This window comes from Nymphaea colorata, chromosome 2, assembly GCF_008831285.2.
Source record: "Nymphaea colorata isolate Beijing-Zhang1983 chromosome 2, ASM883128v2, whole genome shotgun sequence".
NCBI lineage: Eukaryota > Viridiplantae > Streptophyta > Magnoliopsida > Nymphaeales > Nymphaeaceae > Nymphaea > Nymphaea colorata.
The window spans coordinates 5,233,581-5,377,759 of NC_045139.1; the positions used below are offsets into that span (position 1 = coordinate 5,233,581).

Below are 144,179 nucleotides of genomic sequence, written 5' to 3' on the forward strand. Positions count from 1 at the left end.
TTGGTAGACCCTGTCAATTTGTTTTTAACCACCATCAGAATGAAGGAGAGAACACTTAATCAATCAGATAAAAAATTCAATTTATGAAAACTGGACGCTAGATAAATTCGTGTATAAATTTTCTGGTTTTCTATTGAATATAACTAGTTGAACATTATTGTAATTTTTTTTTGAACAAAAAAAAATTCAGTTTCTGAAAGTTTTCTTAATTTCTTAACTGTGATCTTCAAGCATACCTCTTCACAGTACAGTAAGGCCAAGGAAAAGTGTGGAACACAATTTCCTCCAATGGCTGAGGCAACCCAATGTTGACACCAGGAGCAAGCTGTGGAGCCAGCCACTTTAAGCAGAGGCTTGCACCTTCTTCACCTACACTGGCCGGACCGGGCTCGAGCGGGTCTCTTCGGAACAAAGTACGTGATAGAAAATTGAAGATGCAGCTGCCGAACGCGCCGTTCGCCTTTGCTTCCGGCAACTGACTTTGGAGTTTATCCCAGGTTTCCTCCACAGCACGCCGGATCTCCGGCAGCCATCTGTGAGCATTGAGCATGAAAAGGCGCTGGACATAGGACTTGAGCCTAGTGTGCTGGTCCTCAGCTGTGTCCAAGTAGGAAAGGACCCTGAACCCGCCTGTGAACTCAGTGCTCATCATGTAATGACCACCAAGAACATTGCTGGTATCAACAAGCGAGTTGTCAAAGAGAGTCCTGAAGCTCTTTGAGTCCAGGAGGATGACAACCCTTGGGTCGCCGGCGAAGCCCGGCGGCGTGGGCGGCATGTTGGTCCGGAAGACCGTGCTGTTGTACTTGCTCATCCGGTCGGCGAAGTACTTGTCCGGCCCATCGAACCAGAAGTAATGGAGCCTATCTATGAATGCTCCAAAGTATGAAATTCCAGTAACCCCAGGTACCTCTCTCAAAGGGAGTTGGTCTCCTTTCTTCTCCACAACCTCAGCCATTGATCTTGCAATATCCCTCAATTGCTTCAATGGAGAAAAATATGTGATGAGATGACTCTTGGTATTGGCTCTTATAAGAATCCTCTGGATGTCTTGGTCGACTTGACTACAAATGTTTGTCATTTTCCATTGCTAACTTTTGGATTTTCCCGATATCTTCGTTTGGACTCAAACTGTTCAAAAAAGGAGTGCTGCTCCACTTGTTGTAGCATCCCCAAGGAAATAATTGTCCACATTATTTGGTCTCCAATCCATATCTTCTAGGATATATATATATATATATATATATATATATATTATCCACTGACATGTGAGGCAAGCAAGATGAAGTATTCCATCTTGGTGGAATTCTGGGAGGTAGAACTTTAATTTGCCTTAGATTGGATCCTCAACTAGAAATGGGCCACACATTGAGTCGAGCCAACTAGAGCTTGACTTGTTTATAAATGAGTCAAGTTTGAGTTCAAAGGTATGCCCAAAATATTAACGAGTCAAGCCTACTCAAGTTTGATCCAACTTCGAGCTCGAGTTCCTTTAGTTGAGTTGAACTTGAGGGAGTTGAGCAAGCCAAGCTCGTGCTCGATGTTGTGTTGTCGAGTCAAGCTCAAACCTGTTCCATGGAGCTTGACTCAGTCGACCTCGAGCTGGCCCTCAGCTTGTGTGCAGCCCTAACTAGAAACACGAGTAATCTCCTAAGCTGTAATATTACAAGCGACGTATAGGAACGGGATGAACTGCTGATATTTAGCCTTTGAAGGTGTGTTTCATTCACACACTTTCTTATCAAAATATCTTCCTCTTAGAAGAAAAAGGACAAGTTTGGTGGCCAGAATTTTTGTGGGTCATGTCATTTTCATGGAATGGTTCAATCCCACCTCCCCACGCAAGATTGTTCTTTGACATCAAAATTAACCGGGCAAGATGTTCTTTCCAGTTAACTGGAATCAATACAAATTCAATGGAGCCTTATCAATTCTGTTGTGGGGCTTATCATCTTATGCTTGAATTTGATATGAGTTTATTGATTATGGAATAAGAAACAAGTGATATTTAAGGGGCCGTTTGTTAACAAGGACAGACATTGTGGAAGTGTCTTAAAATCTGCTTAAAAAATTAGAGCATGTTCATGGGACACTAAATATGTTTCAATTTTTGGAGCAAACCAATTTTTGGAGCAGATTCATGAAACACTCTCATAATGTCGGTGATGTCAAACACCTTCTAAAGATTTCAAAGTCATTAGAAAGAAGAAAAGAAAAAATAAAAATTGAACATGAAAGCCTGGTTCACTGGAACAATAAGCCAACTCATCCATTGCCTGCCATTTAAGCGTTCTTCTTCATAAACTTAGCCCTGAACATGAACCAGTTCAAAATTGAACACAAAATGCAGGATTTGACCTAAAGTCTTCAAATTCTGCTCATAATTATGCCTCCCTCTTATCATTTACTCAACTTTGGATTCAGGGTCGTCCACTTGACAACATTTACTATATTCTCTAACTACTTGTTCAACTATGTCACATGAGTATGGGGTGCAAGTAAAGATGGGGATGCCGATGCTGCGCATGCCAAAAAAATTTGGATGCAGGGTTAAAGCTATATATATTTATCATATATAAATATATGTATTTATATTATACTTATAATTCTATGGTTGTTTCTTAACTTAATTTGTCCTTTTTTTTTTTTTAACTTGTATGCTGCCCCTTTTTTAAAGAATCAATGGAACATAGTTGTTCAAGTATGATAAAAAAAGTTACTCCATCAATTGCATGAGCTAGAGTGTATTGTGCTCGAGAATACAGTGTTAGTTCTATACTTGATACGTAGTTCGACGACGGCCGAATTTGGCCCGGAGATTACTGTCAACGGTTCTTCTCAAAGATGTACAATTTTGACTAGAATTGAAGATTAAGTGTATTTTCAACTTTGATTAGATGGTTCGGTTAAATACTTCCATCACCAAAGACACCTTCAATCTACGCAAACATGGTCATCAAATTGAAGAACAGATAGAACAAAACAGATAGTTCATAATAACTTGAGATCTTTTAGAGCAAAAGCGAACAGTAACTGTTGTGAAAGGAAAAGTTAATGATAGGAAATAAAATTTTCTCCAAGAAAGAAAACAATAATTTTGGAAGCTGCTTTTTCTTATACTATAGTATCACATTATATGAAATGAGTACCATATTATGAACTACGGTCTCTCTCTCTCTATAACATGTAGATTCATGTGTACCAATGTCGACTTTGCTAAATGGTTTGGCGTGAGAGAGGAATATACCGGTCAGCGGCGCGGTGGCTGCCGCTGAGGCTGCGCGGTCGCCGCCACCTCCAAGAGGAGCTTGTGGTCTAACCTAGAGAAGTCATTTTCTTTTGAAACTGACAATGCATGGCTTGCGGAAGCATGTTGCTCTCTCCCTCTTATGCATGTCCCATGTTGACCAGCGGAAAGCAGGGGCGATAAGTCAAAGGAAACTTGATAGGCGTGTACGTTTTGATTTAGAATTTGAAAAAAGGTTAGTTTTGCAGTTTAAGTATGGCAGCGGCGGAGCTACCGCTGACTGCCCAGCCCGACTAGGCCCGAGCCCTGGCCCAAAAAAAATGAGACCTGGCTCAACTTGTTATCGGGCTAGCCTGAATGGACCCGATAAACTCGAATCGGGCCTGATAATTAGTTTTTAAATTTTTTATTAATTTATATATTTATAATATTTTATTACAATTAATTATTTATATTAAAAATAAACTTTTAGTGTAATCAAGCTGGGCCTATGGAGGGTTCAAGATTGGGTTTTCTAGTCGGTTCAGACCGGGCCAAAGTTTTAAATGTCGGATCAGCCCCATGCCAGACTTAGTTCTATTAACAAAAGCCACACACTTCATAAAGACTATCTAATAAGGACTTGAATTAAGTAAACTCTTGTTAAAAACAAGAAAATTCCAGCAAAAAATTGGAAATATAACTTACGGTTAGATCGAATATTACTGAAGTTCTTTTGTTTCGCTTGTTAACGGAAGTTTCACTTCAAGCCGATGCTTGATATTTTTAATGATATGTATGATCCTTTTTATCAACAAAAATGTAGGCCTGGAAATGACAATTTTGTAAAACTTAACAAGATTAATTAATTGTTATAGTTATGTTTAGGAATTGTAAACTAAAGAGAGCACCGACTGCAAAAATCGGGAACGAAACAGGCGACGTTGTTAAAGGCTGATCACGGAGGTTGATATGTATCGGCCAATATGACGTATCGTTTAGGATTCCGATACGAGATGAACTCAACTTTCACAGTATTAATTGCTTTACAAGGAGGTCAGTCATTTTCCCTTTCCTAGCTCGCGACCATGATCGAGTTTGCGTTCAAGAGTGGGTTTCGAAGCTTGAACCTGCAGAAATGGTAGAACTTGACAATGAAATCAGACTTGCACCAAAATGGAGATCATAGACCAGTTAATAGAGAGAGAGAGAGAGAGAGGTGTTTTAAGAACAATCCATGTTGGTTGAAGAACACAGTTCACTCTCTTAACTTGGTTTCCATCAATTGCTTGACAATTATAACAAAATAAAAGCTAGGTATCGAGCCGGGTACCCGACGGGCTTTTGGTTCCTGGTCAGACACGAGGCAGCCCGATAAATTTTGGGTTGGGCCCAACTCGGCCTAATAATATTTATGGTATATAATTTTATTATATTTTTACACATATTCTCATTATAAATGTTTATATAATATATATATATATATGTATTAAATTTATATATTTTGTGTATTTTTATTAAAATCGGGTTAGGTCAGCCAGGTTCATGTCTGAGTAATAATGTCAATGGATCATATTCAAATAGCATATACCTTGACTATATCATGAAAATATGACAGGAAATTAACTCCTACATGACTTAAATCATTGAGCTTTAACTTGTCACTCAAAAGGCCAAAAGCTGGAAAAGTGCATGCCAATTCCGTGGGCATTCAAACTGGTAGGAATCTGTCTAATCTCATTCCTGCTTATGAAGATAGATAATCAGGGCAAGCTTAGTTAGTTTAAATTGGTATTTTTTGAAGGGGTTCCAAATATTTGCAGGATAGTGAGATTGTGGTATGCCAGAAATATGAAATTGAATATTCAAATCAAGCAAGAAAAAGATTTATGATGAGCGAGTATCCTCATGTTTCTCTTACTGCATCTTCTTGGAAAGCAGTGTCTTACATAATTTTTATCCTGTAATTAAAACTTTAGACAAAAGTTCCAGCTCAAACTTGAATTGGAACGAAAATTCCAATGTTAGTTTCCTTTTGTGTTTGATAGTCTAAAATTTTCATTCCAGAATTGAAATTGACATGTTTGATAAAACATAAATAATTTTGGAATTGATGAATTAAAACCATGGTGACATGTATTTAAAGAGAGATAAAAGAATTCCAAAATCAAAATTTCGACCCCTAGAATCACAATTCTAGAATTCTGATTCAAGAGTGAACCTATAATTCCAGAATTAAAATTTTTTATTTGATAATACAATTTCTATTTCATCAAAAATAAAAATTTTGGTTCTCAAAATCCACAATCCTGGTCTCATCAAACATCCTTAAGTATTCATTCTTTGTGACCACACGTTCATCGCAGGGATTGTTCTTTAACTTGATTCAAGAAATGATCTAATGACTGCGACCAAGACGACAGAGTGGAGGAGGACGACGCAACCACGTTCTTGCAGGCGATGCGCTCACCGAGATCCTGCTCTGGTAGGGGACAAAAAAATGGGGGCAAAGGAGAAGAGAAGAAAGGCAGGGGAGATGGAGGCGGAGGTGGAGGAGAAGGAGATGGGGGCGGGAGATAATTCTTGTCCTGTCTGTTTCGAGGGTTAGCTCGGAACAGAACTGGACAAAAAAATTATTTATACTTTGTCTCAGTCGTCCGTTTTGTCCAACCTGTTTTATGTCCAATGTTTGATGAAAAAATTCACTAAACAAAACACGCGTGTTTTGTGGTAATCAAACGACCTCTAATAATATTTAGACTTGAAGCCCACAAAAGGGTTAGGATGTACGTTCAAACTGCAAAAGCTAATTTTTAATGACTTAATGTTTCAATCAATATGCTTTTCAGGTGATGTTTCACTCTACCCAATCGTCCGGCTGAATTAAAAAATTTTGACTAAGAAGTATTCATTCTAAAATTTTTTAATTTTAATGGGCACCAATATGAAATGAGAAAAATGGGCACCAAAAATTCTTTTCCTGATTTATTACTTTGGATCTATTATATGCGAGAGAGAGAGAGAGAGAGATGGGAGCTGTGGGGGTGGGGAGTATGGAAATGACATCAAAAAAAAAAAAAAAAAAATCAAGTTGACAAGATGTTGAAATGTTATTAGGTAGTTAAATATTAATAATCAATGATCAAAAAATAAAAAAAAAATCAAGTTGACAAGATGTTGAAAATGTTGTTAGGTAGTTAAATATTAATAATCAATGATTAATAAAACGACCGAGAAACTTTTTGTACCTACTATTTATGTGTAGGGGCTTTTACCAAGATTTCCAACCTTTAAATCCGAATGGGGTCAAATTGAACCCGAATCTAAATAATACATTCCGCAACTAAAAATTTTTAATTTTTTTAATATAATTTTTTTTTTCAATTCATTAGGATAGAACCATGGCCCAGGCTGACTCTCCTTCCCTCCGCCCCTGGAGGGCGGAGGGAGGGGGGGGGGCCGCCTAGGCCATGGCCCCACCCCAACCAAATTAAAAAAAAAAAATCTAGTGTAAAAATTGAAAAAAAATTTTGGTGTCAATGTATTTTTTGAATATAAGTTCAGTTTGGCCCTACCCAAATCCAATCCACAAAACCTAATCCCCATTTGGCCCGCCCTTGCGAAAAATCCTAGCTCTGCCTCTGCTTATGTCGCAAGGCTTTAGTGACAACTTTGGCTTATACATATAATCGTCACATGAGCATTACTGACGGTTAAGCCATTTATAGTGCCATCAGCAACAAAATTCTAATCTGCAGCTATTCAACCATTTAGTAGAAAGGTGTTAAATCTGATAATGTAACTTCGGCTGTCAAGTGACTGATTGGCCACTTCAGCCTCCAACTTTAATAGACAGTTGGAGCATTGAATTCTGAATCCTCATAAAACCAGATCCGCAAATCGTCTATTCTTTTAACCATGTAGTTGTTTGGATATGTAATTCAAATAAATAAATACAGTAATCTCCAAAACGCAGCTATATATGTATATATACAGACGCTATTTGCAGAAGACGAACAAAAACGTTGTTATAATAATTTGTACCATCATAAAGTGATAAAAGTATTATATGTTTATGCACATGGATGCCAACCGATTGAATTCGAAATCAAAAATACCTTTAATTATATCTGTTTTTTTTTATATTCACATATTTGAATTTAAATACGAAAAAAAAGTCATATTTAAATCCAAATCAAAAATCCGATTGCACAATCCAAATCTGATTTTTACATTCAAATTTGGCCTATTTTCAACCTATTTTCAGAATTTAAGGGAATTGGATATATGAGAATTGTTTGAAAGTAAATTAGATCTGAATCAAATTGAATATATATATATATATATATATATTTTTTTGAAAGCACAGGTGGACGGGACGATGGACAGCCTCATGTGAGCTGGGGTGAGTGGGGCGCGCATGGCATGAAGGCTCTCGAATCTCTGTCTCGGGGATTTGGTTTCGTGCTTTCTACGTCCATGAGGCGGGACAGGACTTGGTTCGCCCGTACAGCAGGGACACTTGAATGACTTTTGCTTTTCCTCGTTTGTTTTTTTGTTCCGCCCCGCTCTGTCCTTTCCCTCCCGAGTGGACAAACGAAGGACGCTGCTTTCTTTCTCTTCTGGCCGCCTCGCCGTCGACCCACAACTTCCTTTCGGTTGTATGCTCGCGTTAATTGGCCGCGTCCGAAACGTGACAGGTTCATGGAATTTAGGCCCGAACCCACCGAACCAGGCCGCCTTACATCGGCTGATCTCAATGAAGGGCGCCAAAGGTTGAAACCATGGCTCTCTTATTGTAGTCCTGATTTCATGATAATCTCACTTTGATCGCGTACCCGGTTCTAGATCTTCTGCATGCGAAATAAATTAAACATTTAACATGTGAACTTTGCTGCTGGATTGCATTCAACGTTACTGCTTACTATTTTCATGTATTATATTTCAGCCATCTGTCCATTATTTAGGATTATAATTACAGAAAACATGTTTTTTTAAAAATGTGATATATTAAATAGTTGTTTAAAATTTAAAAAACAACATTTTTTGAAAAAACGTTAAAAACTAAGAACATGCGTTTTAAACTCGTTTTTTTTTTAGTTTTTTCAGTTTTTTAAATCCTAAACAATTTTTTTTCATTTTTTATTTTGATTTGTTGTAAATCTACTTATCTTTTGATGTTGGTGTTATTAGTTTCTTACTTATTTTATTTTTTCCTTTATTTTTAGCTTTTTAAAAATTTTAAAAATTTATTGTATTTTTTTTTCAAGTTCACCGTATTATACTCTTGAAAAATCTCCCCATTTAAAACTCCATAGCATGTGTTCTCATTATGTGATGTCTAAATCATTCTACACCATATCACAGGTTTGGACCTCATACTTGTTCCATCAACTTCCCCGTTTAAAACTCCAAGACGTTATTGATGCATTGGGTATGTGTGCGTGCGCAGTGGATTAGTTTGAGCGATACTGTTTTGGATTTAGATTATTGGCAACAGAGGAACAGAATGTTTTGAATGAATGCCAACATTAGATTGTCGGTCACAGTCGTAGCCCATGTCCAGTAGAGAACAAGTTCTAATTCATTTTGCAAATCAGCACATGGAGAGATCTAATGTTAATAAACTGATCACCACAGCGATCATCGGAGGTGGCCGGCGGCCGGCGGCCGACGTGCGTTGCGGGTTTCAGTTAACATGTCGATGAATGGAGAGAGTGTTAAATTTGAACCACCAAAGCACGTGGAGTCGTGGAGGCGGTAAGTTGTGCGAATGGCACGACTATAGAGCCGTTGGAAGTCAAATGGAGCCATTCACCAATTTGATCATATGTACCTACGGTATCTCTCTCTCTTCCCCCCCAGTGTGTGCAGAAGGGATGTCATTTGGGAATGACAAGAGTATGTGCAGAGGCTAATGGTGGCCGCCGCCGCTGGCAGTTTCATCCGGTAGCGAGGATCGGAAGGAGCGGGACGATAATCTCGCGGACATAGGGGCGTCGGGTGTCTCCAGTGTCTCATGGCTCATACGCAGATACCAGCAGGGCTTCAACCCCATCGTTGCTTCTATTACTTTGTTCACCATTTTGGTGGGCTTCAATCTTAGCGAGCTTCAATCTTAGCGATTTGCAGGAGACAAGGTGGGTCATCTCTTGCTCTCTTATCCATATGGCAGTGTTGTGTTCTTTGTAGATATTTTGTTGTGTTATTCATTATCTCATGGGAGAATTGAGGGATCCTGAGTCAGATTTCTTTCTTGGTGTTTCTAGATGTATTTCATGGGAGATATACCAGCAGAGCGTTGTCTTCGATTCTCTTATACTTGGTTCAGCTTGCTCGTGGGTCGACTACAATGAAAGATAGCTTCTGCCACGATCATTCCCATGGAAAGGTCTGTGGTTGATAAAATGGTAAAAGTCGTAACTCTTCTAATATTTGTATAAGATAATAAGAGAGGGCAAATATTTTCAAGGGGGAGAGAGAGAGAGGGATCCGCATCTGTGATGCCGTGAATGTGCATCGCCTTTCCGTGCTTCCCTCATTCTGCAGCCTTTCAACATGACGAGGTTCTTGTCAATGAGCAGAAGTACAAGAGAGCCAGGACTCCTTTCCTCCACTTGATTCCCTCATCTGTCGATGCGGAGAGCAAATAGAGGCGCCTCCTCTGCCCACTCGAACGCGATCTCATCCTAGATCACGAGATCGGAAGCAATGTCGTTTTCTCGCTTGTAGAGTTCTTCTCAGCCAGCCTCAAGGCATCTAGCCATTACAGACAGCCATCAAGAATGCCAGTGGATTTGTTCATGGGGCAAACATTAAGGAAAGGTTAAAGAGAGAGACTTCCTCCACTTGACGACTTATGCTGGATAGACAGAAGCAGAAAAAGGGTCAGTGTTGCCGATGGGGGAGCACGGAGGTATGAGGATCAATCCTCTCTCTCTCTTGTTCAGAAAACCCTAGCTTCCTTCATTGCTGTGGCTTTGGGCTTTAAGCCGAGGAATGCGACAGATCTCTTTTGTGTTTTGTGCATTGTTTCTCATTGCGTCGCTTAAACCTTGTTGTTCGTTGCTTCATGAGGTTATTGATACCTACTGAATTTGTTAGATATGTCGTGCATGAGTATGAAGTATGTGGCTGCCTTGGTGCAATTTTTAACTCACCAAAGCAAGAAGCTTCCTACTGAAGTAATGGACTATGATTAAGTACATGAATGGAGCCCGAAGTAACTTGGGAAGATCACCAGAACATCAATAGATTCAATGGGCTCAATAATTGGTTTGATGAGCTTGTGCATGAGATGAAAGCCGCCACTGTGTCATTTTTTTTCCTTTCCTTTTCGACTTTGTAGTTTGTACTTTCTCTTTACTGTTAGATTTTTGTCCTCGTGTTTTTTTAGAAATTAGAAAATATGATAGTTGTTCTTTGTATCTACTTCTGGATTCCAGTTCTTGGCAGGTAAATCGAAAATATCCATGTTGTCCTGCATATGTTCTTTATTGAAGCTCCTGATGTTGTTGGTGGTAGTGGACATGAATCATGTTAAGCATGAAAGTGTATGCATTTAGGATAGAGATCATTGTATTTGAGCTTTTTCAAAGGACGTTCGCACAGTGATCAGATAGCACAAAATGTTCTTACCCTGCACATAAAGAATGATTGCATCAAATGTCAATTTGCAAATACAAATGCGATAGATGTATACAAAGGTCATACAGTCAAGTGTCTACAATTTGTTTTTAACAGCTGAAAAGCCAGAAATGCAGTTGTCACACTATCATATCAACCATAAATTCTGTCTATCAAGAAAAGATGAAGAACTAAAAAGTTCAACAACTGAAAAGAAGAGTTATTTTCTGTGGAAGGAAAAAAAATTGATAAGCAAAAAAGTTCACAGGCATATAGTTGTTAGCATTCCCTGTGGCCCATCTGCGTTGGCTGTCAAGGAATCAGCATCGGGACTTGCTTGTTATGCTGCAATTTTTCAAGTACCTCCAAGTCTTGGCATTTTAATGCTTGCAGCTTATTAGTTCAGAGTTTTTCAACATTAGACAAGCTAGAAATGAAGGGATAATTTTGTCACCAAAAGATGGGTGACCATTTCATATCTGCTTGTTATAGGCCATGAAAAATGAAGTACGGTGGTAGACACATCTCTGATTTGTAGAATGGCTAATGGTCTAAAGTACTGAACTCTTTTATTGGATCCATTTGCCATTTATGCTGTGGGGAAGCAAGGTGAAGTTTTTTAACCTGTTTGCACTTTGCAGCCTCTCACGGTGCTTTGCTCTATGAGTTTCATTATCTTTTGTAGAGAGTTGCTGCTAAACATTTGCTAGTGTTAAAAATCATATGATTTTGACAAGTTACATAAACTAAAATATAGATCATATAATTTATTTAAGAATGATGAGGCTCCTCTGTTTTCTTCTTGCTTTATCTGTTGCGTTTGTGCTGATATGATTAATGTTAGAGTGCATTCAACTCGCAAATCAGGAGCATGGTTGATTTTATGCCTTTAGTTATATAAAAAAGGAATGGATATTAAAGACTTTGCTTTGTGCATCAGTTGACTGTATCTAATTTCTTTTGTCTTCAACATCAAATATGAAAAGTAAATGTTCCTTCGGTTCTATCTGAATAGTCCTTGAAATAAGGCTCAATCAGAAGCTTAATGAGGACCAAGAAAGGCTCATCACAGCATTTTTGTGATGCTCATGTATCTAGCTTAGGTGCCATACATGATGGCCCAAAAAAAACATATACCATTGTTGCCACTAGCGATGGCTGTACATCCCTAAACCTTAACAACAAATATTCCTTGGAGACTTTCCAGTAAGCAAATTGTCATTCTTTTGTGGAGGTTTGTGTGATGGTTCCTTCTCTATCCATCTTTAGCAGCCTTAAGGCCTTAACTTGAACATCTGGTCCTTGTCTCATAATGAATTACAATAGCTTGCCACATGCTAAATTTTTTTTATCATCTCAGGGGCAAGCCTATAAGGTGAAAATTTATTTTCTCCAGAAGTTTACGTCTAATCATCTGCAAGAGGCAGTTTCAGCTATCTTACCATTCATGAAAAGGTCTTCTAACTCATTGTGTACAAGTTTGTACATGCCACTGTAAGCATGAAAGAATATAGAAATTTGATGTTACATACTGTTATCCACCACTAACCTTGATGAGCCCTTACAAGAGGAAAACCCAAGCTCCATGCACACAATCATCCCTAATCTCCAGTTTAGGGTTTCTCCTCCCAGAGGAACACCCAATAATTTCTGCGATACCCTAATTACAGCTACCCAACCCTTATTTATACTTGTTCCGGGGTCAGTCTAATGGCCCTGACCTGCGATCCAGGACCTGGTCCCTAACACAGACATAGTGTAGCTTGTTCGTTTGGTTCAAGAAAGACATGTTTAAATTCTTAATACATCGATGCAGTTCATAGTCTTTTAACTCTACTAATGTATTTGGCCATATAGGAGTATTATGAAATTTCAGGAGCATAAAGATAAAAGGTAAATCAAAGTTTTTGCAAGCAAGGTTTAACTTCTTTCAAATAGAAGGATATGCTCTGTTATATTGTGCTTTAAAACTATTGATTTAGAGCCTAAGCTGCACTCTACTTTTACACACTTAAAGAAATTGTTATGCAATTGGTCTAGAATCCGGAGTTGTTACAATTCTTACTCCAAATCTAATAATTTCAGGTAAATATATCATATTACACTGACATCATGTTCACCTAATCTTTTATCCAGCATGACCAATCAACTTCTATTTGAAAATCTACTATCTATCAAGGTTATGTTAGTGCCGAAATATATTTTGTATGTGACTATGCATCAAATATGTTGCTGTTTAGCAACGGGTTGTGGTCTATTCTTGAATTGAAGCTTGTAATGGGTCCAATAAACCAGGCATTTTAGCATACTAAAAGAAATGTTGCTGATATTGGTTTCAACCAGGCATTCTTAAAGACATTTTTCTGTGCATTATGTTCTTTTCTCTTGTCCTTAGAGTTTTGCAATCAGTTTCACAAGGCCTGTTTTATTTCCTGACAATTGTGCAAGAGATATTTCTGTTTTGGCTGATGCATTTCATAAGCTTGGTCTCAACTGCATGTTTTGGTTCTACATGGGACTAATTTTCTGGATGAACCAATTGTCTGCCTTCTTGTTTCAGTTTCTAATAAATTGAAGTATTTTAGAGTAATTTTGTCCTATTCTTATTTTCTTCTAAAACCATTTCATGGAGCCTTTATTTTTGGCTGTAAGTACTCATTTTTTCCATTCAATCCTCCATTTTTAGTTTTGTTTGCAGGTGATCAAGATCTTAGCTTTCTTCATGATCCATGAGTTGGATTGGGAATTTAGGAACTGATTCTGAGGTGAAGATTGCTTTATCTTTCATTTTTACTTTCTAATGACAGAAAAAATAGGAGCTTTCTGGGCAGGTTTAGATTTGCTTGCCCAAAAGATTGATCATTTATAGTACTGTATGTCTCTACTAGTTATTTGTCAGTCTAACGTGCAACATATTTCAGATTTATTTTTGAAATTCCCTTACTCTCCTAGAGATGATATGTTCTTTCACATGCCCCTTTCCATTCTTCTTAAACTTTTTGACTGTTTGGATACAAGTATAGCTACACTACATGAATATGAGAGAATTAGAATTGTTTCTGGGAGAAATCAGATGCTAAGCTGCTAATATGAGAAAATTAAAATTGTTTCACCAGACTAATCTTTGGGATTAATGACAATTATTGCACCAGAGATATGTAAGAACTTGTTATTTATTTTCTCTATTTAGACCGGAAATGGCTTGTGGAGCTTTTTGATAAGAAAGAATCAGGCGTGCTCAAATTATACTTATTTTTGAATATTTTTATGTAACTTTTTTATAACTTTGAATTGTATAAACAATATCTTTTATAGTATAATTACTTATTTTTATGTCTCCCTCTATCTCTCTCTCTCTCTCTCTCTCTCTCTCCCTATATATAAATACATATATAACAAAATGTAGCCGTGACTTTTTCCATGGCTAATGTACAAGTGATTGTGGCTGTTGCAAATAATGGCCACAGCCGAAAGTAAAACCAAGGCTAGTGGTCTAGGTAAATCAAAGTTAAGTCCATAGGCACAAAAAATGCATTTAAAAAAAAAACTAAAAAGAAACTCGATAAATATTATTGCCGTTTAAAACTAAAAATGTTAAAATAAGTAACTTGAAAAAATGTTGCCTTTTTTTTTATTTGATGTTTTTTTAATGCCAAAGAGATTTTTTCATTTTCTAATTTTTATTGTCTCAAATCTACTTATTTTTTGATGTTTTTGTTAATAGTTTCTCACTTATTTTATTTTCCCTTAATTTTAGTTTTTTTTTTCTAATTTTTAAAAAATTCCAGTATTTTTCCTGTTTTTTCTCCTTTTTTTCAAGCTCGCCATATTATACGGGAGAAAAACCTCGCTGTTTAAAACTCGAGAAAATTTTTTGTGACTAGACTCAAAACCATGAGAAAAAGTTAATAGCCACAAGGGCTTTTGCCACAGTCACCTTAGTTAACAGCCACAAGAAAGGCCATGGCTGGAAATACTTTCAGTCACAGTTTTTGGGACTATTAGCCATGCTTTTAACTATGGTTAATGGCCCTTTTTGTTGTAGTGGTCTCAATCCATGAGAGTTGTAGGGGACGATGAAGGTTATCTCCCTCAATCTCTTGTCAATCTTTTAGGAAAATTGATGTATCGGGAGTAATGTTTTATCGGGTTTCAGGGTTTATTTCGTGGGAGATATACCAGCAAGGGTCAAATGCTATCCTTGTTTTTCTTATTTCCTTCTGATGGCTTTCAATCCTTGAAGTTTTCAGGAGACGAGGTCGGTTATCTCTCTCTTTCTCGTCCTTGGTAGCGTCGCATGCAGCCTTGTAGGTATTGTGTTAATTTATTAATAACCTCATGGGGTAATTGATAGATCGTATTCATAAGCCAGACTACTTTTTTGGGGTTATGGGGTTTATTTCATGGAAGATATACCAGCAAGGCTTTATCGGCTCAACGTAACCTTGTTTCTCTTTCTCGTCTATTTACTGGAGACAAGGTTGGTTATTTTTCTCTCTTGTTTGTTTCCAGTGTTGTGTTCATTGTGGGTATTATGTTAATTTCTTAATAATCTCATGGGAGAAATGATGAGTTGTGAATCAGATTCCCTTTTCCGAGTTTCGGGTTTTATTTCATGGAAGAAGCTGTCTTACCGCTTCAACAATGACTTTTTTGTTTCGTATCGGTATAGCCTCCTTTTTCTGTAGTTCTTGCTTTCCGGATCGCAATAATCAGGAACTGAAATGGGTATTTCTACTTCAGCTGCAAGAGATGAAATTCTGCATCATCATCTCAAAGAGGAGAACAAAATGAATCTTCGATGTGTCTTACTATTGTCACAAAGACTGCAATGTTTTCAAGTTATTGTGACAATATCACCAAAAAACTGGTGAAACGAAAAAATGGGAATTCATCCCACATTTGAAATGGATACTGTGATAATTTTTGCTAGATTTTTTGTTCCTTTTTTAAATCAAAACATTCTTTGATACATCTTAAGCTTTATTTTCATTTTTGTCCATTTTAGAGTTTGAAGAACTATTCCTTAATATCATTTTTGTATGAAAATTAGCAGAAAGTCTATCTTGGACTCCTGAGATTTTCTAGAAAAAAGATCCTTTTAGTTGATTCCAGAGAAATCTGTTGGTGATGAAAACACAGAAATGGTATTTGTGACAATGATGTTAGCAAGTAATACCAGCTGACTTTGATTTTGGAATTTTCCAGGCTTGTATAATTCTTTTGCCTTTTCAAATATCTTTTTTATATGATTTACTTACTCCACTCATCAGCAAGCATCCAGTTTCCTTTGTCGACTGTTTCCATGGTTCCTGGCATTCCTGTTAATCCAACACGTGCCCAAACAAGCTTTGAAAGGTCAGATCTCATAGTGCTGGATTAAGTTAATTATATTGTGAATATAAGTTTGTTCCACCATTTTTCTTTGATTTGGCTTTCTTTCCTAGTACTCCCCTGTACAAATTTTTAAGCCCTTTACTCTGCTACTTCCCCCCTTCTATTATGTAAATTCTTCAGCTTGTGCCATTTACATTATCAATCCTGATTTTATTAAATATTGTTCATTGTGGTTCATTCATAAAGAAACACTACCCTTGTAGTTATGATGGACAACGTGCTCAACTTTCACAAATTAATGGATGGTTCCATAAAACTCTTCTCTCGGAGTGGGGAAGAAACAAATTCAAGATTTCCATATTTGGTAAAGAAAATCAAGGAGTCATCCAAAACAAGCAGCAGAGACTTATATTTTGGATGGGGAGGTGATAAGTTCCTTCTTGATGGCCAAAAGTTTTTACAGTTTGTCCTCTTCCCATCTGGCTGATAGAACAGATTTTGCTCCATGAATGTCTTTGTACTTTTGTTGTTCCAATTTTTCTTGCAATTGTAGCGTTAAGGGGCTGTTGGGCACCAGTAACGAATTGTTACTGTCCAGTAAAACAGACTTAAAAAGTGAGACAGATGCATGGAACCCTGTAATGTAGCGTTCTATGAATCTACACCAAATTTTGGGGCAGAATCACTGGACAATAACAATCTGTAATTGGTGCCAAAAGGTGCCTAAAGGACTATGATTGACACATTGGTGGCTTACACCTTTTCAAAGATGAGTCTGTCACTGAGAGCCATGGGGCAATCTAGTAACTTCGTTTTCCTTTCACTTGATAAAAATATTCTGGAAGGTAGAACTTTTGCTGATGAAGCATGTGTTCCCTTATCACTTGATAAAAGTCTTCTGGAAGGTCGAATGCTGCTGCTGTAAGTTTGTATCACAAGAACTTTGGTAGTAAAAGAATCAAATATTTTCATAAAGCCAACTGGAACAAAGAATGCTTGTAATAGATAAGTAGTGATACGCGCATTAACATGTTGAGGTTATGTTATAGGTTGGATTACCTGTGCATTTTGCATCATAACACTAGTGGCTCTTATAACAATCAAAAATTAAGATTTTCCATAAAATCAACCGGCATTGAAGAAGTTATGTATTAATTTAGTCATAAACACATTAGAATGTCGACAGCATATTTAAACTGTCTTTGTTACAGTATGTTTAAACTGTCTTTGTTCATGCACTTAGAGTGGTCTGGTTTTCGTTCCTGAGGTAAGTGGTCTGTGATATGCATATAGTAAAACCAATACCGAAATGAGTGTATATATATATATATATATATATATATATATATATATATAGAGAGAGAGAGAGAGAGAGAGAGAGACGTATGTTTGAATTTTTCATTCCTTACATGATAACTGAAAGGGATATTCCTTCTTGTGGTGGGGGAGGTGTTGGATTGAGGTTGAGAGGGAGAGAGAAGCCTTCAACTTTTTCTGTTGTTTTCTTGAGCTGTAGCAATATGCAGTTGAAAATGACCGTGAGAGTTGCCTTTTCATTAAATGATTTTTATACAAAGCTATAGCACTTGCCATCTGACAATATGGTGCAGATACTGAGGCCACATATTCATGTAGAATTCTTACTCATTTGAATAAAGATGTTAGTGCTATCTGCCAATTATTATGTTGACAAAAATTTTAAATTTAAGCCATTGATATATTACAGTCTTTGTTTCCATAATGAGATTCTCATGTTGGCTGGGAATTTTTTATTTTCCTTATTTTCTCTTTATAGCCTGAAGGTGATGAAGAATTTTTGTAAATATTTAAAAAAATTCTTCTTATGTGTTAAAATTTTGTGTATAAAACTTCATTCAGGCTTATGCTTAGGTTTGGAAATGTTTCTCTAACAATTTGTGCTGTAATAGTTTGAGTTCTTTTGTTTAAAAAGTTGGATTTTTTTTGCTTATCACGTGGTTGTAGTTGGCCGAAAAAATGGGAATAAGATCAGGCCCTTTCTTGCTGGCGCTTCAGCAACAGCTGATGTCTGTAGCCAACCATGTCCTTGTCATCGAAAGTGGTATCATTGGGCTTTTCAAAATTGAGTTTCCTCGCCTTGGTCTTTGGAAGTGATGAAATAAAATTTACTTTTCAGTTTTTTTTTTTTTCCCTTCTAAAGTATGTGATTCATTTAACCGGATAACTTTTTTTTTTGCTGCAAGGTTTGATGAATGTTCAAAACCATCTCATCAATCGTAGTTCACTGGTAAGAATTTCATGCATTATATGCTTCAATTTTATTTAGCTCGGCTTTCCTTTGGTCCTAATATGTGACTGATGTTATGATCTGAAAGCATCTATAGTGCAGCTACATGTGCCTTTTTTTTTTATGTGGTTCTCAAGGCAATTTTCTTTGGCAACTTAAAAAATGAATGGATTAACTCCTTTTGGGTCATAATTATGCTATTGGAAGAACCCATGAAGTACTTGAATCACCACAATATATTCCAGAGATATGATAGAGAAAATATGGATTCACGCCCTCATGGGTAGCGAACTGCACTATATATGTTTTATAATAGGGTAAATTACAAACTTGCTCGTAGAACAAATACAATAATAATACCCTTCAGAAAGCATATTTTACAAATATTGTGATATTTTTGAAAATATCGTGATATTAACAAAAAATGAAAAAAAAGGAGAAAAAGTCAGGATATTTTGAAAAAACTTGAAAATTGATTTATCACAATTTTAATGTGATTTTTCGTTTATTTTCATTTGTTTTATTTTTTTCAACTTTTTTGTTCCATTGTTTTATTGGCTTGTTCTGGGTAACGTGGCTTCTTAGATGCAATACAATGTTTATTGAATGGGCATGCCTTCACCGATAAAAAGAATTTATAAAAGTGTCATAGATAGTTCCAGTCATTGTTTTTAGTCATTATATTTTATACCTTGCATGTATTTGCTACTTAGACACCATATCTAGTATCCATTTATTCATCAAATTGCAAATTAAATCACAAATATCATTTGGTTGTTAAAACTGTGTTATGATATGATTTTAGTATCATAGTTAACTCATGTTGATGATTATGCTTGTTTCTAATCTTGCTAAGGAGCTTGGTTGTCTCTATAAAGTCATTAGGTTTGAACGAATTTGAACCTTCAACAGTTCTTTGATGATACTTTTGCTGGTGCATGACTTTACCAGAAATCTTACGCACTTGCCTTTTTTCATATCTTTTTCCGTTTTTTTTTTCATTCTTTCATTTCGATAGTTTATTTATGATTTTTGGAATGTAAATCTGATGTGCTATTTTGCCTATGGATGTTGGAAAAGCATTGCAAGCTTAAGTTTCACACGCTCCAATTTCCAAATGGTGCCACACCCATGTCAACATGGTGCGGGTGCAGGTGCAGATTCACCCCCAAAACAGAACTGAAATCCGTTTGATTGAGTCTGGAGCGGTCAGCCACACAAAGATTTGGATATGGAGTTGTGATTTTGGTTGGGTTTGGATCTAGGGCTTCGTTTTGGTCATGGAGTTGGGATTTGGATTTAGGGAGCTTTTAGGCTTCTATATCAGCTTTATAAAACATATACCCAAAAATTCTTGAAACTCACCCTAGATCCAAATCAAGGTTCATGCCCAAAACTAGGCCTGGGCGTTGGGCCACCCTTCCCGGACCGGGCTGGGCCCGGGCCCGGGGAGGAAGGGCGGCCCGCCCGGCCCGACTCCCGCCCTCGGGCGGCTTCCGCCCTCCGCTGGCTCCCCTAACCCCTCCCTCTCTCCCTCTGCTCCCTTCTGTCTCCCTCTTCTCCCTGCTGTCTCCCTCTCTCCCTCTGCTCCCTTCTGTCTCCCTCTCTCCCATTGCTCCGTCTCCCTCTGCTCCCTTCCGTCTCCCTCTCCCTCTGCTCCGTCCCCCTCTCCCTTCCGTCTCCCTCTCCCTCTCCCTCTGCTCCCTCCCGTCTCCCTCTCCCTCTGCTCCCTCTCCTTCCCGTCTCCCTCTGCTCCCTCTCTCTCCCTCTGCTCCGTCTCCCTCTCCCTCTCTGCTCCCTCCCGTCTCCCTTTCCCTCTGCTCCCTCTCCCTCCCGTCTCCCTCTCCCTCTGCTCCCTCTCCTTCCCGTCTCCCTCTGCTCCCTCTCTCTCCCTCTGCTCCGTCTCCCTCTCCCTCTCTGCTCCCTCCCGTCTCCCTCTCCCTCTGCTCTCTTCCCGTCTCCCTCTGCTCCCTTCCGTATCCCTCTCTCCCTTTGCTCCCTTCCGTCTCCCTCTGCTTCTGCTCCCTTCCGTCTCCCTCTCCCTCTCCCTTTGCTCCCTTCCGTCTCCCTCTGCTCCCTCTCCCTCTCCCTTCCGTCTCCCTCTCCCTCTGCTCTCTTCCCGTCTCCCTCTGCTCCCTTCCGTCTCCCTCTCTCCCTTTGCTCCCTTCTGTCTCCCTCTGCTCCCTCTCCCTCTCCCTCTCCCTCTCCGTTCCGTCTCCCTCTCCCTCTCGTTTCCGTCTCCCTCTGCTCCCTTCCGTCTCCCTCTCCCTCTCCCTCTCTGCTCCCTCTCCCTCTCCCTCTCCCTCTCCCTCTCTGCTCCCTCTCCCTCTCCCTCTGCTCCCTCTCCCTTTTCCCTCTCCCTCTCCGCCTGGTCCGCTCGCTCCCCTCCGTCTCCCTCTTCCTCTGCTCCCTCTCCCTTTTCCCTCACCCTCTCCGCCTGGTCCGCTCGCTCCCCTCCCTCTCCGCTCGGCTCACCCTTCCCGTGTCTCCCTCTTTGCGGCGGGCGAGGCCGGGCCTGACTTTTGGTGGCCAGGCCCGGCCGGGCTTCAAGCCCGATGGGCCGACTCGGGCCGGGTCTTAACGGGCCGGCCCGGCCCGATGCCCACCCCTACCCAAAACAGTCATAGATCCAAATTCAGACACAAATCTCAGTTTCATATCTAAAATAGAGCTCCAAATTCATATACAGATCCAAATACCATGCCCTAGACCCAAAAACGTAAACCCAAACCAAATCTCAGCTCTAAATCGAAAATGGATCCAAATTTTAAAACTTGATCCACAATACCAGAACATGGTCCAAATCTTAATTCTGGACGCATTTGATTCCTTTCTTCAATCCAATTCAAACCTGGTCCAGGCCCAATACCCGAATTCTAGATACGTAAGGGTTCGGTTTAGATCTGGATAAGAACCTCAAAATCCTATTTGAATTCAGGTTTTTAAGGAATTGGATCTAAATTAATTTTAGACTGAACAAAGAGTCCAGAATTGAAATTTCGATAAAGGTATGGATCTAAAGTATGGTTGTGGATCTGGTTTTAGACCCAAATCTAGATCCATAACAGATCTGTAAATCCAAACCAGATCCAAATGACAGCTTTAAATTACATCCAAATTCTAAAACCAGATTTACAACAGAACTTTAGATCTTGATCTAAATTTGAAATTTGGACTCATTGAGTCTCAAATTGTGACTTCACTCCAATACAAATTCTAAAATTAACGTTTCGATATCACCCTAAAATCTGGATCTGGATATGGGTATATTAATTTCTTTTGGATATGAAATGAGATTTGGATCTGGATTTGGGTGTAGGAGCTGTTTTAGGCATGGAGCTGGAATTTGGATCTAGGGAGCATTAGATCCAAACCCAATCCAGATCCAAATGATACAGCACTGTAGATCTAAATTTCAATAGGAACTCGATCGAAACTATCCAAAACCTAAAATGGATATTCGCCACAGATTAGGATGTTGAATTTAGAAATGAAATTCAAAGTTGGATCTATATTTTGCATCCACTAAATTTTGGATCTTGGGTCTGGCTCAGGTTTGAATTGGATGGAAGGCACAAACTGGGCTCAAGGGATCTGGATTTGAATTTGTTGTGAATCCGGTTTTAGGATTTGTATTTGGATATGGATCATTATTTTAGATAGGAAAATGACATTTGGATATGGATTTGGTTGCTCCGCTTCGGGCAAGGAGCTGGGGGTTTGGATCTACATTTAGATCTAAAGCTCTATTTTTGGTAGCAAAACAGAGATTTGGATATATCGATTTGGACCTAGAACTCATACTTTAGATCCAAAATTTTCATATAGGGATTTGGATATGGATCATTGCTTTAGATAGGAAAATTAGATTTAGATCCGGATTTGGATGCAGGGGCTTTGTTTTGTGCGTGAGTTGGGATCTGGACCTTGGGGGTTTGGACCTGACAATTTTAATGGTGCTCTGGTCTAAATTCAGACCCCAAACGGATCCCTGAATCCAAACTACATCCCATATACAAATCCAAATTCTAAAAACAGATTCACAACTGAACTTTAGACCTTGATCCATCCAATACGATCTTGAATTTAGATATAAAAATCAGATTCGGGTATGAAGCTCAAATTTGGATTGGGCTCAAGGGATCTACGGATCTGGATTTTAATATGTTGTGAATTCGGATTTTGATTTTGGATTTCGTTAGGGATTTTAAAGTGTAATTTGGATCTGGTTTGTATTTAGGGGTCTGCCTTGGATCTGGTGTTTTAGATATGAAAATGAGATTTGGATCTGGATTTGGATCCACATTTGGATCTAAAGCTCTATTTTTGGAAGTAAAACAGATATGAAAATTTGGATTTGGATTTATAGAACTTTCTTTTAGATATATGAAAATGTGATTTGGATCTGGATTTGGATGTAGGACGCTGTTTTAGGCATGGAGCTGGAATTTAGATCTAGGGAGCATTAGATCCAAATCCAAACTACATCCAAAATACGTTAGATTCATATCCAAATCAAAATTCTAAAACCGGATTCACAACTGAACTTTAGACCTTGATCCATCCAATACGATCTTGAATTTAGATATAAAAATCAGATTCGGATATGAAGCTCAAATCTGGATTGGGCTCAAGGGATTTTGATTTTGGATTTCGTTAGGGATTTTAAAGTGTAATTTGGATCTGGTTTGTATTTAGGGGTCTGACTTGGATCCGGTGTTTTAGATATGAAAATGAGATTTGGATCTGGATTTGGATATCGGCTCTGGGGGTTTGGATCCACATTTGGATCTAAAGCTCTATTTTTGGAAGTAAAACAGATATGAAAATTTGGATCTGGATTTGGGTATAGAACTTTCTTTTAGATATATGAAAATGTGATTTGGATCTGGATTTGGATGTAGGGCCGCTGTTTTAGGCATGGAGCTGGAATTTAGATCTAGGAGCATTAGATCCAAATCCAATAGCACAACATCACTTTTGATCTAAATTTCAAATCTGGACATTTCATCTCATCAATCCAACACAAACTCAATCTGGATCTAGGGTGCTTTGGATCTAGATTTGAATATTTTGTGAATCCAATTTTTTAATTTAGATTTGGATCGAGGGATCTGGATCAATCATCCAATGCAAACTCGACAAATATATCCAAAACTGAAAATGGATATTTGCCACGGATTAGGATGTTGAATAGATATGAAATTCAGATTTTTGAAAATAGAGATTTGGATCTACGGATCTGGATCAATCCAATGCAAACTCGCCAAAATATATCCAAAACTGAAAATGGATATTTGCCACGGATTAGGATGTTGAATTTAGATATGAAATTCAGATTTGGATATGAACCTCAAATTTGGGATCTTGGGTCTGGATCAGGTTTGAATTGGATGGATGGCACAAACTGGGCTCAAGGGATGGATTTGAATTTGTTGTGAATCCGGTTTTAGGATTTGGATCTTTTGGAAGTAAAACAGAGACTTGGACCTAGAACTCATAATTAGATCCAAAATTTTGATATAGGGAGCTTTAGGTCAATCCAGATGAAAACAGATCCCTAAATCCAAACCATCCAAGTGACAACTCTAAATTATATCCGTATTCAAATCCAGATCATTTAATTTGTGATATCCAAATCTAAACTGAACAAAGATATCGATCTAGATTTTGGATCTTGAGATCAGGTTCGAATTGGACCAAGTTCTGTTATTGTGCTTCCAGTTTTAGAACTTGGATCCATTTTTGATACAGATTTGGTTTGGGTTTAGGATCTGTTTTTGATATGAGGTGATATTTGGATGGATTTGAATCTAGAGCACTATTTTAGATATGAATGAGATTTGGGTTTGGATTTGAATTTCTGTTTTGGGCATGGACCAGGGATTTGTTTCATCAGGCTTTATAATTTCAAGAATTTTTGGCTGTTATAGGTCCAAAACAGCACTCCGTGAAATGGTTTTAGAAGAAAATAAGAATAGACCACAACCCCCTGCTAAACAACAAAATATATCTCGGCACTAAACATAACCTTGATAGAACATATCCTTCTATTCAAAAGTATTTAAACCTTGCTTGCAAAACTTCATTTACCTTTTATCTTTATGCTCCTGAAATTTTATAATAGTCCTACATGCTCAAATACATTAGTAGAGTTAAAAGACTATGAACTGCATCTATGTATTAAGAATTTAAACGTCTTTCTTGAACCAAACGAACAAGCTACACTACGTCCGTAACATCAAATTTCTATATTCTTTCATACTTACACTTTGGCATGTACAAACTTGTTCACAATGAGTTCGACCTTTTCATGAATGGTAAGATACCTGAAACTCCTGGAGAAAATAAATTTTCACCTTATAGGCTCGCCCCTGAGATGATAAAAAAATTTTAGCATGTGGCAAGCCATTGTATTCAAGTTAAGGCCTTAAGGCTGCAAAAGATGGATAGAGAAGGAATCATCACACAAACCTCCACAAAAGAATAAAAATTTGCTTACTTGAAAGTAGATCAAACATAGACAAAAAGGAAACTGATCACCATAACAAAGGCAAATCATCCTCTGGTTCAAATGGAGCTGAGATTGATTCACATAAAAATTTGGTGAAAACAGTAATCTCAGAGTAATTATGGAGCTGAATTGAGCCCGATTCAGGGACTAAGAACCAACCTAAAAAGAAAAGAAAAAGCATCAATACCATCCAGAGAAAATCAACTAAAAGATTAAACTAGTATCAAGATCCACATGCCTATAGCTTTAACGACCAAAGGATTGTTGCACGAGCTTGGAAATGATTCATCGATATAGAATTCCATACTGCCTTCATTACCAAAGCTGCTGCCCTTTTAGATATTGAATCCAATTGCATTACTTTAATGTCCTTTTCTCCTTAACATATAATTAATCACCTCTTTGAATGATAGCTGTGTTTTCTGAAAAGTGAACCATACCTGATGCTTGGCAAATTTCTAATGTCATATCTCTTGAAACTTGAAAGTGTCAATGTTCCTTGCAAAGTACGAAGCACCACTCCTCTGTGTAGATCACACCAATAAACAAGATATGTCATACAGTTAGCATACATTATATATATAAATGCCTGATTTTTATTACATCCCAGTAGGATAACATACTCAAATTTTGGTTTAGTTATGAATGTATATCATCATGACTGCCTGCATTGATAATACTATTTAAACACTGGATCCTCACTTCAGCATTTTCCATTGTCAAATGGGCTTGCAACGACCAGCTGAGGGAGGGTCTGATATTTGGATTTTGAAATATAAGTGATCTAAGATCAAATTTTGTGGACTCTAAAACAATGGAGTATAGAAAGCATCTTTTATCATGTAAACACAAAAAAAAATCTGCTTGACTTGCATCTTGTTTTCTAATATAGCAGCATATTTTTGGAATTCTGAAAAATCTCCAAGGAATATTCGTTCTTAAGATTCAGGGATGTACAACCATGGCTAGTGGCAAAAATGGTATATTTCTTTTTTGGGCCATGATATATGGCACCTAAACTAGACACTTGAGCAACACAAAAATGCAGCGATGAGCCTTTCTTGGTCCTCATGGAGCTTCTGGTTGAGCCTTATTTCAAGGACTAACAATTACTTTTCATATTTTCTTTTCAAGACTTCAAAAATTATATACAGTCAACTGATGCACAAAGCAAAGTCTCTAATATCCATTCCCTTTAATATAACTTAAGGCATAAAGTCAACCATGCTCCTGATTTGCGAGTTAATGTACTAACATTATCATATCGGCAGAAATGTAACAGATAAAGCAAGAAGAAAATAGAGGAGCCTCATCATTGCTTAAATAAGATATATATGATCTATATTTTAGTTTATGTAACTTGTCAAAATCATATGATTTTTAACACTAGCAAACGTTTAGCAGCACTCTCTCTAAAGAAACTCATAGAGCAGAGCACTGTGAGAGGCTGTAAAGTGCAATCAGGTTAAAAAACTTCACCTTGCTTCCCCACAGCCTAAATACTTTAGACCATTACCTATTCTACATTACCACTGTATTTCATTTCATGGCCTATAACAAGCAGATATGAAATGGTCACCCATCTTTTGGTGACATAATCATCCCTTCATTTCTAGCTTGTCTAATGATGAAAAACTGAACTAATAAGCTGCATGACAAGCAAGTCCCCCTGCTGCTTCCTTGACAGCCAAAGCAGATGGGCCACAGGGAATGCTAACAACTATATGCCTGTGAACTTTTGTTTATCAATTTTTGTCCTTCCAGTTCTTCATCTTTTCTCGATAGACAGAATTTGCGGTTGATATGAAAGTGTGACAACTGCATTTCAGGCTTTTAGCTGTTAAAAACAAATTGTACACTTGATTGTATGACCTTTGTATATATCTGTCAGATTTGTATTTGCAAATTGATATTGATGCAATCATTCTTTATGTGCAGGGTAAGAAGATTTTGTGTGCCATCTGATCACTATGCGAACTTCCCTTGAAAAAGTTCAAATACAATTTCTCTATCCTAAATGCATACACTTTCATGCTCAACATGATTCGTGTCCACTACCACTAACAACATCAGGAGCTTCAGAAAAGAACATATGCAGGACAGCATGGATATCATGTTCTCTAATTTCCAAAAAAACATGAAGACCAAAATCAAACAGCAAACAGAAAGTACAAAGTCATGAAGGAAAAAAAAAAAAAAAAAGGTGACACTGCTTATTAAGGAAGCTAGGGTTTTCTGAACAAGAGAGAGAGTCCTTGCACCCCCATCGGCAACATTGACCCTTTTTCTGCTTCTCCCTATCCAACATAAATCGTCAAGTGGAGGAACTCTCTCTCTTTAACCATTCCTTAATGTTTTCCCCATGAATAAATCCACCGGCATTCTTGAGGCTGGATGAGAAGAACTTTACAAGTGAGAAAACGACATTCCTTCCGATCTCGTGGTCTAGGATAAGATCGCGTTCGAGTGGGCAGGGTGGGTGCCTCTGTTTGCTCTCTGCTTCATCAATAGATGAGGGAATCAAGTGGAGGAAAGGAGTCCTGGCTCTCTCGTACTCCTTCTCATATTCAAGAACCTCGTCATGTTGGAATGCTGCAGAAGGAGGGAAGCAACAGAAAGGCGAGTTACATTCACCGCATCACAGACGCCGATCCCTCTCTCTCTCCCTTGAAAATATTTGCCTCCTCTTATTATCTTACACAAGTATTCAGCTAGAAGAGGAATAACTTTTACCATTTTATCCACCACAGACCTTTCCATGGGAATGATCGTGGCAGAAGCTATCTTCTATTGTAGTCGACCCACGAGCAAGATGAACCAAGTAAAAGAGAATCGAGGATAGGCATTGACGCTCTGCTGGTATATCTCCCATACAATACATCCAGAAACACCAAGAAAGGAATCTGACTCAAGATCCCTCAATTCTCCCATGAGATTATGAATAATGTAACAAAATATCTACAAAGAACACAACACTGCCATATGGATGAGAGAGCAAGAGATGACCGACCTTGTCTTAAAAGAGAATCGAGGATAGGCATTGACGCTCTGCTGGTATATCTCCCATAAAATACATCCAGAAACACCAAGAAAGGAATCTGACTCAAGATCCCTCAATTCTCCCATGAGATTATGAATAATGTAACAAAATATCTACAAAGAACGCAACACTGCCATATGGATGAGAGAGCAAGAGATGACCGACCTTGTCTTAAAAGAGAATCGAGGATAGGCATTGACGCCCTGCTGGTATATCTCCCATAAAATACATCCAGAAACACCAAGAAAGGAATCTGACTCAAGATCCCTCAATTCTCCCATGAGATTATGAATAATGTAACAAAATATCTACAAAGAACGCAACACTGCCATATGGATGAGAGAGCAAGAGATGACCGACCTTGTCTTAAAAGAGAATCGAGGATAGGCATTGACGCCCTGCTGGTATATCTCCCATAAAATACATCCAGAAACACCAAGAAAGGAATCTGACTCAAGATCCCTCAATTATCCCATGAGATTATGAACAATATAACAAAATATCTACAAAGAACGCAACACTGCCATATGGATGAGAGAGCAAGAGATGACCGACCTTGTCTTAAAAGAAAATCGAGGATCAAATCGCTTCAAGATTGAAGCCCACCAAAATGGTGAACAAAGTAATAGAAGCATCGATGGCGTTGAAGCCCTGCTGGTATCTGCATATGAGCCATGAGACGCTCGAGACACCCGACGCCCTATGTCCGCGAGATTATCGTCCCGCTCCTTCCGATCCTCGCTACCCGATGAAACTCGCAGCAGCGTCCGCCATTAGCCTCTGTCACATTCCTTCTGCGCACACTGGGGGAGGAGGGGTGGAGAGAGAGAGACCGTAGGTCGGCGCACATTTGATCAAATTGGTCAATGGCCTCCATTTGGCTTCCAACGGCTCTATAGTCGTGCCATTCGCAGAACTTACCGCCTCCACGTGCTTTGGTGGTTCAAATTTAACCATGTCTTCATTCATCGACGTGTTCAACGGCCAGGCCGTTGCAAACATATTTAAAAAGTGGCCAAGCTCGGGTTGCATATTAAATAAATATTAGTTATAAGTTGGCAAAAATGAATTAAAAAAACAATTAAATAGAAAATAAATAAATAATAATAAATGCCCAAACGAATAGATGGGATGGATGGGGCTTCTTTCGATCCAGTATTTCAATATAACTTTGCCATAATGGTTTGAGAATGGTTGATTTTTTCATTCTCTTTTTTTTTTTTTTTTTACTTATTATTATTTTAGCTCCTGTTTTCCATATATTTGTTTTTTTTTCAAGCCAGCTATTTGTTAATTTTGTTTCTTTTTGGACTTACAACTGTTTGGTTTTTTTGTACTAAGGGCTTAATATTTAATATTGTTGTATCCAATCGACCTGTTATCAAATCAAATCTTTTCATAGTTGTAGTTGGTCTCTACGGTTTGCTTTCTAAGCCATTTGACGATAGAAATAGTTTGTTTTTTTTATTCATCTACCTCAAAAATTAAAGTAGGTTCATAAAACAAAATAAAATAATGTAATGTTAGATGAATCTGTTCCAACCCTTAGCAGATTCATGAAACTGTAATATATCATTCTTATCACAAAAACTTTTATACTTTCAATTGATTCTTTCCCAATAACTCAAGTATCCTTCCTTCCATTCAATTGGTTTTTTTTGTTGTGTTGACAAAAATTACAGGTGGCCACATGATGCAATGTCTGTGAGATTAACTAGGGATGTCAATGGATTGTATTTGAATACTTTATAACTATATTGATTTTTAAATATTGATATACTCAGATTCAAGTTCATATTCAAATATGAACAAAGAAAAGTATACTTGAAGCCAAATCTGAAATCTAGTTTTACAATCTAAATCTGATTTTTTTACATTCGTATCTGAATCCAGTTCTGAATTTTTTAGCTGAATCTAACCGATTTCCAAAATGTAAGGGCGTTAGATATAGAACATTTATTTAAAACTAAATCCTATTTGAATCTCAATTTGATCGGATGTTTAGATATATCTGAGCCGCATCAAATCCCATCAAATGTCATTTCTTAAATCTGAATTCAATCCAACTTTTTGATCAGATATTAAATCTTTTTTCATATTCATTTTTTTTAGAACGGTTTGCTTAGATATCAAAATGGTTTCTTTTCAAGGATGGATGTTCTGAAAAGAGGGAGGCAACTAAAATAAATAAAAAGATGAAGAACTTATAAAAAGAAGATTTGGTTGACGTCAGTGAGGTTTAAAGCAAGTAAGCAACTGCCCTTTAGGCACTACCACGACATGAAACTTCATTCCAATTGCAAAAGGAATTGCAGAAGGAGATGGTGGAATTCCAATTTGATAACAATTTTTTGGGTCTTTGGTGAAGAAAAACGTGAAAAAAATATTTTTTTCGCTTTTTTCTAATATTTTTTATTTTGTCATGTTTTTTCAATAAAACAATGTTTTTTTTTTGCCTTTTTTACTGACTTATTTTTTGCATTTTTAATGCATATTTAAAAAATGCACACATTTTTTATCACCATGATTTTAAAAAAGTGTCAGAGAAAAAATTGTAACATTGCTTTGGGTTTTCACTTCTACCTTAATTTAAACCAGCTTGCTTTCCGTGTGACATTTCTTTTACTGGAGAAGGTGAAATGGGAGACCCTTCAATGCGAACTGGTCATGGTATTTAAAAATTGACAAATGAAATGCGATGACTGTAATTTTCATATCAGTTGGATTTGACTGTTTCTTGTTATGAAATCGTGAATAGTACTAAGGGTGAATTTGAATAAATAAATAAATAAATAAATATATATATATATATATATATATATGTATATCTCAAAAATGGTATTAGGAATGTTATTATATTTAATTTGGATTGGATATGTCAAACCATTATGTAAAAAATCAAATACGAAGAAAATTAATGTATCATTAAAAGATCGTATGAGTTTTAGATTTAAGAAATGACATTTGATCAAATTTAGATTTATGTACAAATATACATAAATATCTGATGAGACTCAAACGCAAATATTAGATCAATTTTATTTTTAAATAAATATCATATACCTAATTCTCTTATAGGCCAAGTTGGTTCAATTGGATTCAGATTCCAAAATAAATGTAAAAATCGGATAAGAATTGTGTTATCTGATTTTGAATTCAATTCAAACATTGTTTTTTTTAATTTAAATCAATCATTGCTTTTTTTTATTCATATATGAATCCAAATATATAAACATTCCAAAAGTTAAAATATTTTCTCATTTTATTCCAATAGGCTGACATCCCTACATCAACACATGATACTTTTATGTAGGGTGGACATCAGACCAGGCCCGTGAAATCGAGTCCAGGCCCGATACTTAAAATCCATACCCCGGGCTTGACCCAGCCCGGTTATAAATAAAAAATATTTTTATAAATAAAAAATATTTTTAATATCATAAATATTTTTTTAATAATATAATATATATTATTATATTTAAAAATAAAAATTCATTTTTTAAATGTTAACAGCCTAGCCGGGCCGACCCGGGCAAGCCCACAGAGCCTGGCCCCGACGGCCTGGCCGGCGCTCACCTTTATGATGTGCATTGGCCAGTACAAATTATTATTATTTTTTATTTGATCTTTTACGTCGTGAAACCGTCTGTCAATAAACATACATAACCCCGTTTTGATGTAACTTTATTTATTTAATTGTTTATTTATTTGAATTACATATTCAAACAACTACATTATTAAAAGAATAGTTTGAAATCTGATAACAGGTTGAAGTGGCCAATCCGTCACTTGACAGCCAAATGTAACAGCACCATAAACAGCTTACCATAAATTATTGTCACACCACAAACCATTATATATATATATATATATAAGCAGAAGTCACCAGTAATGATTTCCTATATTATCATCGTTGGCATCATGGGCAGAGCCAAGAGGCTCCTCCTCTCCTCCCACCACAAAAAAAAAAAAAATATTACATATAAATTTAAAAAAATTATTCTATATAAATTTTTTCAAAAATAATAATTTGGCTTTTAAAATTATAAGTTGACTTCCTTATGAAAAAATTTTTGACTCCACACCTGATTGACATCGAGGTAACAAGGTCGTCTTCTTCTCTAGAGAGAAACATGGTGGGGCAAGTCCAAATGCCAGTTCCCCTAGTCGTCCTCTTTTTTTTTCTACAAAAAAGTTATCTGATCTTCATGGTAGGACTGCCTACCAAACTTTTTCTTTCTATTTTCATTATTCTTTTTACACTCCTGCCCTCATTCCATCTCTTTCTCTCTCCCTCTCTCTCTAGCCCAACCGCTTGGGTTTGGGTAGTGTGTTATAATCAAATCCTCAGTTCAAAACTTAGAGGGTGCTATCTTTCTTGATGATATTGAAAAATATTGAGATTAGAATTATGGAAGTCATTGTGGAGGTTAACTGGACCTGTTCTTGTCCCTCTCTTTCCCCCTCATCTCATCACACACGCTCACACATACACACACACACTCATATATATATATATAAAATAAATCCAAAGTAATAAATCATAAAAAAAAAAAACTTGGCCTCTTTCTTGCCTTATGGAAAAGAAAATCATAGGAGACTGAGCAGTGGATGAGACAAGTGTGTATGGTATGAACAATTGCCCACTACAAAAAAAAAAAAATCATATTTCTATATCGATATGTTAGAAAAAATTTTCTCATTTACATACTGGTGCCTATTAAAATTTTAAAAATTTTACAATTAGTGCCTCTTAATAAGAAGTTTCCACTATAAAAGTTATTCCTATCAAAAGCAAAGTCTTTTTTTGTTTTTTTTGGCAAAAGGGGGTTTGCCTCTTGGGAAGAGAAAGAGTTGTCCTATCTTCATGATAAGACAGCCTACCAAATATGTACACACACAACCACATATAATGGATGGTTAAAAATTAAGAATCTATCACTAAAAAATAGTTGCCACATAAGTACTACCAATTATTTATGGTGCAAAAAGATTCATGGAGGTTTTAGTAATGATTGATTTTTAGAGCTTAGCTATCTAACAAGATTCAACATTTGGTGAATTTAATCTTTTCTATTTTTTATTGTATTTTTCATAACATTATTTTTATAAAAAATTGAACTAGAGAGATATTGAAAAGGAGGAACACTTCAGGAACTTTTATAATGCATTCCCATGGGTTATCTTCACTAGGAGATGGATAATGACTAAAATGCCTTTCAGAAAAGGGGTTTTATTTTTCACACTTTCTATAGTTTTTCAAGCTTTTTTTTTAGGTTGGGTTTGATGGCCTTATATAGCTAGGGCCTCACATTGCATAAAAAGGTGTGCTTTGGGAGATCCAAGGATTTAAGGTCGGATTGAGGTGGGGAGTCTTGACCTTAAATTCATGGATCTAAAATCCTAATAATCTCATATAATTCTGAATTTTATAAACAGGTTAAACCAACACAACCTTACTAAAAGCTTTAGTCTCGTATGGTTTTTCCAAAGGACCCCCATGAGAAATGGTTTATAAAAAGTGAGGGGGGCCTACATCAAATGACATTTTCTTTGCAAATTGTTCCTCCTTGTTGGGCCGGGTCAGGTTCCCTCTACCTAGGGGTAGAGGGAGGGGTGGGGCCGCTTAGGCCATGGCCCCACTCCAACTAATTGAAAAAAAAATACATTGAAAAAATTAAAAAAATTTAATTGGTATTTTTTAGATTCGAGTTCAGTTTGGTCATAACTAGATCCGAGATTGTACTGTTTGGCTCGTCCTGAAAAAAATCATGGCTCCGCCCTTGCCTAGGCCCAGAATATTTCCAACCTGTTAGGCTTAAAACGTTGCCTAGGCCCAGCCTGATGCTCAATCTTAGGCATGGTTGATCGTACAGTTATGGATCTCAAAACAATTGCATTGTAGATTTTGGCTACTTCCCCCAACCTTGTCATCAGTAAGAAGAAATAAACAGTCTAATTGATTGAAGACCATTATACTCTGATCCTATCATATTAGTGTGCCCTCATGAGCTGTTCTTTTTGTTAAAAGTTAATTAGTACTCATGCATATGAGGTAAGCTTGGTGGGCAAATATCATGGGGATAAGATTGATGTTGCTGCCACATGTCGGCAATATACAAGTGGTTCAGATTCTTGTCGCATACAATCATCAATACGAGGTAGTAACTTCATGCAAGCCAAAAGAGTCGTTTGGCAAATGAAAATAGTTTCTTTGTTTCATGAACTTGTCTTAAAGATTACACTTTGATTCATAAAGTGATTTGAGTTATGAAATAATTATAGGTAAGCAGAGACTACCTTCTAAAAGAGAAACCTAACACCACATTCCTCTTACCACCTAACACCACATTCCTTTTGGGGTGCAGGGCTTGCTTCGACACTGTGTAAAGTTAGGAAATAGTTTAAAAACAAGTACATAAAGCAATAATTAAAAGTACCGGCATTCTACATTTATCATTATTTTTTACTCAAGTTCTTACATGTAAATTTTTCTAAATCGTACGAGTGCTGCTGATTCCAGAGTTCCGGTGTTTGAGCTCAAACCCTTGAGCCTGCAGCTTCGTTTCACTATAAATAGCCGCTAAGGCAGGCACTTTGGCCACGGCGCCCCTCCATCACCAAAGTTAATGGCTTCCCTTTCCCGTTCGCTCATCCTCTTCCTCGTTCTGGCACTGGTTGCAACTGCTCTCGTTGAGCAGAGATCAGCAATTGATAGCCACCACAATCCTGATGAGACTGGTTGTGTTGTTCTTCCCAAGGGATGCGATCCACAGGCTGCACATGCTGGTCACTCGACCAACAGGAAGATGTCAAGCTTTCCCACTCCCTGATGATCAGTCGTCCTTCAGTTCCACCACCGCTGCTCCATGACTTCAGATCAGACCAAGTGAACCCACGTCTTTCCACTCTTAAGAATTTGTACTGCAGATATTTCATATATATATATATATATTAATATATATATAGCCGGCTGGCAGCCATGGCCATTATGTTGGGTTTGTTCCTGTTGTAAACGTGTTGGTCAATGATCTCCAATACTACAACTACAAGCATGGAGTTTCTCTCTCTTTCTCTCAGATGCAGGATTCTAGTCAGCAGTTTCGACCCCATTCTCCAAAGTGAGCCTTGAATATCAGCATAAAATAGAGAACAAAGCTGGACGTCAGGATCGCTTGAGCTAATTTTCTTATGTTGGTTGATGTCCAAGCTAGAGAAACAAAGCTTCCTTTCTTTCAAGAATGATCAAATGATCCAGATCCAAACTACATTATAACTAAAAAAAGTCAAAAAAATTACTTATCTGTTTTTTTTTTTTTTTTTTTATAAAGACGTCTCATTAATAACAACAAGATGAAACATTGATAATTTATTCATTATGAGTCTCTTTTTATTGAAATTTTTGTTACAACTTATGGTTTAATTATATATAATAATTATTGTTTTAAATTATTTATATGTAATAGTCGCCGTATCCGTACCAAGATTTTAAAAAATACTATACCTGTACTCGTACCTCCTTACCCATGTCCGTACCATTGTGACATATAAGTTAAATGATTTTACGCCCTTGAGAATAATATACAGCCGATATGGGCGGGGCGCTGATTTACGGACCATTCCATCTTCTTTAGTTAGATACGCTGCAACTCCAACCCTGCAACGTTGGTGTGATAGCTTTTGGTGTGATAGCTTTGCCCCTTTGTGAATGATGCCTCACGTGTCAACTCTTTTTCTAAAATAAAGTTGAATATATTTTTCCTTTCTTTTTTTTTACGTCCAAAAAAAGACTTCATTTTTTTAAAAAAAAAATCTCCAAAGAGTTTTTATTTTTCCTTTCTTTTTACTGCCATATGCATTTCATATTCACCCAATCATTATCTTCAATATGGACCCATATGTGGGTATCTGGTAAAGAAGTTAAAACTTTATAAAGGGAAGGGAGGAAATTCTTTTTAAATGAAAGTATTTGATAAAATTTTATCAAGACAGTTAGAGAGAGTGAGATAAAGAATTTTAAGAGAGAGACAATATAGATAGTGAAAAAGTAATAAAAAGAGCAAGAGGTTTTAAGAGGAAATTAAGAGAGAGAGAAATAAAAATTTATAAGTGAGTGGAAAGAAATAAAACCAAAAACTAGAAGAAGAGAAAGAGATTTTAATTGAAAAACTAGTAGAAGAGCAAGAGATTTTAAGAGAAAAATGAGAGAGAGAGAAAAATATTTTTAAGAGAAAAAAAACTAGCAAAAGAACAAGGGAGCGTAAGAGAAAAATGTGTGCGAGATGGAGAGAGAGATAAAGATTTTGAAGAGAAAGAAAATAAATAAAGAGCGAAAAACTAGTAGAATAGCAAAAGATTTTAAGAGAGAGAGAGAAACATAAAGAATAGAGAAAGGAAAATTTGTGAAGATAGATTTTAAGGGAATAATAAAAAAGATATAAAGATTCCAAGAGAAAAAAATGAGAAAGAGCGAAGAAAGAAGGAAGAAAAAATGATCTAACAACGAGATATTTTAAGCCCTTTTTTTTATATAGAAATTAAAATTTAGGAGGTAATTTTGAAAACTTTCAACTTCAATATTTTTATGTAAGAGAGAGAGGGACTTGTGCTTAAATCCTGTTAGGAATACACTTTTTTAAAGGTGGATCACTCCTTTAAGACTACACATAGGACAAACAATAGGTATTTTATCAAGGGAATGAAGATTTGAAGGATGTCAAAACGAATCTTAGCTTTCCTGATTTGGACAATCCCCAACCTCAAAAAACAATATAAAAGAAAAAAAAAATCCCACCACAAGCTCTCATCCTCATCGTTCATCAATCTATCAATAAAAAAAGCAACTGGCCATAACATGCACGTTATCTATTTGTAGAGATATAACGAAGGCATACATTCAATGGAAGGTATATATATATATATATATACATATATATATATATATATTTGAGTTGATCAAATAAACAAGACTTGGCTTCAATTACTCATGGCTGTTGTCTCTCAATAAGAAATTGCAAGAGCTCTCGTACATGACCATGGGGAGATGATCAAGGGAAGAGAAAGAAAAAATGAAACTACATGCCTCGTGATGGTATGTGTTGGGGTGGAACATTGTTCAACCCGATAAAAAAAACTTGCTGTATTGAGCTAGGCTAGGCTAGGCTGGCCCAACTCTGAGTCCTGTATTGGAGGCCTGATTCTGTTCAATGTACACATTTAAACCCCACCTCGCCACTTTGTTTTTTTTTTCTTTCTCTCCCTCTAAAATCTTTGTCGCCATAACGCCGACATTGGGCTTCCTTATTACGTTGATTCTTTTCAAAAAGTCTTCGGTGCATCCCCAAACGTCTCTTAAAAACTAGTGATGTGTCGCAGAAGGTTTTGAAGATATTAGAAAAGGAAACCTTTTAGTTTTAAATAAAAGTTGACATCGAACCGGCTACATGACGGACAGAAGCATGACGGTCGGACTCTGCCCAATAACTAAATGGGCCAGACTCGAACTGATAAGAAGACATTTATGAATGCATAGAGCTCGATTTCATTGAACATCAGGCCAATCCCACCCGACGTGATGCACAAGCATATACCTTTCAGGCAGCATTAAAGGCGTTGTAGTATGTGCTGAGGTAAGTCACAAGCGAGCTCTATTAGGATAGTGTTTTATAGGACAGTGGTTCCTGAGTGGGCATTATTCTCGTATTTTAGATAGGAAATTTGTGTTGGGCTGAGATACTGGAGAAAGTTTGACATAGAACCTACAAAAAGCGTTCATCCCGGGGCCTAGCCTACATTGGATTTTTTTTTTTTTAAGAAGCCCGGGCATTTGCACCAATGCCTCAGACGGAGGAATTCGAGACGATGGTGGATGTGCGGTTATCAATCCCAATGCTGACTTGGCCCGTAATAAGCGGAGGCTACCTGTCTCTGTGGCTCTAACAGATCCCTGAACTCGCTTTCTTAACATTCTTCATCGCCTTACCATTCTTTCTGCGTACATGTGTTTGCTTGCATGATATAAATAATTTTTCATTGTGAGAAGTTGTGATGCATTTGGATCCTTTGTGCGTATATGTGTTTGCTTGCATGATATAAAGAATTTTCCATTGTGAGAAGTGACGCGTTTGGAGGAGGACTACTTAAGATAGACTTTAAAACTTTTACCTGGCAAAATTTTATTGATTCTCTTACTAGGAAGACTTTCATAAGAGAGATTCATGTTTCGATTCATTTTTAGCCAGAACTATCGAACTTTGGGTTGTAAGTGCCTTCTTCAATCTTGTAGGGCAAGAGGCATTTGGGAATTGAACTAGCTACTGACTGCCGAGGTGGAATGCAAGTTCATACTTGTAAGCAATAACACATTGCACCAAATATGGTATTTTAGTGCACCAAAATTTTGTGGGTCAGTATGATTAATGACGAATATGTTCCTTTAAATAGAAAAAAGAAATTTGTTTTACTGATAAAACAAATATTTGAAAAAAAGTGAAAAGGCTCAAAAAGTAAGTTCTTGTTCTATAATTTCAAAGATGCCCCTTTTTCTTTTTCTTTGGCATATAATTGTTGCGTGCACTGGCGGGTGCACACATGACACAACTCAAACTCCTCTTTTGAGTCCCACCACCCCCTTCCTCCCTTTCCCTTGTACGTTTTCTGTATTCTTTTATTGTTTTCGACAATTTTTGTAAAATCATTGACAATTTGTCACTTAATTATATGTTCTCTCTCTCTTTCTAACTTTATCTGGATAAAGTGCCTTTTCATGTAACGTAAGAAAAGAATTGGAACTGCCTCGTCATTCACTTGGTAAGATGGATAGACTTTAAATGTCATTTTCCTTCTTCATGTCCAATTAAACCGTTCTCCAAAAAAAAAAAAACAGATATGGGAAAAAAAATTAATCTCTGATTAAGAAACAGATCGTCTTTGGATTTAAGAAATAACATCAGACTGGTTTCGGATTCTGATTCTGATATATATAAGTATCAAATCAGATATCGATTCAGATCAGATTTAGCTTTAAGTAATTACTCATATCCAATGCTCTTACCTTTTGAAAATCTTCTAGATACAGTTCAAAATTCGAATTCGGATTGTGAAACCAGATCTTGAGTTCAGATTCAGAGATAATATCTCTCAAAGAAACGGATATGGTGAAGAGTATACCCATTTAAATCTAATCCATTAATGTTAGAATGCTTTAGACACAAAAAGAAAGGAAGGCAGTGGGGGTCGAAGCACTTCCCGTTCCAATCTAAGACGTCATTGATGGCCATCTTCTTCTGAAGGAAAGCAACGGTACTGCAACTGAAAGACCAGCTGCTTGGAATGAGCTGTTGGTGATGATGATGGAGATAAGGCTGTCATGTTCAAGGGAGTCTCCAATTGTAAGAATGGACATGAAGGAGGTAGTCGCTGGGCTTAAAAGGATACCACAGAAGGTTTCTTCTTTCTAAAAGTCACAGTCGTAGCCCATAATCCAGTTGAGACCTGAGATCAAGTTCTAATTTATTTTGCAAATCAGCACACAAAGATGGAGAGATCTAATATTAATAAACTGATCACCACAGCGTTGTGCCTAAAGCCCAGCTCATCAATTGTGGTCGCCGGAGATGGCCGGCGACCTACGTGCGTTGCGGGCTTCATTTAACACGACGATGAATGGAGAGTGTTAAATTTTAACCACCAAAGCACGTGCAGTCGTGGTGGCAGTAAGTTCTGCGAATGGCACGACTGGAGACCCGTTGGAAGCCAAATGGACGCCGTTCACCAATTTAAACAAATGTGCGCCGACCTGCGGTCTCTCTCTCTCTCTCTCTCTCCCCTCCCCCCGAGTGTGCGCAGAAGGGATGTCATTTGGGAATGACAGAGTATGTGCAGAGGCTGATGGTGGCTGCCGCTGCCAGTTTCATCCCGTAGCGAGGATCGGAAGGAGTGGGATGATAATCTCTGACATAGGGGCGTCGAGTGTCTCCAGCATCTCATGGCTCACATGCAGATATCAGCAGGGGCTTCAACGCCATCGTCGCTTCTATTACTTTGTTCACCATTTTGTTGGGCTTCAATCTTAGCGATTTGCAGAAGACAAGGTCGGTCATCTCTTGCTCTCTTATCCATATGGCATTTTTGTGTTCTTTGTAGATATTTTGTTATATTATTCATTATCTCATGGGAGAATTGAGGGATCCTGCGTCAGATTCCTTTCTTGGTGTTTTTCTGGATGTATTTCATGGGAGATATACCAGCAGAGCGTCAATGCCTGTTTTCGATTCTCTTTTACTTGGTTCATCTTGCTCGTGGGTCGACTACAATGAAAGATAGCTTCTGCTACGATCATTCCCATGGAAAGGTCTGTGGTGGATAAAATCGCAAAGGTTGTTCCTCTTTTGGCTGCATACTTGTATAAGATAATAAGAGGAGGCAAATATTTTCAAGGGAGAGAGAGAGAGAGAGGGGGGGATCGGTATCTGTGATGCCGTGAATGTGCATCGCCTTTCTGTGCTTCCATCGTTCTACAGCCTTCCAACATGACGAGGTTCTTGTCAATGAGAAGAAGTACAAGAGAGCCAGGCCTCCAGAGCCAGGACTCCTTTCCTCCACTTGATTCCCTCATCTGTCGATGCGGAGAGCAAATAGAGGCGCCTCCCCTGCCCACTCGAACGCGATCTCATCCTAGATGACGAGATCGGAAGCAATGTCGTTTTCTCGCTTGTAGAGTTCTTCTCAGCCAGCCTCAAGGCATCTGGCCATTACAGACAGCCATCAAGAATGCCAGTGGATTTGTTCATGGGCAAACATTAAGGAAAAGTTAAAGAGAGAGACTTCCTCCACTTGACGACTTATGCTGGATAGACACAAGCAGAAAAATGGTCAGTGTTGCCGATGGGGGAGCACGGAGGTATGAGGATCAATCCTCTCTCTCTCTTGTTCAGAAAACCCTAGCTTCCTTCATTGCTGTGGCTTTGGGCTTTAAGCCGAGGAATGCGACAGATCTCTTTTGTGTTTTGTGCATTGTTTCTCATTGCGTCGCTTAAACCTTGTTGTTCATTGCTTCATGAGGTTATTTATACCTACTGAATTTGTTAGATATGTCGTGCATGAGTATGAAGTATGTGGCTGCCTTGGTGCAATTTTTAACTCACCAAAGCAAGAAGCTTCCTACTGAACTAATGGACTATGATTAAGTACATGGAGTGGAGCCTGAAGTAACTTGGGAAGATCACCAGAACATCAATAGATTCAATGGGCTCAATAATTGGTTTCATGAGCTTGTGCATGAGATGAAAGCCGCCAGAGTGTCATTTTTTTTCCTTTCCTTTTTGATTTTGTACTTTCTCTTTACTGTTAGATTTTTGTCCTTGTGTTTTTTTAGAAATCAGAAAATATGATAGTTGTCCTTTGTATCTACTTCTGGATTCATGTTCTTGGCGGGTAAATCGAAAATATCCATGTTGTCCTGCATATGTTCTTTTCTGAAGCTCCTGACGTTGTTAGTGGTAGTGGACATGAATCGTGTTAAGCATAAAAGTGTATGCATTTAGGATAGAGATCATTGTATTTGAGTATTTTCAAGGGAAGTTCGCATAGTGTTCAGATGGCAGATAAAATCTTCTTGCCCTGCACATAAAGAATGATTGCATCAAATATGAATTTGCGAAGACAAATGCAACAGATGTATACAAAGGTCATGCAGTCAAGTGTCTACAATTTGTTTTTAATGGCTGAAAGCCTGAAATGCAGTTGTCACACTTTCTTATCAACCACAAATTCTGTCTATCGCGAAAAGATGAAGAACTGAAAAGTTCAACAACCGAAAAGAAGAATATTTTCAGTGGAAGGACAAAAATTGATAAACAAAATTTCACAGGCATATAGTTGTTACCATTCCTTGTGGCCCATCTGCCTTGGCTGTCAAGGAAGCAGCATGGGGACTTGCTTGTCATGCTGCAATTTCTTAGGTAACTCAAGTGTTTGCAATTTAATGCTTTGCAGCTTATTAGGCTACCATTTCATATCTGCTTGTTATAGGCCATGAAATGAAGTACGGTGGTAGACACATCACTGGTCTGTAGAATGGGTAATGGTGTAAAGTATGAACTCTTTTATTATATCCATTTGCCATTTATGCTGTAGGGGAGCAAGGTGAAGTTTTTTAACCTGTTTGCACTTTGCAAGTTACATAAACTAAAACACAGATCATATAGCGCATTTAAGCAATGATGAGGCTCCTCTGTTTTCTTCTTGCTTTATCTGTTACATTTGTGCTGATATGATAATGTTAGAGTGCATTCAACTCACAAATCAGTTATATTGAAAGAAACAGATATTAGAGACTTTGCTTTGTGCATCAGTTGACTGTATCTAATTTTTGAAGTCTTGAACATTGAATATAAAAAGTAAATGTTCCTTCTGATCTATCTGATTAGTCCTCGAAATAAGGTTCAATCAAAAGCTCCATGAGGACCAATAAAGGCTCATCGCTGCATTTTTGTGATGCTCAAGTATCTAGTTTAGGTGTCATACATGATGGCCCAAAAAAAAAAAATACCATTTTTGCCACTAGCCATGGTAGTACATCCCTAAACCTTAACAACAAATATTCCTGGGAGACTTTAGAGTAAGCAAATTGTCATTCGTTTTGTGGAGGTTTGTGTAATGGTTTCCCCTCTATCCATCTTTAGCTGCCTTAAGGCCTTAACTTGAATATCTGGATCCTTGTCTCATAATAAATTATAATGGCTTGTCACATGCTAAAAATGTTTTATCATCTCAGGGGCAAGTCTATAAGGTGAAAATTTATTTTTCCAGGAGTTTACGTCTGATCATCTGCAAGAGGCAGTTTTAGCTATCTTACCATTCATGATAAGGTCGTCTAACGCATTGTGAACAAGTTTGTACATGCCAAACTGTAAGCATGAAAGAACATAGAAATTTGATGTTACAGATATAGTGTAGCTTGTTCGTTTGGTTCAAGAAAGGCATGTTTAAATTCTTAATGCACAGATTCAGTTCATAGTCTTTCAACTCTACTAATGTATCTGACCATATAGGAGTATTATAAATTTCAGGAGCATAAAGGTTTAAAACTACTGATTTTGCAAGCAAGGTTTAAATTCTTTTGGATAGAAGAATATGTTATGTTATGTTGTGCTTTAAAACTACTGATTTAGAGCCTAAGCTGTACTCTAGTTTTACATACTTAAAGAAATTGTTATGCAATTGGTCTAGAATCTAGAGTTGTTACAACTCTTACTCTCGTCAAATCTAATAATTTCAGTTAAATATATCATATTACACTGACATCATGTTCACCTCATGCTTTTATCCAGCATTACCAATCAACTTCTATTTGAAAATCTACTATCTATCAATGTTATGTTAGTGCCGAAATATATTTTGTATGTGACTATGCATCAAATATGTTGTTCTTTAGCAGGGGGTTTTGGTCTATTCTTGAATTGAAGCTTGTAATGGATCCAACAAACCTGACATTTTACATACTGAAAGAAGTATTGCTGATATTGGTTTTGACCGAGCATTCTTAAAGATATTTTTCTGTGCATTATGTTCTTTTCTCCACCTTTTCTCTAGTCCTTAGAGTTTTGCAATCAGTTTCACAAGGCCTGTTTTATTTCCTGACAATTGTGCAAGAGATATTTGCTCTTTTGGCTGGTACATTTCATAAGCTTGGTTTCGACTGCATGTTTTGGTCCTATGTGGGACTAATTTTCTGGATGAACCAATTGTTTGTCTTCTTGTTTCAGTTTCTAATAAATTGAAGTATTTTAGAGCAATTTTGTCATATTCTTTTTTTCTTCTAAAACCATTTCACGGATCCTTGATCTTGGCTGTAAGTACTCATTTTTTTCATTCAATCCTCCATTTTTTGTTTTGTTTGCAGGAGATCATGATCTTAGCTTTCTTCATGATCTATGAGTTGGATTGGGGATTTAGCCATTTAGGAATTGATTCTGAGATGAAGATTGCTTTATCTTTCTCTTTTGTTTTCTGATGACAGAAAAAATAGGAGCTTTCTGGGCAGGCCAAGATTTGCTTGCCCAAATAGAGTACTATATGTCTCTACTAGTTATTTGTCAGTCGTGCAACATAGTTCTGCTTTATTTATGAAATGTCCCTTACTCTACTAGAGATGATATGTTCTTTCACATGCCCCTTTCCATTAGTCTTAAACTTTTTGACTGTTTGGATACAAGGCTAGCTAAACTACATGAATATGAGAGAACTAGAATTGTTTCTGGTTGAATCAGATGCTAAGCTGCTAATATGAGAAAAATAGAATTGTTTCACCAGACTAATCTCTGGGATTAATGACAATTATTGCACCAGAAAATTTTCTAGATATGTAAGAACGTGTTATTTATTTATTTTCTCTATTTTGACCAGAAATGGCTTGTGGAGCTTTTTGATAAGAAAGAATCAGGCGTGCTCAAATGACACTTATTTTTAAATATGCTTATGTAACTTTTTTATAATTTTGAATTGTATAAACAATATCTTTTATAGAATAATTACTTATTTTTATGTTCTCTCTCTCTCTCTCTATATATATATATATATATATATATATGTAAATGTAGAATAATTACAATGGCCATGACTTTTTCGGTTTTTCCATGGCTAATGTACAAGTAATTTTGGCTGTTGCAAATAATGGCCACAGCCAAAGGTAAAACCATGGCTAGTGGTCTAGGTAAATCATGGCTGGTTGATGCAATAGCCACAGTCACAAAAAATGCAATTAAAAAAAAAAAACCTAAAAAAAATTCGATAAATATGATTGCCATTTAAAACATAAAAAATGTTAAAAATGAAAAAACCTTAAAAAAATGTGTTTTTCTCATTTTTTTAAGCTCTCCATATTATGCCCGAGAAAAACCTCCCTGTTTAAAACTCGAGGAAACTTTTTGTGACTATGCTTCAAAACCATGACAAAATGTTAATAGCCACAAGGGCTTTCGCACAGTCACCTTAGTTAACAGCCACAAGAAAGGCCATGGCTGAAAATACTTTCGGTCACAGTTTTTGGGACTATTAGCCATGATTTTAACTGTGGTTAATGACCCTTTTTGTTGTAGTGGTCTCCATCCATGAGAGTTGCAGGGGAGAATGTTGGTTATCTCCCTCAATCTCTTGTCAATCTCTCAGGAAAATTGATGGATCGGGAGTAAGATTTGTTTTATGGGGTTTCAGGGTTTATTTCGTGGGAGATATCTTACTTCATTCTGATGGCTTTCAATCCTTGAAGTTTTTAGGAGACGAAGTCGGTTATCTCTCTCTTTCTTGTCCTTGGTAGCGTCGCGTGCAGCATTGTAGGTATTGTGTTAATTTATTAATAATCTCACGGGGTAATTGATGGATCATAAGCCAGACTACTTTTTTGGGGTTATGGGGTTTATTTCATAGATGATGTACCAACAAGGTTTTAACGGCTCAACGTGACCTTGTTTCTCTTTCTCGTCTATTTACAGGAGACAAGGTTGGTTATTTCTCTCTCTCTCTCTCTCTCTCTCTCTCTCTCTCTCTCTCTCTCTCTCTCTTGTCTTTTCCAGTATTGTGTTCATTGTAGGTATTATGTTAATTTGTTAATAATCTCATGGGAGAAATGATGAGTTCTGAATCAGATTCCCTTTTCCGAGTTTTGGGGTTTATTTCATGGAAGCTCTCTTACCGCTTCAACAATGACTTTTTTGTTTCGTAATCGGTATAGCCTCCTTTTTATGTAGTTCTTGCTTTCCAGATCGCAATAATCAGGAACTGAAATGGGTATTTCTACTTCAGTTGCAAGAGATGAAATTCTACATCATCATCTCAAAGAGGAGAACAAAATGAATCTTCGATGTGTCTTACTATTGTCACAAAGACTGCAATGTTTACAAGTTATTGTGACAATATCACCAAAAAACTGGTGAAACGAAAAATGGGAATTCATCCCACATTTGAAATGGATACTGTGATAATTTTTTCTAGATTTTTTGTTCCTTTTTTAAATCAAAACATTCTTTGATACATCTTAAGCTTTATTTTCATTTTTGTCCATTTTAGAGTTTGAAGAACTATTTCTGAATATCATTTTTGTTTGAAATTAGCAGAAAGTCTATCTTGGACTCCTGAGATTTTCTAGAAAAAAGATCCTTTTAGTTGATTCCAGAGAAATCTGTTGGTGATGAAAACAGGAGAAATGGTATTTGTGACAATGATGTTAGCAAGTAATTCCAGCTGACTTTGATTTTGGAATTTTCCAGGCTTGTATAATTCTTTTGCCCTTTCAAATATCTTTTTTATATGATTTACTTACTCCTTCACTCATCAGCAAGCATCCAGTTTCCTTTGTCGACTGTTTCCATGGTTCCTGGCATTCCTGTTAATCCAACACGTGCCCAAGCAACCTTTGAAAGGTCAGATCTTATAGTGCTGGATTAAGTTAATTATATTGTGAATATAAGTTTGTTCCACCATTTTTCTTTCATTTGGCTTTCTTTTCTAGTACTCTCCCTGTACAAATTTTTAGGCCCTTTACTCTGCTACTTCCCCCTTCTCTTATGTAAATTCTTCAGCTTGAGCCATTTACATTATTAGTCCTGATTTTATTAAATATTGTTCATTGTGGTTCATTTATAAAGAAACACTATCCTTGTGGTTATGATGGACAACATGCTCAACTTTCACAAATTAATGGATGGCTCCATAAAATTCTTCTCTCGGAGTGGGGAAGAAACAAATTCAAGATTTCCATATTTGGTAAAGAAAATCAAGGAGTCATCCAAAACAAGCAGCAGAGACTTATATTTTGGATGGGGAGGTGATAAGTTCTTTCTTGATGGCCAAAAGTTTTTACAGTTTGTCCTCTTCCCATCTGGTTGATAGAACAAATTTTGCTCCATGGATATCTTTGTACTTTTGCTGTTCCAATTTTTCTTGCAATTGCTGTTGGTCACCAGTAACGAATTGTTACTATCCAGTAAAACAGACTTAAAAAGTGAGACAGATGCATGGACCCCTGTAATGTAATGTTCTATGAATCTACCCCAAATTTTGGGGCAGAATCACTAGACAATAACAATTTGTTATTGGTGCCAAATGGCCCCTAAAGGACTATGATTGACACATTGGTGGCTTAAACCTTTTCAAAGATGAGTTTGTCACTATGAGCCATGGGGCAATCTAGTAACTTCTTTTTGCTTAGCACTTGATATAAAAAGTATTCTGGAAGGTAGAACGCTTACTGATGAAGTTTGTGGTCCCTTATCACTTTATTTAAAAAGTCTTCTGGATGGTCAAATGCTGCTGCTGTAAGTTTGTATCACAAAAACTTTGGTAGTAAAAGAATCAAATATTTTCATAAAGCCAACCAGAACAAAGAATGCTTGTAATAGATAAGTAGTCATAACACTTGTACTAAATAAGTAATCATAGCACATTAACATGTTGAGATTATGTTATAGGTTGGATTACCTGTGCATTTTGAATCATAACACTAGTGGCTCTTATAGCAATCAAAAATTAAGGTTTTCCATAAAAACAACCGGCATTGAAGAAGTTATGTATTAATTGAGTCATAAACACATTAGAATGTCGACAATATATTTAAACTGTCTTTGTTCATGCATTTAGAGTGGTCTGGTTTTGGTTCCTGAGGTATGTGGTCTGTGATATGCATATAGTAAAACCAGTACCGAAATGAGTGTGTGTGTATATATATATATAAAGGGAGAGAGAGAGACTTGTTTTTATTTTTTCATTCCTTACATGATAACTGAAAGGGACATTCCTTCTTGTGGTGGGGGAGGTGTCGGATTGAGGTTAGAGGGAGAGAGAAGCCTTCAACTTTTTCTATTACTTCTTGAGCTGTAGCAATACAGTTGCAAATGACCGTGAGAGTGCCTCCTCATCTGACAATATAGTGCAGATACTGAGGCCACATATTCTTTTAGAATTCTTCTGCATTTGAATAATGATTTAGTGCTATTTACCAATTATTATGTTGAAAATAAAATTTAAATTTAAGCCATTAATATATTATAGTCTTTGTTTCCATAATGAGATTCTCATGTTGGCTGGGAATTTTTTATTTTCCTTGCTGTCTCTTTATAGCTTGAAGGTGAGAAAGAATTTTTTTAAATATTAAAAAAAAATCTTCTTATGTGTTAAAATTTTGTGAATAAACTTCATTCAGGCTTATGCTTAGCTCTTTCGTAAACGTTTCTGTACAATTTGTGCTTTAACAGTTTGAGTTCTTTTGTTTATTGGAATTTTTTTTGCTTATCAAGTGGTTTTAGTTGGCCGAAAAAATGGGAATAAGATCAAGCCCTTTCAGATAGGTGCAATCCAGTGGCGATATTATTATTATAGTCCTAAGCTGGTCAGCTGTAGCAAACATGTCCTTGTCATCGAAGGTGGTAGCATTGGGTATTGGTATTTCTTTTCATCTGAAACTGAGTTTCTCTCCATGGTCTTTGGAAGTGGAAATAAAAATTTACTTTTGAGTTTTTATGCGATTCATTTAACCGGACAACCTTTTGTTTTTGCAGCAAGTTGATGAATGTTCAAAACATTCTCATCAATCGTAGTTCACTGGTAAGAATATCACGCATTATATGCAACAATTTTATTTAGCTTTTCCTTTGGTCCTAATATGTGATTGATGTTATGATCTGAAAGCATCTATAGTGCAGATACATGTGCCCTTTTTTATGTAGTTCTCAAGGCAATTTTTTTTGGCAACTTAAAAAATTGAATGAACTAACTCCTTTTGGGTCATGATTATGATATTGCAAGAACCTATGAAGTACTTGAATCACCACAATATTTTTCAGAGATATGATAGAGAAAATATGGATTCACACCCTCATGGGTACCGAACTGCACTGTATTTGTTTTATAATAGGGTAAGTTACTAACAACTCGTAGAACAAATGCAATAATAATACCCATGTCAGAAAGCATATTTTTACCCATACCCACAAATATTGTGATATTTTTGAAAATATCTTGACATTAACAAAAAATGAAAAACTAGTTGATACCCATGTCATTATTACATTTTATATTTTAACAATACATTTTCTAGAATTCAATTAAAGTCTTTCTCTCTCTCTCTCTCTCTTCAATGGTCAAAACTGAAAAACTAGTTGATTTTAACACCAATCAGTTGGAAAATAGTGATATTTTAACACCAAATATGGAATTTTGTGTGTTGTCTGACATAATAAAATGTGAGCAAAAAATACTGAATCAGATAAAGTGTCAAAATTGGTACTTTAAATGTTACAACACTTATAATTTAACCAATGGAATGAAGATAATTCGGATCTGAACTAAATCTGATTTGACAGGTAATACAGTCAGCTTTTTTGCACAGCAGAAATGAGCTATGTGTTGCTCTTTTATATTCATTTTGCCCAAATCTTTTTTTTTTTGCTTTGGTAGCTTTATTTGGGACCAATCATCATGCGAATTGTGGTTTACAAATGTCAATTTTATAATTTTTCTCTTTGATATTTCATTTGATTTCTAGTGATTGGTTTTGAACCTTTCGTCACTTGTTAAATGTTGTCAAGTCTTCGAGCATTTTCTCTTGACATATCTAAGTAATTTTTGTTTTTGTCTTCACCCTAAAACATAATAAAACATTTGTAATTATCTATGGACTTTTGTTGCTCTTCCATATGTTAATATGCCACATTGTTTCTATAAAGTCAGTATGTTTGAACGAATTTGAACCTTCAAAAGTTCTTTGATGATACTTTTGTTGGTGCATGACTTTACCAGAACTCTTACGCACTTGCCTTTTTTCATATTTTTTTATCTGATAAATCTGATATGCTATTTTGCCTATGGAGTTGGAAAAGCATTGCAAGCTAAGTTTCACACGCTCCAATTTCCAAATGGTGCCACACCCATGTCAACATGGTGTGGGTGCAGGTGCAGATTCACCCCCAAGGCAGCACTGAACTCCGTTTGATTGAGTTTGGAGCGGTCAGCCACACAAAGATTTGGATGTGGAGTTGTGATTTCGGTTGGTTTTGGGCCTGGAGTTGGGATTTGGATTTAGGCTTTTGTGCACAGAACAGAGATTTGGACCTAGGGAGCTCTTAGGCTTCTCTATATCAGCTTTATGAAACAAAGTCTATACCCAAAAATTCTTGAAACTTATTTTTGACTTAAACAAAACTCTAGATCCAAATCAAGGTTCATGCCCAAATCTCTGTTTCATATCTAAAATAGAGCTCCAAATTTATATCCAGATCCAAACACCAGCCCTAGACCGAAAATAGATCCTTAAACCCAAACCAAATCCAAATTATAGCTCCAGATTGAAAATGGATCCAAATTTTAAAGCTGCATCCATAAATACCAGAACTTGGTCCAAATCTTAATTCTTGACTCGTTTGATTCCTTCCTTCAATCCAATTCAACCCAGGTATAGATTTTGATAAGAACCTTAAAATTATATTTGAATTCAGGTAAAAAGAAGGAATCGGATCTAAATTAATTTTAGACTGAACAAAAGTTTTGGATCTGGGGATTTGGACCAAGAACTCAGATCCAAATTTTGAAGACTTCACTCCAATACAAACTCGATTGAAAACCCAAGATCCAAAATATGTATACCAATCTGATAATGGATATTACTCACGGAGCTGCTCTGTTTTAGGCATGGAGCTGGGATTTGGATCAAGATTTAGATCAATATTTGGATCTAAACCTCTATTTTTGGAAGTAGAACAGAGATTATCCAAAAAAGGCATCCGAACCTGATTAAATGACAGCTTCAATAGATTCATATCAAAATCCGAATTCTAAAACGAATTCACAAGTGGAATCCAGATTCAAATGATAGATAACATTAGATTCATATCCAAATCAAAATTCTAAAACCGAATTCACAACCGCACTTTAGATCTAAATTTCAATTCTGGACTCATTTCATTTCAATTTGTCCCTTTCAATCCCATATAAACTCAATCTGGATCTAGGGTCATTTGGACCCAGATTTTAATACCTTGTGAATCCAATTATTTTAATTCAGATTTCGATCCAGGGCTTTTTTTTTGAAAACAGAGATTTGGATCTAGGGATCTGGACTAGAACAAATAATTGGATACATATTTTGATCGAGACCTTGATCAATCCAATACTGTGATCTAAAGCTGAAATCCAAAAATATATCCAAAACTGAAAATGGGGATATTCGCCATGGATTAGGATCTTTTAGATATGAAATTCAGATTTGGATATGAACCTAATTTGGATATAGGAGGCTTAGATCCAAATGAAAATTCTAAAATCGAATTCACAAACGCTCTTTAGTTGCAAATGTCAATTCTGGACTCATTTCATATCTAGGGTGATTTGGATCTGGATTTGAATACTTTGTGAATCCAATTTTTTTAATTTGGATTTGGATCGAGGGCTTTGTTTTTTGAAAACAGAGAGATCTAAGGATCTCTACTAGAACTAATAAATGGATCCATATTTAGATCTAGACCTTGATCAATCCAAAACTGAAAATGGATCAGGTTTGAATTAGATGGAAGACACAAATTGGGCTCAAGGGATCTGGATTTTAATTTGTTGTGAATCTGGTTTTATTGTTTTAGGTAGAAAAATTAGATTTGGATTTGGATTTGTTTTGTTCCCTGAATCCAAACTAGATTCCATTTGCAGCTCTAAATTAGATCCATATCCAAATCCAAATTCTAAAGCCGGATTCACAACAGAACTTTAGACCCTGATCGGGCCATAAATATCCAAATATGATATGGATATTCGTCACTGATTTGGATCTTAAACTTGGATATAATGTTCAGATTTGTATATGAAGCTCAAATTTGGATCTAGACCTTGATCCAATACGAACTCGATCGAAACCTAAAATCCAAAATATATATCCAAAATTATGAATCGAATTTAGATAGGAAATTCAGATTTGGATATGAACCTGAAATTGGGGTCGAACCAATCAATAAATTCTGGATCTGGTTTGAATTGGATGGAAGGCACAAATTGGGCTCAAGGGATCTGGATTTGAATTTGTTGTGAATCTGGTTAGAGGATTTGGACAATTGTTTTAGATAGAAAAATTAGATTTGGATTTGGATGCAGGGTGCTTTGTTTAATGCATGAGTTGGGATCTGGATCTAGGAGTTTGGACCTGGAACGGATCCCTGAATCCAAAGTACATTCCATTTGGCAGCTGTAAATTAGCTCCATATTGAAAATCCAAATTCTAAAACCGGATTCACAACAGAACTTTAGACCTTGATCAATCCAATACTCGAGCCATAATATCCAAATCTGAAGTGGATATTCGTCACGGATTTGGGTCTTGAATTTAGAGATAATGTTCAAATTTGGATATGAATTTGGATATAGAGGCTCAGTTTTGGGCAAGTAGCTGGGATTTGGATGTATTACTTTAAGGCATGGTTGGGGGTTTGGATCTACATTTAATCTAAAGCTCTATTTTTGGAAGTAAACAGATTTTAGATCTAGGGATTTGGACCTATACATAATTGGATCCAAATAGGTCAATTCAGATCAAAACAGAACCCTAAATCCAAACCATCCAAGTTATATCCGTATTCAAATCCAGTTTCTAAAACTGGATTCACAATAGAACATTAGATCTAGATCTTAATTTGTGCTTTCACTCCAATACAAACTCGATCCAAACCCAAGATCACAACAAAACTTTAAATCCATACCTAGATCCAAATATCAATTCTCGACTCCTTGTTTGGTCTATTCTTTATTTGGATCATATTCCTTCTTTTTACCCGAATCAAATCTAAACCGAACAAAGATATCGATCTAGATTTTGGATCTTGAGATCGGGTTTGAATTGGATCCAGTTTTAGAATTTGGATCCATTTTTTATACAGATTTGGTTTGGGTTTAGGGATCTGTTTTTGATATGGGGTGACATTTGGATGGATTTGAATCTAGAGCACTATTTTAGATATGAATGAGGGTTTGGATTTGGATCTCTGTTTTGGCAATGGACCCTGATTTGCTTCAGGCTTTATATTAATTTCAAGAATTTTTGGCTATATACTTTTCTTATAAAGCTGATCTACAGAAGCCTGAAGGTCCTTAGATCCAAATCCAGTTCTAGGTCCAAAACAGTCTTAGATCCAAAATGCACAAAAGCTCCCTGAAATGGTTTTAGAAGAAAATAAGAATAGGACAAAGTTACTCTAAAATACCAAAAAGACATAATGCACAGAAGGTGGAACTCTAAGGACTAAGAGAAATTGATTGCAAAACTCTAAGGACTAAGAGAAAAGGTGGAGAAAAGAACATAATGCACAGAAGCTACACTACGTCTGTAACATCAAATTTCTATATTCTTTCATACTTACACTTTGGCATGTACAAACTTGTTCACAATGAGTTCGACCTTTTCATGAATGATACCTGAAACTCCTGGAGAAAATAAATTTTCACCTTATAGACTCGCCCCTGAGATGATAAAAAATTTTTAGCATGTGGCAAGCCATTGTATTCAAGTTAAGGCTTTAAGGCTGCAAAAGATGGATAGAGAAGGAATCATCACACAAACCTCCACAAAAGAATAAAAATTTGCTTACTTGAAAGTAGATCAAACATAGACGAAAAGGAAACTGATCACCAACAAAGGCAAATCATCCTCTGGTTCAAATGGAGCTGAGATTGTTTCACATAAAAATTTGGTGAAAACAGTAATCTTAGAGTAATTATGGAGCTGAATTGAGCCCGATTCAGGGACTAAGAACCAACCTGCACCAAAAAAAAAAAAGAAAAAGAAAAGAAAAAGCATCAATACCATCCAGAGAAAATCAACTAGAAGATTAAACTAGTATCAAGATCCACATGCCTATAGCTTTAACGACCAAAGGATTGTTGCACGAGCTTGGAAATGATTCATGGATATAGAACCATACTGCCTTCATTACCAAAGCTGCTGCCCTTTTAGATATTGAATCCAATTGCATTACTTTAATGTCCTTTTCTCCTTCACATATAATTAATCACCTCTTTGAATGATAGCTGTGTTTTCTGAAAAGTGAACCATACCTGATGCTTGGCAAATTTCTAATGTCATATCTCTTGAAACTTGAAAGTGCCAATGTTCCTTGCAAAGTACGAAGCACCACTCCTCTGTGTAGATCACACCAATAAACAAGATATGTCATAAAAGACTTGGTCACAATTAGCATACATTATATATATAAATGCCAGATTTTTATTACATCCCAGTAGGATAACATACTCAAATTTTGGTTTAGTTATGAATGTATATCATCATGACTGCATACAATCATAATATGTACATGACTGCCTGCATTGATAATACTATTTAAACACTGGATCCTCACTTCAGCATTTTCCATTGTCAAATGGGCTTGCAACGACCAGCTGAGGGAGGGTCTGATCTTTGGATTTTGAAATATAAGTGATCTAAGATCAAATTTTGTGGACTCTAAAACAATGGAGTATAGAAAGCATCTTTTATTATGTAAACACAAAAAAAAATCTGCTTGACTTGCATCTTGTTTTCTAATATAGCAGCATATTTTTGGAATTCTGAAAAATCTCCAAGGAATATTCGTTCTTAAGATTTAGGGATGTACAACCATGGCTAGTGGCAAAAATGGTATATTTCTTTTTTGGGCCATGATATATGGCACCTTAACTAGACACTTGAGCAACACAAAAATGCAGCGATGAGCCTTTCTTGGTCCTCATGGAGCTTCTGGTTGAGCCTTATTTCAAGGACTAACAATTACTTTTCATATTTTCTTTTCAAGACTTCAAAAATTAGATACAGTCAACTGATGCACAAAGCAAAGTCTCTAATATCCATTCCCTTTAATATAACTAAAGGCATAAAATCAACCATGCTCCTGATTTGCGAGTTAATGTACTAACATTATCATATCAGCAGAAATGTAACAGATAAAGCAAGAAGAAAATAGAGGAGCCTCATCATTGCTTAAATAAGCTATATGATCTATATTTTAGTTTATGTAACTAGTCAAAATCATATGATTTTTAACACTAGCAAACGTTTAGCAGCAGACTCTCTAAAGAAACTCATAGAGCAGAGCACTGTGAGAGGCTGTAAAGTGCAATCAGGTTAAAAAACTTCACCTTGCTTCCCCACAGCCTAAATACTTTAGACCATTACCTATTCTACATCAGTAATGTGTCTACCACTGTATTTCATTTCATGGCCTATAACAAGCAGATATGAAATGGTCACCCATCTTTTGGTGACATAATCATCCCTTCATTTCTAGCTTGTCTAATGATGAAAAACTGAACTAATAAGCTGCATGACAAGCAAGTCCCCCTGCTGCTTCCTTGACAGCCAAAGCAGATGGGCCACAGGGAATGCTAACAACTATATATGCCTGTGAACTTTTGTTTATCAATTTTTGTCCTTCCAGTTCTTCATCTTTTCTCGATAGACAGAATTTGTGGTTGATATGAAAGTGTGACAACTGCATTTCAGGCTTTTAGCTGTTAAAAACAAATTGTACACTTGATTGTATGACCTTTGTATATATCTGTCACATTTGTATTTGCAAATTGATATTGATGCAATCATTCTTTATGTGCAGGGTAAGAAGATTTTGTGTGCCATCTGATCACTATGCGAATTTCCCTTGAAAAAGTTCAAATACAATTTCTCTATCCTAAATGCATACACTTTCGTGCTCAACATGATTCGTGTCCACTACCACTAACAACATCAGGAGCTTCAGAAAAGAACATATGCAGGACAGCATGGATATCATGTTCTCTAATTTCCAAAAAAACATGAAGACCAAAATCAAACAGCAAACAGAAAGTACAAAGTCATGAAGGAAAAGGAAAAAAAAAAAAAGGTGACACTGAGGCGGCTTTCATCTCATGCTCAAGCTGAAACTGATTATTGAGCCCATTGAATCTATTGATGTTCTGGTGTTCTTCCCAAGTTACTTCAGTTCAGGCTTCACTCCACGTACTTAATCATAAGTCTATTATTTCAGTAGGAAGCTTCTTGCTTTGGTGAGTTAAAAATTGCACCAATGCAGCAACAGACTTATACTCATGCACGAAATATCTAACAAAGTCAGTAGGTATGAACAATCTCATGAACCAACGAACAGCAAGGCTTAAGAGATGCAATGGGGAAAAAAAAAACACAAAACACAAAAGAGATCTATCGCATTCCTTGGCTTAAAGTCCAAAACCACAGCAATGAAGGAAGCTAGGGTTTTCTGAACAAGAGAGAGAGAGAGAGAGAGTCCTTGCACCTCCATCGGCAACATTGACCCTTTTTCTGCTTCTCCATATCCAACATAAATCGTCAAGTGGAGGAACTCTCTCTCTTTAACCATTCCTTAATGTTTTCCCCAATAAATCCACCGGCATTCTTAAGGCTGGATGAGAAGAACTTTACAAGTGAGAAAGCGACATTCCTTCCGATCTAGTGGTCTAGGATAAGATCGCGTTAGAGTGGGCAGGGGAGGTGCCTCTGTTTGCTCTCTGCTTCATCGATAGATGAGGGAATCAGGTGGAGGAAAACAATCCTGGCTCTCTTGTACTCCTTCTCATATTCAAGAACCTCGTCATGTTGGAATGCTGCAGAAGGAGGGAAGCAACAGAAAGGCGAGGCACATTCACTGCATCACAGACGCCGATCCCTCTCTCTCTCCTTTGAAAATATTTGCCTCCTCTTATTATCTTACACAAGTATTCAGCTAGAAGAGGAACAACTTTTACCATTTTATCCACCACAGACCTTTCCATGGGAATGATCGTGGCAGAAGCTATCTTTTATTGTAGTCGACCCACGAGCAAGATGAACCAAGTAAAAGAGAATCGAGGATAGGCATTGACGCTGTGCTGGTATATCTCCCATAAAATACATCCAGAAATACCAAGAAAGGAATCTGACTCAAGATCCCTCAATTCTCCCATGAGATTATGAATAATATAACAAAATATCTACAAAGAACGCAACACTGCCATATGGATGAGAGAGCAAGAGATGACCGACCTTGTCTCCTGCAAATCGCTAAGATTGCAGCCCACCAAAATGATGAAGAAAGTAATAAAAGCATCGATGGCGTTGAAACCCTGCTGGTATCTGCATATGAGCCATGAGACGGTGGAGACACCCGACGCCCCTATGTCCGCGAGATTATTGTCCCACTCCTTCCGATCCTTGCTACCGGATGAAACTGGCGGCCACCATTAGCCTCTGCACATACTCTGTCATTCCCAAATGACATTCCTTATGCGCACGCTGGGTGGAGGGGGTGGAGAGAGAGAGAGAAACCGCAGGTCGGCGCACATTTGACTTCCAACGGCTCTCCAGTCGTGCCTTGCCGAACTTACCGCCTCCACGTGCTTTGGTGGTTCAAATTTAACAATGTCTACATTCATCGACGTGTTAAATCATAAATGAAACCCGCAACGCCCGGGCCGTTGCAAACATTCTCGTGGGCCTCTCCTTTTTACCGTTTGATCCGGAGATAAAAGTGGCCAAGCTTTGCATATTAAATAAATATTAGTTATAAGTTGGTAAAAATGAATAAATAAAATAAATAAATAATAAATAAATAAATAATAGTAAATGCCCAAACGAATAGATGGGATAGATGGGGTTTCTTTCGATCCAGTTTTTTAATCTAACTTTGCCTCAATGGTTTGAGAATGGTTGATTTTCTCATTCTCTGTCTTTACTGTGTCTGTTCGGACGACTGATCCATTTTAAGCCTAATCAGTCGTCGTATCTGAAATCATCCCAAATCAGACTTCAAAATCTAAATGCAGTCTGAATCTGATTTTTATATAAGTCTGTATCTGAAACAGAATTTCAGACCCAATCCAAACAATTTAAAAAATGTAGGAGCATTGAATGTCGGACTGTTTTTTAAAACTAAATTTGACGTAAATCTGAATTTGAATCTGATCAGATATTTATGTATATCTGAATCTGAATCCGACTTGGGTGATATCTGATTTTTTAGAACCGTTTGGGAGATATCTGATTTAACCAAAAATGCCCTTGAAAATTAGTAAAAAAAAAAAGTTACCCCTCACATTGTATGAATTTAGTGATCGAGCATAAACAAAAACAAAAGGCCTCATTGGGAGTGCAGGGCAAAGCCAGCACTGGGCTGACAGGGCCATGAGCCTCCCAGATTTTGAGAAATGTAAACTTACCTGTTGGCAATAAAAAAAAAAATTGGCCTGTGTAAAAAATTTCTAATAACAAAATGGCCTATGTGATTTATATGCAATAAAAAATAAAAATTCAGGCCGGTTAAAAATTAATTAAGAGTAGAAAACTTGTCCACAGTACCCAACTTAAATCAGGCCGGTTAAAAAAAAATGGAGTCAAAATGTGGCAAAAAGAGAACAAGATATTGGAAATGTATATGTTGTTACAGTGACGGCTGCTAAGAAAGAGACTTGTTGATGTAATCTTCCGTGCCAAGTAAGGCACTCGATGTGGAAATAAGAAGAGCTACGAATAGGAAAAGTCCATTGATGTGATCTGCAGCCCTTGCCAAAGGTGCTGAGTGTGGAAATAACAAAAATACTGCTTTCTTTTTGAGAGCAGTAGACTTGACTCTTCCAACAATTTTAATTAAACAAAAACAGCCGAATTTTTCTGGAAGAGAATCTATAAAAGGACCTCAATTGATAGTTGTTCATGGTGATAACATTCCTAGGCACCTCGATTAAATGCTAGTAGTATGTAGAATCCATGTACATCGACCATTTCCTATCCTGTTTGGAACCAATAGACGTTCAAGGAAGCTACCCATCATAGTCTGATTGGGATATTGTAAAGATCAGCTACGAGTGGACGATTCCTTGGTATATTTCTCTTATTTTTTTTTTTAATTTACCATATTTTTCCTCTTTCTCACACTAACTGTATTATATGATAGAAAAACCTCGCCATTTAAAAAGTGGAAACTGTGTCTGCAAATTTGATTTGTGATTTAATAGGGTTGAGAAGTAGTAAAGGGAAATGAGACTGAAGGGCTAAGAAGAAAATTTCTGGTTGATGTAACGATCAGTGCTGCCGCATGATTTGGAAATGTGAAGTAATGTGTTCCAAAGTTGTAGATCTTAGACTTCTAAAACTTGAAAAAGAAAATGACAAAAAATTCTGGAAGGGAATCTATACATAAATTAATGACCTTGATTCTTGTTCATGCATCTTTTGCATAGAAAATTGGACAGGCATGGCTACCACTGGTTGGTCTCAGCCGCTCGTCTTTCTTTTGTGTTTCTCTTCCTTCACCTTGATTGTAGTTCTCGGCCAAAGGGAGGTGCCCTCAGCCCTTGTTTCTCTGAGCAACGTGACTGATCAATTAGCATTGCTGTCTTTCAAATCCCTTGTCACTAAAGACCCTTATAATGTGTTATCAAATTGGAATTGCAACATCTCTTTCTGCGACTGGAATGGAGTTTCTTGCAGTCGTGGTTCACAAAGGGTAGTTGCTTTGAACCTCTCCGAAAAGGCTCTTGAAGGTACTCTCTCCCCATACATTAGCAATCTCTCATTCTTACAGGTTCTTGATCTTACAAATGACAGTTTCCATGGTCATCTTCCCATTGATTTTAGTCGCCTCCCTCAGTTAGAAAATCTTTCTATAAGAAAAAACAATTTTGAGGGGTTGATCCCACAAACACTAAGCCATTGTCGAGGTCTTCGAAAACTATCAGCACGAGATAACCAATTCTATGGAAGCATCCCAAAGTTTCTAGGCAGTTTGTCAGAACTCAACCATTTAAACATTGGTGGTAATAGTCTCACCGGCACCATTCCAGTTGCTTTGGCCAATCTCACCAAACTGGAGTCGTTTAGTATCGGCAAAAATCAGATACAGGGGAATATTCCTCCTGAGTTGGGAAGCCTAAGCCACTTGATGTTCTTTAGCGTGCAAATGAACAATCTCACTGGTATACTGTCTGAGTGCTTGTTTAACCTATCTGCTCTTCAGGCTTTGAGTTTCATGACCAATCAACTAACAGGGCATCTCCCAAAAGATGCTGGCCGCTTCCTGCCCAATCTCCAACAACTCTATATGGGTACAAACAATTTTGATGGCCCTCTCCCGGCTTCTCTTTCTAATGCTACAAGACTTCAAGTTCTTGCTGCAGAAAGCAATAAATTTAGTGGTCCGATACCATTAGAATTAGGTAGTCTGTCACAACTCAAAAACCTTTACCTCTGGGCAAATATGTTGACCAATGTCCCTGGTAGCCACGAGCCCTCCATTCTCACATCCTTCACCAACTGTCGACTGCTAGAGGAAGTTGAACTATCACATAATCTTCTGAATGGCATTCTTCCGGCCTCTGTTGGAAACCTGACAACCACTTTGTTGAAACTTTACCTTTCCTCTAACCTGATTGAAGGTACTATCCCATTGGCCTTAGCCAACTTGACCAACTTAATTGCCTTGTATTTGAATTCCAACAAAATAAAAGGGCTCATTCCACCAAATATAGGACAGATGCATAGTTTACAGCTGTTGGCTCTTGATAACAATGCATTAAATGGCCCAATCCCACTATCAATCTACCAGTTGGTCCGCATGTATGCCTTTAATATTCAACACAACATGCTAATTGGGTCAATTTCAAGCTCTATAAACAATCTCACTAGTTTGCAAAGGCTGGATCTAAGCTCAAACAATTTGTCATCAACACTTCCGCCTGGTCTTTTTGAGTTGAAGGACTTGGAGGAGCTATACTTGCAGGACAACTCCTTCACTGGTTACCTGCCTTTGAGTCTCGGGAATTTTGCCATGATGATCAACATGAATATCTCTGCAAACAAGCTGAGTGGAGAGTTGCCTGCTTCATTATCAAAGCTCCAAATGCTAGAACATTTGAATCTCTCTTGGAACACATTTGATGGTCACATTCCTCAACAACTTGATCACATGGTAAACATTGAAGCTATTTACCTTTCCCACAATGAGCTTTCGGGTGAGATACCAAAAACATTGGAGAAACTTCAACACATCCAGGTCTTGGACTTGTCCTTCAATTTATTGGAAGGAGAGATTCCAAGTGGTGGAAAGTTTGCAAACCTTTCAGCCGAGTCGTTCTTAGGGAACTATGCACTATGTGGAGCTCTCAAATTCCATGTCCCATTGTGCTTAGAAAAAACAGAGAGGCAAAGTAAGAGCAATGTGGCTAGAGTCATTGGCGCTTGCTCATTTGGAGGCTCAGCACTTTTGGTCATTGTTTGCACACTCATTGGTATCTCATGCTATAGAAAGACAGGGTTGTTGAAACGTCCTGATGACATTGAAAGATTACGAGGAATTACACTTCCAGTGATTTCTCACAGAGAGCTATTGCATGCAACGAACAACTTCAGTGACTCAAATTTTCTTGGGAATGGAAGCTTTGGTTCAGTGTACAAAGGAACTCTAGCAGATGGAACGACAGTGGCAGTTAAGGTCTTTAATTTGTTATTTGAGGGAGCATCTAAAACTTTTGACATCGAGTGCACTATCATGCGCCAAATCAGGCACCGAAACCTCGTTAAAGTCATTACGTCTTGCTTTAGTAGAGATTTCAAGGCTTTAGTTCTCCAATACATGCCCCTTGGGAGCCTAGAAGTCTGTCTGCATTCGGGTGGCCATCACTTGAATCTCTTTCAGAGATTGGATATCATGATTGACGTGGCTTGTGCTCTAGAATATCTTCACCATAATTACTCGGAGACTATAGTTCATTGTGATATGAAGCCAAGTAATGTGCTTTTAGATGAGAACATGACAGCATACGTCAGTGATTTTGGCATTGCAAAGATTCTAGTTGGCCAGAATTCTTCTACTCTTACAGCCACTCTCGGAACCACCGGATATATTGCGCCTGGTACGTACTATCTCTTTTTTTTTTTGTCTTTTTACAAATTTTGTGTGCCTCGAAGTATGAGTATAATTGCCTGAACTGTTTCTTGAGTCAACGTGGCCTGGCTTTGAGTTCTCATGTGTGTGTGCATGTGTATGCATGTGTGTTCAATAATGCTCTCACAGAGGAAGAGGAAGAGAAGGTGGGATCGCATGGGAGGGGCCGGAGGGTGATGAGATGAGATAAAGAGAGACAAAGAGAGAGTGGGTGGGTTTGCCAGTCCTAGTAAACTCACTCTCTCTCTCTCTCTCTATATATATATATATATATATATATATATATGACTAAGTTTTTTTTTTTTTTTTGTATTGTTTAAGACATTGCAAAAAAAATGCATTGATGATAGTCAATGTTTTGGCTACAGTTTTTAGCATTCAGACTGTTTTTAGGGTCACAAAATGAGAAAAAGTCTCATTAGTAACATAGGTAGCCCACTGATTTTAATTATATATATATATATTCCTGACTAATGTGGTTTAGCTAATTATACTCTTCTGTGATTTGCAATATAATATCAATAAATATATTAATTGCTGTGCAAACTCCCATCATCCACCTAATCATCATGATTTGGTAGTTCACGACATGCACAAGTGTAAAGGTCATTGATAAACTATTTTACATGGGCGATAATGTAAGCTTGTTGTTTGCATGTCCTCAACCAACAAGAATCTTCAATTGATCTTCTTCTTTTAACAGAAGTTATAATTTTTTTCCCCTTGTATAAAAGAATCCTAATCATGAACACCTTTCTACCTAATGGCTTAAGACTGGCTAACAATCGGCACTATTGAATAATTCACATGATTTATGAGCCATTCAGGAGAACCTTGAGATGTCACAGGAGAATTAGAAGGAAGATGAGTTTAATTAGGCCTTTATGTTGTGAAATCACTGCGCCATACAATTAATGAATCTCAACAAATCTCACATGCCCTATAAAAAAAATCTGGATACATGTTTGAATTATTTTAAGAACACTTGAAAATCTGGATACATGCCAATTATATTGTGTTTGCTAATCATGTCTAATATTGTTGAGTGGTTAAATTAGAATTTGGGATGGCCGGAAAGGTGTCAGCCAAAACTGATGTCTACTGCTACGGAATTCTTCTCTTGGAGGTGTTTACCAGAAGAAAACCTACTGATGAACAGTTTGGTGGGGACTTTAGTTTGAGGCAATGGGTGGCTGAAGCATTTCCAGTCGCAATTTCAGATGTCATTGACAGCCATCTTCTAAATGAGAGTAACAATGCTGCAACTGAAAGATCAGCTGCTAGGAAAGAGCTGCTGCTGATGATCATGGGGATAGGCTTGTCATGTTCAAGGGAATCTCGGAATGAGAGAATGGAAATGAAGGAAGTGGTTGCAAGGCTACTAAGGATACGACAGAAGACTTTAAGAATGACAAAAAGATAATTCAACATATGTACAATTAGATTTCCAGGGCACAACTAGTCATTAGCTAAAATGGTCAGACGGCAGTTTCCAATAGGCTAAACAGTTCGATGTGGAAATGCAGTGTGATTGCTTTCATTGAGCGCTGTCACTTGCATTGGTCACATACAGGCTTTTATGATGATTTGCTTAATATATTTGTGCATTTTGTTCCTGACCAATTTGGGTGACTAATCTCGTAGAACAAACACACAAAAGAGGCTTGGAAATTTGTCTATTATTGTTGTTTGTGTCATATTCTCAAGTAAGGATACCTCAATTGCCATAATTTCAGTTCACGGAAATCCTCTCCGTTTTCTAAAATTTTGCTTTAACATATCCTCAGTGCACAATTTCACAAATCTGCCAAAAAAATGTGAAACAAGAAAAATGAAGAAAAATGTATCATTCTGGTAAGTTTTGGCCCGCAGTCCAATTTTATCTTAAAAAGAAGAGCCCTTGAATGAGGAGGATGAGAATTGCCGGCTATGAGTATCGGTGCGTCACTGAAGAATATTAATTGTAATGGCCCCTAACAAGAGACCATGTGTTATGAACTAGAAGAGGCAAAAGTGAAACTTGAAAAAATTTACTTTATTTCCTACGAATTGAACCACCATTTTTGTTAAAGAGGCTTGGTGTTATCTGAAAAAAATAACTGGACTTTGAATTCACTTATAATGGAACCTTAAATTTGGCCTGGTTCGACCAAGAAACTGGCTTGGTTCTCAATGCTGCACGAAAGGAAGCAACCCTATCCAAAATTAACGAATAGAAAGCGATAATAGCATTCTCACTCATTTTGTTGGTCAGTTCATTCCCAAATGTCTTTACAAAATAAAAAGCTCGTGAAAAGTTTCATTGACCATCTGGGTGTATGTAGTGGACTTATGACCCACTAGAGAGTGAAAACTCATACCCAATTTCTTGTCTTTCTAAGGTACAGGGTTTGCTTTTAGTGCCTTAAATGTACTATCACCCCCAACAGACCGAGTTCAAGCTTGACTCCTCATGTACCTCCAAGGACTAGTCACCACATATTGTAATACAAACAACTTACGCACCATGTCCCCGACCTTATTTTTGAAGCAATCAAATATTCAAGACTGACCTAGCTGATGGTCCAATACCTTTATTGTAAAGCTTCAGTCGCAATTTGGTCTACCAAGTTGAGGTCGAGCTGAACAACATCCACCAGATGTTCCCTACCTTATCTTTGGAGCAATCAAACATTCAAGACTGCCTAATGGTCTGATCGCTGTGTTGTAAGAACCGGTTTATGAATCGAGTCCACAATATATGCTGCCAATTTGGTGAACCGGCCAATTCAATAATCTAATAGATGCAAATCAGCAAAAAAAAAAAAAGAAAGAAAGAAAGAAAGAAAATTGTTGTGAAGGGTAGAAACCTGGCAAAAAGAGAACATGATATTGGAATTATGTTGTGAAGGTAAGGGGCTGCTAAGAAAAAGACATGTTGATGTAATCTTCCGTGCCAAGCAGGGCGCTCGATGGGGAAATAAGATGACCCATGAATTAAAAAAATTCCCATTGATGTTATCTGCCACGCCAAAGGGGCTGAATGTGGAAAAGCCAACGATATCACTTTCGTTTCAAGAGAAGTAGACTTGAGTCTTCCAACAATTTGAATTAAACAAAAAAAAAAAGTGAATTTTTCTGGAAGAGAATCTATAAAAGGACCTTGTTAATTGTCATGGTGATAACATTACTTGGCACCTCAATTAAACGGTAGTAGTATGTAGAATCGATGTACATCAGCCATTTCCTATCCTGGTTTGAACCAGTAGACGTTCATGACAGGTACCCATCATAGTCTGATTGAGGCGTTGCGAAAATTGGCTACGAGTGGATGATTCTTTTGTAACAGAAGGAAGGGGAGCCCTATCTCCCAGCAGGCTTGCATCGGAAACGAGTGCATGAAGTAGGTCTAGCTAGACCATTTGTCATGGGATAAATTGTATTGATAATGGCTCTTTAACCAGTTTTTTCATTCACTCATTTCAGAACTCCATAGTGTTCTTGTGTTTTGATTCAGAATTAAATATTCTAGCCATGGAAATAGACTTTCATTCCATCGTTAATAAAGGGATATGTTCTGTACTAACGAAATATGGATTCCAACTTAATTTTGTTACTAACTTGGGTTTGCAATAATTTGTAAAACACATGGGTTTGGTGGGTAGAAGATAAGTGGAGGTAAATCGGTCTCTTTGATGAATTATTCTCTGTCGTGCAACTAGTCCACCATGAATTATTCTCTGTCGATTTGGACGACTTAATTAGTAGCGAATCAGCACAAAATATTAAAAATCATATTCTTCTGGAAAATAAATAAACAATGTATAGAAGCTAATAAAAAGCAATATTTTTTTTTAAAGACTGGTGGATTGGATCAAATTGTTATAGAATAGATTTGAATGAACTGGCGGACTCAAGCTTAATTATTGGATAACATAGTCTGATTAGCAAAAACGGTTGAGTGATAAAATCCAGCATACTCAAAACCATCCAGTCCATGCAAAATTGATGTTGGTACAACTAAACTATTTCTTTATTGTGGATCCCCATATTGCACTGAACAAGCAACATAGTTGCACATCATGCTTTTATATTATTGACGACAGCCACCACTTATAGGGAAAAAACATGTAAAAAACACAAAAATAAGTCAGCCGAATAATTCAGCAAAGAAAAATGCGACAGCCAAAAAATGGGTTTTTCCGATTTTTTCTTGATTTTTCCCATTTTTTCATTTTAGATTTTTTTTCACATTTTTTTTTATTGCGAAACAGCTTGTTTCCATTTTCTAATTTTTATTTTTGCTTATCTATTTATTTTTATGTTGCTTTATTAGTTTCTCATTTATCTTACATTCTCCTAATTTTTAGGTTGTTTTAAATTTTTAAAAATTTACCATATGTTTCCCATATTTCCCTTATTTTCCCACGCTCGCCATATTATTTAATAGAAAAAGAGAAACCATATCAGTATAAACTATGGACGAGGTTTTGGATATGTAGAAAAAAGAAAAAATTCAATTCACAACTTTGATATGGGATTGAATAGAGTTGAAAATTTGTAAAGGAAAATAAGATAGGGGCTACTGTCTCATTGATGTAATCATCAGTGGTGCCGCGGGATTTGGAAATGTGAAGCAATGTCTTCCAAAGCAGTAGACCTGAGCCTTCTACAACTCCAAGAAGAAAAGGACACAAAATTCAAGAAGAGAATCTATATATAAATTAAATACCTTGACTCCTGTTCATGCGTCTTCTACATAGAAATTTGGACAGGCATGGCTACCACCAGTCGGTTACCTCAGCCACTTGGCTTTCTTTTGTGTTGCGCCTTCACCTTGACTCTGGTTCTCAGCCAGAGGAAGGCAATCTCAGCTCTTGCTTCTCTGAGCAACGTGACTGATCAATTTGCATTGCTGTCTTTCAAATCCCTTGTCACTAAAGACCCTTATAATGTGTTATCAAATTGGAATTCCAACATCTCCTTCTGTGATTGGAATGGAGTTTCTTGCAGTCGTGGTTCACAAAGGGTCGTTGCTCTGAGGCTCTTCGACAAGGCACTTGAAGGTACAATCTCCCCATATGTCAGCAATCTCTCCTTCTTACGGCTTCTTGATCTCAGGAACGATAACTTCCATGGTCATCTTCCCATTGATTTTAGTTGCCTCCCTTGGTTGGAAAAACTTTCCCTATGGAAAAACCATTTTAAAGGGTTAATTCCACAAACACTGAGCCACTGTCATCATCTCCAAGTACTTTTGGCACCAGAAAACGAATTCTATGGAAGCATTCCAGAGTCCCTAGGCCGCTTGCCAAAACTCAAGGTCATTAATCTTTCTGGTAACAGGCTCACAGGAATCATTCCAGTCACTTTTGCCAACCTCTCAAAACTGGACACTGTTGATATTAGTCAAAATCACATACACATTAAGATTCCTTTTGAGTTGGGAAGCGCAACCCGCTTGACATGGTTTAACGTGCAAATGAACAATCTCATTGGTGCATTGCCCGAGAGTTTGTTTAACCTATCTGCTCTTCAGTTTTTGAGCTTTGAGATGAATCAACTCACAAGGCATCTCCCTAAAGATGCTGGCCGCTTTCTGCCTAATCTCAAGGAACTCTACTTGGGTGCAAACAACTTTGATGGCCCTTTTCCACCTTCTTTTTCAAATGCTACTAGTCTCCAAATTCTTACGGCAGAAGACAATAAATTTAGTGGTCCTATACCGTTAGAATTAGGTAGTCTGACACAACTCAGGAGGCTCTGTCTTTGGGGAAATATGTTCACCAATGCCCCTGGCAGTCGTGAGCTTTCCATTCTCACATCCTTCACCAAGTGTCGAATGGTAAAAGAAATTTATCTCTCAAAAAACCTTCTAAATGGTATTCTTCCTGCCTCCATTGAAAACCTCACAACCACCTTGTGGAACCTTGACCTTTCCTTTAATGAGATTGAGGGTACTATCCCATTAGCTTTCACCAACTTGACAAAGTTGATGTCCTTAGACTTGAGTTTCAACAAAATAAAGGGGTCTATTCCACCAAATATGGGATCAATGGAAAAGTTACAGGAATTAACTCTTTCTGGCAATGCCTTAGAAGGTTCAATTCCAAAGTCACTTTACCAATTGGTCCACATGGGTAATCTTTATTTGGACAATAATGCACTAAGTGGGCCAATCTCAACCTCTATAAACAATCTCACGAATCTGCAGAAGTTGTATTTAAATTCAAACAGTTTTTCATCAGCACTTCCTCCTGCCCTTTGTGAGTTGAAGGATTTGATATGGCTTTACTTGCAAGACAACTCTTTCACTGGTCTCCTGCCTTTAGATGTGGGAAATTTGGTTGCTTTGGACAAAATGGATATCTCTGTAAACCAGTTGAGTGGAGAGCTGCCTGTGTCCTTATCAGAGCTCCAAAGGCTAGAGTATTTGAATCTCTCCAAAAATTCATTTGATGGCCACATTCCCGGAAACCTTGATGGTATGGTAAATATTAAAATTATTGACCTTTCCCACAATAAGCTTCGCGGTGGGATTCCAAAATCATTGGAAAATCTTCAACAACTCCAAGTCTTGGACTTATCCTTCAACCGATTGGAAGGAGCGATTCCAAGTGGTGGAAATTTCACAAACCTTTCCATAGATTCATTTGTAGGAAATTATGCACTATGTGGAGCTCCCAAGTTCCATGTGCCAGTATGTTCAGATGGAGAGAAGAAGCACAACATTGTCAACATGATCAAGGTTGATATTTTTTTAGCAAGTGGGGGCTTTGCACTTCTACTCATTGTATGGATACTCATTTTTGTCGCAAAATATAGAAAGAAGGGGTTGGAGAGACATTATCATCAGGTTGAAAGATTTCGTGGAATTGCCATCCCAGTGATTACATACAGAATGTTATCTCAAGCGACAAACAACTTCAGTGATGCAAATTTTATGGGCAGTGGAAGCTTTGGTTCAGTGTATAAAGGAATTTTGGCGGATGGAACAACGGTGGCTGTTAAGGTCCTAAACTTGTTATCTGAGGGAGCATCAAAAAGTTTTGACATTGAATGCAATGCAATGTGCCAGATTAGACACCGAAACCTTCTTAGAGTCATCACATCTTGCTCCAGAGCAGATTTCAAGGCTTTAGTTCTCCAATACATGCCCCTTGGGAGCCTAGAAGTCTGTCTATATTCAGGTGGCCATCACTTGAATCTCTTCCAAAGATTGGATATCATGATTGATGTTGCTTGTGCACTAGAATATCTTCACCATGGTTGCTGGGAGACTATTGTTCATTGTGATCTAAAGCCAAGTAATGTGCTCCTAGATGAGAATATGACCGCACATGTTGGTGACTTTGGCATTGCAAAGATGCTAGTTGGTCACAAATCTTCAACTCTTACAAGCACGCTCAGAACCACCGGATACATTGCGCCAGGTACAAACTCTTTGTTCTATCATAAATTCTATGCTTGAACTGCTTCTTAGACAACTTGGTCATGCTTACCACGGAGAGGAAGTTCTATCAACATCCATAATTTCCAAATATCAAGCTTTAATTTTAGATTACCAACCAGTTGGCAACTGATTACTTGGATTTTATTATGAAAAAGAGAAAAATCAGATTAATAAGTGAAATGAATGGGGATGATACTATGCAATTTTGCATTTGAATATGAGTCTGAATCAAATAAGATGGTGAACATTAAGCCTAATTATTCACACGCATACATTAATGCCAGCAAGTTTGCCTTTTGAGTGTGTTTCTTTCTTTAGTAAAATTTCACTTCCTCCTTACAAATGCATGAAAACAAAAAATAGAGTTTCGTGTACACCATAAATCAAAATAAAATAATTAGTCCTAATTTTTTGCATCGCTTTCTTTATTTCTGAAACCATCTTATTAACGACAATGTGCCTTGTCTACTAAATATTGCCATGATCATGTCTGACCTTGTTGGGTGGATGAATTAGAATTAGGGGCCGCTGGAAAGGTGTCGACCAAAGCAGATGTCTACAGCTATAGGATTCTTCTGCTTGAGGTGTTTACCAGAAGAAAGCCTACCGATGAAAGTTTTAATGGAGACTTTACTTTGAGGCAGTGGGTGGCTGAAGCGTTTCCACTTGCAATTTCAGATGTCATCGATGGTCATCTTCTGAAGCAAAGTAACAGTGAAGTGGTTTCACATCATGCTGCCGAAGGACATCTTCTGAAGCAAAATAACAGCGGAACTGTTCTAAATGAGCTGCTTGTCATGATCATGGAGACGGGGTTGTCATGTTCAAGGAAAGCACCAACTGAGAGAATGGGCATGAAGGAGGTGGTCGCTAGGCTTAAAACGATACGACGGAAGGCTTCCCCTTTGGAAGAATGACAAAAATAAACCAATCCTTTATATGTATAAATTGGGATCCTTATTGGATCCCACTTGAATATTAGACCCGCATTCTTATTCAGTTATGAACTCGAATGACCAATTTAAATCTGTTTGCTTCAAATTTCTGGATCCAATCAGGTGATCAAATGGCAGCTGAGCTTAGTCCAACCGGATCGAGTCCGGTCTCTGGAATGGAGAATTCCTAGTACCACCAGGAAGCATCTCACATCTCACGAAAATGCACACAGTTCTTCCATGATAAACTAAATGATATATAAGAATATTACCCTCTAAAAGCACATTTATACTTGCCTATGATTTCACGCGTGACGATTCTAGAATTAAATGAAAAAAAAATGAAAAGAAAAGAAAAATGTAGCTGGACGGTTTCCTCCCTAGCCCGATGGCGAGTGACTTTTATATTCATATATGAATCTGAATCTGAATCTGAATCCGGATTTGGAACTCAAATCCAGCTCAACTATGGGTCTGATCAAATATTTAGTCCTCCGTCACCCGCCACCGCACTTAGTGCTCTGCCCCCGGGTGCTCTCCCACTTGAGTTACCCCCAGGCCATGCTCTTCCATGATATTGGAACACAGCATTTCTGCCGCTCCACATGAGCATATGACTTTGTATTTCTGAATCTGGATTTGCTTGAATGTCATTTCTTAAAAACAGAATCCGATCTTTTCGGAACAATTTTGTCGGATATCTGATTCAAATCGGATATAATGACATCCTTAGGTGGATGCGTCCCCACCCCCAACATGTTCATAGTTCACCATTATTAAATAGGGGCAAGCCCATAAGTGTTTGTCAAGTGGATATGGTTGTAAAATTAGTCAAGCCAACTCCACCTCAACTTGAACTGGCTCGGTTGAGATCGACTAACAAATGAGTTGAGCTCGAGCTTAACTCAAAATTCAAGCTTATAAACGAGTCAAACTTCGAGTTACGTCAATTTCGAGCTGAGCAAGATATGGGTCGAGTTGAGCCGAGCTAAATGAGTTCAATCTCAACTCCTACTCATGCACAGCCCTACAAATGGAGCAAGTGCGTGCCGAAGTGGATTAGAATGAGTTCTCCCAACTTGTCCAAGTGCTAACAGTTCACTTCTTAGTTTTAATATTGACAGCGGGAGTATGTTCAAAGCCCTAGGATCACTTCTTCTCTCGAAAGGATTAGAATGGGATCTTTCTCCTAAAAGATGTCCCCCTGAAGTCAAAATAGAGATAATTTATCCAGGTGAAACTTGTGCACAAGTTGTTCGTACATACAAAGTTAGGAAGAGTAAAATGTCATCAAAATTAGGGAAAAAAGTTACCCCTCACATGGACAGAACCAAGAAGAGCCATGGCTGCTGAACCTTTACAAACTTTTTGACATTTCCATTAGACAATCATTACTGAGAAAAGACAAGCCTTTGGATTTTGAACAATTCAAATTTTAGGGAATTTTTTGTACAAAGAATTCAGAAACATGAGTCGGACAAGAAACAATTTCTCAACCAAACAAAACTAGGGAATTGCCGAGCTGGGTTGAAAGAGATGCCTTGCTTGTCAACAGAGGGAAAGCATCACCGCTTAGCTTTTTAATGGAAATGTCTTCACCGGATAAGATGGCCTGACCGCTTTTTCAAGCCATCCATCACATCCTCCTTTGTTCTAATTTTGTCTTTCAATACCACTTTCGCATTCGGCAGTGTAATCAACACTTGTCAACTTTAAACTATTTTTTAGCATTGTTTTAAGATATTTATTTTATTTTCTGACTTATTTAGTTATTTATTCTAAAATAATCATTTTAATGCTTTTAAATTATTCACACTAGGGAGAAAGGTGAGAATCCGGAAATTGACTTTGGCACTATAGACCAGTTACAAAGCAAATGATTCCTTCTCCTCCGTTTCATTCATTAAAATTATTCAAGTATTTTTCTTCTGCTGATCAAGATATGTTCATATAAAAAAGCAACCAAGAATAAGAAAAGAGATCTACCACTTGCACTTGTTACCATCAAAACGACTTTAGTGAGGTATAGAATGCCAAAGATCTTAAATTCAATTGGTGAAATCATTCCTCTTTCCAAGAAGGGGCATATTTATTGTAACCGACAAATTATTATGATTTAACATATCATAAGAATTTATGGAATGTGACATTCTTAAAAGCATGTATGTAGTGTAGATACAATGCTAAAGGATTTCATGCAGCACATTTGTGCTGTTGGTGGATAGGCCAAGCGAACTGAGCCAATTATATTAACTGATAATTTAAGGTGCTGGAAATAAGAAGTCCTTGGAATTAGAAAAAGTCACATTGATGAAAAAGCAAGTGACATCGCTTGTTGTTTTCCACTTGGTGTCTACGGCACGGCCGCATATCACATTAATGGGACTTTTTCTAATTCGTAGCACCTCTTATTTCCCACATCCAGCAACTTAGTTGGCATACAAGATTACATCAACAAGACTTTTTCTTTACAACCCTTAACAACATATTTCTTTGCCAGTTTTTAACTATTTTTTTACTGCATTTAGTAGATAGGCCTGTTGGAAGGGTTGCACACGAGCCAAGTCGAACATGAGATTGGTCTGCTCAAGCTTGATTCAACTCAAAAAACATGAGTTTGAGCTCGGCTCGAACTCGAGTCAAGCTCCTTATAACATGATCGAGCTCGACACAACTACATAAAATCAAGCTCGAACTTGACTAGTTTAACCCATTTAACTCGTTTAGGCTTGCATTAACTCGTTTAACTAATGTAAGCATTAACTCTTTTAAATCGTGTAAGCATTAACTCGTATAAGTTGTAAAAATTTGTTGAACCTCTCAAAGTTAAAACCAGTGATTTGGTGAATCGGTTTTGGCAAATGTTCTATAGAGTACCAGTGCAAGTCGAGTCTAGTATAAACGAGTCGAGTTTCAGAAACTCAAACTCACATCGTTTATCGTTTCAAGTATATTTCTAATCTTGAACTCAGCTCGTTTATAAATGAGTCGAGCACAAGTCGGGTTTTCTCAACCGAGTTCAAGTCAAGCCCAAGTTGACTCGGCTTGTTGTGCAGCTCTACCTGTTGGACATTCACAATGGAGCTATTACCACAAATCAGATGATCGATGTTAGTGTTACCAGAATCAGCCCAAATCGGTTCATGGCTCCCATATTGCACTAACAAAGCAACATTTTCATGTATCCTCACTTCTTCCTTTTCTTTGGATTTTTTCCTCTTTCCGTCAAGACCCGCCATGCGCCATGGCGATTTATTTACCGTTTTTGGATTTGGATTTATTCAACATTTGCACTAATAAGTTTTTGGATTTAAGATCCACATTTTTCACTCACGTGGAATCCACTGTTTGTTTGAACAGTGGGTCATATAGAAAAAAGATTTGAGATCCGAGGGGATCTCAGATCCACGGGCAAATAAATGCCTCCTATGGGATGCCAATTCGAGTCGGATATCGGGCAGTCTCCAAATCCTTTGTCACGTACGATACTGGAATCAAAACTAATTAGTGATTTGGATTCAAATCTGTCATTGATTCTGAGTTCAAATTCGATGCGAACCTGAATCCAAAAACTTATGGAACTCCTCTAAATGCACATCTAACTTTTAGTGGTGCACTAAAAGCACAAGTTTAAATCTCTTTGTTTAACAGCATTTTATGTAATACAAGCAGTTACTTTATTTAAACTTGAGCGAGTTATTGTTACCCTTTCAATTTACATTGCAACGTATAAAAAAAACTGGAATTTAGCATACATAATAGGGCTACGGAATTTTTAACTCGAAATTGACTTCAATATTGCTGAATTCTAGTTAGGCTCCGGCCTTGAGTCATTACATAAATGACATTGTAGGTGGAAACTGTCTCAAATGAGTTTCACTGGATAACTTGTCTTAAATGAATTGTCCAGTGGAAAACTGAGGCATGGTTTTCAAACAGTGTAAGACAAAAACGACAATGAGAAAAGCGTGTCCAGGTTCTACTGAAGAGATAAATCATCGTTAGAACTTGAGTCAAAATTTATTATGAGATGTTTTGTCCACCCCTACAATGTATATTCATTCTTGGAAGCTAAGCTCAAAGGTCACTGGAATTGGAACGCCGTCTTCTGTTAGAACAAGAATACTCAATAAAATAAAAAGAAATTTCAAGAAGACTGGAGAATAACAAGTGACATGAAAAACCATTTTCACATTGTCATAAAACACAATGTAAGTTTTGCACCACTACTTAAAAAAAAAATGTTTGCCAATATCTCTAAGTTGTTACTAACTTAAGCTTGTTTTTAACTTAATAAAAATGGCTAATAGACCCTTAATAAGGGCAAATTATACGTACATTAGTTTGTATGTATTTATTTTTTTATGTATTTATTTTTTTTAAAATAGAATTCTGAAAATTGTAAGTTGGGGGTGCTTCTAGGAAGGAGGGGAAGCATGAATGGAGGAATTCAACTTTTTAATATAAAAATCTCGTTTAATATAAAAAGCTCGCTCCATAATCACTTATCTTTCTTTTTCATCGTTTTTCTGTTTTTTTTTTCTTTATTTTCTTATTTGGAGCACGAGAGTGTGAGTTTGTTATTGAAAAGAAATAATTACAAAGGATACTTAAATGCATTGAAAGGTTAGCCTCGAAGTAGTACTGCTTTTAACTTAGTACCCCACTATGATTCTCATTATTATCTACAAAGCGGTAAGGTTCATATTTGTTGACACAAAGCAGTGTCTTTATTTTGGAAGACTTCTTTATCTTTTCTTGCAAGTTCTTGTATGTAAAAGATCAACTTAACCTATACGAAGTAGTACTGATTAAATAAAAAAGTTCGAAAGTATCTTTTACAACTTCTTTATCTTTTCTTGCAAGTTCTTATTTTTTGATATATGTACAATTTGTTCATTTTATGTATGAATTGAGTAAGACAGACCTTAGCTTTATGGCCCATACAATATGTTCATTTATTTATATTGGCTAATTTGTTGAAAATTTTGGTTCGAGGTTGCAACAATTGCATGGTTTGAAGCTGATTCTGTTTGCGGTAGTCGTTCTGTTGTCTCCCTATCCAACATAAACGTCAAGTGGAGGAACTCTCTCTCTTTAACCATTCCTTAATGTTTTCCACATGAATAAATCCACCGGCATTCTTGAGGCTGGATGAGAAGAACTTTACAAGTGAGAAAACGACATTGCTTCCGATCTCGTGGTTTAGGATAAGATCGGGTTCGAGTGGGTAGGGGAGGTGCCTCTGTTTGCTCTCTGCTTCATCGATAGATGAGGGAATCAAGTGGAGGAGTCCTGGCTCTCTTGTTGTCCTTCTCATCGACAAGAACCTCGTCATGATGGATGGCTACACAACGAGGGAAGGACGGAAAGGCGATCACAGATTGCCGATCCCTCTCTTTCTCCCTTGAAAATATTTGCCTCCTTATTATCTTATAAAAGTATTCTGCTGAAGAGCAACAACTTTTACCATTTTGTCCACCACAGACCTTTCCATGGGAATGATCGTGGCAGAACCAAGGAAATGCATTACTTGGTATATCTCCCATGAAATACATCCAGAAACACCAACAAAGGAATCTGACTCAGGATTCCTCAATTTTCCCACGAGATTATGAATAATATAACTAAATATCTACAAAGAACGCAACACTGCGACATGGATAAGAGAGCAAGAGATGACCGACCTTGTCACCTGCAAGTCGTTAAGATTGAAGCCCACCAAAATGGTTAACAAAGTAATAGAAGCAACGATGGCGTTGAAGCCCTGCTGGTATCTGCATATGAGCCATGAGACGCTGCCCTATGTCCGCGAGATTATCGTCCCACTCCTTCCGATCCTCGCTACCGGATGAAACTGGCAGCAGCGTCCGCCATTAGCCTCTGCACATACTCTGTCACATACCTTCTGCTCACACTGGGGTGAGGGGGGAGGGGAGAGAGAGAGAGCGCGCAGGTCGGCGCACATTTGATCAGATTGGTGAAGGACCTCCATTTGACTTCCAACGGCTCTATAGACGTGCACTTACCGCCTCCACGACTCACGTGCTTTGGTGGTTCAAATTTAACGATGTCTCCATCAAAGGCCGGGCCGTTGCAAACATTTTAGTGACCTTTTTGATCCGAAGATAAAGTGGCCAAGCTCGGGTTGCATATTAAATAAATATTAGTCATAAGTTGGCAAAAGTGAATAAAGAAAACAATTAAATAGAAAGTAAATAAAATAATAATAAATGCCCAAACGAATAGATGAGATGGATGGGGTTTCTTTCGATCCAATATTTCAATCTAACTTTGCCTCAAGGATTTGAGAATGGTTGATCTTTTCATTCTCTATTTTTTTTTTACATCCAACTATTATTTTAGTTCCAGTTCTCCATATATTTGTTTCTTTTCAAGCCAGCTACTCTTTGTTAATTTCGTTTTTTTTTAGACTTACAACTGTTTTGGTTTTTTTTGTACTGACCATTTAATATGTTGTATCCATTGACCTGGCATCAAATCAAATCTTTTCATAGTTGTAGGTGGTCTCTACCGCCTGCTTTCCAGGCTTATCGACGATAGCAACAGTTTGTTACTATTTTATACATTTACCTCAAAAATTGAAGTAGGTTCATAAGACACTATAAAACAATGTTCGATGAACCTGCCCCAACCTTCAGATCATATTGATGGAACAATAGCACTCCGTTCTTATTGCTACTTCATGTAACAGTAATATGATGTTCTTATTACACAACTCTTTCATGATGAGTAGGCTGAATTACCTAGCTAGGCAGGTATTCATGATATGATGATAAATTAAGTTATTTGTGTCTTGTGTTTTATGAACTTTTAGATTTTTTCTTATGCTTTCAATTGATGTTTTCCCCAATAACTCCGGTATCCTTCCATTCAATTGGTTTTTTCCTGTTGACAAAAATTACACGTGGCTACAATGATTCAAGTTTTGTGGGATTAACTAGGGATGTCAATGGTTGGGATTAACTGTATCTATTTTTTAAATATTCATATTCAAATATTAACAAAAAAAGGTTATACCTGAATCCGAATCTGAAATCCGGTTTTACAATCCAAATATCTGATTTGTATATTCATATCCGAATCCAGTTCTGAATTTTGAGATGAATCTAACCAATTTCCAAAATGTAAGGGCGTTAGATATAGGACGTTTATTTAAAACTAAATCCTATATGAATCTCAATTCGATTTGATGTTTATATATATCTGAACCACATCAAATCCGATCAAATGTCGTTTCTTAAATCTGAATTCAATCCAACTTTTTGATCGGATATTAAATCTTTTTTCATATTTGATTTTTTTAGAACGGTTCGCTTAGATATCAAAATGGTTTCTTTTGAAGGAATGATGTTCTAAAAGAAGGAGGCGACGAAAATCAATAAAAAGATGATTTTAGAAACTGTTATTTGTAAGATGAAGAACTTGTAAAAAGAAGAGTTGGTTGATGTCAGCAAAGCAAGTAAGCAACTACCCTTTAGGCACTATGACGCATGAAACTCCATTCCAATTGCGGAAGGAGTTGGTGGAATTCCAATTTGATAACAATTTCTTGGGTCTTTGGTGAAGAAAAACTTGAAAAAACATGTTTTTTAACCCTTTTCTAGTACTTTTCATTTATGTTTCTCAATAAAACAATGTTCTTTTTTTTGCCTTTTTTACTGACTTATTCTTTGTATTTTTAATGCATATTAAAAAAAATACACATTGTTTATCACTGTGATTTTAAAAAGTGTCAGAGAAAAAATTGAAATATTGCTTTGGGTTTCGACTCCTACCGCATTTTGCAAGGCAAATCGTTTCGAATATTTTGTAATTTGTCTATATTTGCAAGTGGATAATCTTTCCATGTTTGTCATTCCTATCCTATATAACTTTAATAATTATATATATAGGTAATTATTTATAATATGTGATTTGTAGGTTTGCAATAATTTTTTTTCCTAGTTTACTCTCAATCTAATTTTGTAATTGTATATTTAGTCACAAACAAGAAAAAAATGGCTCTTCTAAGCACCCTTACCATGCATAAATCTCAATTCAAACCGGCTTGTGTTAGTGTTCTATTACAACAAATTCTTAACCTTTCATCCCACCTATTTTCTATGGCAATTTCTCTGACCAACTTCTCATTCTAATAAATAAAACAATAAAATCAAAAAGTAATGCATAGTAAGAATAATTAAAATACGAAGGATCATCTTATTATATTTCATAACATTGGACACTCAGCATATATATATATATATATATATATATATATATATATATATATATATATATATATATATATATATATATATATATATATATATATATATATATATATATATATATATATAGAGAGAGAGAGAGAGAGAGAGAGAGAGAGAGAAAGAGAGAGAGAGGGAGAACTATAGGGCATATATATGACAGTAATCTATATGCACAACCACCAATAAAAAAACCACGATTGAGGGTTCTCAAGAACACCATACCAGAGAGAGAGTTGTCTTTACATGGAGACAGGTTCATCCATCATCAACTTGCGCTCATTTTCCTCTGGACTTGCCTGAATAAACCATTAAAAAAGTTTTACTATGATAATGCTGGACTCAGGCGGCCTAGCTATATGCAGGACCCACACCAGACTTAGGCTTGCTGCCTTGTAGTCCAATATGCATCCAACCCATTGCAATAATAAAATGGATTAGTGCCCATTAAAAATTTCTGGTTCCACCACCGAAGCTCGCTCGTCCAGCATGGGTTCTCTTGTCATCTTGAATAAGTCTGCCCAAGTTGCAACGTAATGCACCACCACCACAAGGGCAGAAATTACTGATGCTCTCATGTTTTAGATTTTCCCCCAAAGGCGTCCACATACAAAATACAATCAATGAGAAAATTGAGAAATTGTGCAACACATCACAAGCTTAATCCCTTATGTGTAAGATTACGAAGAATGTTGAAGGACTTATAAAGGAGGTTGTTAAGTGATTGATTATCATAGTTTATAGCCTTTTTTTTTTATCAGAACTGAACTTGCAAGGTGGTGGGTTGGATATGTTAAATCAGGGGTTGAAGTTCGGGTTGGAGTGAGAGTCAAGTTGTTACAGTAGTATCAAAGCCGGATCAACACTTGGACTTATGATCCCATATGCAAAACCAAAATTCGAGTGAAACCAAACCTGGATCCTGCCTTAATATAGCTAACTACACTATAGAAAGATCCTCCCAACATCTTTGCAAGACCCAAACCCATAAGGGAGCACGACGAGACACAACGTCCAATTTTAATGACATCCCGGCCTTCAAATTGATGTGAACAAATACTTACTCGCCACCTTCCACCTACCTGTTTGCAAAGTAAGCAATATTGCTTATATTGCTTTTGAAGAGATTTGCAAAGTAAGCAATATTGCTTATATTGGTTTTGAAGAGATTGAGTCCTCTAGGAAGAGTTGTAAAGCCAACCTCTGAAGTCCCCCATACATTGAATTCTCAAGTCACTTTTACTGATTTAAAAATCAAGGTGCACTCGAGGGTTTCCTCCCATTAAGGTAGCAATAGGTGTCAAACTGATTGTCACAAATATCGCTATCTGGTTTTTAATAGCAAGATTTTTCTTGAGTATTTTTGGCAAAGTTGTTTTTTTTGGGGAAAATCTCAGAAAAAACTTCAAAAATAGGTATAAATTAAACAAATCAGAAAATAATAAGAAAATATAAATAAAACTATATAAAAGTGATAAAAAGAACGTTTTATTGATGATAAAAATGATGAAATATATTTTAGTTTACGTTTAAATTGAATCCATGATAATATCAATGGTAAAAAGTAGAAAAATTAAAAATGGGAAAAATTGCAAAAAAGTGAAAAAACAAGACAAGTATTTTTTTCCTATTTATGTCATAGTATCAATTTTCCTTTTTTTCCTTTTTTCTTATTTTTTATGTTTATATCGTGATATTTTTTTAAAACATCGCAATATCTGTGACACTATAGTGCACTTGATTTCTGTCGGGCCCCTAAAGGCGTGAAAAAAAATGAAGAGCACTTCATCAATTTTTGGAAAAATAAGAGTTGAGTTAAATTTTCGGACACTAAATTCCCACCCATCCATTCCTACTTACAATAGGAATGTGATCCAACACTTGTAATTATGGTTGCCTACAACTACAATTAATGAGGACAAACTAGAAAACATTTGATAGTAAGATATGTTTCTGCACATTGAGAATGTTCTGTGCAGAGGCAGAGCCACATATAAACTGCCTACATTAGCCCTTCAATGTTTTTTTTATATTAATAATTTCAAATATTTGGTACGTTATATACATAGTGCTCCTTTGGATTGTAGATCAATGCTCCTCCAGAAATTTTTTCTGGCTCTGCCACTTGTTTTTTAACATTTTTATTTTATGAAAATAAGCTACAAAAATATTCTCTGGCCTTTAAAGAAGGTTCTTGGAGATATTAGCATTCAAAACCACTTTTCAAACGTCCTCTCCTTTTTCTTCTAAACTTCCGGGAAAAAGTTATGGCTTTAGCTTATCGGTAACTGGGTCCAACTATTCTTTCTTTGCGAGAGAATATGCACCGAGTTTCAATGTTGGAGATAAGAACTGGGCCAGGTCTCTCACATTAAAATTATTATCATCTCTCTCTCTCTCTCTTGCTATATCTATATCTATATATATATATATTTATATGAACAATAATAATTGGAGTCCAAACCTTGATTTGGATGAACCCAGTTTTTTTGAACTTGGATCCTCTACTCTATCATGTATCAGCCAACAACATGATCAACTTAGACATGGTGCCTTAGAAGCGAGGAACTGAAGCTTTAACAGTAGCATGTATTTGTCATTCATCAAAGAATGAATGTATTTTTGTAAAATTTTCATACATTAAACTTTTTGGATGAGATATTGCTTGATCACGGATTCAACTTGTCCTGTGAATAAAGAATTAATTTCACAAAATTGGGTTTACAAAATGTTAGCGCAAACCAGGCCTATACCTCGGGAGGATGAGGGTTCAGCCTGATCTTATTGGGCGATATAATGAAATACTTCTCGTGCACAACCAACCATGATAGTGAAGCTCGCATGAGCATTTGGTGAGTTTTATAGTTTAAGTAGAGCAGCCACAAAAATGATTTTTTCACCATTTCATAAAATTGAAGGAATGGTGCTAGAATCCACTGCATTCTGTCAACAGGAAATCAAATGATGGTTACAAGTAGTTAAATGTGACAAACTACTATACAAGGATTAAAAGAGATTGATTCAAAGCTTGTGGTGACAAACTACTATACAAGGAACAAGAGAGATTGATTCAAAGCTTGTGGTGCCCAAATAAACTAGTTAAAAAATATCTTCAATGCATTTCCTTGTCTCCAATTGTGAGTAGTTAGGGGACTAAATTCCTTGGGCCTCTATTAAATACCCACCAGCGGTATGCATTCGAGTCAATATCCGTTAAGCATTTCCAATTGTATCAAGCTTCAAGCGTCGACATTGAAGCTGTCAGAGTAAGTGAGTCATAAACGTCCATGACCCGTCCGCACTAAATGCAGCGTACTCAGCACGAGTCAATTCAGATTGGAAGTCTTCAAGAGGACCCTTAATTATGTATCGATATATTTAAATTCGAACCTTAGTCCTGAACCTATCTTTTGATCATAACATCCTTGGACACTTTTCTCCCATCTTTTCTCCCAACTTAAAGTTTGGGCAGATTCATAGAACATTAGAACTAGATGTCAATGAATCTCCCCCATTCTTTGGGGCAGATGCATAGAACACTTACAAAGTGTTCCATTTAACAAATGATTAGGTTTTAGCTTGAACTTGGATCCTGTACTCTATCATGTATTGACCCACAACATGTTCAACTTAGACACTGTGCCTTAAAAGCAAAGTAATGAAGCTTTTACAAAAACAAATCTAGGGTTTGATGAAATCACAAAAATACACTTTCATTTAACCGCTTTTGTTTTTTCATGTAATCGACAACACTAGCATGTTTTTGTCATCCAGCAAAGCATGAACTCATTTTTATGAAATTCTCATGCATTTAACTATGTGCATATTCATGCTAAGGCTAGAACAATAAACCTTTTGAATGAGATATTGCTTGATCATGGATTCACTTTTCCCATGAATAAAGAATTAAATTCATAAAATTAGGTTTACAAGCTGATAGCACAAAGCAGGCCTCTACCGTGAGAGGATGGGGAGAAGGGTAGGGGTTTCAGCCTTCTCATTGGGCGGTGAGATGAAATATTTTTCCTGCTCATCCAACTATGATATTGGAGCTCGCAGGAGCATTTGGTGGGTGTAATAACTAGAGTAAACCATCCATAAAAATGATTTTCTCACCATTTCACCAAATTGAAGGAATGGTGCTAGAGTCCACTGAATTCTGTCAAGAGGACATCAAATGTTGGTTACAAGTAGTTAAATGTGAACAAACTACTATACAAGGAACATGAGAGATTGTTCAAAGCTTGTGTAGCCCAAATAAACTACTTAAATAATCTCTTCATTCTTCAATGCGTTTCCTGGTCTTCAAATGTGAGTAGTTGGGGGACGAAATTACTTGGGCCTCTATTAAATATATACCCATCAGCAATATGCACGCGAGTCAATATATGTCAAGCATTTCCAATTCAATCAAGCTTCAAGTGTTGACATGGAAGATGTCAGAGTAAGTGAGTCATAAACGTCCATGACCCGTCCGCACCAATTGAAACGTACTCACCACGAGTCAATTCTTTGGAAGTTTTCAAGAGGTCCCTTAATTACGTATCAATCTATTTAAGTTTGAACTTTGGACCTGAACCTATCTTTTGATCATGACATCTTTGGACACTTTTCTCCCATCTTTTCAGTATTAAAAAAGACAAAAAACTAACAACTTTAGTTGGCTGTTAAGGCAAGAGGCAAGACATTGAGCGTATCACGAGGTGAATTGTAAGCTTCAACATGAAATTGGTAAAATATGTATTTAACATAAAGACAAAAATTGAAGAAGAACAACTAATTAAAATGATAAGTAAGCATTAAATAACAGTGCCAAATTAAACACTGCCAGATAATATGAACTCTTGATTTCACTTGGGCCAAGTGCCTTATAAAGGAGGTTAGCTCAATAACTCATTAAACTCAAACTAATTAAGCAAGCTTGACACAAACTAAATCAATTCAAATCATGACCTGCTTGGTTCAACAAGAACTCTGCGTAGATAATTCTTTGGACCAATGTACCTGAGTGGAAATAATTAACTAACAATGGAAAGGAAGGGCTCGGGTCCATGTAGAATTTGTACCAACTCATGAAACAACTACTTTGGTATTTACTCTTATCTATGGAATGAGGAAACATGGTTGTAGGCACTCCAAATTTTCCATTTCTAAAACCACAAGAAATTGAGTTATAAAAAATGTTGGGAGCGTTACATTCATTTAAATGGAATTTCAAAAGAAGAAGAGCAATGCCAAAAATTGACATCTGAGTGCAGTCGAAATACAAGTTTAGTGTGACCTTTCACCATAGAAATTTGAAGCTTATGGAAGTCAGTGGTATTCATTTATGCAATAATCCAGATTGATGACGCTTGTTAGCTGCCAAAAATATGCAAAATAAGCAACATTGAGAACTGGTCAGGTTTTGAATACATTCTCTTGGCTGCATATCTATCTTTTAGTTGTATAACCATTAAGAATAAGGGCACTCAACCTGCACAACAAGGGTAACCAAACAGGTAATGGATGCTAATTAAACATGGCAAGCTTGATGAGGAGGTCGATCCAGACAAGAACTAATGCAGCAAAAGATCTTCAAACCTGTTATATTAATGCTAGTCCAGGAATCAGCTGATCCTACGGACTAATTGTATCAACTGTACAAAATGCATTGGTCAGTGCTACTGACTCGGCTTGTAATTGGCATGTTATTTAAATAATTAGAAAACTAAAAAATAGACTTATTTTGAATTAATGTAGGGCATGCAGTGCCCATTATCAATAAAATATGTGTGGAGTTTGAAACAAATTTACAGCGACTAAATGCAAAACTTTTGTAGACTTTTTGGTTATGGACAACTACACACTACACACGCACACACACACACTCACACATACACATACATATATATAGATACAAAGAAGTTCTTACCATCTTACTGGAAAAGCTTTGGGATGTGGAAGTATGTACAAATTAAAGGGGGAAGACCTTAATTTTTACTATGATAACTTATCACTTGATCAGATAGAACCATGCTTGTTGTTTCTCACAGTAAATGCCGTTGGAACTAAAGGTGTGTTTGTTTCACTGCAGATTTGAGACCCACAGTGATCTGAGATCATTAGGATTTCAAAAATATGAATTTAAGCTTGAACACCCCTATCCAACTCTAAATGCATAGTTTTTTATATGTTACGTGGATATAAGATCCACATTACGAAGATCCTTAATTTGTTCAGACTGAAGATCTTACAACGCAGACTCAAAACGGAGGCTATCAAATGCTACTTAATCAAATGCGACAACCACAACCAGAAGGAAAATGAGAGATCGATCCAGCGCTTGTGGTGCCCAAACATGCTACTTTAAACATTTCCCTGTCATTGGCCTGGACCATCTAAAAATTGACGCCCCCCTCATAATGGTATTTTTGCTAGTAGTTGAGTGATTAAAATTTCTTGGGCCCCCTACTAACTGCCACCAAATATGGAGTTAATGTGTATCCAGCATTCCCTGTCCTTTCTTGAACCGTTCTACATTATTCAAGCTGCCCTGATAGTTGAGTCAATTCTTGGCAGGTTTTTGATAGGGGAGCTCACAAGATTCATTAATTGATTTTTATCATCTTTGATTTTAAGTTAAACCGTAAGTCTGATCCAAATTTTCAATCATGACGTCTTTTCAATTGGATGATTTAAGGGAGGAATTAGAAAAACGGAAGAAAAGAGTTGAAAACTGGCATGAACAAAACATGATAGTGGAAATATACTAATGAAGTAAGGGCTACGTGGCCATGAGAACGCCATTAATGTGATCAGCCATGTCATGGTTGTGCAAGATTAATATATATTTATATATATTTAAAAAGACACCGTTTCTCGAAGAGAATCTATAAAAGGGGCTTTGATTCTTTATCACGGTTATGCAGGCACAGAATTGCCACCAACAACTTCCGCTGGTATGGCTGCAGCCAGTTTGTCACCTTTGCCCATATGCTTTCTTCTGTGTTGCTTCCTTACCTTGACTATAGTGCATGGCGAGGAAGAGGTATCATCAGCTTTTGTTTCTCTAAGCAATGTGACCGATGAATTTGCATTGCTATCCTTCAAATCCCTGGTCACCAGAGACCCCTACAATGTACTCTCAAACTGGAACTCAAACATTTCCTTCTGCCAATGGAATGGAGTTTCATAAAGCCATAGTTCACAAAGGGTTGTTGCTCTGAACCTTACCGACAAGGCACTTGAAGGTACCTCTCCCCATACATCAGCAATCTCTCCTTCCTACAAGTTCTTGATCTCTCAAACGACAGTTTCCATGGCCATCTTCCCATTGATTTTAGTCACCTCCCTCTGTTAGAAAATCTTTCTATAAGAAAAAACAATTTTGAGGGGTTGTTCCCACAAACACTGAGCCATTGTCGTCATCTCCAAATCTTGTCAGCACGAGAGAACCAATTCAATGGAAGCATCCCTGAGTTTCTAGGCAGTTTGTCGGAACTGAAGTTCTTAAACATTCGTGGTAACAGGTTCACTGGCACCATTCCAGTTGCTTTTGCCAACCTCTCAAAACTGGAGCACTTTAATATTGGTCACAATTGGATGCATGGGAACATTCCTCCTGAGTTGGGAAGATTGAGCCGCTTAACATTCTTCAGCGTGGAGTACTTGTACCCTGCCACTGGGACGGTGCCTGAGATCTTGTTTAACATATCCACTCTTCAAATTATGACTGTTTTGGGCAACCACCTCACCGGGCATCTCCCAAGAAACATTGGTCGCTTTCTGCCTAATCTCCAAGGCCTCTACTTGGGTGAAAACAATTTCAGTGGCCCACTTCCAGCTTCTCTTTCAAAAGCGACTAAACTCCAAACTCTTGTCCTAGCATCCAACAAATTTAGTGGACCAATTCCCTTAGAATTAGGTAGTCTGCCACATCTCAGGCGCCTCTTCCTTGGGGGAAATATGTTCACCAATACCCCTGGCAGCCGCGAGCTTTCCATTCTCACATCTTTCACCAAGTGTCGAATGCTAGAAGAAATTTATCTCTCACCAAACCTTCTGAATGGCATTCTTCCTGCCTCCGTTGGGAACCTGACAACCACCTTGTGGAGCCTTGACCTTTCCTACAATGAGATTGAGGGTATTATCCCGTTAGCCTTAGCCAACTTGACCAAGTTGATGTCCTTAGATTTGAGTTTCAACAAAACAAAGGGGTCCATTCCACCAAATATAGGATCAATGAACATGTTACAAAAGTTAGGTCTTTCTGGCAATTTCTTAGAAGGTTCAATTCCAAACTCAGTTTACCAATTGGTCCACGTGGGTAATCTTTATTTGGACAATAATGCACTAACCGGGCCAATCTCGAACTCTATAAACAACCTCACCAGTCTGCAGAAGTTGTATTTAAATTCAAATAATTTATCATCAACAATCCCTCCTGCCCTTTGTGAGTTGAAGGATTTGATATCAGTTTACTTGCAAGAAAACTCTTTCACTGGTCACCTACCTTTAGATGTGGGAAATTTGGCTGCTGTGGACAAAATGGATATCTCTGTGAACAAACTGACCGGAGAGTTGCCGGTGTCCTTATCAGAGCTCCAGAGGATAGAGTATTTGAATCTGTCCAAAAACTCATTTGATGGCCACATTCCAGAAAAACTTGATGGCATGGTAAACATTCAAATTATTGACCTTTCCCACAATAAGCTTTCTGGCGAGATCCCAAAATCATTGAAAAATCTTCGACAACTCCAAGTGTTGAACCTATCCTTCAACCAATTGGAAGGAGAGGTTCCAAGTGGAGGGAATTTGGCAAACCTTTCCACCGAGTCATTTGTAGGGAATAATGCACTATGTGGAGCTCCTAAATTTCATTTGCCGGCATGTTTAGATAAAACCAAGAAGCACAAGAAAGCTATGCACACAACTAAAGTAGTTGTTGGTTCTGCAATTGGGGGCTCTGCTCTTCTTTTGGTGGTTTGCATGCTCATTGTTGTCCTAGACAATAGAAAGAGGAGGTCGGTGAAACTTGTTGATGTTAAAGGTTCAGACGGAATTGCACTCCCAGTTATTTCATATAAAGAGTTATACCGAGCAACAAACAATTTCAGCAATGCAAACTTTATTGGGAGTGGAAGCTTTGGTTCAGTGTATAAAGGAGTTCTAACAGATGGAACAACAGTGGCTGTGAAGGTCCTAAATTTGTTATTTGAGGCAGCATCACAAAGTTTTGACATTGAATGCAACGTGATGCGCCAAATTAGGCACCGAAACCTTGTCAAGGTGATTACATCATGCACCAATAGAGATTTTAAGGCTTTAGTTCTCCAATACATGCCGCTTGGGAGCCTAGAAGTATGTCTGTATTCCGGTACCCATCACTTGAATCTCTTCCAAAGATTGAATATCATGATTGATGTTGCTTGTGCTCTAGAATATCTTCACCATGGTTGCTCGGAGACAATAGTTCATTGTGATCTGAAGCCAAGTAATGTGCTTCTAGATGAGAACATGACAGCATACGTGAGCGATTTTGGCATTGCAAAGGTGCTAGTTGGCCAGAATTCTTCTACTCTTACAGCCACTCTTGGAACCACCGGATACATTGCGCCAGGTACCACCTCTTAGTTCTATCACGATTTCTATGCTTTTTCATGGTACTGTTAATCAACCAGTTGAGAACTTATTACTTATATTTTATTATGAAATTATAGAAATAAATTAATAATTGAAAGAGGCTCGCTAAGGAATTTTACCAATATTCCTAACAACTTTACTGTTGGCAACATCCATTGCTTTAATGAAAGTAATTACCAACATTTGAAATGAATAAATAGAAACATGAAAATAAAATGTTCTGTTCCTTCACAAATAAAGTAATTAACTACTGATACCATTGTTTTAGTACTTTTATTTCTTTTCACTTCCTCTTTTTTCTCTCAAATTCTCTCTCTCTTCTCTCTCTTTTTTCCCCTCATTTTTGTTCTTACTTCTCTACAATCATTATCCCTATTTTGGTGAAACCAATTCATTAGAATGATAATTTAAAAAGAACACATTTAGACATTCAACATTCTAGCTCGATCACTTGTCACATTTACTGTGTACTTCAAGCATGTTTTCCTCAATTTTGTAGAAAAAGGTTATGCCTTGAGCTCGCCAGTATGGTCCACCTACTTTTTTGCTCTCAAGTACTTAAGTTCAGTTTGTACAGTAGGAGATTGTGTGAATCCAGTCTCTCTCCCTCCCTCTCTCCCTCTCTCTCTCTCTCTATATATATATATATATCAATAGTTTACCACACAGTTGGAGATTATTTGACTCCAGTCAAGACTCTGGCTGGAGTAGTTGAGTGTTGAATGGATCCTTGTCTCCACCCACTAAATGCAGCTAGCCTACTGATCAATAGGAGTAAATTCTTTGGCAGTTTTGATATGAATTTTAAATATAATCATTGTCATATTTGGAGATCAGCCTTGCAATATATTGCAGAATAACAAGTCACAAAACCGCATGCAAATGGATCGAAAATAATTTTGCAGACGCACCAAAAAAGAAAAATCCTTATACAGGTTTAACTACTCACAGTTGGCCCTTGACATATATATGAAATTAATACAGGAGAAAGGCAAGAATATTGGAAGTTCAACTTATTCAAGTCCGTTCACACGCCTCTACTAGTCCAAAACCAATTAATGCGACCGTTTGATGCTTAGACATTAATTATCTGGTATCACTAAACACATCTTACTTTGTTAAATGTTTGAATTAGAATTCGGAATAGCTGGAAAGGTGTCGACTAAAGCAGATGTGTATAGCTACGGAATTCTTCTGCTGGAGGTGTTTACCGGAAGAAAGCCAACAGATGAACGGTTCCATGGTGATTTTAGCTTGAGGCAGTGGGTGGCTGAAGCGCTTCCGGTTGCAATCTCAGACGTCATTGATGGCCACCTTTTGAAGGAAAGCAACAGTACTGAAACTGAAAGATCAGCTGCTTGGAATGAGCTGCTGGTGATGATCATGGAGACAGGGTTGTCATGTTCAAGGGAGTCACCAATTGAGAGAATGGACATGAAGGATGTGGTCGCCAGGCTTAAAAGGACGCGACAGAATGCTTCCTGTTTCGAAGAATGACAAAAGAATAAACAAATTCTTCTTCATTTTTCTAAAATAAGGGGCCTGTTTAACTTTTTGTGCTTCTGGCTTATTTCTTTTCCCATCAATCTGGTGATGGAACTTCCTTTCAACAGAATAAAACCCTGAGCCCAGCGACGCCATCCCCATCTCTTGGGTGTGGTTGTCGTGTGAACTGTGAAGGTGCCACGGTTGATTGTACATATCTTCTGATTATAATTGTTCTCCTTTAATAGGCTTGTGTTCTTGATCGTTGCCCTTATTGTCTCAAACTTGGAACAATTAGGATGATAAGATCGTTTTGCATTAGAACATTTTTTATCAGTTTTTGAGATTTGAAAACTTTGGTCAATAATTTGGTTGTGCTAATATTTTGCAAAAAAAAAATGTTAAAATTTCTTAGAATCCATGAAAAAGTCGAAATTTATGTCGTTTTCTTATGTTCTTAAGTTTTCCAAACGTAACATTGTCTCTCTCACATACACACACACACACACACACACACACATATATATATATATATATATATATATATATATATATATATGATACATGTGGCTGAGGCCTGCACAGAATTAAAAGTCTTTAATTGATGTATATATTCTCTTTTAGAAAATTTGTAACTTAATTTCTCAAAATATAGAAGACTCATCTAATCTTTCGGAACACATTGCTTCAGATTTCGAAGTGGATGGGCACCGGTAATTATTACATCAATCAGAGTTTTTCTTGTCGGTAGCCCCTACCTTATTTGCCTATACTACTTTTCAAGTCTATTCAATCTCAAAATCACAAGTTATACCCAAAACTAGGTTTGACTATAGTCATAAATATCATTTTTATTTTTTAAACAGCGAGTTTTTTTTTCCCTATAGTACAGCAACCTTAGAAAAAGGCAAATATGGTAATTTTTTTAAATGAAAAATCTTAAATGTTAGGGGCAAATTAGATAAATGAGAAACTGATAACATAAAAAGTTAAGTAGATAAACAACAAATACAATTAAAAAATAGAAACAAATAATTTGACATTTACAGACTATGAAAAAAATCTAGAAATATAAAAACAGGAAAAAAAAGAGAAAACGAGAAAAAACACTTTTTTTGTTTTGGCATTTTTTTTAACTATTTTTTTCATATTTTTAGCACAGATTTTATAAGAAAAATTGCATTTTTTGTGATCATTTTCACAATCTAATTTTGGTTGTCATCTATGGCAACCTATGATTTTCGTCAGTAAGACAAACATGTGCAACTACTATGTTTAGGGATGTCAACGGATCAGATTCAGATCGGATACATCTTCAACCATATCTGTTTTTTCGGATATTCATATATTCGGATTCAGATTTAGATTCGAATTTGGATAAAGCAAAGTCATATCCAAATCCGAATCCGAAATCCGATTTTACAATCCGAATCCGATCCGAATCCGATTTTTATATTTATATCCGAATCCGAATTTTGAACCGGATTTTGCCATTTTTCAAGTATTAGATAGATGATATTTGTCTAAAACTGAATCCGATCCGAATCTATATCCGAATCCGATTCGATATTCATGTATATCCGAATCCGAATCCGAATCCGATCGGATGTCATTTATTAAATCCGAATCCGATCCGATTTCTTAATCGGATATTAATTTTTTATCCATATCCGTTTTTTTCGGATCGGATCGGTCGGATATCCGATTCAAATCGGATATCTTTAAATATGGACTAAGGGTATTTTAGTCATTAACTATATTATTATATGAAAGTTCGTACACCGTATGACACAGAGAACAAAATATAGGGTTCCACATTACCAAGAATTGTATAATGACAACCAAACTTTTCTATCAGATTAACTTATAATATAAGTTGTTCATTTATTTTTCATTCCAATAAATATTTCCATTAAGTGGTCAACTCGGGAACTTTAAGTGCTGTTTCTTTATGCATTTCTTAATAGTTATAAATGCTTTTCATTCTTAGACTAATTTTTATATTCTTCAATTCATTTCTATGAAAGAAAATTTGAGTTTTTAATTTTTTCTTTTTGCTGATTTGCATCTAAATCATTTAGATTACTGGATTGGCTGGTTCACCAAATTGGCAGCATCGTCGACTCGATCCAGAAACCGGTTTTAGTAATTAAGATGGCCTCGGTGCTTTTCATTTACCCAAAATTAAAGGTCTATGAACTTAATAGCTCTATTAGCTAACTTTTCTCGAACTGAAGAGCAATATTCAAAGATGCCATGATGAGAAGTGATCAGGTTCAGACCTAAGGCCTGTCTCGGATCAAGGTTTGGACTTAAGTTATTATTGTTAGTTAGGTGGTCTTAGTATATAAATAGGAAAACTCAGTGCTGCCAGATGCCCGATGGTTGTTTTATGGTTAAAATTTAGAAATTTGTTGCTACAATTATTTACTACTTATCATATTAATTAGTTATACTTCAGTTTTTGTCCTTTTGTTATTTTACCAATTTCATTTGAAACTTACACTTAAACGCCTTTAACTGCCTGTTAAAGTTTTTTATTGTTTATCGTTTTTAAATAATAGGCACAGGCTCAGGTTCAAATATAAATATATTGGTCCAAAGATGTCATTATCAAAAGATAGGCTCAGGTTCAAATATAAATATATTGGTGCAAAATTAAGGGTCCTCTTGAAAACTTCCAAAGGTAGGGTAGGGCCCACAAGAGACAAGGCCCCACGTCAAAAAAAATAAAAATGTACATATATATTTTATCAGTTATGGGTTCCAATATCATAGTTGGGTGAGCAGGAGGAGCATTTTCCTACTGCCTAATGTAAGTGCCAAAACCCTCACCTTTCCCCTCATCCTCTCAGCATAGAATCCTGCTTTGTGCAATCAGCTTGTGAACTTTATTTTGTGAAATTAATTCTTTATCCACCGGACAAGTTGAATCGTGATCAAGCAATATCTCATCCAAAAGGTTTATTGTTCTGACCTTAGCATGAATCTACACACAAAGAATTTTGCAAAAATATGTTCATGCTCCGATGGATGACAAAAACATGCTACTGTTCTTGATTATATAAAAAAAAACAAGCAGTGAAATGAAAGTGTAACTTTGCCAACTTCTCAAAACCTAAACTTGTTTCCGCAAAGGCTTCATTTCCTTACGCTTAAGGCACTGTGTCTAAGTTGAATATGTTGAGGGTCAATACATGATAGACCACATGATCGAAGTTAAAGGTAAAACCTAAAGGGAAGAGCCCAATCAAGGGACTCCCTTCGTGGTTGCCCACTCCAGTGCTTCTCTACCTTCACCAAGAGTACTGAAAACGCCGAAATGAAACGTGGTCCACAATAGCCTATGTCCTGCCCTAGAGGGCATCCATTGCCGTCGAGAGAAGCCCCCACAGCCGGCTGCCTGCCATTAGTGGAGCCACAAGCTTGCTGGGGAGCACTGGAGTGGGCAAGCGTCAACTTCGAGGCCATGAAAGAGAGTTGCAGGTTCAGAAGATCCTATCCAAATCAGCACGTGAAATTTCAACAACCATGAAGAGAAATTTCATGCAATTAAAACAGCTAGCCAGTGCACAACATAAATGTTCAAAGTTGCCCTTCATAACATCAGTTCAATACAAAAAAATGGTCTTATCCTTCATCTTACGATGATTCATTATATGAAAGATAGATTCTAGGCGACTGGATAAAAAGAGAGAGAGAGAGGACAGCTAAAATTTTATGTAGCAAACACAGGAAGCCAGTTAAAAGCAATGCAAATTCTAAAAAGAAAGGTAAGCAAAGCAAATTTTAACAAGAAAGGAAAAATTAGGTCTAACTGTTTCATAGTTTCTTAAAAAAAAAAAAAAAAGAGAACTTCCACACAGCGGGAGAGGGACAGAGAGATAGAGAGAGAGAGAGAGACTTCCTTATTACCCAAGCTACCCATGAGTCCACAACCAGTCCAGGTGATGCTGGTATGGCAGATGTATCTATGGGGCCTCCTTCTCACCCACCTAGGCACCATGATTCTGTCCATCTGCTTGTTCAATAAAGGTTATATGATAGATTTAAAGAAGCCTGATGTCAAATTTTTACAAAAACCACAGTTGAGAAATCAATCAGGTTCTGTTCAAATTCACTGCTATCTATGCTGGACATTTTCTTCCCATTTTCCAGTGGCAATTTTTGATGTTCGATGCAAACGATGAGCTTTTTTTTATTATAGAAGAGACTGGGAGAGCCCCTACCATAGTTTCTTGTTAGGTTCAGGGGTGGAGCCAAGGTAGGGCCCAGTTGGGACCTGACCCTACCTCAATTTAAAAAAAAAATTATATGTAAATTTTAGAAAATTTTATTTGTTTTTTACGTAAATTTTAAAAAATGATATTTCGATCCTAGTCAAAATTTAGGAAGTTCAATTTGGCCCTTTTCATGAAAAATTTTTGGCTTCGCCCTTGTCAGGTTTGAATGTCTTAGTTCATAATAACAATCTCAAAATTGTGGGTCAAACAGACAAATTTACGTGGTGCAATAATCCTAGTGCGAACCACATTGAGAAATGCAAGCTAGACTGGGCTATGGTCAGTCATCAATGGTTTCAAGTCCAAAATTTTAACTTCTCGTTATGCATCTTACCTAGAGCTACTTCAGATCACAGTGCCATCATCCTTAATTGGAGTTCCCGAGGAAATAAAGTTTATGGTAGGAAAGTTTTTAGAATGCATGATTGTTGCTTTTCTAGAGAAGACTCTGAGTCAGAGAGTTGAGAGATCGAGCCTAGAGGTTGTGCAATGATCCGCTTATGTCTAAGATGGAACAGACGGGAAGGAATTTGGCATTGTGGAACTTCCACATGTATGGCAACATTCCTAAAAAATCAAATCTTTAAAGGAGGAAATTGGCAATGTTCAGCAAAATGAGGAGGAGAGAAACAACACGGAATGGATCCTCAGGAAAGAGCTTGAATCCTCCCGCAGAGAGGAGGAAATTTTTTGGCGACAGAAATCTCGCATAAGATGGCTTGCGCAAGAGAACTGAAATACCAAATTTTTTCAAATTCACTGCTAGAGTAAAGCAAAAAAAAAAAAACGATAAGAACCATGCAAGTTAATGATGTTAGCTCAGATGATCCTGAGATGATCCATACTTTATGGTGGAATTACTTCAATGAGTTCTACAATGAGGATGGTTGGGGAGGTAATCTCCTCCATTGACTAGTTGAGGGGCTGGCGGTGTAGGTACAAGAAAATACTGATCTCTGTACCCCGGTTGGCAGGGAGAAATCCAACAGGCCATTCGAAGTATAGGGAATGACAAAGCTCTAGGTCTGGAAGGATAGAAAATATGTGTAATCACATATTTTTTGGCACATCATTGGTGAAGATGTTTCTGCCGCAATGGCTGCTTATTCTTTCAAGACTGGAAGGATGGTTCAGAAGATAAATCAATCCCATTTTGTGCTCATTCCAAAGCACGAGAATGCCTCCAATTTCTCGGAGTTCCGCCCATTGCGTTATGTACTAATATTTACAAAATCATTTCAAAGATCATGGTGGCCAGAATGAAAAAGATCCTCACTAGCGCTGTTTGCAAAGGTCGGGGGTGTTTCTGCCCAACAGATTCATTTGTGAACAAGTATTTCTTTGTCCTGAGATGATCAACAGCTTAGACAACCATAAATAAGTATTTCTTTGTCATGAGAGTTAAGTGGGCATTTCTGAAGAGAGCCCTTCTCCATCTTGGTTTCTGTGAGGATTGGGTCTCTAGGGTAATGATTTGTGTTGAATGGTAGAATAACAAGAGAATCAAAATTCCCAAATTCAGAGGAATACTGGTGAACATTCCCAATATTTACTATGTGGATATTTCTTATGTGAACATTCCCATACCTCCTACACGGTCAAGATCTTCCCCTTTTCCGCTCATATGTAGAGCCCACCATCATCCAGATGAACACCTTCCATGCTCAAGAGTTTATTCAACATCTGATCTCACCTTGGATCTCTCATTCTCATTCAGCAGTCTAGAATCTCTCATGGAAAGGATGTGCTGATGATGGGGGATACAGAAGTTTCAAAGATTCGCCACAGTGACATCTATGAAGTGGTCCGGCTTTGCAGGGCAGTGGATAAATCTAAAGCTGTGTTGTGGAAAAATACAGCTATCGCTAGAGCTAAACGGTGCACCTTTTTTGGCGATAGAGGGACGCTTTTGAGTCAAGACAGAATCCAAAGTGTTGGTGCCTTTGTGTGAGAGCAAAAACGTCATTAGTAGATATGCCTGGTTTGGGAAGCACAGAGAATAGGTTTGCTGCCGGATGATTTCATCTATAAGGCCAGACTCGTGGTCTTCCTTAGAGTTATGGGAGTTTGCTATCCAATCAGTGATTCTTCATTGCAGGAACAAAGATACCTTTGTCCTTGTTGTGAAGAACATAAGGGGTGAGGCTATCAGAACAGAGAGAAGTTTGGTTGATCTGGATCAGATCGTCGGTGGGAGGCTCAACAATTGCTCTATGCGGTTGTATTTTTTTATGCTTCTTGGTACCCTCTTTTTCCTTTTTATATCCCTATCTATTTTTTCCTCTCTATTTTTTTTGTCAAATAAAAGGGTTGGGGGCCCCTTTTCCCGACATGTTGCAAACTAAATATTCAAGACGGCCTTGATTGTCTGATCCTTTTGTTGTGAAAACCGGCTTTTGAGTCAAATAGACAATGCTGCCAATTTGGTGAACGGGCCAATCCAACAATCTAAACGATTTAGATGCAAGTCAGCAAAAATTCAAATTTTGGGCAAAATGAATGGAAAAATCTATACATAATTAATTAAGAATAAAAATTTAATCTAGCTTACCCTTTTTTTTTTGTAATTTTCAAACTCACAATGAAGGAAAGAAATCAGATTAAATGGGGAATTGGTAAATGAGCTTGAACAAGTTGAGCTCGGTACAGAGTAGAGCATGAGCCAGCAACATATGAGCCGACTTGAGCTAGGAGCTGACCGAGCTCAAGCTTGAGCTCCACTCCTCGTGTGCAGCTCCAGAACTAGTCCCCATATATTCTACTACAAATAACATATGCCCAGATGTTCCCTATCTTATTGTTGGAGCAGTCAAACATTCAAGACTGCCTCATGGTCTGATCGCTGTGTTGAAAGAACCGGTTTCTGAATGGAGTCGACAATGTATGCTGCCAATTTGGTGTAAATGATTTAGGTGCAAAACAGAAAAAAAAAAGGAAAAAATGAATGGAAGAATATAAAAACTAATTAAGAATAAAAATCTTTTTATATCTTTTAAGAAGTGCATAAGGAAACAGCAGATCGAGTTGACCACCGAATGGAAGCATTTATTGGAAATGATTTCTCCCAAGCCAGCCGATTCCGGTAACATCGATCACCTGATCGGTGGTAATGTATATAGCTCTGTTGTAAATGTCAAGTAAGACCGCGTCCACTAAATGCAGTGTACTCAAGTTCCATCAGGCCTTTTAAGAAGAAACACAAAAAGGATTGAGTAGAATCCTGGAAAAAAGAGAGCAAGATATTGGAAATATGTTGTTACGGTAAGGGCTGCTAAGAACATACGGTAAGGGCTGCTAAGAACATACTTGTTGATGTAATCTTCCGTGCCAAGCAAGGCGGTCATAAGAAGACCTACGAATTAGAAAAGTCCTGTTGATGTTACCAGACATGCCAGAGGCAGTGAGTGTGGAAATAAGAAACGATATCGCTTTCCTGAGTCTTCCAACAGTTTGAGTTAAACAAAAAATGAAGGCCAAATTTCCTGGAAGAAGTGAATATACAAAAGGACGTTGCTAATTGTACATTATCATAAGATTGCTTGGCACCACAATTACACGATAGTAGCATGTAGAAGCAATGTACATCAACCATTTCCTATCATGTTTTGAACAAATAGACGTTCTAGCCATTCTAGTCTGATTGCGAGATGAAAGTCAGCAGCCTATCGCATCGAAAACGAGTGCATGAAGTTGGCCTAGCGAGACTTGTTGATGTGGCAAAAAGAGAACAAGATATTGGAAATATATATGTTGTTACGGTGAGGGCTGCTAAGAAAGAGACTTGTTGATGTAATCTTCCGTGCCAAGTAAGGCGCTCGATGTGAAAAATAAGAAGAGCTATGAATAGAAAAGTCCATTGATGTGATCTGCAGCCCTTGCCAAATGCGCTGAGTGTGGAAATAACAAAGGATACCGCTGTCTTTTTGAAAGCAATAGACTTGACTCTTACAACAATTTGAATTAAACAAAGAAAAATGGTGAATTTTTCTGGAAGAAAATCTATAAAAGGACCTTAATTGATAATTGTTCATGGTGATAACATTGATAGGCACCTCGATTAAAATGTTAGTAGTATGTAGAATCCATGTACATCAACCATTTCCTACCCTGTTTTGAACAAATAGACGTTCAAGGCAGCTAACCCCGTCACCGTCTAATTGAGACATTCTAAAGATCAGCTATGAGTGGACGATTGTTTGGTATATTTATCTTATTTTCAGCTAATTATTAATTTTTTCATTAGTTTTTCAAAATTTACCACATTTTTCCTTTTTTCACGCTCACCGCATTATATTATATGATAGAAAAACCTCACCATTTAAAAACTGGAAACTATATCTGCAACATTGATTTGTGATTGAATAAGGTTGAGAAGTAGTAAAGGGAAAAAGACTTAAGGGCTAAGAAGAAAAATTCTCATTGATGAAACCATCTTGATTTGGAAATATGAAGTAATGTGTTCCAAGTAGATCTGAGACTTCTACAACTTGGAAAATAAAATGACAAAAATTTCTAGAAGAGAATCTATACATAAATTAAAGACCTTGATTCCTGTTCATGCATCTTCTGCATAGAAAATTGGACAGGCATGGCTACCACCGGTTGGTCACCTCAGCCACTCGGCTTTCTTTTGTGTTTCTCATCCTTCACCTTGATTGTGGTTCTCGGCCAAAAGGAGATGCCCGCAGCCCTTGTTTCTCTCAACAACGTGACTGATCAATTAGCATTGCTGTCTTTCAAATCATTTGTCACTAAAGACCCTTATAATGTGTTATCAAATTGGAATTCCAACATCTCTTTCTGCAACTGGAATGGAGTTTCATGCAGTCATGGTTCACAAAGGGTAGTTGCTCTAAACCTCTCCGGAAAGGCACTTGAAGGTACTCTCTCCCCATATGTCAGCAATCTCTCCTTCTTACAGGTTCTTGATCTTACAAATGATAATTTCCATGGTCAGCTTCTCATTGATTTTAGTCGCCTCGCTTTGTTAGAAAATCTTTCTACAAAAAAAAAACAATTTTGAGGGGTTGATCCCACAAACATTGAGCCATTGTCAAAGTCTCCAAGTATTGTCAGCACAAGATAACCAATTCTATGGAAGCATCCCAAAGTTTTTAGGTAGTTTGTCAGAATTCAAGTACTTAAACATTCGTGGAAATAGGCTTACTGGCACCATTCCAGTTGTTTTGAGTAACCTCACAAAACTAGAGTGGTTTATTCTCGGTCACAATGAGATACATGGGAACATTCCTCCTGAGTTGGGAGGCCTAACCCACTTGAAGGCCTTTAGTGTACAAATGAACAATATCACTAGCAAATTGCCTGAGAGCTTGTTTAACCTATCTGCTCTTCAGATTTTGAGCTTTCAGTTCAATCAACTAACAGGGCATCTCCCAAAAGATGCTGGCCGCTTCCTGCCCAATCTCCAAGGACTCTACATGGGTATAAACAATTTTGATGGCCCTCTACCGGCTTCTCTTTCTAATGCTACAAGACTTCAACTTCTTACTACAGAAGGCAATAAATTTAGTGGTCCAATACCATTAGAATTAGGTAGTCTATCACAACTCAGGTACCTTTACCTTTGGGGAAATATGTTGACCAATGTCCATGGTAGTCGTGAGCTCTCCATTCTCACATCCTTCACCAAGTGTCGGATGCTAGAGAAAATTAATCTGTCACAAAACCTTTTGAAAGGCATTCTTCCTGCTTCTATTGGAAACCTGACAACCACCTTATGGGGACTTAGTCTTTCCTCTAATCAGATTGAAGGTCCTATCCCATTAGCCCTAGCCAACTTGTCCAAGTTGACTTTATTAATCTTGAGATTCAACAAAATAAAGGGACCCATTCCACCAAATATAGGATCAATGAACAGGTTACAGGTGTTAACTCTTTCTGGCAATGACTTAGAAGGTTCAATTCCAAACTCACTTTACCAGTTGGTCCACATGGTTAAGCTCTATTTGGACATGAATGCACTCAGTGGGCCAATCTCGACCTCTATAAACAATCTCACATATCTGCAGAACTTGCATTTAAATTCAAACAGTTTCTCATCAGCAATCCCTCCTGCCCTTTGTGAGTTGAAGAATTTGATATGGCTTTACTTGCAAGACAACTTTTTCACTGGTCAGCTGCCTTTAGAAGTGGGAAATTTGGTTGTGGTGGACAAAATGGATATCTCTATGAACCAGTTGACCGGAGAGCTGCCTGTGTCCTTATCGAGGCTCCAAATGCTAGAATATTTGAATCTCTCCAAAAACTCATTTGATGGCCACATTCCCGAAAAACTTGATAGCATGGTAAACATTCAAACTATTGACCTTTCTCACAATAAGCTTTCTGGTGAGATCCCGAAATCATTGGAAAATCTTCGACAACTCCAGATTTTGAACCTATCATTCAACCAATTGGAAGGAAAGGTTCCAAGTGGTGGGAATTTTGCAAGCCTTTCTACCGAGTCATTTGTGGGGAATGATGCACTATGTGGAGCTCCTAAATTCCATTTGCCTGCATGTTTAGACAAAAAAGCCAATCGCACGACTAAAGTGGTTGTTGGTTGTGCAATTGGGGGGCCTGCTCTTCTTCTTGTGGTTTGCATCCTCTTGGTTGTCTTAGACAATAGGAAGCGGGGAATGAAGGAAACTGATGAGGTTGAAAGATTACATGGAACTACCCTCCCAGTGATCTCGTATTCACAGTTATCTCATGCAACAAACAACTTTAGCGATGCAAATTTTCTTGGGAGTGGAAGCTTTGGTACAGTGTACAAAGGCATTTTGATGGACGGAACAACTGTGGCTGTCAAGGTCCTAAACTTGTTATCTGAGGAAGCATCAAAAAGTTTTGACATTGAGTGCAATGTGATGTGCCAAATTAGACACCGAAACATTGTTAAAGTCATCACATCCTGCTCCAATAGAGATTTCAAGGCTTTAATTGTCCAATACATGCCCCTTGGGAGCTTAGAAGCCTGTCTACATTCCGGTGCCCATCACTTGAATTTCTATCAAAGATTGGATATCATGCTTGATGTTGCTTGTGGTCTAGAATATCTTCACCATGGTTACTCAGAGACTATAGTTCATTGTGATTTGAAGCCAAGTAATGTGCTACTAAACGAGAACATGACTGCTTATGTTGGTGATTTTGGCATTGCAAAGATGCTAGTTGGTCAGAATTCTTCTACTCTTACAGCCACTCTTGGAAGCACTGGATACATTGCTCCAGGTACCTTCTCTTAATTCTATCATCATTGTTGTGTTTTTCTTGCATGGTACTATAATGGGTTGTGTTATTCCTTGAATTGTTTCCTTAGACGATTCTGTCTTGATTCCCATGGAGTGAAATTTTATAGATCAATGGGCTGGAATATGCTTGATCTTAATCAACCTGTTGAGAACTGATTATGAGGAACAATAATTGAAAGAGGGTTCGCTAAGGAATTTTGCTAATCCTAACAACTTTACTATTGACTCTATTTATTTCTTTAACAAAAGTCATTTTCAACATTTGAAATGAGAAGGTAAATAGGAACAAGAAAATGAAATGTTCGGGAACTAAAACAATTAACTATTGGTCCCCTTAATGTTCTAGTAATGCTTTCTTTCTCATTTCCTCTCACATTTTCACTTTTTCTCTTACTCTCATTTTTATTCTTACTTCACTATAACCATTATCCCCATTTTGATGAAACCAAAAGAGTGCATGTTTGGGCATTATTTAACTTTCAACCTAAATCACTTTACACCGTTACCATGTCCTTCATGCTTGTTCTCTTTAATTTTGTAAAAGTATTGCAGAAAGAAGTTATGGCTTGAGCTGGCCAGGAAGGTGCACCTACTCCTTGTTGGAGACTATTTATTTGCATGAAGTAAATATATATATATATATATATAATACCACCACTTGGGCAAGATACAAAACCCAGGCCTATTAAAATTAATCATTGATATTTTTTTTGTAATCTAACCTTACGGATATATATGATCTTAAGAGTGATTTAATGAGCAACATATATTAAGTTAGTCATTTTTCTTACTTAAATAATGTTTTTTTAATAGTAAAAAAAAATGAATGGCTCTTATACCATCAAATGGTATAAAGATCAATTATTTTTTACAAAAATGACTTGAACTAAAAACATTATTTATATTAAATTAGTGGTTATAAACACATTAAAAGGTTCACATTTTGTTTAAAACATTTTTTAACATGAATTTAAGGGGTCTGGTTTTATCCCTTACGCAAGTAGTCTGTTCCTTCCAATATATATATATATATATATATATATATATATATATATTCAGATTTAAGCCTTTGACATTCATGACATTGGCTGGAATAGGTGAATGTTGAATGCGCCCTTGTCCCCACCCACCAAATGCAGCTAGCTTGCTGATCAATAGAAGTCAATTCTTTAGAGGTTTTTGGTTAGAAATTTTAATTATAATGATTTGTCATATAACTTGTAGATCAACCTTGCGATAGATAGCAGAATAACGAAAATGATCTTAATTAATTGCACCATTTATGTTACGAATCCACAAAACCATATGCAAATGATCCAAACAAATTTTGGAGACGCACAAAAAAAAAAAATCCTTATAAAGGTTTAACTTCACGGAATTGACCCTAGACATCTACCTGAAATTAATACAGGAGAAAGGCAAGAATATTGGAAGTTTAACTAATTCAAGTCCATTGAAATGAATTAATGCAACTGCTTGATGCATGACCAATAATTAGCAGGTATTTCATTAATCGTGTCTGACTTTGTTGAGTGGTTGAATTAGAATTCGGAACCACTGGAAAGGTGTCGACCAAAGCAGATGTGTACAGCTATGGAATTCTTCTGCTGGAGGTGTTTACCGGAAGAAAGCCTACAGATGAACGGTTCCATGGAGATTTTAGCTTCAGGCAGTGGGTGGTTGAAGCACTTCCGGTTGCAATCTCAGACGTCACAGATGGCCATCTTCTGAAGGAAAGCAATGGTACTGCAACTGAAAGATCAGCTGCTTGGAATGATCTGTTAGTGATGATCATGGAGATAGGGCTGTCATGCTCTAGGGAGTCTCCAATTGTAAGAATGGACATGAAGGAGGTAGTCGGCAGGCTTAAAAGGATACGACAGAAGGCTTCCTCTATTGAAAAATGACAAAAATAAACAAATTCTTGTTCATTTTTCTAAAATAAATAGGGTTGTTTAAATACTTTTGCTACTGGCTCATTTTTTCCCCAATGCCTTGTCAGAAAAACTTTCTTTCTTTCATAACAGAACAAACCCCTGAGCCTAATGACGCCATCCCCATCTCTTGGGCATGGTTGTGCTTTGAAGATCAAAGATGAGGGTCAAATTCGACTGTAAGTTGAATATCTCAAGTAAACCGTTAGTTTTAAATAAAAGTTGGCATCGAACCGGCTACATGACGGACAGAAGCAGAAGCATAATGGTCAGACTCTGCCCAATAACTAAATGAGCCACACTCAAACTGATAGGAAGACCTTCATGAATGCATAGAGCCCGATTTTTTATTGAGCATCAGGCCAATCCCACCCGAGTGTTTTATAGGACAGTGGTTCCTGAGTGGGCGTTTAGTTAGGAAATTTGGGTCGGGTTGAGATACCGGAGAAACTTTGTTGTAGAAACCTACAAAGGCGTTCATCCCGGCCTAGCCTACAATAGCTTTTTTTTTTTTTTTTTAAAGGAGCCCATGCAGTTGGGTATTTTAGTGCACCAAACATAGTATTTTAGTGCACGAAATTTTGTGGGTCAGTATGATTAATGGCGAATATGTTCCTGTTTAAATAGAAAAAAGAAATTTGTTTTACAGATAAAAAAATTTCAGAAAAGTGAAAAGGCTCAAAAAGACGGTTCTTTTTCTGTAATTTCAAAGATGCCTCTTTTTCTTTTTCTTTTGGCATTTGATTGTTGCATGCGCTAGCCGGCGCACACAACTCGAACTCCTCATTCGAGTCCCTTCCTCCCTTTCTCTTATACGTTTATACGTTTTCTGTATTCCTTTTTGAGAATCATTGACAATTTGTCACATAATTATATGTTCTCTTTCTTTTTCTACCTTTATCTAGATATCATGCCTTTCCATGTAACGTAAGCAAAACAATTGGAACTGCCTCGTCATTCACTTGGTAAGATGGATAGACTTTAAATGTCATTTTCCATCTTGATCACATGCCCAATTGAACCGTTCCAAAAAAGAAACAGATATGGAAAAAACATTAATCTCTGATTAAGAAATAGATCGTCTTCGGATTTAAGATATAACATCCGACCGGATTAGGATTCAGATTCTGATATATATAAGTATCGGATCAGATACAGATTCAGTTCAGATTTAGTTTTAAGTAATTACTCATATTCCGCAACCTTCTCATTAAGAACATCGTGAACAGTCGCCACCGATACCCTTGGAGAAGTTGAGAGGACTCGAGAGAAGTTTTTCTTGAAAGTCGATGGACCTAAATACAAAAAATAAAAATGAAGAATATTTGAAAAGTGGGAAAATCTGCAAGGATGGATGGGATACCAATGAATTGGATTTAAATAATAAAATATATTATTAACTGTCCATGGTTTTGAGCTCCCAAATAAATGAAAAAAAAAAATCATATCCAAATTTGTATCCGAAATCACATTCCACAATCTGAATCTCATCCGAATCTAAATTTTTTCCTCATCCAAAATCAGATTTCATAATTTGAATCTGATCTAAATCCATTTTTTTCATCCTAATCTAAGTCTGAAATTAGATGTCACAATCAGAATCCAACCCGAATCCTATTTTTGTATTTATATATGAATTTGAATCTGAATCCATATTTTCAACTGAATCTGGCTTATTTACAAACTGTAAGAGCATTGAATATAGAAATTTTTATTTAAACCTAAGTCCCATCCAGATCTGATCGGATATTTTTGTATATTTGAATCTGAACTGAATTCGACTGAATGTAACTAAATCTGAATTCATTCCAATGTTTATGCATATATGAATCTAAATTTAATTGGATGTCAGTTCTTAATTTCAAATCATATCTGGTTTTTTAGTTGATTAGTAAATTTCTTTTCTTCATCCAAATGTTTTTGGAGCAGTTGGCTTGGACATTCGATTCAAATCAGACATCTTGACATCCTTAGGTTGAAGCTTCCCACTCCAACCGACATGTTTCACCATTATAAATAGGGGACGAATCCATTTGTGTGTGTCATGTGGATAGAGCTGTAAAATGAGTCGAACCAACTCAAGCTCGACTCAAATTTTGAGTTTCATAAAATTGATTTGGTTGAACTTGACTAAACCATTTATCTATGCGTTGAAGAACTGACCTCAGAATGGTGAGAATTTGTCCCTGTGGAACTTGTCTTGCATAAGTTGTTCTTCCTCATGATAAGTCAATAGATCGAATACCCGGCCCCCGGCACTCAAGTCAAAGGTCCGGTGCCAAATTACCAAAGTTAGAAAGAGGAAAAAATGCCCTTCAGAATTAGGGTAAAATTGACAGAGAGCATTTCTTTCACTTCTGATTTGAGAAATTTGGTGGTGATTCTGCCGTTGACTGTTGAATGTTTGTTTCTTCGTCCTGATCAAGAAGAAAAACCGAGAAATCATTTCTGAACGAAGTTATGCGTGACCGACCACTTAGTTGAACTGTTACATTTTCCTATAGAATAAATGCTTGATCCATTCAAATGCTACGAAATTCTGTTTTCATCTCAGTTTTTGAATTTTGGAGATACGTAAACGGTAGTCATGGCCATCACCAGTTGCTTAATATATAGAGAGAGACAGAAAAAACTAACCTACAGAAAATAAAGAAGCCATAGTTGCAGGGCCGAGAGCGAAAATAGAGAGGAATGAATGAAGATCTTCGATGAATCCCGAGTCGTGTGTTCGTTCGATGCGAACAGAGCAGGCTTCGCGAATTTCAGCTTTGCTGCTCATGTTCAAGGGGCAGAAAATCGAGGGATCTCAGAATCACCGACAGCCCCAAATTCGGTTTCCTCCCTCTTTCCTCCGCTGGAGAAGCTCTTTTGCCGTCTTAAATCAGAGAAGAGACCAAAGCCTTTGAACGGAAGCAAATATGACTGCCAGAGTTTGTGACTCAGTGAAGGGTTGAGAGAACCTGCTGTCGAGCTGAACCTGTAGGCTGAGAACAGGAGCTGCCGAGAGGAGATTTCTGGAGATGATTCGTGAGGATCTGCAATGGGCTCGTCACTGACATCCGCAGCAGATAAATTCAGTCGACCCTGAGAAATTCCTGCGATAGGGGTTGCTGCCGGAGTACAGGAAGAATCCAGCGAGAAAGGCGCCCTTCCCTGACTTCCTTTCCCGCTGTTCTCTGGAATAATTTGCTGGGAAGGTGTATCAGGCGGGAAAGAGGAAGGCCGGCGCTGATTCTTCAGGCAATTCTAGCTGTCGAGAAGAAGATTATTCCAATTCCAGGTGTCTGAAAAACCTCTCTACAAGAGCAGTCGGTTTCCCTCTCTCGTTTTGCTCTGATGTCAAGGGATAACTTATTGAAGAAAACAGAGGAAGCGCGAAAGATAAAGTTGGAGAGAACTTGATTCTATTGATTCCTTTGAACAACGTATATATAGTACAAAAAAAGGTTATCGGTTTCAAGATTTTTGGTACACAAAATCATGATAATACACAATTTCTTGAAAAATTGAGAAAAAAATATTTCTCACTTTCATTTACAAGATCCACAATTTTTGGAGTGGATGAAGGATTACAAAAAAGAAGGTTAAAACGGAACAAATCTGCCATGTCTCCCTTTTAAGTAATTTTAGTAATTTCGATTTTATCAATCTCCCCAACGTCTTCCTTAATTTCCGTCTTTCTATTGATATCAAGATCCTCAACGTCTTCAGCAATTTCCTTGGTTTTCAGCACGGAAGTATCCCTAAAATCACGTTTTGCTGATTTGCATGATTAGCAACTGAAAATGTAGTCTGCATAACAATAACAGATCTTGATAAGAGATCTGATCCCTTTTTTCTTGACACTTTGTTTATCACACAGTATTTGCCTGATTATCTTACCTAAAATGGTTTGGCCTGTACTCTATATATTGAGAGTCCATCTTCTCTCAATAACATAAGAGAATGAATAAAGAGAGAGCTCCCTTTCCCATGGATGCAGACATTACCAGGTGCATGCTTGAGTTTTTTTTTTTTTTATATGTTTTAACACTTCTTTTATAGGAGGCTGGTAGAGTGTGCATGCATTTGCTTAGTTATATATGTACTAGCATATGTGATATGAAGTTCTAATAGTTTACTCTCATGCCTATGTGGTTGCAGTTTGAACATGGGAAACAGGAGCTACGGCCGATGCCTCAGAGGAACAAGCTTGAGGTATGGCTTAAGAAAACACTGTTGTTACTAGGCCTACTGAATCAAACCAATCTAGCAGAAAAACGAGCGATCTCAACCTGCTTTAAAAATGGATGAAACGTCTGCCATAAAGTTTAAACATGCATTACAAGACTAGAGTCAGTACATTTCTGCCTATGATGAAGCATGATAAGCATTCACACTTGGCGACAAACTATGAAACCAGTGAAGTTTTCAAGGAATTGATTTGTGTCTTGTGCATTTGGGTAGGTCAGCAGGCCTAGGGTGAGCGCTCAAGGATTAAGCACACCTCTAAAACTGGTGCCAATCGAAGAGGAAAAGAAGATAATGCCTCAGATGGAGGAATTTGAGGCGATGGTGGACGCAGTTATCAATCCAAATGCTGATATGGTCCGCAACATGCGAAGATTACCTGTCTTTGTGGCTCTATCAGATCCCTGAACTCTCGCTCTTAACATTATTCATCGCCTTACCATTCTTTCTGCCTATATGTGTTCGCTTGGATGATATAAAGAATTTTCCATTGTGAGAAGTTGTGAAGCGTTTGGAAGATGACTACTTAAGATAGAAGTTAAAACCTTACCTGGCAAAATCTTATCGTTTCTCTTACTGAAGGAAACCAAGGGTACTGCAACTGAAAGACCAGCTGCTTGGAATGAGCTGTTGGTGATGATGATGGAGATAAGGCTGTCATGTTCAAGGGAGTCTCCAATTGTAAGAATGGACATGAAGGACGTAGTCGCCAGGCTTAAAAGGATATCACAGAAGGCTTCTTCTTTTGAAAAATGTCAGAAAAACATTCTTTATTTCATAACAGATTAAACCCCTGAGCCTAACCAGTGCCATCGCCATCTCTTGGGCATGGTTGTGCTGTGAAGATCAAAGATGAGGGTCACAGTCGACTGTAAGTTGAATTTCTCAAGTAACCTTCTCCTGCTTTTGAATCTGCTTAGAATAACATTTATCGCAAAACGAAAAGGCCACCACCCAAATATGGAACCATTTCTCAATGTCCACAAGCTCCAGCATGCTGATACTCTTGGAGAAGCTGAAGTTCTTCCGCAACCTTCTCATTAAGAACATCGGGAACAGTCGTCACCGATACTCTTGGAGGAGTTGGGAGGACTCAAGAGAACGACTGGCCATGGTTTTCTTGAAAATCGATGGACCTAAATATAAAAAATAAAAATGTAAAATATTAGAAAAGTGAGAAAATCTGTAAGGATGGATGCCAATCGATCCTATTCAAATAAAATATATTCTTGACCGTAGGGAAACTTCTATACTCGGATTCAAGTTTGGACACAAATTTAAGAAAAGTAAGTCCCATCTGCATCTGATCCGATATTTTTGTATATTTGAATCTGAACTGAATTCAACTGAATATAACTAAATCTGAATCCGTTCGAATATTTTTGCATATATGAATCTAAATCTAATCGGATGTCATTTCTTAATTTCCAATCGTATCTAATTTTTTAGTTGGTTTGTAAATTTTTTAGTCAATTCAAATCACCATATTGGCATCCTTAGGTTGAAGTTTCCCCACTCCAACTGACATGTTTCACCATTATAAATAGGAGACGAGTCCATTTGTGTGCATCATGTGGATAGAGCTGTAAAACGAGTCGAGCCAACTCAAGCTCGACTCGAACTTGCTTTGTTAAGCTCAAGCTTAACTCAAAAATCGCAATTATAAACAAGTCAAGTTCGAGTTTCATAAAATTGATTTGATTGAACTTTAGTAAACCATTATTCTAGGCATTCTTTTGAAAATTTTCAAACTTAAAACCAAAAAAAGAAGTCAGGTCAAATGGGGAGTTGGTAAACGAGTTATGCTCGAGCTTTGCCTTGGACCATTGAATGGAGTTCAAGCTGACCTTGCATAGCTAAACTCGAGCTCGAGCCATGCTGAACGAGCTCAATTTTGACTCGGCCCGTATATATCCCTACAAGTGGATCAAGTGTGTGCTGAAGTGGTGTGAGGTCCCTGTGTAGTGAACTCACGGCATAAGCAAGTGTTGATGATTCATTTCTTAGTTTTAATTTTGACAGCACTCATTCCTGTTGAATGGTTTGCCCCATCACTGTATCCGTGCCTTTTCATGCTGAATGTTTAAACTCTTGGGTGGCTTTTTCCCTCGGAAGGATAATGAGATTGTTCTCCTCAAAGATGTTCCTTTCATCCAATTGACCTCACAATGGTGACAATATGTCCCTGTGGAACTTGTCTTGCATAAGTTGTTCTTCTTCATGCTAAGTCAATAGATCAAATACCCTTAAGAATTAGGAAAAAAAAAAGACCCTTCACATGATTATCATGAGTTCAGTGTACCCTCCCAGATTTTGAGAAATGTAAACTAACTTACTCTTTGGCAGTCTAGAAAAAGAAAAAAAAAATCACTTTGGCCCCTTCAAAAGTTTTTAAATCGTGAATTTTTCTTAGGCATAATAAAGTCAGCTGCAAATTTGAGGAAAAATATCGTAATTTTTAAAATTTGAAAAATCTTAAAAATTAAGGAAAAAATAGAATGTAGGAAAGAGCATAAAACATAACTAGATAATCCACAAATAAAAATTGGAAAATAGAAACAGTTTGACATTGAAAAGGGAAAAATAAAAAGGCCTAAAATGATTAAATGAGAGGCAAAAAATGGAAAAAAAGCTCATTTTTTAGTGCCTTTTTATTTTGGTACTTTTTTTCAAAAAAAGTCACCTTTTTTTTGGCTTTTTTTGGATGATTTGATTGGCTCAATCTGAATGCATTTTTCAAAAAAAAAAACTTGCTTTTCTTACTACGTGTCTGTTTATTGTTTTGAAATCTAAAGGGAACATATCATTTTCGTTCACACTTACCATATCATTGTCGTTTCACACTTGATAGCCTTCCCTAATATCTCTAAGGGTATTTATGTAATTTTTCCTAATGTGGGTTTGCTCTAATCACATGTAAAAGAAAACGCCGTTGTAGCTTGTGCTTTTTAATTTTTTTCTGATAGTGAAAACTGCTTTGTGTGGGGGGTGGCCGTGGACGTAAGAAAACGTTGTCTCCTCCAAACCACTTAAAATCTTTGTATGTTCTTTCTATGTCTTTCTTTTCTTCTGATTCAATTTCCTTAGTGTGTTAAGAAAGTGAGAGAGAGAGAGCCAAGTTTCTAAAAGGTGAGATAGGGTTCAGATCCATGGAGAGAGCGGCGCAACCAGATCCATTCCAGGCGCCCTTTTGCTTATGTTTATTTACTCTTTTGTACCGTCTCGGTTTGAGATGTGTTAGAATCGTTTTTGCTTATGTTCTTGTGCCGTCTCGGGTTCGGAGTTAGTGAACCGAGACGTTCTCTTTTGTATATAAACTCAAGGGCATGAAAACCTAATTATGTTTTTGATAATGAAGAATTGAGTTTGGTGACTTTCTCTCTCTTCTCCCTGCGTGGGACTTCTCCTTCTCTCTCATCCCATCTTCTTCTCCACCCAGTCTACTCGTCTTGTTGGTGGCGACTGGAACTTTTTCTTCTCACCCTTGACCAACGACGGCTGGTGTCTTTCTTCGATCTGATGGCGTCAATCCTCCTCCCGTCCTCAAAACTCTTTTCTTCTTCTCTCCAACTGGCTGAAGGAATCCACAGTTGAAGATTGCAAGGGGATGCTTCCAGCCGTCCAAGTGATCAATAGCCTATGCTTCACCCCAGCCAACACAAAGAAGTGTTTTACGGTGCATTCCTTTGCATACTCACGAAGGTTTAGAGGCCGAAATCACAACAGGGAAGGCTGCAGCAAAGGAGCATGTTAGTAGCTCTGATGTTCGACTTCCAAAGTAGCAGCACGACCATCAACCGATGAACGAACATCATTCTCCCCTGATCCTGCGATAGGAGGAAAAGCTGTGGCAGACCACAAAACAAAGATCAATCCACCTTGCTGAGCTTGATCTTGGGTAGCGATAGCGCATCAGCAACGAGATTCTATCAGTTGGTATCAGAGCAAACAATCTGCACCGGCGGAGATTCAAAAGGTTACAGACAAAGAGTAAAACAACACCGCAGGTTACAAATGGGAAGACAGCAGAAATCGAGCGACTCAGAGCCCCGTCGCTATTTTTCTGTGTAGATTTATCACTCGAGCCATAGATCTCCGGAATCGTCTGAGTCTCAAGCATCTTCCAGCAGATTTTCAGAATTTTTGAGGCTGTGGTTGGCAAAGAATCGATTTTTGAAGAGGCGCGGTTTCTCAGACGCTCTTTTCCCCAATTTGGGCGACCAAGAGCATTCCAGCATTGATTCAGCTCAAAATCTTGATTAATTTGTGTGGACAATCAATCCAGAAGCTTCCTGATGAATTTCTGAGCAAATCGAGCCCAAGATCGTTGAATTCCATCCAGAAACGAGCTCAGAATTGTGAGTGGAATTTGCTGGAGTTTCTTGCTACTTTTTCAGTGCGAAGGCTATTTTCCGGTGAACCTGATAAGTTCCGGCGCTGTGTTCTTTGATCCCCAGTGCTGTCGTGTGTTTCTGTGTCCAAAGCAGCCCAGAATCACCGGCATATGCGAGTCTCATCGTGTCTCAAGCAACAGAATCCAGTATTCTCGTCATATCCCATCACGTGTACCATTCAGCACGAGTCCAGGCACCCGACGAATCTCACTTTGCACGTGTCGGCTTCTCTTCAACGGGGGTGACATCGTGTCAGCGTGTCCCACCTCTTGATGCACGTGTCCAGGCTCGATTCTCACCTAAGTTCTTCTTCTTAGTCGCCTGGAAATCCCGAATCTGCATCAACTTCAAATCATCGGCGTTTTCAGCTCCAGCCTTCGTTCGGGTCGAGCAAACATGCATTGGAGTCGCCTTTGTCTTGGCTATCTTCTTACAAATTTTTAAATTTTTTGGTGAAGCATACCGGGAACAGCGCAATTTTGAGTGCAGACTATTCTAAAGAGCATCCTGTGACTAAGTTCCTGCTGAAATACAACCGAGTAACCTGTCTGAGGCGTCCCTTTTACTTAGGATGAGTTAGGCAACAAACTTGCTGTCACTGGGCTCCCTCAAACGTCCACCAACTTCATAAATCTTGGACCAACCAGCAAGGAGTCATGCCTTTCAGCCGAAGAGAAGACTTGCATATGGCCCGTGCAGAGGACTTAGTTCTTGGCGTCTACGCGAGGGACAAACACCTACAAGATATAGTGCTGATCCCTGGTTCGGAGATCAATCAAGGATTGAGAGTAGAGGTATGGACTGCGGGAAGATTTACGGATTGCGACTTGGTGTTCCAACACCCGAGCATCCACGGGTTCCACTTTGAGCTCGAGATCGACAAGGGGGCCCATCGAATTTGGGTGACCAATGTGACACTGACAGGTAAACTAAGTGTGGCAGGGTATAGCGTAAGACCACAGCAAACAATGAGGATCTATCTAGGTGAGGCTCTCCAAGTTGGAAACTCAAGCTGGAGCTTGGTGCTAGAGGTGACTCCCTCATCTCCGGACCAAGAAGATGGAAATCATAACCACGAGCAAAATGGAGGCTATGACAACAACCACCAAGAGCCGTACGTGGAAAGTCCGGAGGCACAAGTAATGCAGCAGCTTTGTGAGAAAATGATTCTTACAAGTTGCATGCTACTATGAAAAGGTTTACCGATTATGATTTTTTGTCTAATGCTAATGTGTTGAATGGTAGGGGTAGAATTATGTCTTTTTGGAGGAAGAATGTTGTGCAGGTTCTTAGTTACATTGTGGACACATATTGGGTTGGTATGTGTTTGAAGGACCTTCGTGATGGCAGGAAAACTATTATATTTGGTATCTACTTGCCTACGAGACTTGTGGGTAGGTTGGAGAGCAGGCTTGAGGCAGTGGTCTTCAGGATAAATGGACCATGTATGGTCATAGGGGATTTCAATGCAATGATGGGTAGCTGGAACAAAACGGGAGCTCCTCCTATAGCTAGATCTTCGCTGGCCTTCAATCGCTTCATTACATTCTGCCTTTTGAATGAAGTGGAGGATCCCTCCAAAAAATTTACGTGGTCTAATCATAGAAGGGGGTCACATGTTGTGTTGTGTAAGCTTGACTAGTGTTTTGTGAATGGTAAGTGGGTTTCTGAATTTGGTGGTAAGGGAACTCTCAAGGTCTCTACTTCCTCCACTTCTGATTACAGCCTTTTAGTGTATCAGACGTCCATGAATGGTATTCTAAACAAGGGTCGTCGTCCCTTCAGGTTTTTCAAGCCTTGGATCATGGATTCAGATGGGTTGGATATAGTTAAGAAGGAATGGGGCTCCAATGTCACTGGTTGCCCCATGATTAGACTCCTTAAGAAGCTAGGGTTAGTTAAAGCTGCCTTACTGAGATGGAATGCAGAGAAGTTTGGTCGGCTAGAAAGCAGGATCGAGAACCTTCGTCTTCACCTAGACCAGAGCAGGCTTCTTGTTGAACGTGGGGACTGGGGAGCTACTAAACAGGAGTATGAGGTTAGAGGTTTGCTCAATAAGGCCCTCCGTATGGACGAAGTTATGTGGAAGCAAAGGTCTCAGATTAGATGGCTTGCTGAGGGGGATAAAAACACATCTTTCTTCCACTTCATGGCCAACTGTCCTAAGGCTAAGCGGTATATCAGAGTCATTGAAGTTGATGGGGAAACACATACAGAGGAGGCCAAGATTTTGAAGGCGTGTACTTCCCATTTCCAGCAGCTTTTGGGGTCTGACTGGAGATATGTTTGCAGATATAGTAGATTGTGAGATGGTTACCGATGAAGATAACCAATGGATGCTTCGACCAATCATGAGAGAGGAGATCGTTACGGCAGTCAAGAATCTTGACAAGGACAGTGCTGCTGGCCCAGATGGTTTGCCGAACTATTTCTATAAGGACCGTTGGAGCATCATAGGAGATGATGTGGTTGTAGCTCTGCAAGATTTCTTCCTAAAAGCAAAACTTGTTGGTAGTGTTAACCACACCATGATCTGCTTGATAGCTAAAAAACGGAATGCAATCAGGGTTGAGGATTATAGGCTCATATTCCTATGCAACACCATTTATAAGATTATTGCAAAAATTATCGTTATCAGAATGAGGGATGTCATCATGCGACTGGTTCAAAGGAACCAAGCTGCTTTTTCTAAAGGGAGACAAATTCAAGACAACATATTATGGGCGAATGAGATTGCTAACTCTAAAGATTTCTGGTCGAAAGGGGGCTGTTTTATAAAGTTGGATCTCTCAAAGGCTTATGATAGAGTTTCTTAGAAATTTTTTGCAGAATAGCATGCATGTGATGGGATTTCACCCCAGATGGATAGAATTAGTGATGAAATGTGTTACTTCAGTGTCGTTTGAGATGGTGATTAATGGTCACTTGGGGGACAGGTTCACTGCTTCGAAAGGACTCAGACAGGGGGACCCGATGTCCCCATACCTTTTTATTCTTGTTATGGAAATCTTTAACCGCCGTATTCAAGTGCAGGTCCGCAACAAAACCATCCAAATTCCCAAGATCTGGAATGTTTCTCAAGAGACAAGAGTAGTTATGTATGCCGATGATGTTCTCATGGATTCTAAGGCTTCTATAAGTTCCTTTTGTGCCATTAAAGATATGCTTGAGCAATTTGAGAAGTTCACTGGTATGAAAGTGAACAAAGAAAAATCTGTTGTCTTCCTAGAAAAAATTCTAGATTGCACGGTAGAGGATCTCAACAACATCCTTCAATGACCGATTGGTTCCCTTCCAACAGAATATCTTGGAGTTTCCTTTTTTCTGTGGTAGACTGATTGAGGACATGTGTTGTCCACTGATTTCCAAAATGGAAAGTAAGTTGGCAGGATGGAAAGCTCGCATTCTCTCTTTTGCTGGGCGTATCATCCTTATTAAATATGTGTTGTCTACCCTCCCCCACTATTGGATGATGGTCTTTCGTCTTCCTCGTAGAATTAATAAAAAACTTGAAAATATTTGCAAGAGATTTCTTTGGAATGATGGTGAGTCTACTCGGCATATCCACCACATCAGTTGGGAGAGACTTTGTAACCCTTATGATCTTGGGGGCATTGGCCTCCCTAAAATGGAGGACCTGAACCGCGCGTTGTTGGCTAGCAGGTGTAGTAGGCTCTTGATGGATGATGGCATTTGGGACAAGGTGTACAAAGATAAGTACCTCCAAAAGAATAGCCTTTGGACCCTTAATGGATCAATTAGAGGTAGCTGGGGCTGGAAGGGGCTCATTTGGGGCTGGAGTTTTATTCAAGATAAGACAGAGTGGAAGCTTGGGGATGGGAACCGTTGTCGTTTCTGGCTTGATCCTTGGCAGGGTAGGCCACTTATCCAACGGATAAGTGGGGGGAGTTCTGTTAATATTGTTAGGGAACTCAATATATCAGTTAATAATAAGGTGCTCTTGAGCAGGGGGACACGAATGGTTTTGAGGATGGGTGCATAGGCCTCATTGGCAACATAGACTCCATCCCCCTATCTAATGAAACTGACCAGGTTGTTTGGAGAGACAACCATCAACCTTGTACTGGGGTTGGAGACATACTTGACCATGCTAGGGGAGTGAGGGAGAGAGAAAGTTGGAGGAAATACATTTGGCAAGGAAAAGCCCCCTCTAGTGCTTGCTGGTTCAGCTTCCTTGCAAGCGAGGGCAGATTACCCACTTTAGACAGAATCAAGAAGCTAGGTTTTCATCTTGCTAATTGTTGTCTCTTTTGCAGAAAAGCTGAAGAAACTAATGATCATGTTATCCTTCATTGTGAGGTAGCCAGAGAAATCTGGGAATGGATCTCAGCCAAGTTCGGCGTCATCTATTCACCCACTTGCAATTTCCAGTTTGAAATCCAATGGTGGATGCATAAGAAGGTGTGTGACGGGTGGCTAAGGGTGTGTTGGAGAATTACATTCCTTATTGTCTGTTGGCGAATCTGATGGCATCGCAATCGGGTAGCGCATGAGGACCAATCTAGTGTAGCTATCAACCTTAAAGAAGATATATGGTCGACATGTGTGGCCACTTTCTTGGGTCTCAAATGGACAAAGGAAACGGAAGACACTGTCCGTACATGGGCCATTTCCAATCTGATGTGTTCTGTCAGGCGCCAAGAACCTGCTAATATGCTCTTTTTCGAGGTTACACATGTTGAAGTCGCTGGGAAGTTGAGGGTTGCTGAAAACTCCTATTCCAGTGATGGAGTGAATGGTATGGCTATATTGTTGAGCCCTAGGGGCAGGGTACTCGCTGGTGAGCTGGAGGTGATGGAAAAGTTGTTCAGATATCATAAGGAGTACGGCGGTCGTGTTTCTATTTGCACTAGGATCGAATTCCTTATTCGGAGGATATGGCAACATTATGACGGTAGCAGAGTCGGAGTTCCACATGCATGTCAAAGATTTCCACTACAATGCCAAGATTGAAAGGGATCATCCTACGGCGGACTTTGGATCCTTCATTACCTCCCACGTCAAGGAGTGGAGGGATGTTTTTTTGTATGCAGGCTAACTTTCACTAATTTTTAGTTTTTTTCCTGTATCTAGTGTCTTGTAAATTGTTTTTCGAAAGAGCTGAGTCAGCCTTTGGGTATACTGTGTCTGAAGGATAGCAGTCTTTTGTTCTTTTGCTATCCTTTCCCTTTTTGTATAGCTCGTTTTGTTTAGTAAAGGTAGGGGGCCACATCCCCCAGCAAGCTGTTATTGCGACCATGTCCATTCAATGACAAATTCTAAAGTTCTCTTTGTTAGACTTTCACAGGTTATTTTTTCATTTTAATTCCCCATGCTTTCTAACTTGATTTTGTTTAGCACTCAAAATAAATCTTATTTGATCATTTTCTTGGAACTATAATGTCTTGAGAAGCCATTAACCCGTTACCTCTGACGGGGCTTTTTTTTCACCACCAACAAAGCTGGGTGAAGCTACGTACATCGTAACTTGCCTTTGCATAAGCTTATATCTTATTTTGATCTTGTCCCAAATCTTGGGCAAATTTAGGTAATATTGTGTTACAATATTCCATGAATCTGCCCTAAATGTTAGGTCTAATACATGAAACAATAATATACTGTTGTGATTATCAGATGACCCCAAGTTCCTGCTTTGTTCCTAGAGCTGCGAGCATGCATCATTGATCATGGATTCTTTCACTTGGATAACATGTTTAAGATGCTTAAGTCAAGGCACTTAAATGATATTTTGATTTTTTTTTTTGGTTGGTGGTTGTTGGCTTGCATCAGATACTTATCTTCCACAGGTATATATGATTGTGATACTTTTACAGTCTTCTGTGGAATAATTGCTTATTTGTGTTTTTTAACTTATGGATGCTGGATTTTTGACATTCCAGTAACATAGGGATCCATATACTAGAATCTGTATGTGATGGTCACATCAACTCAGTGAGTAATTATCATCTATAATCTGTATGACCAATCACCAGGATTGATTACTTGCTTGAAGCAAGCAGAAATATATGTGGAGCATACTAATTAGGCGATTAAATTTTTATACTCATGTAGAGGCCTGAATGAGAAAAAGCAACAATTAGGAAGCACTTTGATAAAATTAAAATCCATTTAATTGATTAAAAACATCAACAGAATATGTTATGAAACATTGCCAAAAGAAAGCACATTAAGTTCATGTTCTTTTGTTGCTATGATTTTCGATTGTTGATTTTTGGGTTTTGCCTTTATATTGTTGGGTAAGTCATTAAGCTATGTTAATGCTTTGAGATATAATACCACTAAATATAAAATTCCACAACATCTAACAAGATATTACATATCAAGCCAAAATTGCCAATAGTACTTTAGACAGACCCACATTTATAACACACACCAAGGGGTGCCGGCAGGGGCCTTGGCCTCCCACCCTCAATTTAAAAAACTTCAAACATTGATATGTAAATTTCATAAATCTTAGTTTAACGTATATAAAAAAATTATAAAAATTATTTCGGTCTCTGTTAAAATTTTGAAACTATAGTTCGATCCTTGCAACGAAAAAATTTCTGGCTCCACCTCTGACACACACATTCTAATATATAGAGCACTGATATGCTTGTGCAAGTAGTGTCAATCTTAATTCTCGTGGATTAAATATTTGAGTACTGGTTATGCTATAAGTCGTCAAAAAAATGATTGTCAGATAATATGTTTCTTGGCTCCTTCAGTCTTATGTAGAAATTAAGCTCTCTTTTTGTGCAGTTTAACTGCTAGCATGTGTTGTGTATTTGGATTTGTTTCTTTTTGTGTGCTTTTGAAGGGTTGAGCCAATTCTTGGCAAACATCACCGTGAATATCAGCATTAATTAAAACAATGTTGATTTTCTCCATTGCACAGATATAAAAAGATCAAGATAAAGATAAAGCAACTGGTGATAGCTATGTCAGTCCATACGTGCATGAACACGAGTTGAAGGTTTACTGCTTTGGAAAGTGTGCTTCACATTTCATGCATGAGTTTTTTTCTTGCCTCTCCCCACCTAACATGTCCTTGAATTTTACAGATATCTTATGAAATTTGACTGATAATTAAGGCCAACGCACATAGTTGTCATATTTTATAACTCACCTACCTCCAAGCATTTCATTGGATCCTAAATAGATATTCGCCGCTAGAGGTTCAACTGTGCTCAGGCTCTTTCTTTGTAAGTCCGTGTCAATGCTGCAAACTGTAGGGTCCTAGTCTGTGCAGAAACAATACAAAAGAGAAAGACTTGGGCTTCTTTTTCAAAGAAATCAAACGTGGGTGGCTCTGGTAATGGATCTAAAATTTCATTGCGTGTGAAGAAAAATCAAGGATGATGCTCTTTCTTTCCAAACGTAAGGACAATATTTGTCTGATTTTTTCAAAGAAATCAAATGTGGGTGGGTCCGGTAATGTATGCTTTTCAACTCTATTCAATTTCAAAACAAAGTTGTCAATTGTCAACTTTTATATATATATATATATATATATATATCCATAAATAGGTTTCTACCATAATGACGAATATTCTTTTTTGCTTTTTAAACAGGGAGGTCTTTCTATCATATAATATGGCGAGCATGAAATTAAAAAGCAAAAAATGCAAAAAGAAATATGGTAACTTTCTAAAAGTTGAAAAAAATGAAAAAAATAAAAAAACAGTAAGACCATGTTTTTTGTTTTGATATTCTTAAAAAAAAATACCCATTTGGCATTTTATTCAGCGGACTTATTTTCAGTGTTTTATCACTGTTTTTTCAAAAGAAAAAAAAATGACCAATATTCTTTTTTGCTTTTTAAACAGGGAGGTCTTTCTATCATATAATATGGCGAGCATGAAAATTAAAAAGCAAAAAATGCAAAAAGAAATATGGTAACTTTCTAAAAGTTGAAAAAAATGAAAAAAATAAAAAAACAGTAAGACCATATTTTTTGTTTTGATATTCTTAAAAAAACATACCCATTTGGCATTTTATTCAGCGGACTTATTTTCAGTGTTTTATCACTGTTTTTTCAAAAGAAAAAAAAAAGATGTGTTTTTTGGGTTGTCATCTGTCACAACCTATATGTAAGTGGTGGTTCTCATCAGTCATGAAAATGTTTGCAACTACTACGTTGCTTGATTAATGCAATATGGGGAGCCACGAAGGCATAGATGAATAGTTGAGCAAGGACTGGATTGGATTAGCTAGAAATATTATTGGCTTGAATCGGCCGGTTGCTGCTTCAAGTCTTCGCTAATTCAATTTTATCAAAATTGTTTTTCATTAGTTTTTTATACTGTTTATTTATTTTTCAAAAATGAAAATAATTTTTCATATTTTATGCTGATCCACAAAAAAGTCATTGAAATCACCCGATCGGCCGACAACATGGAAGTTGCTAGACAAGTTCATCCACTCGTTTCAAAAGCTGATTTTCTGCCATCCGACCATGATGGCTATTTTGAGTCAATGGACGTTCAACATGTACGGCTAGCTAGCCATCGTGGTCTAGCAACTTTCATTGATTCAAAAATCGGATAGTTAATGGCTGAAGAATGAGATCTTATATTCCCTTTCCTATGTTGAATCAATGGTCGTTCAACATGTAGAGTTAGGTAGCGATCGTGGACCGTCTGTTTGCGACCTTTGAAAATTCAGCTTTTGAAATGAGTGGATGGAGTTACTAAGCAACCTCCATGTGCTGGTCGATCTGGTGATATAAATGTTTTGATTGTGGATCAGCACAAAATATAAAAATTATATTCTTTTAAAATAAATAAACAACCTGTAAAAGAAAATAAAAAACAGTAGTTTTTTTTAAAACAGATGGACTAGATCAAATTGATTTAGCATAGATTTGAACGAACCAGCCAATTTAAGCAATTTTTTGGAAAAAAGAAATGCCACACCAAATAAACGCTTTTTACCTTTTTTTTTGTTTTTCCCCTTTTTTCATTTTAGACATTTTTTCATACTTTTTATAGCTAATCTGCTCATTTCCAATTTATAATTTTTATTTGTTTCCCATCTATTTATTTTTTTAAATTTCACAGCATTCATCTTATTTTCCCTTAACTTTAAATTTTCACTGAATTTTATTTAAAATTTACCACATTTTTTCTGTTTTCTCCTTGCTAACCATATTATATGATAGAAAAACCTCGCCATTTTAAAGATGTACAGCATACCTATGACTATGGTTGAAACCAGTTTGGGATGTCTAGGGAAAAAAGAAGTTCAATTGGCAACTTTGATTTGGGATTGAATAGACTTGAAAGTGGTAAAGGGGAACAAGAAAGAGTCTCATTGATGTAATCATCAGCGGTGCCCTCAATTTGGAAATATGAAGCAATGCATTCCAAAGTAGTCAAGACCCGAGCCTTCTACCACTTGGAAAAAGAAAAGGACAGTTTTTCTAGAAGAGAATCTATACATAAATTGACGACCTTGAATTTATACTCATGCATGTTCTGCATAACAAATTGGACAGGCATGGCAACCACCGGTCGGTCACCTCAGCCACTCACATTGCTTCTGTGTTTCTCCTTCTTCACCTTGATTGTGGTTCTTGGCCAAAGGGAGGTGTCCCCCGCCCCTGTTTCTCTGAGCAACGTGACAGATCAATTTGCATTGCTCTCTTTCAAATCCCTTGTCACTAAAGACCCTTATAACGTGTTATCAAATTGGAATTCCAACATCTCTTTCTGCGACTGGAATGGAGTTTCATGCAATCGTGGTTCACAAAGGGTAGTTGCTCTGAACCTCTCTGGAAAGGCACTTGAAGGTACCCTCTCTCCATACATCAGCAATCTCTCATTCTTACAGTTTCTTGATCTTACAAATGACAGTTTCCATGGTCATCTTCCCATAGATTTTAGTCTCCTCCCTCAGTTAGAAAATCTTTCTATAGGAAAAACAAATCTTGAGGGGTTGATCCCACAAACACTGAGCCACTGTCAAGGTCTCCAAATACTGTCAGCACAAGATAACCAATTCTATGGAAGCATTCCAGAGTTCATAGGCAATTTGCTGGAACTCAAGCACATAAACACTTATGGTAACAGGCTCACAGGAACCATTCCAGTTACTTTTGCCAACCTTTCGAAACTGGAGTACCTTAATATTGGTCAAAATCATATGCATGGGAACATTCCTTCAGAGTTGGGAAGCATAACCGGCTTGACATTGTTTAGTGTGGAAATGAACAATCTCACTGGTACATTACCTGAGAGCTTGTTTAACCTATCTGGTCTTCAGACTATGAGTTTCTTGTCCAATCAACTAACAGGGCATCTCCCTAAAGATGCTGGACGCTGCCTGCCTAATCTCCAACGACTCTACTTGGGTGCAAACAACTTTGATGGCCCTTTTCCACCTTCTTTTTCGAATGCTACTAGTCTCCAAACTCTTACTGCAGAAGACAATGAATTTAGTGGTTCTATACCATTAGAATTAGGTAGCCTGACACAACTCTAGAGGCTCTCTCTTTGGGGAAATATGTTCACCAATACCCCTGGCAGCCGTGAGCTTTCCATTCTCACATCCTTGACCAACTGTCGAATGTTAGAAGAAATTCATCTCGAACGAAACCTTCTAAACGGTATTCTTCCGGCCTCCATTGGAAACCTCTCAACCACCTTGTGGCGTGTTGTTCTTTCCTTTAATGAGATTGAAGGAACTATACCATTAGCCTTAATCAATTTAACTAAGTTAATTTCCTTAGATTTGAGATTCAACAAAATAAAAGGGCTCATTCCACAAAATATAGGTTCAATGAACAGGTTACAAGCCCTAGGTCTTTCTGGCAATGCATTAGAAGGCTCAATTCCAGACTCACTTTACCAGTTGGTCCACATGTATATTTTTCAAATTCAACACAACATGCTAATTGGGTCAATTTCAAGCTCTATAAACAATCTCACTAGTTTGCAAGGGCTGGATCTAAGCTCAAACAATTTTTCATCAACACTACCACCCGGTCTTTGTGAGTTGAAGGACTTGATGATTCTATACTTGCATGACAACTCTTTCACTGGTCAACTCCCTCTGAATCTCGGAAATTTAGCCATGATGGACAACATTGATATCTCTGCAAACAAGCTGAGTGGAAAGTTGCCTGCATCATTATCAAAGCTCCAAATGCTAGAATATTTGAATCTCTCTCGCAACACATTTGATGGTCACATTCCTGAACAACTTGATCACATGCTAAACCTTGACACTATTGACCTTTCTCACAACAAGTTTTCCGGTGAGATACCAAAATCATTGGAGAAACTTCAACACATCCAGGTCTTGGACTTGTCCTTCAATCTATTGGAAGGAGAGATTCCAAGGGGTGGAAAGTTTGCAAACCTTTCTGTCGAGTCGTTCCTAGGGAACCATGCACTATGTGGAGCTCCCAAATTCCATGTCCCATTGTGCTTAGACAAAACAAAGAGGCAAAGTAAGAGCCATGTGGCTAGAATCATTGCCGCTTGGGCAATTGGAGGCTCAGCACTTTTGGTCATTGTTTGCGCACTCATTGGTATCTCATGCTATAGAAAGAGGGAGTTGTCAAAACGTCCTGATGACATTGAAAGATTACGAGGAATTACACTACCAATGATTTCTTACAGAGAGCTATTGCATGCAACAAGCAATTTCAGTGATGCAAACTTTCTTGGGAGAGGAAGCTTTGGTTCAGTGTTCAAAGGAATTCTAACAGATGGAACGACTGTGGCTGTTAAGGTCCTTAATTTGTTATTTGAGGGAGCATCTAAAAGTTTTGACATCGAGTGCACTGTCATGTGCCAAATCAGGCACCGAAACCTCGTTAAAGTCATTACGTCTTGCTCTAGTGGAGATTTCAAGGCTTTAGTTCTCCAATACAAGCCCCTTGGCAGCCTAGAAGTCTGTCTACATTCGAGTGACTATCACTTGAATCTCTTCCAGAGATTGGATATCATGATTGATGTGGCATGTGCTCTAGAATATCTTCACCACGGTTACTCGGACACTATAGTTCATTGTGATCTGAAGCCAAGTAATGTGCTTCTAGATGAGAACATGACAGCATACGTCAGCGATTTTGGCATTGCAAAGATTCTAGTTGGTCAGAATTCTTCCACTCTTACAGCCACTCTTGGAACCACCGGATACATTGCACCAGGTACGTACTCTCTCTTATTTTTTTGTCATTTTATAAATTTTGTCTCTCAAAGTGTGTTATACTTGCCTGAGCTGTTTCTTGAGTCAACGTGGCCTGGCTTTGAGTTCTCATATGTGTGTGTGAATATGTGAACACTCTCTCTTTCTCTTCAATAATGCTCCCACGGAGGAAGAGGAAGAGAAGGTGGGATCGCATGGGAGGGGCCGGAGAGGTGATGAGGTGAGGTAAAGAGAGGCAAAGAGAGAGTGGGTGGGTTTGCCAGTCCTAGTGGACTCTCCCTCTCTCTCTCTCTCTCTCTCTATGCATATATATATATATATATATATATATATATATTCATTTATTTATAAATCAGCTGAGTAAGCTTTTTTTTATTTTGTATTGTTTAAAACACTGAAAAAAAATGCTGCTTTGGCTACAGTTTTAGTATTGAGACTCTTTTTAGGGTCACAAAAAAGAGTCATCAGTAACATAGGTAGCCGACTGATTTCAATTATATATATATATATATATAATTTGGTCCTGACTTACTTGCTTTAGCTAACTATACTCTTCTGTGATTTGCAATATAATATCAATAAATATATTAATTGATGTCCAAACACCCATGATCCATCTAATCATCTTGATTTGGTAGTTAACACATAAAGACATGCACAAATGGTTCCTAGCTCAATAATGTAAAGGTCATTGATCAACTATTTTACATGCATACATGTTTGAATTCTTTTGAGAGTAGGACTTCAGTTCAAAATCATAATCTTGTATTCTTTTTTAGATGTATATATGAGAACACAACAAGAGAAAGGCTGGATTGGAGGTTCAATTGCTCTTAACTTTATTAATTTCCAGGCCTTTATCCCAAAACCAATTAGTGCAATTGTGTCATACATGAGCATTAGCCGATTATATTGTGCTTGCTAATCATGTCTAATATTGTTGAGTGATTGATTTAGAATTTGGGATGGCTGGAAAGGTGTCAGCCAAAGCCGATGTCTACAGCTACGGAATTCTTCTGCTGGAGGTGTTTACCAGAAGAAAACCTACTGATGAACCATTTGATGGGAATTTTAGTTTAAGGAAATGGGTGGCTGAAGCATTTCCAGTCGAAATTTCAGATGTCATTGACAGCCATCTTCTGGATGAAAGCAACAATACCACAACTGAAAGATCAGCTGCTAGGAATGAGCTACTGATGATGATCATGGAGATAGGCTTGTCGTGTTCAAGGGAGTCTCCAAATGAGAGAACGGAAATGAAGGAAGTGGTTGCAAGGCTAAGAAGGATACGACAGAAGACTTGAAGAATGACAAAAGGATAATTCAACTACATCAGTATGTACAATTGGATTTCTGGGGCAGGATGGCAGTTACCAATAGGCACAATTTAATATCACTCTTCTTCTAGTTTGAAGATGCAATTACTATATTTTTTATGTGCTGGTTGTGGGTGTGAAAGTTGAAACTTGAACTAGGAGAAGGATGAGATCTTAAGAAAATAATCCAAAACATGTCAAGGTTTTTTTGTGATTAAACACTTGAGGATAGTAAAGTAGGCCTTTAGGCAATTCGGCTTATAATGGAACCTTGAATTTGACCTGGTTTGACAAAGAACCTGGCTTGGTTCTCACTGCTGCAGGAGAGGAAGCAACCCTATCTGAAATTAACAACGTTGAAAGCAATAACAGCATTCTCACTCATTTTGTTGGCCAATTCATTCCCAAATGCCATTTCCAAGTAAAAAGCTCGTTGACCATGTGGGTGAGTGCAGTGGACCTACGATTCGGTAGAGAACCGAAGCTCCGAATCAATTTCTTTTCTCCCAGGGGTATAAGGTTTGTTTTTAGTGCCTTAAGAGTACTATCACAACTATTATGCTTCAACTCGTGCATTGGTCTCCCCTTTTTGTAGCACTGGACGTTGACACCACTGACACTCAAAATAAACATAGTTGACATTGTCATTCTACATATATAAAAAACAATAGCAAAGTCAGAATAATTATTCAAACTAAAGCTCACCAAACATCATAGTGCTTAAGACTATCACTTTTTCCATTCAAGTGTTAAAAAAACGGCATAAATTCACCAAAAATATGAGATACAATTTGTACAGCCAAAAGCCCAATTCAGTGGGTTGCACACATGAACATGAACATGTAGACAGACATTTATATGCATTGATCGAACATGAAAAAAGACGGAATGCAGCATGCATGCTTGGAAAAGGAAGGTTGATGTATATGCATACACAGATTTTGTAGCTTGCGAGCTTTAGACACCTAGTAGTTGAGTGATTAAACTATAATAAATGCAGAAAAAATCATCAAACTCAAAGAAGGTCCAAACTTTGACAACTTATGACATTTGGTAATCCATGGACAAGAATTTTGGAAGTTGAATGGAGGGAGGAAGGGTGTTTGAAAAGGGCGGACCTTCTTGGGTTTCTGATAATCGATCTTTCCCAGGTAAGTCCTCGACGACAGGATTGTAGGTGGAAATCTGTGGTTCTCATCATCAAGATTCAGAAGTGGACGTTGAGCAACTCTCAATTCAGATGATAAATAGAACACCAATAATCAAGATCGCTTCAGGGGTTTTTGAAAAGATGAAGTAGCCCTTTCGTTGGACTGTGATTCGCTGTTTCATTGGAGACTTATAGAAGAAGAGCATTGTTTATGCTTACATTGCTAATGATCTGATAAGCTCATGGAGACAAGTTGCAAACCCTAAGTTCTCTTTCTTAGGGAGGTATGCTTTCCTTGTAAGGGTTCACAATGAGGAGCAACTCAGGGTAGTTTTTAGAAGAGGGCAATGGAAACTGGGTGGAAGAGTGATGGTTGCCAGTAGATGGGATCCAAGGTGTTCCTTATCTATTGAGGAGAATATGAGAGTGTCAATCCGGATTAGGGTTCCCAATTTGCCAGTATTTTTGTGGAATCAAAGCACTTTCCAAGCTATTGCCTGAGCGCCATAGGGAGAATCGATGTCAAGCATGGGGCTTGCAGAATTTGTGTGCAGGTAGCAATGGATTTCAGTTCAAAATCCGTGGTTGAATTGGAATTGAAAGAGGGAGAAATTGTTCTTCAAGAAATCGACTATGTGAGTAATATTAAAATTTCCTCGCCTTTCAAAGCGAATATATACTCGTATGACAAGTCGGTGAAGAGTGAAACAATTGTTGGTTTCTTCTCAAGAGGGTGTGGCAAAGAAAGATGGGTGGAAGGAAGTGAAGATCTATCATTATGTTAGGAGAGCTAAGGAGTGGCGGGGAGGGAATATGGAAAAAATTTTGGGAAAAAATGAGGAGTTAATAAAGGAGAGACCCAGATCAAAAGCAGAACCAGAATTGGGGGGACAACAAGTTTCGGTTTCTCCATAGGCAGATGGAAGTTGAAAATGAACGTTAGACCCAGAAAGATTGGAATGCAGAGATTGATTTGCAGGAGACCAGATCAATTGTGGGGTAACGAGAAGATAGAGAAGAAGATGGAGAATCAATTGATAACAAAAAGAACCGAAGGGGAGAACCCCTCATCAGGTTTGATTCTTTCTCCTCCATTTAAAATAATGAAAGCGATTGATGATACTTTCACAAGGGGGAACATGAGTCCAGGGTAATGAGGATAGGGTGAGGCAGGAAAAGGGGAAACAACCAACATTTATTGGCTAATGCAGTTCCATTTTTCTTCACCTCATATGTCTAATAAGGTAGGAATTAGCCTTCCACTAGCTGCTATGAAAACAAATCGGTTGAGTCTTTATCTCCTATCCTAATTTCAAAACAAGTTCAGATCTGACAAACATATGTATATGTATCATTTCACATTCTTATTGGATCCCACTGGAACAATGGACTCCCATTCTCATTCAACTTATGAAAATGCATGACCAATCTAAAGTCTAAACCCGTTTGCTCCAAATTTCTGCACCAAAAAATGGAGCCAAAATCAGGACAAGTGGTAATTGAACTTATTAAATCGATTTACATACCTAATCAAAATGGATTCGCAAAACCCAATTAGTGATGTTTCATGACGATGGTCAGGTCAGCAATGGGACTTGGGTCGAAATCCAAGCAGATGGAGTCCGAGATCCAGAATGGAGAATTCCTAGTGCCACCAGGAAGCATCTGGCAACTCACAAAAATAAACCTAACTTTTGTTATTATAAAAACCACACAGTTGTTCCACGATAAACAACCCATCTTAACAACCAAATTAATGTTTTAAACATCAATTCAAATAAAAAAAAAAAAAGGTTAAAAACACCGCCTGATGCGCACGCATTATTCCAGTGCTGTCAGCGTGCGCCTCACACTAACTTTTAGGTGCGTTTGAAGGTCCGGTGCATATCGGTGGGCACTAATTTAACAACATTACTTAAAACGCTAAAAACTAGTCAGTCAAATAAAATGCGAAAAGACAAGTTTAAAAAAAAAAAAAAAAAAAAAAAAAAAAAAAACTTCAACAATGAACCCATTTTTCTAGTATTTCCTTTTTCATGTTTTTCACCTTTTTTGTGTGTTTCTGCACTTTTTGGTTACTAGATTTTTATTTTCAGAATTTTTTGCATTTTATTTTCAAGATTTTGGCCACCTGTGTATTTCTTTTTTTGGCTGAAAGATTAAAGAATAGTTGTTTTAAAAGTTGCCAAACTCTTGCCAATTTTTACTCATAAAAAAACAATTTTACGGTTTTATACCTGTACAAAACCTTGCCATTTAAAACCCCAAAACAATATTTGTAGCTATGGTTCTAAATGACATCAAATGAAGTTAATGCTATCAAAACTAACAAGAAGAAATTGCTTCCGATGTAAACATCCGTGGGCACTTGGCAAATTTGTGGAGGTTCTAAATGAGGTACGTAATTTCTAAGTTTGAAACAGCATGCTTTCATTTGATTATTTAAAAAATGAATCCTCAGACGCCGCAAGCATGATCAAATTCCTTCGGATCAGTAACCAAATGATCGATCCAAATCTATTTAACGTCTAAGCGTAGTTATAAGCATTAAAAATTATAGCTCAGTAAAAAAACTGTACATTTGAACCCCCAAAAAAAACCCGGTTCACCTGTGAGAATTGGGTGATCCAAGAGTCTACAATCTTATGCTTCGGATCTGAAAATTTTGTCCAGATCTGAAAATCTTATGTTTGGATTATTCTTTTTCTCCTCTGATGAACTTGTGTTCTTGATCGTTGTCCTTGTCGTCTCAAACTTGGGAACAACTAGGCCCATATATAGGAGACCAAAATTAAGAACTTTTCCATTGGAACATCTCAATCAGTCTTTGAGATTTGAAAACTTTGGTCACTAAATTGGTTGTGACAATATTTTGCGAAAAAAAAAGATCAATTTTGACAATTTCTGTAAATCCATGGAAAAGTCGAAATTTTTTATCTTTTCCTCTATGCTTAAGTTTTCCAAACGTCACATTATTAGAAATTGCTAAAAGATTTGGTTTTTTGAAAGTTTAGTAAGTAAAAACTTTTGGTGGCTTATCAATTCAGAGTTTTAGATTTAGTGTCTTAGCTCTTCTTATCACTTTCGATCAACTCTCTATATTACTTGCAGCAGTGAAATATTTTTTCTTTAGTGAAATAAAATGTGATCAGATTGGAGCTTTCAATAGTCAAATTTCAAGGTCATGTACAGTTCGCATCATCCAGACTCTGCATATGACATCTAACAATAAGAGCTAGCATGAATAAATATGACATTCTTAATGACTTCTGTCAAATTTTCGTGCCTTTCTTGGACTGTTGAATTTTACATGCTTTGACCACGGATGATCAGTTGATTTCTAAGCCAAATAAAAAGTGAAACAGTATTTATCAAAAAGAAGTAGCATTTCTACTTTTAACAGCCTCTGCCAGGAGTTCGCCGAAAATTTATGTAGATTTGTGACTATGACATATATATATATATGTATATATGTCATACTTACAAATAATATCATGGAGTTTCAAACGGTGAGGTTATTCTCGAGTATAATACGGCGAGCTCGAAAAAAATGAGAAAAATATGGTAAATTTTTAAAAATTTTTAAAAACTAAAGATGAGCAAAAATTAAAATAAGTGAGAAACTAGTAACACAAACATGAAATGATAAGTAGATTTGCAACAAATAAAAAAATAAAAAATAAAAACTGTTGGGCATTAAAAAAGCTGAAAAAATGAAAAAAGTGAAAAAACAGGAAAAAAAAGGGTTAACACGTTTTTTTTTTCATTTATACTCCGAAACAAATGAAAAACAAGTCATATCCAAATTTGAATCCAAAATCAGATTCCACAATCCGAATCTCATCCAAATCCAATTTTTTTCCTCATCCAAAATCAGATTTCATAATTTGAATCTGATCTAAATCCATTTTTTTCTCATCCTAGTCTGAATCAGAAATCAGATGTCACAATCAGAACACGATCTGAATCCTATTTTTATATTTGAATCTGAATCCAAAATTTTGAACTGCTGACTGATTTACAAAATATAAGAGCATTGAATATAGAATGTTATTTAAAACTAAGTCCGATCTGGGACTGATCGGATATTTTTGTGTTTCTGAATCTGAATTCAATTGGACATTTTGTATAACTGAATCCGTATGGATCGGATATGTATGCATATTTGAATCTGAATCTATTTGGATGTCGTTTCTCAATTTCAAATCCTATCTGATTTTTTTAGTTGATTAGTAAATTTCTTTTCTTCATTCAAATGTTTTTGGAGCAGTTAGCTTGGACATGCAATTCAAATCAGACATATTGACATGCTTAGGTTGAAGCTTCCCCACTCCAACTGACATGTTTCACCATTATAAACAGGGGACGAGTCTAATTGTGTGTGTCAAGTGGATAGAGTTGTAAACGAGTCGAGCCAACTCAAGCTCGACTCAAATTTGCTCTGTTAAGCTCGAGCTTAACTCAAAACTCATGATTATAAATACGTCGAGTTCAAGTTACATAAACTTGATTTTATTAAACTTGAGTAAACCATTTATCTAGGTTTTTTTTTTTTTTGTAATTTTTAAATTTAAAACCAAAAAAAGAAATCAAGTCAAATGATGAGTTGGTAAACAAGCTTTAACGAGTCAAGCTCGAGCTGTGGGTTGGTCTATCGAATCGAGTTCAAGCTGACTTTGTATAGCTAAACTCGAGCTCGAGCCAAGCTGAACGAGCTCATTTTTTACTCAGCTCATATATAACCCTACAAGTGTATCAAGAGTGTGCAGAAGTGGTGTGAGGTGCCTGTATAGTGAAAGTTCTCACGGCATGAGCAAGTGTTAATGATTCACAAATGTAAACTTAATCGTTGGCATTTTAGAAAAAAAAAAATCTATTTGGCTTCTGTAAACATTCATAAAAACATTATGGCCTGTGACAGTCGGTTCTTGGATTGTTTGTTTACACCGGATGTTCTAAAAACAAAATTTAGACTTGGTCGCGTGTTTGTTTGAGGAGATCTAATTGTATTTTCTGAACTTCATCCATTCCACCTATTATTTGTTTGGGTCGGATTGGCGGTCTATAACGTACATAAGAACTTTGGTCCGATCCGTATTCATATGTCAAAAATTGAATAAAACGAAAAAAGATGAGAGAGTTTGAGTGTCACAGACGTTCATTTTGGCGTCTGCTTACCCTCATATGCTGGACAAAAGTGTCTCAAAGGTGCATTTTGGGACCATTCATCCATGAAAGCTATAATAGACTAAGAAATTAAAGAGAAGACTTCCAATTGGGCTCTGATCCAATGGCGGAGTAATGTTGTAGGCACACCGGCCCATCAAATTTACTTTATTTGCATATAAGTGCTCCTTAAAGATTGAAATTTAAACTTAGAGTATTCTTTAAAGGTTGAAGTTTAAAGACAAAAATTTCTGACTCCACTCTGACATGGAGTGCTGACTTGTAATCAATTCCCTTTAAGGCTGATTGGGAATGCGATCAATCCCCTGTCGGCTTGGATTATGATTTCATTCCTCATTCTTGGGTGGCTTCTTCCTACATCATACCTATTGTTTCCATCATCGAAATCGAAAGACACAACCTGTATCAGGGCTTCCTTTGTTGTGGGAGTCTCTCTTCCAGGACATGTTGGGATTATTCTTTTTCCCCTCTAATGAACTTGTGTTCTTGCTCGTTGCCCTTATCGTCTCATACTGGGAAACAACTAGGCCCATATATAGGAGACCAAAATTAAGAACTTTTCCATTGGAACATCTCAATCAGTCTTTGAGATTTGAAAACTTTGGTCAATAAATTGGTTGTGACAATATTTTGCAAAAAAAAAAAGGAAAGAAATTCTGGAAATTTCTGCAAATCCATGGAAAAGTCGAAATTTTGATCTTTTTCTATATGCTTAAGTTTTCCAAAGGTCACATTACTAGCAATTGTTAAAAATTTTGGTTTTTTGAAAGTTTAGTAAGTAAAAAGGTTAAATAATTATATTTATCTGTTCTAACTATGATTGAATTTCGAAATTGATTGGATTCCTTGAAACTTTTGGTGGCCTATCAATTCAGACTTTTAGATTTAGTGTCTTACCTCTTCTTATCACTTTGGAAAGACCCTATATTATTTGTGGCAGTGAAGTCTTTTCTTTTTAGTGAAATAAAATGTGATCAGATTGGAGCCTTCAATCGTCAAATTTCTAGGTCATGTACATTTGGCATCGTCCAGACTTTGCATATGACATCTAACAATAAGAGATGGCGTGAATGAATTTGACATTCTTATTGACTTCTGTCAAATTTTCGTTCCTTTCTTGTTTGAATTTACATGCTTTGACCAAGCTTGATCATTTGATTACTAAGCCAAATAAGAAGCCAAACAGGATTTATGAAAAGGAACTCGAATTTCTACTGGAGGTCGTCAAAAATTTATAACTTGCTATTTTTTAAATTCAAAATCTGTCCTCTATATATATATATATATATATATATATATATATATATATCATAGTTACAAATAACATCACGAAGTTTTAAACGGCAAGGTTATTCTCGGGTATAATGCGGCTAACTTGAAAAAAATAAAAAAAAGAGAAAAATAAGGCAATTTTTAAAAATTTTAAAAAACTGAAAATGAACAAAAATAAATAAAATAAGTGAGAAACTAGTAACACAAACATGAAAAATAAACAAATTTGGAACAAATAAAAAATAGAAAATGAGAAAAAAAACCAGTTTGACATTAAAGAAAACTGAAAAAAATGAAGAAAGTGAAAAAAAATAAAAAAATGAAAAAAAAAGTTAAAAACGGCTTAAAACGTATTTTTCCATTTTTAACATTTTTTTCAAAAAAAGATGTTTTTTAAAGTTTTAAATGGTCAGTTAATTTATCGCCTTTTTTTCGAGTTTTTTTTTAAAAACATACGTTTTCTATGACTATGATATATATATATATATATATATATATATATATATATATATATATATATATATATATATATATATATATAGAGAGAGAGAGAGAGAGAGAGAGAGAGAGAGAGGGACACACACACACATGTACATACGCACATATGATAGAGTTTTTAATTATGATTATCTACCAAAGTTTCTTATTAGCTATCTCTATTGTATGATACTTGCAGGCCAGTAGGGAACAATTTGAGGGGTTTGTATCTTTTGTTATTTATTGTTTTTCTGGAGTCCTGGGATTGGAGTTGGGAGTAGGCTTGTTATTGTATCCGATTCAGATAGGATACATCTTGAACTATATCTGTTTTTTTTATATTAACATAACCATATTCAAATTCAGATTCGAATACAAACAATGGATCTAAAATCCAATATAACAATCTGAATTCAAATTTTGAATCAATTCTGTCTGATTTTCAAAATGTAAGAGCATTGGAATATAAGAATTTTATTTAAACTTAAATCCAATCCATATCTGAATCTGAGTCCGAATCCAGTTGGATATATATGTACATCCAAATATGAATCAAGATCCAGTCAGATGTCGTTTTTGGAGCTAGACGTTGGTGGTTGTTGGCTTGCATCAGCTACCTATCTTCCACAGGAAGATATGATTGTGATATTTTTACAGTCTTATTTGAAATAATTGCTTATTTGTGTGCTTTAACTTATGGATGCTGGATTTTTGTCATTCCGGTAACATAGGGATCCAAATACTAGAATCAGTATGTGACGGTCAGATCAACTCGGTGATTAATTAGCATACTAATTGTGTGAGCATCAGAAATATAAGTGAAGCATACTAATTCTGTGATTGAATTTTTATACTCATGTACAGGCCTGAATGTGATAAAGAACATTTTGGAAGCACTTTGATAAAATTGAAATCCATTTAATTGATTAAAGCATCAATAAAATATGTCACAAAACATTGCCAAAAGAAAGCTCATTAAGTTCATGTTTTTTTGTTGCTAGGATTTTCGATTGTTGGTTTTTTGGATTTTGCCTAAATCAATAAGCTACGTTAATGCTTTGAGATATGACAGCAGTGACTATTAAAATTCCACAAAGATATTATATATCAAGCCAAAATTGTTAGTAGTAAGTTAGACTGATCCACAGTTACTACACAGTAGGGACGCAGGCTGGGGCCTTGGCCCCCCACCATCAAATTTTAAAAAAATTCAAACATTGATATTTAAATTTCATAAATTTTAGTTTAACGTATATAAAAAAATTGAAAAAATCTATTTTGGTCGATATTAAAATTTGAAACTGTATTTCGGTTCTGACACACACGTTCTAACATATAGAGCACTGATATGCTTGTGCAAGTAATGTTGATCTTAGTTTTCTTGTGAATTAAATAATCACTAATTTACATTTCATGCATGAGTCTTTTTCAACTGCCCGCCCTTTCTTCGTAAGTTCAAATGCAGAAACAGTACAAAAGAAAAAAGCTTGGGCTTCTTTTTCAAAGAAATCAAACGTGGGTGGGTCCGGCACTTACAACATTTAGGAAGCACTTTGATAAAATTGAAATCCATTTAATTGATTAAAACATCAGTAAAATATGTTACGAAACATTGCCAAAGGAAAGCTCATTAAGTTCATGTTCTTTTGTTGCTATGATTTTCGATTGTTGGTTTTTTGGATTTTGCCTAAATCATTAAGCTATGTTAATGCTTTGAGATATGACACCAGTGACTATTAAAATTCCACAATATCTAACAAGATATTATGTATCAAGCCAAAATAGTTACCACACACACCAGGGACGGAGGCAGGGGCCTTGGGCCCCCTCCATCAAATTTTAAAAATTTCAAACATTGATATGTAAATTTCATAAATTTTAGGTTAACTTATATAAAAAAAATTGAAAAATCCTATTTTGCCTCCGTTAAAATTTTGAAACTATTGTTGCGTTCTGACACACATTCTAACATATGCAGAACTGATATGCTTGTGCAAGTAATGTTGATCTTATTTTTCTTGTGAATTAAATATTTGAGTACTGGTTATGCTGTAAGTCGCCTAAGAAATGATTGTCAAATAATATGCTTTTTGGCTCCTTCAATAATATGCCGTTGAGCAACTCCCAATTCAGTTGATAAATGGAACATTAACCAGTAATCAAGATCGCTTCAAGGGTTTTGGAATTGATGAAGCAGCCCTTCCGTTGGACTGTGATTCGCTGTTTCATTGGGGACTTGTAGAAGAAGAGCATTGTTTATGCTTACATTGCTAATGATCTGATAAGTCCATGGAGAAAAGTTGCAAACCCTGAGTTCTCTTTCTTAAGGAGGGAAGCTTTCCTTGTACGGGCTCATAGTGAGGACGAACTCAGGGGAGTTTTTAGAAGGGGAGAATGGTTGCCAGCAGACGGGATCCCAGATGGTCCTTATCAATTGAGGTGAATGTGGGATTGCCAATCTGGAAGAGGGTTCCTAATTTGCCAGTATTTTTATGGAATCGATGCGCTTTCCAAGCTATTTCCAGAGCTCTATAGGGAGAACAGACAGAAGATGACATCCATACTCAATCGATGTCAAGAATGGGGGCTAAGCAATTCCTCCCATTGCAAAGCCAATATATACTCACATGGCAAGTCGTGTCGAATTAATCAATTGGTGGTTTCTTCCCAAGAGGGTGTGGGAAAGAAAGATGGGTGGAAGGAAGTGCAGATCTGTCATTATGTCAGGAGAGCTAAGAATTGGCAGGGAGGGAATAAGGAAAAAAAATGGAAAAAAATTTGGAGTTAATAAAGGAGAGACCCAGATCAAAAGCAGAACCAGAACTGGGGGATAACAAGTTTCGTTGAAAAGGAACGTTAGACCCAGAAAAATTGGAATACAGAGATTGATTTACAGGAGACTAGCAATTGCGGAGTGAGTTGAAGGGGAGAATGACTAGCAAATAATGGAAAGAACATGAACATTGATTTTGTTATGATGAACGACTCACACCACCAGGTTTGTCAAGAAGAGAAAATGGAAGAACAGCTGGTGAGAAAGGGAAGGCGATTGATGATGCTTCCACATGGGGGGAACATGAGTCCAGAGTAACGATGATAGGGTCGAGGCAGGAAAGGGGGAAACATCCAGCATTTATTGGCTAATGCAGTTCCATTTTTCTTCACCTTATATGTCTCTAATAAGGTAGGAATTAGCCTTCCACTCGCTGCTATGAAAACCAATTGGTTGGGTCTTTATCTCCTATCCTAATTTAAAAACAAATTTAGATCAGACGTTCATATGTATATGTGCCTATTCAGCTCCTAATTGGATCCCACTGGCACATTGGACTCCCATTCTCATTCACTTATGAAAGAGCATGACCAATCTAAACCTGTTTGCTCCAAATTTCTGCCACCAAAAATGGATTCAAAATCAGGTCAAGTGGTAATCGAACTTTTTAAATCTATTTAGGTACCTAATGAAAGAGGATTAGCAAAACCAAATTAGTGATGTTTCATGAGGATGCTCCGGTCAAGAATGGGACTTCGGTTGAAAATTGAAATCGAACCAGATGGAGTCCAAGATCCAGAATGGAGAATTCCTAGTGCCACCAGGAAGCATCTGGCAACTCACAAAAATACACCTAACTTTTGTTATTTTAAAAACAGCACAGTTGTTCTATGATAAACTAATATATATATAAACTTAGTACCCTCTAAACGAACATGTAGGCTCGCCTATGTTTTCTCGCCTAGTAATTCTATAATTAAGTAAAAGCAACATCCATTTTAATCTTTTAAGATTCTATGCATTAATAAAAGAGCATAACTGGTTGGGACATAGTTAACCAAGTATGTATGTTATTTGGTATTGTCACAGTGGCAGATAATGGAAATTAATGAGCTAATTAATTTGTTTATGTGGAAACTACTTTTAGTCATTTCATCTTAATAATTGTACGTAAGCTATTTATTAACACCCAATCACCGTTTATATTAACATAAAACCACACGGTTGCCGGGTAACAGAAATATTCTTTTTAAACAGGAAAAGCTGGAACATAACTTGTTCATGGTTTCACTTCTCTTCGTGAGCCCCCACTAATCCTTAACTTCAAGAAAGCAATATCACATTTTGTTTCAAGAGAGTGGGCTTAGTCTTCCATGCATTTCAATTGGAGAAAAACAAGGCTAAACTTTCTGAAACATAACTTATAACAGGACCCTGTGATATGGGCTCGTACGCGGACAAAAACACATTTTTTCAAACAAAAAAAGCATTAAATGTGTGAAAAATAAGTCAGCTTAACAAAAAGACAAAAATTGCCGTTTCATTTTTGAAAAAAAAAATGCCACAGCAAAAAAACGTGTTTTTTCTGCATTATTCTCATTTCTCCTTTTTTTCACTATAGGCGTTTTTTCACTCTTTTTTATTGTCAAACTGCTTGTTTCCACTTTCTAGTTATTATTTATTTCTTATCTATTTTCTTAATGTTGCCTTATTAGTTTTCCATTTATTTGATTTTTCTCTGACTTTTAAGTTTTTTTAAGTTTTTCTAAAAATGTACCATATTTTTCCATTATTTTAATCTTTTTTCTAAGCTTGTCGTTGAGAAAAACCTCTCCATTTAAAAGGCAAAAACGATCTTTTTGACTAAGGTGGAAGCCCAGCTTAAAAAAAAAAAGTTCAAATCGATGACTTTGATTTGGGACTGCATGGAGTGGAAAACTGGTAAAGGAAAATATGATAAGGGCGGCCAAGAAACGCACAACTAAAACGCACAAGAAAACAAGGCCAGAGGGAAAATGAGAAGCGTATCAAACAGGAAGATAGACGTTACAGGAAGTTACTGTCTGACTAGTGTTGCCCAAATGAGATGCATGTTTTATATTCAACTCGTCCGTTCATAGAGCAATTGATTTGTATATTGACCACGAATCCAAATATGCGGTAGCGAAGGTACATACATGTGAGCTTATGTGAGTATTTGCCGACACTAGCTTACAAGATTTCTGGATTTTATGTGTTGATGCTTTCGAAAATTTGCTCCTTTACAAAAAACACATTTAAAAAAAAAAGCATTAAATGTGTGAAAAATAAGTCAACCTAATAAAAAAGACAAAAACTGCCGTTTCATTTTTGAAAAAAAAAATGCTATAGTAATAAAATGTGTTTTTCTGCATTATTCTCATTTTTCCTTTTTTCCGTAACCGAGTCGGGAGCTGAGGACGGTGAATGATAATGGGAATTTCTTATCCAGTAAATGATCAAATCATAAAGCATGAATTTGCAAAGCAATAGTGGTTCTGATCCTTTTTTTTTCTTTTTTCTTTTTAGTTTTTAGAAGGGGGGAATGGGAAACTGGGTGGAAGAGTGATGGTTGCCAGCAGATGGAATCAAAGATGCTCCTTATCGATTGGGGAGAATATGGTAGTGCCAATCTGGATTAGGGTTCCTAATTTTGCGGCATTTTGATGGAATCGATGCACTTTCCAAGCTATTGTCAGAGCGCTATAGGGAGAACCAATGGAAGATTGACTCCCATACTCAATCGATGTCAAGCATGGGGCTTGCAGAATTGGGGGATAACGAGTTTCAGTTTCTCCATAGGCAGAAAGATTGTAACGCAGAGATTGATTTACAGGAGACCAGCAATTGCAGAGTAACTTGAAGACCAACCAGCTGGTGGGTGACGAGAAGATAGAGCAGGAGATGGAGAATCAATTGATAACAAAAAGAATCGAAGGGGAGAACCATGAGTCCTCATCGGGTTTGATTCATTCTCCTCCAATGAAAAATAAATTTCAGGTTTCTTGTTTGGATGGAATGAAAACTAGCAAATAAATGACTAGTTTGGAGAGTGAGGTTATGGTGAGCGACTCACCACCAGGTTTGTCAAGTAGAGAAAATGGAAGAACAGCTGGTAAGAAAGGGAGCCAGAGTAGTTGAGTAGTGCCCTGTACAATTAGTCAAGCTAACTCAAGCTCGAGTCCAGCTTGTTCAGTTACGCTCGATTTGAAAACTCAAGTTTATAAAGGAGTCGAGTTGGAGTTGCATGAATTTGACTCTATTTTCTTTAATTTAGCTTCTTTTTTTAATTTTCAAATTTAAAACAAGGAAATTGAAGGAAAATTTGGTAAAGGAACAAGAAGACCGTGCCGAAAACGCAAAAACGCAAAGTCTGGACAAGTTTTCCATCGATTTTAATTGAAAAAAAAAACAAGGCTAAATTTTCTGAAACACATAAAGACACGCATCAAGAGAGTAGGCTTAGTATTCCATCGATTTTAATTGAAAAAAAAAGGCTAAATTTTCTGAAACATAACTTATTACATGACCCTGTGATATGGGCTGGTAGGCGGACAGTTTATATTTCAGTGTTAGGAGTGTCACCATTGTCATAGTGGGTCGGCACTCCAAAACACCGAACATAGGCTCTAATTATCATGATGGGTCCGCCCTACAACCCGAATAACATTCCTTAGCACCTCAATTAAATGCCACCTAGTTTGAATCAATAGCCATTCATATTCAACACAGCCAGCCACAATAGGCCTAACTCCAGTCCGGTGACTTGGATGATGTAGTTGTGAGTCATGACAAAAATAGCGTACTCACACGATCCCATCCTTGCTTCATTTACATTGGTCAAAACTAAAATATGTGTCTTATCATATGGATCCCCATATTTTCACTAACCAAGCAATAGAGTAGTTGCATTTTTTAAAAGAAAAGGCATTAAATGTGTGAAAAATAAGTCAGCCTAATAAAAAGACAAAAACTGCCGTTTCATGTTTGAAAAAAAAGCCCTAGCAAAAAAACACGTTTTTCTGCATTATTCTCATTTTTCCTTTTTTTCACTTTTTTTTATTCTCAAACTGCTTGTTTCCACTTTCTAATTCTTATTTGTTTATTATCTATTTTTTAATTGCCTTATTAGTTTCTTATTTATTTGATTTTTCTCTGACTTTTAAGTTTTTTTTAATTTTTCCAAAAAATGTACCATATTTTTCCATTATTTTGATCTTTTTTGCTAAGCTCGCCGTTGAGAAAAACCTCTCCATTTAAAAGGCAAAAATGATCTTTGTGAACACGGTCGAAGCCCAGCTTTGGGAATCTTTAAAAAAAAATCTCAAATTGACAACTTTGATTTGGGACTGAATAGAGTGGGAAACTGGTAAAGGTAAATAAGGTAAGGGCGGCCAAGAAAAAGCCTCGTTCATGTAACCATTAGACGTGCGGCTGCATTTGGAATTGTGAAGCAATATGTTCCAAAGCAGTAGACCTGACTCATCTTCAATTTCTAAACAAACACACAAATTTTCTAGAAGTGAATCCATATATAAATTAAAGACCTAGTTTCTTCTTCTGTTCATGCATGTTTTGCATAGAAAATTGGACAGGCATGGCAACCACCGGCCAGTCACCTCAGCCGCTTGCATTTCTTTTGTGTTTCTCCTCCTTCACCTTGATTGTGGTTCTTGGCCAAGGGGAGGTGCCCTCAGCCCTTGTTTCTCTGAGCAACGTGACTGGTCAATTTGCATTGGTGTCTTTCAAATCCCTTGTCACTAAAGACCCTCATAATGTGTTATCAAATTGGAATTCCAACATCTCCTTCTGCAACTGGGCTGGAGTTTCATGCGGTCGTGGTTCACAAAGGGTAGTTGCTCTGAACCTCTCCGAAAAGGCACTCGAAGGTACTATCTCCCCATACATTAGCAATCTCTCCTTCTTACAGGTTCTTGATCTCTCAAACAACAGTTTCCATGGTCAACTTCTCATTGATTTTAGTAGTCTCCCTTTGTTAGAAATTCTTTCTATAACAAAACAATTTTGACGGGTTGATCCCACAAACACTGAGCCTTTGTCGAGGTCTCCAAATACTGCTAGCACCATATAACCAATTCTATGGAAGCATCCCAAAGTTTCTAGGCAGTTTGTCGGAACTCAAGCACTTAAGCTTTCGTGGTAATAGGCTCACCGGCACCATTCAAGTTGCTTTGGCTAATCTCACAAAATTGGAGTGGTTTAGTATCGGTCAAAATCAGTTACAGGGGAACATTCCTTCTGAGTTGGGAAGCCTAACCCACTTGATGATCTTTGACGTGCAAATGAACAATCTCACTGGTACACTACCTGTAAGCTTGTTTAACCTATCCGCTCTTCAGACTTTGAGTTTCATGACCAATCAACTAATAGGGCATCTCCCAAAAGATGCTGGCCGCTTCCTGCCCAATCTCCAACAACTCTATATGGGTGTAAACAATTTTGATGGCCCTCTCCCGGCTTCTCTTTCTAATGCTACAAGACTTCAACTTCTTACTGCAGAAAGCAATAAATTCAGTGGTCCAATACCATTAGAATTACGTAGTATGTCACAACTGAGGTGCCTTTCCCTTTGGGGAAATATGTTGACCAATGCCCATGGTAGTCGTGAGCTCTCCATTCTCACATCCTTCACCAACTGTCGACTGCTAGAGGAAGTTAATCTGTCACAAAATCTTCTGCATGGCATTCTTCCACCCTCTATTGGAAACCTGACAACAACCTTGTGGAAACTTTACCTTTCCTTTAATCTGATTGAAGGTACTATCCCATTGGCCTTAGCCAATTTGACCAATTTAATTTATTTAGATTTCAGTACCAACAAAATAAAAGGGCTCATTCCACCAAATATAGGATCAATGAACAAGTTACAGGGGTTAGCACTTTCTTACAATGCATTAGAAGGTTCAATTCCAGACTCAATTTACCAGTCGGTCCGCATGAATCTTTTTGTTGTTGAACACAACATGCTAATTGGGTCAATTTCAAGCTCTATAAACAATCTCACTAGTTTGCAAGGGTTGAATCTAGGCTCAAACAATTTGTCATCAACACTACCGCCTGCTTTTTGTGAGTTGAAGGGCTTGTTGGACCTATACTTGGAAGACAACTCTTTCACTGGTCACCTGCCTCTTTGTCTTGAGAATTTTGCCATGATCAGCAACATGGATATCTCTATAAATAAGCTTAGTGGAGAGTTGCCGGCATCATTATCAAAGCTCCAAATGCTAGAGTATTTGAATCTCTCTTGGAACACATTTGATGGTCATATTCCTGAACAACTTGATCACATGTCAAACCTTGACACTATTGACCTTTCTCACAACAAGCTTTCTGGTGAGATCCCAAAATCATTGGAGAAACTTCAGCACATCCAGGTCTTGGACTTGTCCTTCAATCTATTGGAAGGAGACATTCCAACAGGTGGAAAGCTTGCAAACCATTCTGCTGAATCGTTCCTAGGGAACTATGCACTATGTGGAGCTCCCAAATTCCATGTTCCATTGTGCTTAGATAAAATAGAAAGGCAAAGTAAGAGCAATGCGGCTAGAGTCATTGCTGCTTGTGCAATTGGAGCCTCAGCACTTGTGGTCATTGTTTGCACACTCATTGGTTTTTCATGCTATAGAAGGAGGGGGTTATTGAAACATCTTGATGACATTGAAACATTACGAGGAATTACACTTCTAGTGATTTCTTACAGACAGCTATTGCATGCGACAAGCAACTTCAGTAATGCAAATTTTCTTGGGAATGGAAGCTTTGGTTCAGTGTATAAAGGAATTCTAGCTGATGGAACGACAGTGGCTGTTAAGGTCCTTAATTTGTTATTTGATGGAGCATCTAAAAGTTTTGACATTGAGTGCTCTGTCATGCGCCAAATCAGGCACCGAAACCTCGTTAAAGTCATTACGTCTTGCACTAGTACAGATTTCAAGGCTTTAGTTCTCCAATACATGCCCCTTGGCAGCCTAGAAGTCTGTCTACATTCGGGTGACCATCACTTGAATCTCTTTCAGAGATTGGATATCATGATTGATGTGGCTTGTGCTCTAGAATAGCTTCACCACGGTTACTCAGAGACTATAGTTCATTGTGATCTAAAGCCAAGTAATGTGCTTCTAGATGAGAACATGACAGCATACATAAGTGATTTTGGCATTGCAAAGATTCTGGTTGGTCTGAATTCTTCTACTCTTACAGCCACCCTCGGAACTACCGGATACATTTCACCAGGTATGTACTGTCTCTTATTTTTTTGTCTTTTTATAGTTTGTGTCTTTCGAAGTGTGAGTATAATTGCCTGAACCTTTTCTTGAGTCAACCTGGCCTGGCTTTGAGTTCTTACATGTGTGTGTGCATGTGTGAACACACTCTATTTCTCTTTGATAATGCTGTCGCAGAGAAAGTGGTAGAGAAGGTGGGATCTCATGGGAGGGGCCAGAGAGGTGATGAGATGAAATAAAGAGAGACAAAGAGAGAGTGGGTGGGTTTGACAGTCCTAGTAAACGCACACACTCTCTCTCTCTCTCTTTCTCTATCTCTCTCTCTCTCTCTCTCTCTCTCTCTCTCTCTCTATATATATATATATATATATATATATATATATATATATATATATATATATATATATATATATATATATATATATATATATATATATATATTAATTGATGTGAAAACAGCCATGATCCATCTAATCATCATGATTTGGTAGTTCACACATAAAGACATGCACAAGTGGTTCCTAGCTCAATAATGTAAAGGTTATCGATAAACTATTTTTCATGGACAATGCATTCCTTGTTTGTATGGCTTATGGTGTTGCATGCTACTTTTTGCATTCTTTTGTGTTCATGTACACCTGTTGTTTGTGTGTCCTCAATGGACAAGAATCTTCAATTGATATTCTTTTAACAGAAGTTATAAACTTTTTTCTTTTCTTGTATAAAAGAATCCTAATCGTAAATACCTTTATATCTAATGGCTTAAGACTGGCTAACAATC

At 37.3% G+C, this 144,179-nt stretch overlaps 4 protein-coding genes across 8 annotated transcripts in view; 2 read left to right on the plus strand and 2 right to left on the minus strand.

Annotated features, from left to right (window-relative positions):
* LOC116247140 (allene oxide synthase 2, chloroplastic-like) overlaps nucleotides 1–1,005 on the minus strand; it is a 1,928-nt gene extending 923 nt beyond the window's left edge. The window contains exons 1-2 of the mRNA XM_031619127.2: nucleotides 237–1,005; nucleotides 1–10 (exon numbers count right to left, since the gene is read on the minus strand). The exon at nucleotides 1–10 is cut by the window's left edge and continues 923 nt beyond it. Of these exons, the coding sequence (XP_031474987.1) occupies nucleotides 1–10; nucleotides 237–958 (732 nt within the window). The 5' untranslated portion in view covers nucleotides 959–1,005. The remainder of the gene's footprint in view (nucleotides 11–236) is intronic.
* Nucleotides 1,006–24,870: 23,865 nt separating this feature from the next.
* LOC116248637 (uncharacterized) lies at nucleotides 24,871–57,390 on the minus strand. Of its 5 annotated transcripts, XM_050075833.1 has the most exons (5): nucleotides 56,320–57,057; nucleotides 54,092–54,175; nucleotides 53,892–53,983; nucleotides 53,626–53,794; nucleotides 53,339–53,497 (listed from the first exon to the last, which is right to left on the minus strand). In XM_050075833.1, the coding sequence occupies exons 1-4, from the start codon at nucleotides 56,364–56,366 to the stop codon at nucleotides 53,637–53,639; spliced, it is 381 nt and encodes a 126-aa protein (XP_049931790.1). In that variant the 5' UTR covers nucleotides 56,367–57,057; the 3' UTR covers nucleotides 53,339–53,497; nucleotides 53,626–53,636. The 5 variants fall into 5 exon arrangements, 4 of the variants coding, with proteins under 4 accessions (XP_049931791.1, XP_049931790.1, XP_049931789.1 ...); XM_050075832.1 differs by having other exon boundaries at nucleotides 53,339–53,794; XM_050075834.1 differs by lacking the exons at nucleotides 53,339–53,497; nucleotides 53,626–53,794; nucleotides 53,892–53,983; nucleotides 56,320–57,057 and adding exons at nucleotides 24,871–25,128; nucleotides 57,066–57,390.
* A 5,635-nt stretch (nucleotides 57,391–63,025) lies between these two features.
* LOC116246845 (LRR receptor-like serine/threonine-protein kinase EFR) lies at nucleotides 63,026–88,070 on the plus strand (the record flags this gene model as incomplete). Its single annotated transcript, XM_050075759.1, has 5 exons — nucleotides 63,026–63,141; nucleotides 63,193–63,336; nucleotides 66,952–68,428; nucleotides 70,036–70,205; nucleotides 86,111–88,070. Coding segments are annotated over exons 1-5 (3,867 nt in total), but the record flags the coding sequence as incomplete, so codon positions are not given.
* Nucleotides 88,071–99,861: 11,791 nt separating this feature from the next.
* Nucleotides 99,862–108,197, plus strand: LOC116246855 (receptor kinase-like protein Xa21). Its single transcript, XM_031618752.1, has 6 exons — nucleotides 99,862–101,059; nucleotides 101,192–101,224; nucleotides 102,790–103,097; nucleotides 107,322–107,375; nucleotides 107,625–107,765; nucleotides 107,991–108,197. The coding sequence occupies exons 1-6, from the start codon at nucleotides 99,862–99,864 to the stop codon at nucleotides 108,195–108,197; spliced, it is 1,941 nt and encodes a 646-aa protein (XP_031474612.1).
* The last annotated feature ends 35,982 nt before the right edge of the window (nucleotides 108,198–144,179 follow it).

What these genes read in the sequence shown, in the direction of transcription:
- LOC116248637 (XM_050075833.1), bottom strand. Translation starts at nt 56,366, where the DNA reads ATGTTGGATATGGAGAAGCAGAAAAAGGGTCAATGTTGCCGATGGAG. An exon ending in AGAAATTTGCCAAGCATCAG is followed by an intron (nt 53,984 to 54,091) that starts GTATGGTTCACT and finishes AATATCTAAAAG; the next exon opens with GGCAGCAGCTTTGGTAATGA. An exon ending in TTTGGTCGTTAAAGCTATAG is followed by an intron (nt 53,795 to 53,891) that starts GCATGTGGATCT and finishes TTTTTGGTGCAG; the next exon opens with GTTGGTTCTTAGTCCCTGAA.
- LOC116246855 (XM_031618752.1), top strand. Translation starts at nt 99,862, where the DNA reads ATGAACAGGTTACAGGTGTTAACTCTTTCTGGCAATGACTTAGAAGGT. An exon ending in TAAGAATGGACATGAAGGAG is followed by an intron (nt 103,098 to 107,321) that starts GTAGTCGGCAGG and finishes ATGTGGTTGCAG; the next exon opens with TTTGAACATGGGAAACAGGA. An exon ending in CTCAGAGGAACAAGCTTGAG is followed by an intron (nt 107,376 to 107,624) that starts GTATGGCTTAAG and finishes GCATTTGGGTAG; the next exon opens with GTCAGCAGGCCTAGGGTGAG.